The sequence below is a fragment of the Mixophyes fleayi genome, chromosome 12 (assembly GCF_038048845.1).
Source record: "Mixophyes fleayi isolate aMixFle1 chromosome 12, aMixFle1.hap1, whole genome shotgun sequence".
NCBI lineage: Eukaryota > Metazoa > Chordata > Amphibia > Anura > Limnodynastidae > Mixophyes > Mixophyes fleayi.
This window is the reverse complement of record NC_134413.1, coordinates 61,442,064-61,586,242: the sequence shown is the minus strand read 5'-3', so window position 1 is coordinate 61,586,242 and position 144,179 is coordinate 61,442,064. Positions and strand designations below refer to the sequence as shown.

General features: G+C 41.7%; 1 protein-coding gene across 1 annotated transcript; it reads left to right on the top strand.

The window, feature by feature from the left end:
- Positions 1-25,958: 25,958 nt before the first annotated feature.
- On the top strand, positions 25,959-103,783 carry LOC142109168 (dihydroxyacetone phosphate acyltransferase-like). The gene is made up of 16 exons (XM_075193246.1): positions 25,959-26,208; positions 33,385-33,576; positions 37,194-37,370; positions 38,984-39,113; positions 43,031-43,158; positions 51,707-51,782; positions 52,357-52,508; positions 52,590-52,720; positions 64,794-65,017; positions 72,643-72,888; positions 86,165-86,244; positions 88,018-88,158; positions 89,717-89,816; positions 91,506-91,599; positions 99,693-99,754; positions 102,333-103,783. The coding sequence occupies exons 1-16, from the start codon at positions 26,176-26,178 to the stop codon at positions 102,368-102,370; spliced, it is 2,004 nt and encodes a 667-aa protein (XP_075049347.1). The 5' UTR covers positions 25,959-26,175; the 3' UTR covers positions 102,371-103,783.
- Positions 103,784-144,179: the final 40,396 nt, after the last annotated feature.

Genomic DNA, 144,179 nt, shown 5'->3' with positions numbered 1-144,179 from the left:
TTCCCTCTATTCATCTATTCCACCCAGACCACCTCCTTGTTGCTGTTATCTACCGTCCTCCCGATCTTGTCTCCCAATTCCTTGATCATTTTGCCACCTGGCTCCATCATTTTCTCTCCTCTGACCTTCCCTCCCTCATCTTGGGGGACTTTAATATCCCTATAGCAAATTCCTCAGACCCTGATGCCTCCAAACCTCTCTCCCTCTCCTCCTCCCTTGGTCTCTCTCAATGGACCTCCTCTCCCTCCCACTGCAATGGCCACTCCCTAGATCTGGTTTTTTCACACCTCGGTACTGTCTCTGACCTCATTAATTTTTCCTCCACTTCAAGTTCATACTTGTCACTTAGAGTTCGGCCCTATCGCTCTCTAAACAATCCTTCTTTAAAGCTCTCATTTTTTCCCAATCCTCCAACCCCCATCAGCTTTTTGCCACCTTCAACAGTGGCGCACGCAGGGGGGGTTTCTGGTTCTCCAGAAACCCCTCCCCTTCAGGAACCAACGGAACTGTACAGCAGCCGCGGCGCTGTCAAAGAAGCGTCCGCGGCAGTGCTGTGTTGCTGTAGAATTCAGACTCGCTGAAATGGAGCTTCTCACTCACTCCTTGACCCGCTCCAATCCGGTTTTTGCCCCCTCCACTCCACTGAAACTGCCCTCACTAAGGTCACTAATGACCTCCTCCTCGCTAAATCCAAAATACACTACTCCCTTCTTATCCTTCTTGACCTCTCTGCTGCCCATGCACTCCTTTTGCAAACTCTCAATTCTATAGGCCTCTATAACACTGTCCTCTCCTCGTTTTCCTCTTACCTCACCAACCGCTCCTTCTCAGTCTCTACACATGACTCCACATCCCCCTCTCTTCCCTTACCTGTTGGCCTTCCTCAAGGTTCCGTTCTTGGCCCCCTGCTTTTCTCCCTCTACACATCCTCCCTTGGTGTCCTCATCCGTTCCTTTGGCCTCCAGTACCACCTCTATGCTGATGATACCCAAATCTATCTTTCATCCCCTGACCTCTCCGCTTTCCTTCTGTCTCGTGTCTCCTGTTGTCTCTCAGCCATCTCATCTTGGATGTCCCAACGCTTGCTTAAACTCAATATTTCCAAGACTGAACTTATCGTCTTCCCCCCTCCCAGGACTCTCCCCCCTTACTATATTTCTGTTAATAACACTATCCTCATTTCTGCCCCTCAAGTCTGATGCCTTCCTCTCCTTCAAGCTTCACATTATGTTCCTCTCGAAATTCTGCTCTTTCCACCTTCGGAATACTTCCAAAATTCGCCCCTTTCTCACCACGGAAGCTACGAAAACCCTAGTTAACTCGCTTGTAATCTCTCGTCTTGACTACTGTGACCTCCTTCTCTGTGGCCTACCTGATTCTCGCCTTGATCCTCTTAAGTCTATCCTCAATGCTGCTGCCCGCCTCATTTTTCTCTCCCACGGCTCTATCTCTGCTGTCTCCCTCCAACAGTCACTACATTGGCTCCTCATTGCCTACAGAATTAAATTTTAACTTCTCACTCTCACCTTTAAAGCTCTCAATCAATCCTCCCCTACCTACACTCCTAGCCGCCCCCTCCGCTCTGCCTCTGACCACCGCCTCACTGCTTCACTGATCACCTCTTCTCCCTCCCATCTCCAGGAACTTTGCACGGGCTGCTCCCCAGCTGTGGAACGATCTTCCACGTTCCATCAGGTTAGCATCTACTCTCAAAGGCTTCAAGCGTGCCCTTAAGACTCATTTCTTTATTCAAGTCTTTAAGTCCTCCTCCTAACTCTCTCCCCCAGTTAGTACCACTCTATTTGTGTCTTCCCTTTCCTTTAGGATGTCAGCTCTAAGGAGCAGGGCCCTCTTTCTTTGTGTGCTCCTTCTACTATTCCATCACCCTCTGTACCTCTTGGCCTGCTTCCCTAGCCCTATTTTCTTAAGCTTCGGCCTACTTCTCGCTGATTTCTACCATCACTTTCACTTATTGTCCCAGTAATAATTTGATTTGCATTACCATATTACCTGTGTCTGTGTATATATTGTTGTGTCATGTGACATGGCTCACTGTTTTAGGTATGTTATGTACGGTGCTGCGGACCCATTGTGGTGCCTTATAAATTAAAGATAATAATAATAATAAATATAGTAGCGACTCCAAGAAAATAGAACAGATCTTTAGAAAACACTGGAACATATTTCTGGGCGATCAAGATATCATCCATCACATTCTACCACCCAAACCCACCTTCGTGTACAAAAGATCTGACAATCTTAAAACCAGATTAGTAAAAAGCACCATTGCCCTAGACAAAACCAAAGGAGGCACTTGGTTAAATGATACAGCCAAAGGTTACTACTATTGCAACAGATGCACGGTTTGCAAACGTTGCAAAATTAGGGACACCAAACCAGTGACAACATACATGTCTAATACCACTGGAGAAAAATTTCCCATAAAACAAAGGCTAACTTGTGACACATCTGGCATCATATACCTTCTAGAATGCCCCTGCGGGAAACAGTATGTAGGATGCACAATTAGGAAACTATCTGTTAGAATAGCGGAACATCAACGGAATATTAAGAATGAAATCAAAACACATAGCGTCCCAGAACATTTCTCCCTGTGTCACAATCATGACCCTTCCAAGCTGAGCTTTATAGGAATCTATAAGGTCCAAAAACCATTGAGAGGGGGAGACTACATCAGACTGATTTCGCAACAAGAAACCAGATTCATCTACACCTTCAAAACCCTTACTCCACAGGGTCTAAATATTGATTTTGACCTCAATAATTTCCTTTAAGTTTTTCCCCCTCCTCTATCGGAACCACCTCATATTTATATATGCTTGCATGTATTATCACTTTATATTAGAGATGAGCGGGTCCGGAATTGCTAAATCAGAACCCCCCCGAACAGTGCCGATCCGAGCCCGGATCCAAGCACTGTTCGGGGGTTCCCGCCGATCACAGACCTCAGAACGAGGCAAAACCTCATTATCACACCGTCGGATCTCGCGAGATCCGACGGCGTGATGACGAGATTTTATTTATCCCGAGTGTGAATGACAGGGGGGTGAGAACTAGGAGGGAGGAGGGAGGCAGTGACAGTCGAGCAGGTTCATGTGCCTTTTAGCAGTGCCTTATGACTCGTCACCCAGCAGCATATCTGAGGCAGAGGCTACATATAGATAGATATACAAATAGTACTCTTCATTATCACTAGAGAGAGGGTGGTGAGTAGCTTGCGACTTGCAGCACAGACAAAAGCCAGCCCTTGCCCGAAGCTGACAGATCAGTGCACACCGGTACAGAAGCTGCCGCAGTGAAAGTGACAGTCTCCTATGGGCACAGGGGAAAGAAGGAGTCTGCTCTGAACGCCTAAACACTGAAGCAGATGTTTGCAGCGTAACACACCCTGACACCTCTCTGCATTGCCTCCATTGAGATCTGCCCCCTTATCCTTCCTCCGACTACATTACCAATAGAGAGGCAAAAAGCAACGCAACATGGGGAAGAAGATGAAGAAAGGTTGCGAATGCAAATGGATACTGAAGAACAACTGGCTGCTCCTGACCACCGTAGTGGCAGTGGTTTTAGGTCAGTCCTCGTATTATCCAATCTCTGCCTATGTAAAGCATCCATATTATGTGCAGAATTCTACCCTATCTATCTATGTAGCGTTGACACTACCATCCTTAGTGTGCTCATTTCTAACTGCAGAAATCTGGTATTTGTATTCCTGCCTAGTACCATTTCTGCAGCCTAAATTGAGCAGTAAGCAGTACATTATATGTAATTGGGTTGGGGGTGGGGAATTAGGGGGTTATTAATTGCAATAGTTGACTTTTGTTTTAATTGCTGGGTGGATGGTGACAATTTGCTAACAAATATGAGATAAATGAACATCATAAATATCCTATTCTTATACAGTGTCTTAGGAGACTTGCATCTATCCACCTAGTTTATTTGTAAAACGTGTTGAAGGAGCTGTGAAATTTGCGTTACCTAGGAGACTGCAAGCAAGGCACTGATCCTGCCGTATAAGTCCAGTGGTACTGCTGTTTAAGTCCACTGATCCTGCCACGTGTTGGGCCATGTGTTTTTGCCGCTCACTTGTGTCGCTTAGCTTAGTCATCCAGCTACCTCGGTGCAACCTTTTGGCCTAAAAACAATATTGTGAGGTGTTCAGAATAGACTGGAAATGAGTGGAAATGAATGTTATTGAGGTTAATAATAGTGTAGGAGTGAAAAAAAAACCAAAAAAAAATGTTTTTTTAGCACTTTTTATGCTTTTATTTAAAAAAAAATGAGAACCCAAAACCCGAAATCAGAACCAAAACCTTTCGTGGGGTGTTTTGGCAAAACAAATCAGAACCCAAAACCTCAAGCAAATCAGAACCCAAAACCCAAAACACCAAAAGTGGCCGGTGCACACCCCTACTTTATATGTCTGCTTTATTTTGTTTGTACTTGTTGCAAGTTTTTTTCATTAGGTATTTCAGTAATACCATTTTTACACCGATATTTCATACTTAACATTTGTACTATTCATTTTGCACAAAAATGCTTATAGAACTGTATTAAGTTCACATATTGAACAACAAGGAGCCTCTCTTTCATTCTTACTATCAGTCAATCATGAATTCAAAGAGAGACTTAAAGACGTGCCCATGACATGTCACTTTAAAATTTCTACCAATCGGAAACTGCATGTGTAATGAACTACCACTATTTATATTCACATTTGGCTTTATGCATTGCAGTTCTACTTTCTCTGAGGAAGCCCTCCATGGGGCGAATTGCGTAGAAAAATCTGCTTACACTCCCATTACAGATATCAATATCTTTGTCTGCGTATTCATTTTTATTTCTGGCTGTGAAATACCCACTAAGAGGGTCGCGCATGCGCCCCCATCATCTTCACACAAGCCGTTCGCGATACAAAGGAGATAAGATTCAGTGTGTGACACCATTGACAAGCTTCACCCCAGGACCAGAAGATCTGGATATTCCACCAGGGGGAGAGGGGTAAGTGCACTACCCACTCCTCTGACTACTGTCCACGGACTGATATTTATCACCTCTGCCGCACCATCCCCGGTTGTAAGAACACTACCATTTGTGCCGACGTTTTCCTACAAGGTATTTCACTCCAAGGGGTAAATGTATCATAGTCCTGTTTTTGCATCCCGCGCGAGATCGGCGAGATGACAGCTAAAATTTAAAGCGGCACTGCCTTGTAAAGGGAGACTTGCTTTTACAAGGCAGCGCCGCTTTAAATTTTAGCTGTCATCTCGCCGATCTCGTGCGGGATGCAAATACCGGACTATGATACATTTACCCCCAAGTGTTTTTCAACATTCCTTTTGGATTATTTATTTTAGGACTTTTAGTTCAGTCTATTTGCATTCCTTCTGCTATTTCATTTTGCCTGGCGGCTATCACTCATATTAGTTAGCGGCTACAGCTGCAGTAACGGATTTGCCATCCAGTTTATCTTGCTACTATCCGTTCGTTCATTTATGAATCGGAGGATCTTCTACCATTCAGCGACCCAGTTATATTATATACTCCTAGCTATGGACTTTGAGCCGATGGGCTCTTCTGTGATTTGTTTACTGCTGTTTTGTTTTTATATTTTTTGATTGTCAACTCAGAGTGATCACTCATGTGTATTTTGTTTTTACCTATTATTCAATACACTTCTTACACCCACTCCTATGTTAACATTTTTATCCACTCTTTTTCCAGCTCCCCTACCCCCTGCGCCGGGGAATCCTTTATATATTTAGTATACTCTAGGGGTTTGGGACCATTCCCCTTCCACTCTCTCCCCTGGCTGCGTATATATCTTCTCTGGGAAGCGCAGATCTCCCCTTTTTGTCTATAAATGTATCAAGGTCCAATTTTTTTATCAATTTAAAATCTCCGCAAATTGTGTAAAATAACCGGTATTTTCAGTCCCAAAGTCGCTATATGTATTGGTTGTCATCTTTAGTATGATCTCCCAAATTGCTGTTCACCTCTCATGATTTGCCGCAGTTACGCCCATATTTAGCAAACTCAATGGTGTTTTCCACGCTTTCATGGGAAAACCCTTAGACTAAACATAAAGCTTTCCGCACTGTTAATTTCATTTACGACGGCTTGCTTCTATTAGATACAAGCAAAGTAAACGGCGTCGAGCATGTTCCGGCTGGATTTACAAAATGGGAGTCCTCCTGACCCGAAGAAAAAAAGATTGCAAGCAAGTTGGATTTATAAAATGTGTATCCTCCTGACCCAAAGAACAGAAAATATTTTCAAGCATGGACTGTTATCTGTTGTATATCACACATCGCATGAGTTATGCCGCGAGCAAGAGATTTTTCACTGCACATATTTCAACAACTCATAGCACAAAATTGCCAGTGTGAGAGTACAGCTGTTGGTAATCTATGAGAGTGTGATTCTCACACATGCCGGATCACGTATATATTACTTAACTTCTATACATCAGACTGCCGGATTGAAGGAGCGGGGAACACAATCGCAGGCTACCATTTGGGAGTGTGATCTCCAACAAAGATTCTTTATACACTCTCCTATCTACTGCTTTAAGACTGCTTGATTGACGGGTGAAGCATCTGGACAGGTGAGAGCTGCCGGCGGGTCTCTCCTAAGGATCCGGCTTGTGCAGCTGATCATTTCCACGTTACGGCCACCTAACAATTAGTGATGTTGGCGGTTTGCAACATGAGAACTGCTAATGAGTTGTTGCCAGCGTCTTTTTGTCTAATATCACTGAGATCTGTGGCACAGTGCTTCTTTTGACATCCAATTTATGCTCCAATCTCAGCAGTGATATTATCATCTGTGGCTATCCGTATCAGGTTTAAATATATATCTGATCATTTGGTGTGATACCACTTTCACAGCAGTGATATTTATTTATTGAGATGAACTATTGATATACAGAATACTTTCATCACCATCATCATATTCATCATCATCTATTTATATAGCGCCACTAACTCCACTTTGTTGTACAGAGAACTCACTCACATCAGTCCCTGTCGCATTGAAGTTTACAGTCTAAACTCCCTAACATATACACACACAGACAGTGAGAGAGAGAGAGACTAAGGTCAATTTTGATAGTAGCAAGTTAACCTACTAGTATATTTTTGAAGTGTGGGAAGAAACCAGAGTACCCAGAGGAAACCCACGCAAACACGAAGAGAACATACAAACTCCACACAGATAAGGCCATGGTCGGGAATCAAACTCATTACCATAGTGCTGCGTTGCAGAAGTGCTAACCACTAAGCCACCGTGCAGCCCATGACTCAAATATATAGACTCTGAAAATCATGAGTCTATATTTACATTGAAATCTAACTTACAATTTGTTCTTCTGATTTATCTCATTATTTGACTGGGAAGATTCTTATCTATTCATTTGAAGCATTTTTCACCATTAAATGTTTATATATGTATTTTTTTTTTGTCATATATGGATTGTTAGACTATTAAATGTTTTTATATTATCAGAAGACCAATGAAGTTGTTTATTTCAATTTATCGATTTAATTGTTTGCGCCACCCAGATCTTTAGCGGTGTTTGTTTCAAAGTATTTTTATAGACTTTTTGGATCTACAAATTATTTTGGACATCTTCATGGACCTTTATTGGAATTACAAATTATTTTGGAATCTTCATGGACATTTATTGGAATGACAAGTTATTCTGGACATGGGTTTTAGTTCTACAAGTACCAACATGCCCAGACAGTTTAGAGCAGCCGTTATTACATTAATTTGCTGGTATTACCCTACACCCACCACCCAGGAGTGTAGGAAGAGTTCTAGAGCTTTCAGCACAGGGCTGGGTGTTCCTAGAGTGGGGCCAGTACAAGTTTTTCACTTCCTAGGGAATCCAGTTCAGCGCTGAACTGGGTTGGTTTGTCATTATGGCAGGGAGACCCCTGCCACGTGTCCCCCTGCTATAGTACCAAACACCCCGACTGGTTTGCCCAGTGCTGGTTGCATGAAAATCGGGGGGAACCCCACGCAAATTGTTTTTTTATTTTCACGCAACCAGCAGTAGGCTGACAGCACTAGGGATAATAGTGCTTATTGGACCCCACACATTTTTTTTTAACATTTACACATCTATTTTTAAACATTATATAGCCGCCGGGACCTGCGACTGTATTTTAAACACAAAAGGTCCACTCAAACACAGACAGCATCAGCAGTCGTAGTCATGCGGATGATAGCTCCTTAGAAGGTAAATCCACCTATGTTGTACTGGGGGGAAAAAAACACTGACATTACACATTGGCCTGTAAGCAATAACATCTTTAACTGCTTTAGTCCAGATAATGGTTATTCATTTTTTATTTTCCCTTTAATAAGGAACATCACAAGGCACAAGGGATCCCAATGTGGACACAACACAAACAGAGGCACCAGATGTCGAAAGTGAGGAATATTTCACATTAGAAACTTTGTCTATCTTCCCAGAAGTTGAGGAGTGTGTGTGGCCTACACCAACAACCAGTCCCCCAACCTCCACACCCAACCAAGCTCAACCAGCATATGTACCTAATTTAGCTGAATCTGTTCAACAATTTAGTGAAGTACATGTTAATTTAGTGGCATTCCATCAGGACTCCATGAGAGGTATACAGAGCCAGCTAATGAAAGGGATCAAATATTTGATCACTATACAGGACACACAGCACAAGATGTGTACTCCTTGGAAAGGATAGATGCAACCTTAATCCAAATGAACACTGGACTAAACAATCTGACTGGGTCTGTAAGAGAACTTTCAGGCAATTTAGTGGCTGACTGTGGACAATTATTGTCAGAGTTATTGGTGCCCTCATCCTCACTTGGCAGCAGCGTCAGCACTACCCCAAACAAGTCATTGCCTGCTACTCTACTGTGCAGTACTGGGCATATCAGACGTGGAAGACTGCCATCCACAGGCTGGGCAAATGCACCTGAGCCTGCAGCCAAAAACAAAACAAAAAAAAACACTTTAAAGTTGTTTGCTATACATTAAGGCAAAGTGCTTTTTTGTTTCTGTAAATCATACAAGTGTTATTGTGCACATTGTGTTGTAAAAAATAAGTATTTACTTGATGCACACTGGTATTAGCAAAGTTGATTGACCTTAAGATGTTTAGATGAGCAGTCTGGGCAAACTTGTGATATTCTTTTTATCTTACAATTATGCTTAAATAGTTATTTCAAAACACATACACATACCCTTTAAATGAGGTTAGAAGATTTCCTAACATAGTCCTGTGCTTATGATGTCGATTATGTAGTTGATTCTACAACATACATGCCATATTTTAAGATTCTCTCCGGGGGAGAATTCATGTGACATGGGGTAGAAGAAGGGTGTGGCAACATTGTCGCGTCACCATAGCCATTGAATGAGGGGTGGAGCTTAATGATGTTCTTAAGCCCCACCCCCTCCATTCACTGACGTGAATTTCAGCAAATGCGGGAGCCTCCCGGGAATTACGGGAGAGTAGGCAAATATGTTCTACAACAATAGATACAAATAATAAAACAAGTTTACTGGTAATTACTAAACAATTACACTTGCTTAGAAACCATTCTCACCCGAAAAATAAGTCTGGATCATCCTTTCTCTGGCCTTCCTCCCCCCTCTGTATTAGTCATATCAGCTGATGGAATGAGCTCACCTGCTTCGTCACTGTCTGCTGCTGGTGTTAGTGGTATACGTTGATTTATTACCAAATTATACAGCAGACAACAAGATAACACAACATCATCCACATTACCTGCGGCATAGAGAACCACGCCACCTGATGTAAAAAAGGCACCTGAATCTGGTCTTCAAAAGGCCAAAGGCATGTTCTATCACCCCTCTAGTGGCTATGTGCAGCCCATTATATCTCTTTTGGGCAGGATTCTGTTGATTCAACAGAGGTGTCATTAACCAGGATTGACACCCATATATTAAGTCACCTAGCATGAAACATAAATACATTTATTTGATTAAAACACTACATAAAAACATAAAAAATAAAATGAAATACATACCCAGTAGATAGCCCTCCAGCATTTTACCATACTGAAATTTGTGATAGGGCTGACTGGCGCAGGATATAGGCATCATGGCAAGAGCCAGGTTAGCCTGCATCAACATTCATGATTTTCTTGTTTGCACCACAGACCACCTGCACATTCATGGAGTATGAATGGTGTCTTTTGGTTTAGACTTCAGCCCTTTGACAAGGTGGTCTCAGCCCAATGTGTGTGCAATCTATAGCCCCCAAGACATTAGGTAATCCTGAGAGCCTATAGAAAGCTCCCTTCAACTCATGCCATTCAGAATCCTGGTAGGGGAAGCAGATATAGGTAGACGTCTGCTTGTTAAGAGCACCAAATATGACAGATAAGTATCTTGAGAACGTTTTCTGTGTGAGCTTTACAACCTAGGAGCACACTGACTGGAATGAGCCTGTGGCAAAGACATGTAGAGCACACATTAACTTGTACATCCCAGTTAATGCATTGGAGCGAGATGTTAATAGCTCAAATTCATCTTTCACATGCTCATACAGCTGCAGGATGTTTGCTCTGTAGAACCTAAACATTTGAATAACCTCCTACTCTGCCGGGGAGTCCAGACTCAACTGTGTCCTAAAGTCATGTGGCCTGCACAGCCTAAGAGGAGCCTGTCCTCCCTTCTGCTCTGTGCTGCCTCCATAATATGATGTTGCTCCAAAACACCCAACAACAATATTCCTATCAACTCAATTTTCAACCACCCTCAGATTAATGGAAATTTGGGGACCTCTCTATAGTCAACATTAGCATGCATAGACCAATGGTAGTGTGTTGTAGTGCCACAGGTATGTACTTTTAATGGTGTCCCCATCTGGAAATATTAAGTGTTTCCACATCATAAACAACAAATATTGTCCCACAGGAAATGAAGTAGTAAGTCATTAATAAAAAAAATGTTCCAATACATATAAGCATTAAATTTGGCCCACTAATTTATTCATAAAATAATTTGGCCACTGTAAGATAATTAACAATATTTTTTACCCCTCTAAACCAGAAATCATGATTAATCTCATAAATAGAACTTGCATTGTGCTTCCTGTTATGTTAACGTTGGCCAGCAATGGAAAACTGATGTGTTTGGTCATCACGCCTATCCAAAGCAACGTGTTTAATTTAGAGATGAGCGCACTCGGATTTCTGAAATCCGAGCCCACCCGAACGTTGTGGATCCGAGCCGGATCCGAGACAGATCCGGGTATTCCTGTCAATTACAAAACTGAAACCGAGGCTCTGAGTCATAATCCCGCTGTCGGATCTCGCGATACTCGGATCCTATAAATTCCCCGCTAGTCGCCGCCATCTTCACTCGGGCATTGATCAGGGTAGAGGGAGGGTGTGTTAGGTGGTCCTCTGTCCTGCTATATCTCGTGCTGTTCAGTTCAGTGCTGTGCTGTGCTCTGTGTTCTGCTCAGTCCAGTGGTGCTGTGTCCTGTGCTCTGTCTTTCTGAGTTCAGTGGTGCTGCTGGGTCCTGTGCTGTGTCCTGTTCAGTCCAGTGGTGCTGTGTCCTGTGCTCTGTCCTTCTGAGTTCAGTGGTGCTGCTGGGTCCTGTGCTGTGTCCTGTTCAGTCCAGTGGTGCTGTGTCCTGTGCTCTGTCCTTCTGAGTTCAATGGTGCTGCTGGGTCCTGTGCTGTGTCCTGTTCAGTCCAGTGGTGCTGTGTCCTGTGCTCTGTCCTTCTAAGGGCATTGTTATTTCCCCATTATTCCCAAATTATAAAAAAAATTCAAAAATAGTTATAAAAAAAATTGCAAAAAAAGTAATTATAAAAAAAAAAAAAAAATATCCCAAAACAATCCTGCAGTATAAGTCCATTGGTACTGCTATATTACAAAGTTCACTGATTCAGCAGTATAAGTCTAGTGGTACTGCTATATTACATAGTTCACTGATTTTGCAGTATAAGTCCATTGATACTGCTATATTACAAAGTTCACTCATTCTGCAGTAAAAGTCCATTGGTACTGCAATATTACAAAGTTCACTCATTCTGCAGTATAAGTCCAGTGGTACTGCAATATTACAAAGTTCACACATTCTGCAGTATAAGTCCATTGTTGTTACTGCCATATTACAAATTTCACTGATTCTGCAGTATAAGTCCAGTGGTACTGCTGTATAACTCCAGTCCAGTAGTACTCTCCTGTGACGCATATAATTTTTAAAGGCTTTGCCGAGTGTGTGTGGCTTAGGGGTACAATCTCTTGTGCTTCACATAATGCAGAACAAAAATTTGGAGGATAAAGTAGGGAAAGATCAAGACCCACTTCCTCCTAATGCTAAAACTGCTGCCACTAGTCATGACATAGACGATGAAATGCCATCAACGTCGTCTGGTAAGCCCGATGCCCAATCTCCTAGTACAGGGCATGTAAAATCCAAAAAGTCCAAGTTCAGTAAAAGTAGCAAAAAGAGAAACTTAAAATCATCTGAGGAGAAACGTAAAGTTGCCAATATGCCATTTACGACACGGAGTGGCAAGGAACGGCTTAGGCCCTGGCCCGTGTTCATGACTAGTGGTTCAGCTTCACCCAAGGATCTTAGCTCTCCTCCTCCCCCCCCCTACAAAAAATTTAAGAGAGTTATGCTGTCAGCAACAAAACAGCAAACAACTCTGCCTTCTAAAGAGAAATTATCACAAATCCCCAAGGCGAGTCCAAGGGTGTTGGTGGTTGTCAAGCCTGACCTTCCCATCACTGTACGGGAAGAGGTGGCTCGGGAGGAGGCTATTGATGTAGCTGGCGCTGTGGAGGAACTTGATGATGAGGATGCTGATGTGGTTATTGTAAATGAGGCACCAGGGGGGGGAACAGCTGATGTCCATGGGATTAAAAAGCTCATTGTCATGCCTGGTCAGAAGACCAAAAAATGCACCTCTTCGGTCTGGAGTTATTTTTATCCAAATCCGGCCAACCAATGTATGGCCATATGTAGCTTATGTAAAGCTCAAATAAGCAGGGGTAAGGATCTTGCCCACCTAGGGACATCCTCCCTTATACGTCACCTGAATAATCTTCATAGTTCAGTAGTTAGTTCAGGAACTGGGGCTAGGACCATCATCAGTACAGGGACACCTAAATCCCTTGGTCCTGTTGGATACACACCAGCAACACCCTCCTCGTCAACTTCCTCCACAATCTTCATCAGATTCAGTCCTGCAGCCAAAGTCACCAGCCAGACTGAGTCCTCTTCAATACAGGATTCATCCGAGGAATCCTGCAGTGGTACGCCTACTACTGCCACTGCTGCTGTTGGTGCTGTTAGTCGGTCATCTTCCAAGAGGGGAAGTCGTAAGACCGCTACGTCTTTCACAAAACAATTGACCGTCCAACAGTCGTTTGCCATGACCACAAAATACGATAGTAGTCACCCTATTGCAAAGCGTATAACTGCGGCTTTAACTGCTATGTTGGTGTTAGACGTGCGCCCGGTGTCCGCCATCAGTGGAGTGGGATTTAGAGGGTTGATGGAGGTATTGTGTCCCCGGTACCAAATCCCGTCGAGATTCCACTTCACTAGACAGGCGATACCAAATATGTACAGAGAAGTACGAGCAAGTGTCCTCAGTGCTCTTAAAAATGCGGTTGTACCCACTGTCCACTTAAACACGGACATGTGGACAAGTGGTTCAGGGCAAACTAAGGACTATATGACTGTGACAGCTCACTGGGCAGATGCATCGCCTTTCGCAGCAACAGCAGCAGCTGCATCAGTAGCAGCATCTCCACAATGGCTGCTCGTGCAAAGGCAGGCAACATTGTGTATTACAGGCTTTAATAAGAGGCACAACGCTGACAACATATTAGAGAAACTGAGGAAAATTATCTCCCAGTGGCTTACCCCACTTAGACTCTCATGGGGATTTGTGGTGTCAGACAATGCCAGTAACATTGTTCGGGCATTAAATATGGGCAATTTCCAGCACGTCCCATGTTTTGCACACACTGTTAATTTGGTGGTGCAGCATTACCTCAAGAGTGACAGGGGTGTGCAGGAGATGCTTGCAGTGGCGCGCAAAATTGCTGGACACTTTCGGCATTCTGCCAGTGCCTACCGCAGACTGGAGCACCATCAAAAAAGTCTGAAACTGCCCTGCCATCACCTCAAACAAGAGGTTGTGACGCGCTGGAACTCCACCCTCTATATGCTGCAGAGGATGGAGGAACAGCAAAAGGCCATTCAAGCCTACACAGCCACCTACGACATAGGCAAAGGAGTGGGGATGCGCCTGAGTCAAGCGCACTGGAGACTGATTTCTGTGTTGTGCAAGGTTCTGCAGCCATTTGAACTTACCACATGAGAAGTCAGTTCCAACACTGCCAGCTTGAGTCAGGTGATTCCCCTGATCAGGCTTTTGCAGAAGCAGCTGGAGAAAGTGAGGGAGGAGCTGGTACACCATTGCAATTCCACAAAGCATGTAGCTCTTGTGGATGAAGCCCTTCGTACGCTTTGCCAGAATCCTAGGGTGGTCACTCTTTTAAAGTCAGAGGAATACATTCTGGCCACCGTTCTCGATCCTCTGTTTAAAGCGTATGTTGTGTCTCTGTTTCCGGCGGACACAAGTCTACAGCGGTGCAAAGACCTGCTGGTCAGGAGATTGTCCTCTGAAGAGGACCGTGACATGCCAACAGCTCCACCTTCATTTTCTTCCACACCTGTGGCTGCGAGGAAAAAGCTCAGTTTTCATAAAAGACCCGCTGGCGGGGATGCTGAGAACATCTGGTCCGGACTGAAGGACCTGCCAACCATTGCAGACATGTCTACTGTTGCTGCATTGGATGCTGTCACAATAGAAAAAATGGTGGAGAATTATTTTGCTCACACCATCCAAATACACATGTTAGACAGTCCATATTGTTACTGGCAGGAAAAAAAGGCAGTTTGGAAGCCCCTGTACAAACTGGCTCTATTTTACCTGAGTTGTCCCCCCTCCAGTGTGTACTCGGAAAGAGTTTTTAGTGAAGCAGGTAACTTGGTCAGTGAGCGGCGAAGGAGGTTGCTTCCTCAGAACGTTGAAAAAATAATGTTCATAAAAATGAATTATCAATTACTCAATCAAGTACAGCACTGGCCTCCAGATAATACAGAGGGACCTGTGGTTGTGGAGTCCAGCGGGGACGAATTGATAATGTGTGAGGATGAGGAAGTACACACTGAAGGGGGCAAGGAATCTGAGGATGAGGACGACATCTTGCCTCAGTAGAGCCAGTTGAGTTTGTACAGGGAGAGATGAATAGCTTTTTTGGTGTGGGGGCCCAAACAAACCAATTATTTCAGCCACAGTTGTTTGGTAGGCCCTGTCGCTGAAATGATTGGTTTGTTAAAGTGTGCTTGTCCTATTTCAACAACATAAGGGTGGGTGGGAGGGCCCAAGGACAATTCCATCTTGCAACTCATTTTTTGGCATTATGTGACCGTTAAACAGTCGTTTGCCATGAGCACATAGTAAAACAAAATTAAAACCAATTAAACAAATTAAACCAAAAGTTAAATGCCCAGTCATAATAAAAAGAAGAGGTATTGACGTCCTCGAACTACTGTACTGTTTATAACTTAGAAACACTACACTTGAAAGCTTGAGCCTTTAAATGAAAAAGTCACTCTTTATTGCACGAATATTTGCAACAGGGACAGTTTTTTGTTTAACAAAGTCAACAAATAACATTTTGACCCTGTCTGTCTTTCACATACTTGATGGGATCTCAATGATGAATGCTCAGTACCATTGTCGTCTAAAACAAGAGGTATTGACGTGCTCGAACTACAGTAGGGTTTATAACTTAGAAACACTACACTTGAAAGTCAGAGGAGGTATTGTGGCCCCGGTACCAAATTGGGTACCGGGACCACTCCACTATGCAGTCCAGAAAGCTACCTCGATGAAACGTTTTGGACTAAAAACAATATTGTGAGGTGTTCAGAATAGACTGGAAATTAGTGGAAATGATTGTAATTGAATGTTATTGAGGTTAATAATAGCGTAGGAGTGAAAATAAACCAAAAAAACTTGATTTTAACACTTTTTATGCTTTTTTCAAAATAAATCTGAATCCAAAACCTTAAATCCGAACCAAAACCTTTCGTCAGGTGTTTTGTGAAACAAATCCAAACCCAAAACCTCAAGCAAATCCGAACCCAAAACACAAAACACGAGACACCAAAAGTGGCCGGTGCACATCCCTAGTTTAATTAGGCAATTTTCACAACAATATTGGGCGAGTTTTCAAAGTTGCAGCTTCACACATATGATGACTTCTATTGCTAGAGTGGGCAAAACGTCGGGACTGCGATTTGTAGCGATGTTTGGAATGGCGATTTTGAAAAACTCACTTTAAAAAAAAAAACTCACGCAACTTTCTATCAACTCACACTTTCAAACATCGGCGAGTTTAAGGTAGCTCAAAAAAATTGTGGACAATCCCAAATTGCAGTTTGATACATTTACCCCCTAGTCTTAAAATGCCTTGTGCACTGAGTTACGCTGTATTTCTCAAAACAGAAAGTGAAAAAAAATGCAAGATTTTCAATAGGGGTCACCTATTTTGTTTTGCCAGCTACATGCACACATAGGAAGCACTGTGCCCTATCCCACTTTTGTTAATAACTATAATAACCTTTTAACTAAAGCCCCCCAAACACCACAGCCCCATATCACAAAATTAACATGGTGGAATGCGATTTATTAGACTCAACCTTAATATAAGGGCACCACTGTGTGTGTGTGTGTATATATATATATATATATATATATATATATGTACATATATATGTACATATATATTAGCAAGCAGAAAGGACAAGAGGGTGCCTGACAGTTTAATATCTTCTGGAAAGTGTCCCAAAAAGCCCAGGGTTGTTTAATATGCGTACCAGATATAAGAAGTATTGAGACTCATCAATCACATAGTGTTACATACCTTCCATCATCATCATCCTCATCAACATTTATTTATATAGCGCCAGCAAATTCCGTAGCACCTTACAATTGGGAACAAACATTAATAAGACAATACTGGGTAATACATACAGACAGAGAGGTAAGAGAACCCTGCTCGCAAGCTTACAATCATCTCCAACCATATGTGAACATAAAGGCAGAAGGAAAAAAACAAATATTAGTGTAGTATAATTATGACACCAGTGAATGTTCTGTATAAAACACCATGCCCGGGCTACTACAGGAGACCCGGCGAAGTTCCCCCTCTAGTACAAACTCTTTTACTGTTTACCAGCATCCTAGCTGTCGATGAAAGGAGAAAGTATGCACTTCCACGGGTGACGGATCCAGCGATGCCAGACAGGCTTCAGCTGGATCCCATAGAAAATGACTGGTAATGCTGTCCTTAGATGGTGTTACCTTGCTGCGATAAGCAGAGTTTTTTAAAGCTTAATGAATTGCAGAACTTCACAGTAGCCATATTAATCTAAGGGGATTGAGTTAAGAAACATTAAATGGGTTACGGCAGGATAATTCTTTTAAAAAGTTAATAAACCATTCATAAATTGTGTGACAACCATTTTGCTGGCTGATCGCGCTTTAATAAATAGACCCCTGAGTGCTCTTTGATCAATGTCTTAAGGGGTTTATTCACTTAGGTGCGATCAGCCATCACACCACATTGTGTAACATCACACCACATTGTGTAATTTATCAAAGGGACAACGCATGAAAAATCATAGATTTCTCCTGCCTTAACCTACTTTACTCCTTTAACACAGTCTCTAGAAATCTCTTTACAGACTGGAAACCACTCAATTTAACAAGCAAGAAAGGTCAACTTTTCGTTGCTTGTCCTTAAAAACCAATGCCATTTAAGGATGGCTATAGCAATGTAAATGTATATGTAACATTCGTGATGGGCTGCACATGCACAGTTGAATACAGCAGTGAAGTCAGAGAAATACATCTCCCAGCTTGCTTAGGGGTGAGTGCTGGTGCCCAGAGTTGTGCAGAGGTGGTGCAGAGTGGGAAACAGAGAGAGGGATTCTGGGAAGAAGAAGGAGGGTGAAGCTTGAGAATGGAGAGAGGAGTAAGTGACTAAGTTTTTAGCACGTCTGCTTTACAGCTCTGTGGTCATCAGTTCAATTCCCGACCATGCCTTATCTGTGAGGAGTTTGTATGTTCTCCCCATGTTTGCGTGGGTTTCCTCCGGGTGCTCCAGTTTCCTCCCACACTCCAAAAACATACTGGTAGGTTAATTGGCTGCTAACAAGTTCACCCTAGTCTGTGTGTCTGTCTGTCTGTGTCTGTCTGTCTGTCTGTGTCTTTCTGTCTCTTTGTATTAGGGAATTTATACTGTAAGCCCCAATGGGGCAGAGACTGATGTGAGTGAGTTCTCTGTACAGCGCTGCGGAATTAGTGGCACTATATATGATAATAATAATAATAATAATAATAATAATAATAATAATAATAATAATAAAGAAGGATATCAGAGGACGAAGTGAGTGGAAAGAAGAAGAGACCATTTGGTGAGGAGTGGATGTGGCTGCCAGACTCCATACCTGAGAGGAGCCATGCTGACAGTGGAATCTAGAGACCTGTGGGATGAGTTGAAACCAATTACTATATTGCATACTTACATGGATTTGTTATTGTTAGTTAGACAGGGAACTGTTGGGGAGATCTTGTGATTTATTTATAAAAATCATTTTAGCAGGACTATGCTTTAGTATCAAGGGTATAGCGTAGGGAGAGATAGATAGGAACTTTGGGACTGAGACACTAAAAAGAAAGAGTGTATAAAACCACTAAAGCTAAACATTTCCAGTGGAAATTATACCAGTGTCAATGGTGTCACAATTTAACATAGAGATGGTCAATGACCCCCGTGTTTTGGTTTTGGTTTTGCAAAACCGCCATTGCGTGTTTTGGTTTTGGTTTTGTTTTGCCATTTTTGAAAAAAATAACCTAATTTAGTGCTCAACAAGTTTCTTGGATAAATGAGGTAATTCTAAAGCTAATAAATTATCCAAAAAACAGTTTAATCCCTGGTAGGCCGTCCTTAATGCGAACACTTGCCTGCAAATTATACAGACAAACCTCGTTGTCTACCTCTCCATCTTTGATTATTGGCAATGTAGCCATCGTCTTTGGGTGTATATTACACCCTCCACTTGTAGTTGAATAGGAAAAAAAAGCCTGCATAGACTGTGGAATTAGAAAGTAAAAATAAATGAACCATGGTAGTTTGGTGGCTATCTATGCCCCCCTCCGCCCTCCACTTGTAGTTGAATAGAAAAAAAGCAGCCTGCAGAGACTGTGGAATTAGAAAGTAAAAATAAATGGACCACAGTAGTTTGGTGGCTATCTATGCCCCCCCCCCCCGCCCTCCACTTGAAGTTGAATAGATAAAAAACAGCCTGCATAGGCTGTGGAATTAGAATGTAAAAATAAATGGACCACTGTAGTTTGGTATCTGTCTGCATCAGAACCTCTCTCCACTACGAGTAAAATAAAGAACTATTCAGCCGTTATAGAGTCTAGAATATAAATAGAAATTGAGAAAGGCAATTTGGTATCTGTCTGCATCATAATCATCAACATCATCATTAGTGCCCTCGTCGCCTACACAAATCTCCTCCTCATCCTCTTCTAATTCCAAAGCGACATCCTCAATTGGTGTATCACCGGCTACACTCGGGCTGTTCAGGCACACATCAGCAGAACTGCTGAAAGGGCCCTTCTTTACAGATACACTAACAGAATGCTCACAATTAGACATCCCACTGTTGGATGGACTCTCCACAGGGATTGGTGTCATTTCTGATTCAGAGCAAACATTATCCTCTAATGCCTTACTGTTATCTTGCAGCTTGGCTTTGACGCATAACAGTAGTTGTGCACCACTTGTAGGCTCGATAAAATTTTTGGATCTGCCACTAATAGAGAAAGGCGAAGGCCTCATTCTCTCTTTGCCACTGAGTGTGTAGAATGGCATGTTGGCAATTTTTTTTTTATCGACAGTCAACTTTTCCTCAGTTACACTTCGTTTTCGCTTCAACACGGTAACATTTTTTTTTGGTGTGGGTTTTTTTGGCTGATTTCAAAAGACGGTGTAGTTTGACATCGTCTTGCCCAGATGACGTACAGGGAACACTACCATCAGGACTGGTGACAGAACCTGGTTGATCATTCTGCTCATATATGGACTGCATTGAATCCATTCTGAGCCCAAAGCACTTGTAGTGCTACAAATTGTTTTAGATACTGCTGACAAATATGACTTTTGACAGCCAGAAATATTAATGCAAAAGAATGGGGGACACCCCAAAAGCACTTGGGAGTGCTAAAAATGATTTTTAAAATCTGCTGACAGATAATACTTTGGACAGCCAGAAATATTTATGCACAATTATGGGGGACACCCCAAAAGCACTTGGGAGTGCTAAAAATTAGTTGGTAGATACTGCTGACAGATAGTAATTTTGACAGCCAGAAATATTTATGCACAATTATGGGGGACACCCCAAAAGCACTGGGGAGTGCTACAAATTATTTGGTAGATACTGCTGACAGATAGTAATTTTGACAGCCAGAAATATTTAGGCAAAATAATGGGGAACACCCAAAAAGCCATTTGAGTGCCAAATATTGAAAAAAAAAAGTCCTCTATCCTCCTCTCTTCTCTAGCGATTTTTGTTAGCACAATTGGAATCAGAATATTGTATTTTCTGTCCCTGCTCTAATCAGCCTGTGACTACACCCTGCTCTCTCCCTCTGTCAAATGGCGATGGATTGCTGTGGAGGCAGGTATTTATAATCTTCAAGTATTGCGAGAACCGAGCCCCGAGATCCGACGACGTCACAATGACGTTCGGCCTCGATTTGGATTCCGAGCGGGCAGGAGAGTTCTGAGCCTGTTCGGCTCGGTACTGGGATACACAAAGTTCGGGTGGGTTCAGTTCTCAGGGAAACGAGCCCGCCCATCTCTAGTTTAAAGTAAAGGAGACAGTGAGTTGCTGCACCATAGTAAAAAGGAGTGAACAACCCACATTTTTCTGCATTTTTTTCTGCATCCATCTTGGGTTGATCCTATGGGAAAAGAGAAGGAGTGTTGTTCAGAAAGTCTTCAGGAGAGATCTGTTATCCTGTCAGAAGAATATATCAAGAAGTATTAGTATTAGAAATCATGTGTGCTTTGTTTCATTATGTGAATCAGAGGGGCCGTGCTATTTATTTATTAATTCATATTGTATTTGTGCATATCAAATCCAGGAGCAAGTAGTAAGGATCAAAATCTGTGTTGGTCCTTAATACCAAAGACATGAACATTCATGTTTACTCTTCAAATTGTATTGCGGGATTTATGTTATTTTGTTGAAGCAAAGTTGAATGTAATAATACTACATTATCATAGAAAGTTGTTATGTGTATTCTCTCTGCAAACTTAGAGATAAGTGCACCAGAGACACTCTTAAGCTAGGTACACACTACATAAATTTCCACCAACTTTTTATGCTGAGCGATTTTTCATGCGATCGATGGTCCGATCGCTCGGTCCATGAACTGCATACACACTAGCCTTGTTTAGGATGATAAAGAGAAGAGCGGACGTCCCTTTAGCGACTCTTTACAGCCATGTTGTCGTGAGCAATGATTGCAATTTCTTACACACTGAAGCAACATTTGCGGGACATGTAACAAGATACCAAAGACATTAGCATAAAGGGGCAGAGCTTTCGCTATAGTTAACTCCCAAAACAGCATAAAAACAGAAGGCTACACTGTCTCTTCATTCATTCCTATTTGTAAACCTACAATGGCTACAGTAGTACAAGAACAAGCAACTGCACTTTTCCTGCTTGCTGTGGCCAGAAGACTGCAAGTACAGAACCAAAGAGAAAGAAGGAGAAAGAGTAGATCTTGTTGGAGCAAAGATTGGTTCAAGAGGAGAAACACGTTCTCTCATTTGCCCCTGCTACAGGAGATACGGGACAACAACCCAGATGACTTTAAGAATTTTCTTTGTATGAATGATTCCACTTTTCAGGAACTGCTCCAACTAGTAACCCCTCTCATCCAGAGGGAGAACATCCATTTAAGGAGACCCATACCGCCAGACCAAAGACTGGTGGCAACACTAAGATTTTTGGCAACAGGGAGAACACTGGCAGATCTTAAATACAGCACGGCTATTTCACCTCAAGCTCTTGCATGATAATACCTGACACCTGTGATGCTATCATCGAAGTTCTCAGTGAGCAGTATATGAAGGTTGGTGAAAGGCAATAGTATTTATTGTAAAAATAGTGGTTTATTAACATACATATTACCATATATAAAATTGTACAAATACATTTAACTTATAACGTGCAATGCATTAATTATTTGGACCAGAGCAACAGTTTATAATTGTTGGTAGTGCAAAATTTTGCTTGTGTCCATTCCAGATGTGTCATTTACGCGCAATATTACCGTATTAACGGTAATATTTTTCGAGCGCTGGGCTTTGCGGCGATCCCGCCGTCAATTGAATACCCCCCTATAACTTTAATAGTTTATAATGTTTATAAAGGTTAAATGTGAATTGATTGCCAACATAGATGCAAAGGGTAATAACACACTTGCTTTATACACGTGTAATGGTCTGCAGCCAGACAGGTGCAATACACATCGATACAAAACACAAGCCTGTGATGAGCGGATACCGCACCTCATGGGACTGGAACAGACATCAAAAATTTACATACACACACCCCGCAGGTCGAGGAAGTATCGGAGGATTGTCGTGAATCGGTCAGAAGTTTATACACACTACACAACGGAAACGAGATTGGAACGAAATTATTAAACGGTACGACCAACCACATGAGGCGACAATCGTCCATTTGGGCAGACTTTCGACCATCGTGTCACTGACCCGATTTTTGAACGAGCGGTCGTATGTCGGCTGATTGAGCCGATTATTGGACGAAAACCGTGTAGTGTGTACCTAGCATAAGTGAGATATTGACTAGAAGGTGGGAGACATGCAAACTGTTATGTATCTTCCTCTAGAGTAGCCTTTTTCTATAGTGAAGTATATTTATGAATGCAAAACAAAATTAAAACTTTAGTGGCCCACGCCTCTGCAAATAAACATGCCGGTGCAGCTTTCAAAGACCAGTCTGGAGTATTAGCATTCATTAGTGCATTTGAGTTAATAAGTAGGTGGGCAGAGGGTTCACTTTGTCTCCCTTTGGTCTTTCAGATTCACTCAACATTACCCAATGAAGATACTAATGAATCTCAACCAAGATAGAGGCACTGTGTAGAAGAACTTATGATGAAGATTTTAATTTGGTGAACGAAAGTAAACAGACATGTCCCCAACTGTGTGTAAATGTAGTGTGTGTGTTATGGAAATGTAATGTGCGGGTGGGTAGTGGGGTTTATGTCAATATAGTGTGTGTGGGCCGGGGGGCTTATGTCACTGTAATGGGGGTGAGGGCAGGGTACTTATGGCAATGAAATGGGGGTGAGGACAGGGGGGTTATGGCATTGAAATGGGGGTGAGGACAGGCGGCATATGGCAATGAAATGGGGTGAGGGCAGGGGGACTTATGACAATGAAATGGGGATGAGGGCAGGGGGGCTTATAACAAGGAAATGGGGGTGAGCGAATAGGGGCTTATGGCAATGAAAGGGGGTGTGGAAAGGGGGGCTTATGGCAAGGAAATGGGGTGATTACAGGGGGGCTTATGGCAATGAAATAGGTTGATGACAGGGGTGCTTATGGCAATGAAATGGGGGTGAGGACAGGGGGCATATAGCAATGAAATGGGGGTGAGGAAAGGCATCATATGGCAATGAAATGGGGTGAGGGCAAGTAGACTTATGGCAATGAAATGGGGTGAGGGCAGGGGGGCTTATGACAAGAAAATGAAATTGAGGGCAGGGGTGCTTATGACAATGAAATAGGTGAGAGGGCAGGAGGGCATAGGGCAATGAAATGGGGTGAGGGCAGGAGGTCTTAAGGCAATGAAATGTGGGTGTCAGGTAGGTGGTGACTAATGGGTGATGGTGGGGCAATTTAGTTTAATAGTGGGGTCTATTAATGTAATATGAGAGGCAGGACTTTTAATTTAATGCTGGTTTGGGGCTATTAATTGAATGTGGGGCTGAGTTTGGGGAGAAGGGCTATTTATTAAATGTGAATACGAATAATTTAATGGCAGGAATGGTTTTGGGAAATAATTATATTTATTAAACATAAATGTTTTTTTTATTGCTGGGCCTGTTTGGAGATAAGGAAATAGGTTAATTTATTAAATGGAAATGCTATTAACTTAATGTTAGGGTTGGTTGGAGTGAAATATCTCTATTTGTCAAATGTGAATACTATTATTTTAATGGGGCTGGATACAGGCCCAATTATTAAACGTGTGTGCAATTGATTTAATGCCAGTGCTCGTTGGAGTTTTCTTAATTTCATGTACCCATTTTTTTTCCAGATAGGACTCTCAACATTCCAGGATCCAGATAAGCAGCAGCTGAGCTAAAGATACCAGCAGCCACAGGTAAGGAAGTGACAAGAACAGGACACACATACTCTGGTACATACAGTGGGCACACAGACACAGTGGGCCTGAGTCATTAAGGCAAAAAAGGAGCAAATGTTCTCTGGGACAAACCATGTTTCAATGCAAGGGGTGCAAATTAGTTTATTATTTTGCAAATAAGTGAAATACTGGCTGTTTTTTCATCTAACACACATAAATTTAATATGTTTATTATTACACTAAAATTTAATGTTGATCTAGGACATGCCCTCCTCAACTATAAATCTGTCCCCACATTTTAATTAAATTTACCTCCCCTCCAATGCAACATGGTTTTGCCCAGGTGTAAATTATACTCCTTTTTTATGCTTTGCTCTCCTTAGTGACTCAGGCCCAGTGAGCGCACACACATACAGGGACAGACACAGTGGGTAAACACACATACTTGGCCCCGCCTACCATTTATTTGGCCCGCCCACATGTGGCCACTTTCAGACATTTTTCCAGGGCCACTTTAAGTTCCCAATCCGCCCCTGTATACTTTTCAGCACCATAGGAGGAAAACAACTTACCTCTTCCTCATTCATACTGCGTCCTCTCCTCCTTCCTTTGGTCAGTGTTAACCCTTGCACTGTATGGTTCAGTATCTTAAGTAGAGAAATCTTTGCTTAAAATAAAAAGCAAAGGTTGAAGGGGTTAAATATCTTGTGGATTAGATGCTTCCCCTGACCCTCTTCTTTGTGTCATATCTACTTGTTCTCTGAAGTCAATCACTTAGCCATATCTCCCTCTTCCTCTGCCTCCTACAATGATCGATTCCCATCTGATGGTTTACAGACTGCATTGTTCTGCAGGCATGCAAGGAAAATGCATCACATGGACAGGCAGATTATGCTGCCACTGTCCCAGGAAGAGAAGTCTGTTAAAAACTGGAGAAAAATTATTTTTCATCACTGAGCAATAGACACCTTAGGGCCTGATTCATTTAGGAAAGTAAAACAAGGATTAAGTTTTCTCCTGGACATACCATGTAACAAATCAAAGGGTGCAAATTAGTTTATTATTTTGCACATAAGTTAAATACTGGCTGCTTTTTCACGTAGCACACAAATACTTGATAGCTTTATTTTTACACTGAAATTTAAAGTTCATCTAGGACATGCCCTATCCCAACTATAAATCTGTCATCACATTTTAAATTTACATCCCCCTCCAATGTGCAAAGTTACTCTTTTTTATTGCCTTCCTTTCCTTTCCTTAATGAATCAGACCTTAAGTACTTATCTTGTACTTCTGCCATAGTGACATGACAATTATTTCTGCCTTGCAATTAACGCCCCTTCCTCCCAAATTTATTTATCTTATAGCCAGCAAGTAGCTGCCTCATTGGGACTTTGCACGGCTTCCATAGACTCTGACCGGAGTGCTGATTATGATCATTAGACAGTTTTCAGTGTTGTCTTTTGTAGCGATCGTTTACCATTCCTTGTTCTCCTTATAACAACCTTTGGGCGTAAATGCAGCCTTATCCCTGGTGATGACAAGTAGCAACTAGCAATAGAAGTTATCGAATTTGGGACACAAATTATTCACAGAGATGGCGAGACCAATGATCGGGACTTTCTTTTCAGTAAGTTGAGAACTCCATTGAAACTTCTCATTCAATCAGATCACAATGAAACTGCTAGCCCTACACAAAATGTTTTGCACTTACTAAATGTATTTAACCGTAAAGCACATTTCCAGCACTCAGAAAAGTCTTAGTCAAATGTAGTTGGCTTAGGCTGCAATTCACACATAGAGAATGAACATGTAATTTTAGATCAACATTTTCGTACTGCACAACAACAAATCCTGTTGTTTGCATAGCTTGTGAAACAGTAGCTTGTTGTATGTTGACATTGAGATTAGAGGGTGGACTATGAGATGGGTGACAAGAGTGCACATCAAATACAATATCATAATCATGCTCTGTGTAAACTGCTATGAATTTTATTTCAATATAGATCAGTCACAGTTTTTCCCATAACATATAAATGTGTTATTATTCTTATCACCTTTTATTCTGTAATTGGTTTACAGACTTTTTGTTTGTTTTTATCTTACAGCAGCAGGGCTGCTAAGTGACCTGTGAAAAATCTCTTGGCTTTTTACATGTAGATATCTGAAACTTTCTTCTTTACGTCTGCACAACACTATAATACAGCGATCTATGGATTTGTACTCAGTGATCTACTCTAAATGCATAAAATGTTTTACAATTCTCTATAGCATATAATGTAATATTGTTAGGTCAGCTAACCAATGAAATGTAAAAAAAAACTGCCCACAGGAGCAGAGTGTCTAGTGGCCAGTTGTTTGGACTTTAGCAGTCTGTCAGCGATTGACCAAAGAACTGGCCACTATCAACTGTTTGCCCATCTCTGATCGGTGGTAGTCATCATTATGATGAGCAGAAAGCCGACAAGTTACAGCGACAATAAAATGCTGAACGCTACAATAGCAACATGTAGGAAATACAGACTTGCTGAAAAACTGACAGGCCACAGCACTGGTATAAGTGCCGACAGGAGAACATTTCTTGTCCTTACACACCCAATACACTGCACCCTACCCTACAAGATCCATTGTTTGATTCACAAGGGCAGCATTACGGTCCACATCTATCGTAATTGTAGCATAAACAACCACTTAAGTAAAACAAGGCAGTTGAAGGCTCTGCTCTTGGCTAATGATGACTGCTCTGCCCATCGAGAAGTGCATAATACTAGTCTTTGAAGTTTTTCATGTGAGTGCAGGCCCCCTTTGTCTATTATCTTAAACATGCGAGAGCAAATTGTGTAGAGCTTTACAATTTGATAGCTACTTGTCTAAATATTTACTGATGCCTCTGTTCATCTAATGACATATGATCTCTTCTAAACCATGAGTCAAAGCCATTTTTAGGATTACACACTTTATTGTTTGGGACATTGTTTTATTAAGACATCGGCTCTCTCTTTTTTGGAACTGCCTGTTCCTTGGTCTCTATTTTTTTCTGGACTTTCTTTATGTTTAGCCATCATCAATTCCATGTATATTTACATATATTTTTCCCTTGCAGATATTTATTTTGGACTATACCAATGGTAGTATTTACTGTATGAATTTATGTATTATATACATTAGATATCCTTAGGTCTGGACCTGGATATTTTAGCCCCATGTGGGCAGTTTGATTAAATATATTGATTTTAATGTCTTATGCACTGTACTAATTTATCTTTGCGCCTGGGAGTGTATATGTTTTCTGTTGCTATAACAATACATTAAAAATATATTCTTTAAAATTATTGTTTTAAAATATTTCCCGTGGTTTTAACTGATCGATAGATAGGAAGGGGGGAGGAAGCCCTATAGGGCCTGGAACAGCTTTTGTCCCTTTGATTGATAGGCCCCACTGTGACTTCTATGCAACTATATGGATCTAAGGAAAGAGTTAGTAAGAGATTGACACCTGTTAAAATCTGTATATTTAACATTTGTGTTTGGTTTACTTTTTTAATCTGTCTCTGCCGAAATCTTCTCTGGCTCTGCATTGCCATAACTTATGGCTCCAGTCTTCATGACCCCTGGCTCTGCAATATGGTGTCTTCTGGCTCTTGATCCCTGGCTTTGCTATACGGCGATCATTGACTCCTGATTCCTTGCTTTACATTACAGTGACATCTGGCTCCTGACTCCTGGCTCTTTTTCACGGTGAACTCTGGCTCCTCATCCCTGGCTCTGCATTGTAGTGACTTCTGGCCCCTGACGCCTGGCTTTGCTTTACAGTGACCTTTAGCTTCTTATTCCTGCCTCTTCATCTATGCTGGTACTGGTTTCTGACTCTGACTTCTGATTTCAATGATTTTTTGCACGGATTACTCAGCTTGGTTTATGAACACCTCCTCCATCCATGACTAAAGAATGGTGTCACGGGCACTAGGAGTCTTTGCCCAGGATATCACCAGATGATGGACTTACCAGAGTAATATAGTTGGTACTATGGTTCTCTGGTAGCAGGGTGACAACGGAACAGGAGAAACAGCAGATGGTGAGAGAATGCTCGAGGAAAGTCTATGACTAGCAGCAACTGGTAATGAGTAGATGAATGTACACGAGGAACCAGATGGACAAGGAAACGTGAGGAAAGTCAGTGGTCTGCGTATAACAAGTTGTACCACTGCTATAGTGAGGAGGAATGTCCAGGAGAAGAGAGAAGGTAGTGAGAGTCAGCATTCTGCGTATAGCAAGTTGTACAGCTGTCTATAGTGAAGGAATGGATTCCAGGTGCAGGTAGGTAACGGGGAAGTCAGTGGTCTGCGTATAGCAAGTTGTACCACTGCTTATGTGAGAGGATACTTGAAACTGGTGTCACAGGGAACAGGAGTCAGTGGTCTGCGTCAGCAAGTTGTACCACTGCTATATATATGTGAGGAGGGGCACGAGGAGATGAATGTAAAGCAGAGTATACACGGGGCACACAGAACTTGATCCCACGATGATATCCACAATACAACGATACCTGACAAGCACTGCTTGAAGTATACAAAGTCACAATAGCTATCCAGGCAATAGGAAACAAAGTCAATGGTAACAATAGCTTCAGTGGATAGGAGGCTCCGGAGGAGAACACAACTCAGTCCAGATGGATATGCAATACAAAAGCAAAGTCAATGGAAAGTATGCATACCGCGGTTCAGGAGAGCAGGGTGTCAGAGAGACGTGCAGGGATGCCTGAACGGCTGAAGGCCGGCAGGAGGAGAGACCACTGGAGGGTGGAAGCGGTAATCAGGTTGGTGCAGCGCACGGCAGGTAATCCAGAATCAACGAAGCAATACTCAGGAAGCAGTAGTAAGTGGAACTGGAAACATGAAGAACACGGGAGAGTTGAGGCTGTCTGGTATCCAGTAGTAGTGGTGGAGGCAGCGGAGAGAAGGCACGCTGAACATGGGAGAGTAGAGGCGGTCTGGAACCCTGTAGTAGTAACGGAGGCAGCGGAGAGCTGACACGATAAACACAGGAGCGTTGAGACGATCAGGAACTCTGTAGTAGTAACGGAGGCAGCGGAGAGCTGACACGATAAACCCATGAGAGTTGAGACGAACAGGAACTCTGTAGTAGTAACGGAGGCAGCGGATAGGAATCAGCTGAGTGCAGGCACGATGAACACAGGAGAGTTGAAACGAACAGGAGTTTTTCCCATAACATATAAATGTGTTATTATTCTTATCACCTTTTATTCTGTAATTGGTTTACAGACTTTTTGTTTGTTTTTATCTTACAGCAGCAGGGCTGCTAAGTGACCTGTGAAAAATCTCTTGGCTTTTTACATGTAGATATCTGAAACTTTCTTCTTTACGTCTGCAGAACACTATAATACAGCGATCTATGGATTTGTACTCAGTGATCTACTCTAAATGCATAAAATGTTTTACAATTCTCTATAGCATATAATGTAATATTGTTAGGTCAGCTAACCAATGAAATGTAAAAAAAAACTGCCCACAGGAGCAGAGTGTCTAGTGGCCAGTTGTTTGGACTTTAGCAGTCTGTCAGCGATTGACCAAAGAACTGGCCACTATCAACTGTTTGCCCATCTCTGATCGGTGGTAGTCATCATTATGATGAGCAGAAAGCCGACAAGTTACAGCGACAATAAAATGCTGAACGCTACAATAGCAACATGTAGGAAATACAGACTTGCTGAAAAACTGACAGGCCACAGCACTGGTATAAGTGCCGAACGGCTGAAGGCCGGCAGGAGGAGAGACCACTGGAGGGTGGAAGCGGTAATCAGGTTGGTGCAGCGCACGGCAGGTAATCCAGAATCAACGAAGCAATACTCAGGAAGCAGTAGTAAGTGGAACTGGAAACATGAAGAACACGGGAGAGTTGAGGCTGTCTGGTATCCAGTAGTAGTGGTGGAGGCAGCGGAGAGAAGGCACGCTGAACATGGGAGAGTAGAGGCGGTCTGGAACCCTGTAGTAGTAACGGAGGCAGCGGAGAGCTGACACGATAAACACAGGAGCGTTGAGACGATCAGGAACTCTGTAGTAGTAACGGAGGCAGCGGAGAGCTGACACGATAAACCCATGAGAGTTGAGACGAACAGGAACTCTGTAGTAGTAACGGAGGCAGCGGATAGGAATCAGCTGAGTGCAGGCACGATGAACACAGGAGAGTTGAAACGAACAGGAGTTTTTCCCATAACATATAAATGTGTTATTATTCTTATCACCTTTTATTCTGTAATTGGTTTACAGACTTTTTGTTTGTTTTTATCTTACAGCAGCAGGGCTGCTAAGTGACCTGTGAAAAATCTCTTGGCTTTTTACATGTAGATATCTGAAACTTTCTTCTTTACGTCTGCAGAACACTATAATACAGCGATCTATGGATTTGTACTCAGTGATCTACTCTAAATGCATAAAATGTTTTACAATTCTCTATAGCATATAATGTAATATTGTTAGGTCAGCTAACCAATGAAATGTAAAAAAAAACTGCCCACAGGAGCAGAGTGTCTAGTGGCCAGTTGTTTGGACTTTAGCAGTCTGTCAGCGATTGACCAAAGAACTGGCCACTATCAACTGTTTGCCCATCTCTGATCGGTGGTAGTCATCATTATGATGAGCAGAAAGCCGACAAGTTACAGCGACAATAAAATGCTGAACGCTACAATAGCAACATGTAGGAAATACAGACTTGCTGAAAAACTGACAGGCCACAGCACTGGTATAAGTGCCGAACGGCTGAAGGCCGGCAGGAGGAGAGACCACTGGAGGGTGGAAGCGGTAATCAGGTTGGTGCAGCGCACGGCAGGTAATCCAGAATCAACGAAGCAATACTCAGGAAGCAGTAGTAAGTGGAACTGGAAACATGAAGAACACGGGAGAGTTGAGGCTGTCTGGTATCCAGTAGTAGTGGTGGAGGCAGCGGAGAGAAGGCACGCTGAACATGGGAGAGTAGAGGCGGTCTGGAACCCTGTAGTAGTAACGGAGGCAGCGGAGAGCTGACACGATAAACACAGGAGCGTTGAGACGATCAGGAACTCTGTAGTAGTAACGGAGGCAGCGGAGAGCTGACACGATAAACCCATGAGAGTTGAGACGAACAGGAACTCTGTAGTAGTAACGGAGGCAGCGGATAGGAATCAGCGGTAGTAATAGCAGATAGGAATCAGCTGAGTGCAGGCACGATGAACACAGGAGAGTTGAAGTGGTCTGGAAACCACAATAGCAGTAAATAGGAATCAGCAGGAGCTGAATACACGAGGAACACAGGAACACCTTCAGAGGCTCATGGGGAATGAGACTCCAAGATCAGGCAACCAGGTAATGATCACAGGTGGTTTAAATAGGGAGGGTTGCCTGATCATCCAATCAATTAAAAGCAACAGGTACTGAAGGTTTGATAAGGGCTGCACATGCGCAGACCCTCAGGATGGCGGACGGCCACGGTTCCTGAACACACGGGAAATGGCACTCACAGTCCAGTGAGTGACAAATGGTACCAAAACTTCCTCCAAGAGCAACTTTTCCCAACCATCCAAGAACAGTTTGGTGATGAACAATGCCTTTTCCAGCATGATGGACACCTTTCCATAAGGCAAAAGTGATAACTAAGTGGCTTAGGGATCAAAACATCGAAATTTTGGGTCCATGTCCAGGAAACGCCCCAGACCTTAATCCAATTGAGAACTTGTGGTGAATCCTCGAGAGGCCGGTGGACAAACAAAAATCCACAAATTCTGACAAACTCCAAGCATTGATTAGGCAAGAATGGGCAGCCATCAGTCAGTTTGTGGCCAGAAGTTGATTGACAGTATGCCAGGGTGAATTGCAGAGGTTTTCAAAAAGAAGGGTCAACACTGCAAATATTGACTCTTTGCACAGACCTAATGTAATTGTCAATAAAAGCCTTTGACGCTTATAAAATGCTTAGAATTTTTCTTCAGTATACCTTAGCAACATCTGACAAAAAGGTCTAATAACACTGAAGCAGCAAACTTTGTGAAAACCAATATTTCTTTAATTCTCAAAACTTTTGGCCATGACAGTACACACACTCATTCTTCCTGCCAGTATATACCTAACAAATAGTTTTCACTAAAGGTGTCAGTCATTAACTCAGCTCTGATTGATAGATTGAGGTTGTGCCCAACCATTTAGGGACTGTGGATCCTGGCCAGTGGAGTGGATCAACCAATCATTGATTGATTTGAAATTGCTTATTATAAGTGTTGGTGCCATGGGTAAAACTAACCAATTTGAAAGCAAACATGGCAAAGAGATCTCTACAGAAAGGTTTCCAACATGTGGGAGTCCTCTAGGTTTACGAGATGTCTATGTCAATCACCCTATCGTTTCAGCCTCACCTTTTCCCATTAGATAGTTCACTTCTGTAAGCAGGGCCCTCCATCTTCCTCTTCTGTCTGCTTCCACCTCATCTTACTGTACATCATTTTATCTTGCATCCTAAATGCTCTTTACAACAGTTGTTATATACCCTGCCTATTACACCTTATGTATATTATTATGCTTCTTGATTGTCCAGTACTTTGTATGTTGGTTCTGTACTAGACCCACTGTATGGCAATGTAGATTTTTTTTTGAGCTTTATAAATAAATGAGAATAATAGTAATAATAATAATCAGCTTCTGCAACAAAACGTTTTATAATTTGCAGATTATACTGGTTTTACCAAGCTTCACTGTATTTGTTATATTATTGTTTAGGGTTTTAGGAACAAATTAAACATAGTATATCATGCTTCTTACAGCTGAACGAGATAAAAGACAACATAAGAAAGGTGTTTGAAGATGTTTTAGAAGAGCAACGTCAGTCCAGTGATCTGCAATATGCCTTTAAAAGTTTTACACCAGTCATTTATAAGAATATTACTCCATGTAAGCCAAGTGGCATTAAATCCATTGTCATGGATTCTGATAGTCTACAATATGTCATGAAACAGGTGGGTGACTTTAAACTGATTTGCTAAAATCAATAATTCTTATTCAATATATTGAGTATACATTGGTGGACATTGATGGAAACTAACAGGTTACCCAGAATAACCTGACCTACCGCAACCAAGCAATGGTTTATATTTTCATTTTCTAAACTGAACAAAAATTGACAGAATCTATTTGGTTGTTAAGGGCAACACCACATTTTCTGCTCCGTTACCTGAGGAACAGTCTTCATAAATGTCTCCTATTATATTTTATTTGTATATGCAAATAATTAAGGCTGTTTTGCTATGTTGTATTAGTGGATAAAAGTAATTGTCAGAGAATTTTCACAGCCCTTTATCGTCAACGGTGGTAATCGTTAAAACAATTACCACAATTCCAACACCGAGGAGACCTACAAATAAAGACTGAATTTAGAAAAAACTAATTTCAATATAAATAAACTCACCTGAAAACCAACGCTGCAGATCTCCGATGGGACCAACATGCTGAACGCAAATTATTCCTTATGCAGAGCTCTCCGGCACCACACTTTGACGTCATCGCAACTTCTATTAATGTTAATTTAAAGCAGCAATGTCGGGACCCTGCAGGTTAACTGTTTAAAACACTTAACCCGACATGCCACTTTAAATTAACATTAATAGAAGTCGCGATGACTGCAAAGTTTAGTGCCGGATAGCTCTCCATTCGGAATAAAATGCGGTCAGCATGATGGTGCCATCGGAGATGTGCAGTGTCGGTTTTTAGGTAAATCTATTTATATTGAAATTGGTGTTTCCTAAATTCGGTTTTTATCTGTAGGTCTACTCGGTGTCGGAATTTTCAGTATCGGAATACCGTACCCAACCTATCATCAAGTGTATTCATTATACTATAGTATAATATCATTCAATTAAAATTTGTGGCAATGGATGAAAACTAGCACACAGAAAGTACCCATTTTATTAATAGTATTTGAACATGTCAAGCCTAATTTAATAAGGAAAGTAAGGCAAAAAAGGAGCACATTTTCTTCTCGACAAACCATGTTATAATGCAAAGTGTGCAAATTGGTATATTATTTTCACATAAATTAAATATGGGCTGCTTTTTCATGTAGCACACAAATATTTGATAGCTTTATTTATACACTGAAATTGAAAGTTGATCTAGGGCATGTCCTACCCCAACTATATTCTTCGCCCTTCGATGCAACAGGGTTTTGCCAAGGTGCAAAGTTACTCCTTTTTTTCTTTGCTTTACTTTCTTTAATTAATCAGGCCCATCATCTCTACATTGTGTAATTCATTGATCCAGTACTTACTCATTAGTAGAATGCATGTAGAGTAGTCCTTTATAAAAACACTCTCCTTCAGTCAGTTTGCTGTTATGCTGATATTACAATAAAGATGTTGATTGTGCGCAATCTGTGTATCCTAGTGGTCTATGCAATTAGCTGGCTAATCCACATTACCACTTTTCATTTATGTTACAGAAATCTAGTTGAGAAGTTCCAAAATAAAAGTGAGGTGCTTCTAAGGGCAGTGGCAGATGGAAATTTTAGAACATTTTGTGACCAGGAAACTGAATCATTCTAACGCCATGATGTTCTCAGTCAGCATAAAATGAAAAAGAATGGGAAATTCTGTCCCACCAAAGCAATTCCTTTCAGAAAGCATGTCATTCAATGTTTTGACAGCAGACTTGCTTTGGAGTGATGTTGGAAGAGTACTTCTAATTAACTTTCATATCATGTTGATTAAACATACCTCAAAACCATCCCAATGTCAGCGGGACAGTCACTATTTTAAAGCTCTGTCCCACCCGCAGATATGTGCAGCCCACGCGTAGGAATATTAGGGGATATTTTCCATTCACCACAGCTCTGCAGCCTTCTGGGGGGTGACCATGGCCCAATCGAGACATGGCCACCCCCCTGTCCCAATGCTGGATACCTAAATGTTGGGAGTTTAAGAGTTTACAATACTCCACCCCTTGAACTTGCGAAGTTCCGTGTAGATGTTTTTGCTGGAGTACGGACTAAAACACAGATAACGAGTGAATCTACACTCCATCACTCCTACTATCATGGAGACAGTGTTCCTTCCAAATCAACATCAGAGAGAAGGCAATACATGGTCACTACAGTAAGAGACACAAGTGTGTCGGTTTTTATTGAATTATATATTTTTTTCATATTTTTTATTTTTTATCTTGAGCTCATATAATAGACATCTATATAGTTATTTTTTAGATCTATTAAAGAAAAACAGATCATTACCTTATTTTTGGATACTTTGATATTAACTGTTATACTCAATTAATGAGATTAATATATCTATAAGTGTACTTGCCAGACACTATACATTTATATTATCGATTGTCGTTTATATATGTGCTTTTTTAGTTATAATATATTGTTTAATATGATTATAATATTTATATGTACATCTTTGGAGATCATATGAAATAAATTGGTATAATACAGAGTCCGCCATCTATGTAAATTTTATTTTGGTGCATTTATATCGTGGCGCATCCCACTTTCAGATATATATGGATTAAAAGTATATCATTGATTTAGAATGCTGCAGTTTCCTGGTCAGAAAATCTTACATTGCCTAACTATGAATATAAAGTACAATTTTGGACATACCACATAATGCCTTAACTCTTTTTTGCCTCCATTTTTTAGAGTTCGTACATGTTTTATCAAACTTTTGGTAAATAAAGCTGCTGATAAATTTCCTTTAATGTGGAGGCATCCATTTTGTGTACTCAACCACTTTACAGCCTTTTTTCTTGCTTGGAACCAGTGAGAGCATTGAATGGGGCTGTTCCAGATGCCAAGAAATCCCCCTACACTTGAATCACAACAATTCTGTGGTTTAGAAAAAGGCAATGGCTTATAGGAACATTCTCCTCCTTTTTGCATTAATGCTATAATAGTCTGCAATCTAAGACCCATTTTTGTGGGGATCTGGCTGTTTTTGCTTCAACAAAATGGCTGTTATGATTGTTCTTGCTTTTGGCTGTGTTGTATTTGTGACTTTAGAGAAAAGGAAAATGCATAAAGATTAAGTTGCTTGTGATATTCTGCAGTCTCCTCGCTGTTGAGTTTGATGTGAAGCACTAGGTGGAGAACTGTAACACTAATTGCGATTTTTTTATTTATTTAATTGAATGCGAGTGAGAGATTAGTATACATATTGTTGTACTTCTTTAAAATGTAATACATTATATTATTTTTGTAAGATGGTGAAGAATAATTTATTTAAATAAGATTATCACAGCTTAATTTATGTTTCATGTTTTAACTAACATATGTTATTACATTTATAAACATTGCACTTTTCTATTTTTATTATTGATGCAGCAAGTTTTGCTTTTTTAATTTTTGTTTCTGAAACCAAGCATTCAAAACCCCTCCTCTAGAAATCCTGTGTTTGCCCTGGCTGACTAAGCTGCTGTGGCTTGACTTATTGTATATTCATGTTGCACTAGTTCCTAGTGAATTAACAGTGTATATGCTTCTAAGCATTGGTTCAGAGCACAAAATGTCTGCCACTGTCTGTGATAGGTCTACTTTAAATTTCATTAGTATAGTGACTGTTTCAATGCTTTGGGTTTGCAGATTAGTGAAGATTCTGGTGAACCCTTTGAAGCTATTCAGGAACAAGCAGCAGAGATCCTGGATGAAATGGGCCACAATTTAAAACTGGGGGCCATCCGACTGTTTGCCTTCAGTTTGAGTAAGATCGTTCGAAGACTTTACCAGAAATTGTTTGTCAATGTGGAGGGCATACAGTCGGTAAGTGTGGTCACGCAATGTATAGTTTGTATATCTATTGTGGCTTAAGGGTCCATTAAGACTAAAATAGACAATATTTTAAATGAAAGAGGTAATAAGAACATTCACAATAAGTTGTAAAGTCAAAGTTCCAAGAACTTTTTAGAATTAAAGTCATCTAAGAAAAGAGTATGTATTTTCTAGGCATATGAATTTTTTTTTATGTAATGTCACATTACCAACATTTTTGCCAACTTTTCTAAATGTTGAAGGGGGAGTGGTGATGAGATGATGTCATTGTAGCCACGTTCCCTTTCTTAATTCACATTATTGCATAGTGTGTGGGTTTTGGGGATGAGGAGCTTAATGACTCAAATTGCATCATGAACCCCTGCCTCCATTCAGGAACCGGGAGAGTGCCTGACACCCCAAAATTTGTGAGCCTCCTGGACATTCCAGGGAAGGGAAGGGATATCCAAACATCTCAAATTCTTTATATATATATATATATATATATATATATATATATATATATTTATAACAAAATGCATTTTAATTTCAGATTGTCATGCCTAAAAGACATGTTTAGCATGTTTAAGACTTTATTGGAGTTCACAATTGCATTATCAGTAATGGCTCTCACGTCTTGCTATCAAGTGGTGGTTGTAAATAGGGGCAGTTGCGAAGAATCTCCATTGTGTTTATTATGTTTACAATATTAGTCCTGCCATCCAATCCCCTCATTAGAACCTCATTAGAACATTCTAAGCACTATATCTCTGTCTGCCACCAAGGATGAAGTGTCTTCTAAGGAGTTGAACCATCAGTCAATGCAGAATATTTTCAGTAAGTATGCAAATTATTAACCAAAACTCTTAGTTTGCCAGACAAGGACTTTTTCCATAACCTGAAGCACCATGCCTAAATTATGCTAAATAGCACTTAAATATGATCCCACCATTCCACACATTGCCACTGGTATCCTCTTATTTAGTAAATGGTCACTAAAGGAGAAAACACTCAGGGATTGTGTCGCTATATATGGTGTTATTACCGAATGAGCAATTGCTACAGTTTTCTTCATTCCGACTTACTGAAGTTTCTTTGTATTGGTTTCAGAATAAAATATCCCATACATATACCACATAACCTACTCTCCCACAATGTAGGGGAGTCATCACGGATTCCCAGAAGAGCAGGCACTCTCCCAGATCCTGGGTGGAGACGGGGATTAATGATGCATCTTGCATAATGATGCAAATTGTGACAATGGCAGGACTACAATGAGGCGAAGGAGCCAACACTCACCCCTGCCACACTTGCCACCTGACCACCCCTCTGGGAGATCTCAGAATGAAAAAGTTGACAAGTATGACCTATAGCAACATGACAGGAGTAGACAACACACCTGTCATTAGTCAAGTAGCACTTAAACCTACTTGTCCAATCATATCATAGGCTCATAAAACTCATATTATGGCAGTGGTCACAGAGAGTGCAGCCTACAGCTGCAATATGTTGATACAAATGATAATATCATTGGTGGACATCCAGTGGCAGTTCAGATGGTAAAGCTTTTATTATTCACACTCAACACTCAAATTTTAACTAATTTACATTTTGTGTTTCTGTAGTTGGCAAAAGCTATTGAAGAACATCCAGTTGTGCTGATGCCAAGTCATCGAAGCTACATTGACTTTTTATTGGTATCATACATTATGTACACCTATAACATGGCTATTCCAGTCATTGCTGCAGGAGAAGGTAACTATATCCAAATGTGTAGTCAACATCATCTGCTCTTACACTGACATGGCTACCAGTTTGTTCAACAGCTCATCTGCTCTTGTTAATCTGGCTCCTTGCCTGTCACACACAGTGACGCACATTGTGGCGGTACATACGTGATTCCCTGATTGTATAATGACCATAAATAAGAAGTTTGCTTAGGGTAACACTGTTCACAGTGCAGCATATAATTGGTTTTCTGTTAATTTTAGTTCTTTCTGTGATTTCCATCGTCTTCACCAGCCACTTTAATAAAACAAATAATGGACAGATTAGTGTTGAATAGAAAGGCATCCGAATGTGAGGTGCAAAATTACTAAGTTGGGGTGTAGATTTTTTAGGGCAATGGCAACTACAGACCCAACATTACATTAATCAAAATACATCTTTACACCCTGAAATAACCAAATATAAATTAAAATAATAAACAAAAGTTATTATTTAATAATATATGGTGGTAGAGTTATTACCAGGCGCAATGGGTATAGAGTGTTATAAAGTGTTAGAGTAAAGATGATGTGCAGGAAAAACTAAAAGCTAAAGATCAAATATTTATTGAATAAACATTTGTATGTATATATATAAATATATATATATATATATATATATATATATATATATATATATATCTATATCTAATATAAATGCTTAGTGGCGTGTGTTAGTCTGTCTGTGTGTGTGTGTGGAAAAAATAAAACCAAGCTGCAGCGCCACCTGCTGGGCCGGGTTATACACTGACCTACTAAATTCTTAGTGTGTGTGGGAAAAAAAATTCAGAAAGGGCTGAAATTTGATATATTAAGATGTTTTTAATTTGTTAATTTAATTTGTTAATTGTTAAAAGTGTTTATAAAGATTTAAAAAAATATATATATATTTTTTGAAGGAGAAGTGACAGTTGGGAGTGGTTGGTGGTTGCCGGGGGTGACAGTGGGGAGTGGTTGGTGGTTGCTGGGGGTGACAGAGTGAGAGGAGTGTGATACTCAGGACCGCTGAGAGAGATCCCTGTGTCTGGATAGACATCTGGATAGATGTAGCAATGAAAATGAAGGATGAGGTGATGGAGAAGAATGATAAGGTGGTGACATGTGGACAAAACCACGTTAAAAAAGGGCGCTTACGTCGGGAAGTAACGCTCTTCCCCTGAGGAGGCCTGGGCTATGGCCCAAATGCATGACAAGAACCTTTTTAACACCTTAAGTAGCTTGATTTGACTAGAATACACGGGTTAACTTGTATATATATATATACTAGGTGAACATACCCATGTAAAACACAAATGTAAAGGATAATATATTCCAAGTCCAGAAAAAAGTTCATCCACCTTACAGAGTTATCCAGAAATAGATCCTCTACACAAGATATGGGAGGACTGGGTTTAATTCAACACTATAGGTCAAAAAGGCGGCCATATACCAATAGTATCCAATTTAAAGGGGGTATAACAATGGTAATGCACTTCAATATGTTACATGAAAGTCACTCACTGTGTAGTATCCCGATACAGAGAATATAAGAACTGCGTCTGAATGGTCCCTCATGTAGCCAGGGTGAGCTACAACAGATGTCCCGTCCAAAGGCTCCCGATGTCCCTACAGTCACTTTCAAGTACCGACTGACAGTTATGACTGACACGGTGGTGACTGGTGACTGTGTGCTATAAACTGCACATAGGCGTGCCACAAGATAGTAAAGAACATTTGTATGTCAATAAGAGAGAATATAAAAAAAAGCATTGTGTATCTACAGTTCACATTAAAAATATCCTAAATTATGTATATAAAGTAGCATATTTGTGTTCATGATTACAGTATTATGTGTCGTTCATTTATTTGCTAAAATATTTTTTGTAAAATGCGTTGTGATGGGACTTTACTTTGTACATATGCGTGTGCGTATCCTGCACTCTTTTCTGTCTATTAATGTACAGCATGTAACATTTGGAAAGAGCATACTTACACCCAGGCTCTTTCAGAGGTTCATAGAGGCCCGGGAAAATCCAAACTAAGAGGCCCCACCCCCTCTTTCTTAAAAAAGCAACAACATTAAAAAATTATTTTAAATTGATTTTCATGCTTAACTTATTAAAATTTTCAAATAAAATACTGTATACATATACTAATGTACTGGATTATTAGAGATTTCAAATTAGAAGTGCTTCTCTAGCTTGGTTTCTGTAAATGCAGCAATCACTTTGGAAAAATCCAACTTTCATTGTTAATATTGAGCATGGCCAGATCATTCAATCGTTCTTGCCCTGTAGATGAGTGAAGATAGCTGTTTTTAGTTCTTCAGCACACTGAAGCAATAGATGCTGGCCAACTGCATCACAAATACGCAAAGCATTTATGATGTTGGGAAACACCCCTTAAAGTCCTAGCTCTTGGATTTCTGTAAGTAGTTCCTTTGGCTGCTTTCTATAAATTTGCTTCAGAAAAATTAGTCTGTCACTGAAATATTGGGCAATATCTTTCTTGTATTGTCACTGAAAGCTTTCAGCTGCTGAGCACAGGTCTTCATTACTCTTTTTGTTGAATTTCCAAAGAAATGTAAAAAAGTCACAATTTACTTCCAATAAAGTAAATCGACAATGAAGATCAGACAGAATAGAGTCTACGACTATATAGAAAACATTGACCCTATAGTTCTTTTTGGCATCGGATTAAGTGGTAAGTGGTGACTGGTGGAGAATTCCTGCTTTTTGCTACAATTTTGCACTCTTTGACAATCTAATCCCATTTATTCTGCATCTGTTCAATGCCTTTGATAAGACATTTGATGTTGCAACAAAAAATAGGGACAGAGGTGGCGCTATTGATTATTAGGCTCACATATGGATCAGGAGCCTGTACAATGGATGTACAATGCTTTTAACTAAGCCATGGACATTGTACAGCACGCGAGTCCTTTCATCGCCCCTTTAACAGCCGCAATCACACTGTCGTCGTGGAAACTGACGGGATCTTCATGCATGTAAATGGTTGCACTTCAGTTTTTCAAACAGTCGTGAATGTCAGCAGGAATGCCATCAGAGTTTCGGGATTCTCAAGTAGGTGTAAGTACTGTCGTTTTTTACTAAGCCATGATTATGAGTACCACCGCCTTCAGCACCATCTGAGTTATGGCCCTGTTACTTAATCTATGCTATTTACAATTAAAAGCATTCTCTTATTCATGTAAAAATAGTTATATTTTAAGATGTATTAATAAAAAAAACCTGCAGAATCTATACAAGCATGAGCTTGTATAGATGAAATTAACTTACCAATTCTGCAATTCCTCAAGTAAACGTTGAACATCAAACAGTCCAGTCCAGTTCCTATTTGTAAACAAACTATTACCCTGTGAAGTTGCGAGTCACTCACCTCGGCAAATCTCAAGGACAAGTGACCTTCTCATGTGTCTATGTGGATAGATGCATCATGCACAGAGAGCAATAAGTGCATCGGCCGTAGCATGTTGTGCCAATTTAACCAAATAACATGTTAAGGCGCTAGGTTTGAACATTTATTACTTGGAAATTGGCAAATTAGCAAATGGATAAATATAGAAAAAAAAAAAAGTCGGAGCACAAAAAAAAATTTGCAATATTTTGCCAGTTGGAAGCCAGGGAAAATTCCCCCCTCCCCCTAGCGCCTCCACCCCCCTCCTCTGGTAGGGTCTGCTTACACCTAGATTCAAACAGAAATGCATATTGAGATCCACACAGAAATAAATACAAGTGGAATTATGATCAAGCTCCATGCAAGTTGCGTTCAGATATGAATCAGGCCCGTAATATCTATAAAACTCCTTTGTTGTGCAGAATGTAATAAAGTGCTTAAAACAAAACTATTAATTACTAGTGTATTTTGTTTTTTGTTTGTCCGTCATTTCTTTTACTTTTATTGCAGATCTCAGTCATATGAAGCTTATTGGAACTTTTCTCCGCTTATCTGGTGCCTTCTTCATAAGACGCACATTCCATGGGAACAGACTTTATTGGGCAGTGTTTGCTGAGTATGTCAAGACTATGTTACGGGTCAGTACAGAATATTATTTATAAGAGTGAATCATATTTATGTTAGTACATTTAGCATTGATGCGGTATACTCATTGTTACATGCAACTTTGTTGGGCAATAACTTATATGAAATCACAGGTTTTCAAAGGAGTTTAATGTAAAAATACAAAAGCAAGTCTATTTTTTTTTTTTTTTACTTTTATTTTTCAAATCGTATCATAAGCATATTATTAAAAGATAAAAATTACAATCCAGTGACATAGTACAAGATCGGAAACATGACAGGTAAACATATTAGAGTAACAATTTTACATACTGTATATCATGGGTTACAAAATGGACAAGTAGGTGTATAACTGGGATGGAAAGTAGTCAAACTGAAGACGGGTTTTGAATTTTATGTGAAGGGGCTTGGATTGGGGATTGGGAGAGAGGGAAATGGGGAGGGGAGGAATAGTGTCTTGATCAAGCATTACCAGGGATCAGAGAGTGGTGAGTGTGGAACCAAGGTGGCATTTGGGAATAGTATTGTTTAGAAGGGCAGTAATGTACTCCATGGAGGAGATGTACTATATGTAATTGAGAGGTTAAACCCTTGAGGGTGGTTGGCAGGTTGTTTACAAGCTCAAGCAATGAGCAATTTAGAGGTCTGGCATATGTGTGAAAGTAAGCTGTGGGTGTGTTTGCTAAGATCAGGAATTGGTTGGTTGTGTAGGAGTGTTAGGGTATCCCTAGTGACCCGTAGGGACTCGCACTCTAGTGATGAGCGACTTCCAGGGTGAGGTCCCAGAAGTCATGGATTATTGGACAATCCCACCAAATGTGGTGGAAAATACCTTTAACTTCACAAAATCTCCAGCATTGGTCACTCACCAGAGGATACATGAGATGGAGTCTGTCTGGAACCATATACCATCGAGCATAAATCTTAAAACAATTCTATTATGTAAGAGTGTTAATGGACACCTCGGCCGTTCGGGTACGAATGACGGACCATTCCTTTCCGGGATGATCCCGAGGTCACGTTCCCTTGCCTGCTTGTTGGGTGCTGGGGTTTGGTCAGAAGAAGCTATGATGGAACGGTACATGCGTGAGTTATTTCGTCTGCGATCTACTAAGTAAATGCAATGTCGTTCAAACAGGGAAAGACCACAGAGTTTTTTGGACCAAGATTGGGATTGGATGAATCATCAAATTTGAAGCTAATGAAAATGTGTTGAAAGGGGAGGGTGACATTTGACGCGTATATCTTTACAGGACGCAGGGGCTGAGTCCCCCAAAATGTCAACTTTGTGTGATTTCCACTAGCGGGAAACTGTGTCTGAGTGACCTGGGAGGAACAACAGTTGGTTCCATGGTGGTGTCTGAGGGGAAGGGTAAGGCGCTAAGTCGTGGCGGCGGTTAGCCAAATCCCATGAGTATATAGAGGGGCAGGTGTAGATCGAGGAAGGCCTATGGATCTTAGAGATCCATGGCAGATGGTGTAAGGGCATGTCCGAGGTTAGGGCAATTTCTATGTCCACCCATTTCTTGTGTGCCGGGTTGATGTGCCATCAGATGACATAGCTGAGCTAGGTGGCTAAATAGTAGTTATGTATTAGTGGGAGACCGAGATCACCAGATTCCTTGGTCTGAGAGAGTGGAGTTTTACTTAGTCTAAGTTTCCCTTCCCATATGAAGCGATTACATGAGGATTGAAGGGATGCAATTACATAATATGGCATCGGTATTGAGAGTTTTTGAAATAAATATGAGGCATAGCAGTACATTAATTTTTATAGCCTGGATTCTCCCAACCCAGAAGATATACATTGGGTGCCATTTGGAAAGGTCGTGTTTAATGTGGGTAGTAGAGGCAAATAGCAGTAATTCTACTTTTAAACAATGTCACAAGTTATTTAAGAAAGTATAATGTTTAAAAGAAAATAACCTAGCAAAACATCTGCTGAAAAATGTTTTATAATTTCCCTCTATGGTAAGACTAATGTTATATCATACCATATACACAAGTAAGGAAGATATGAAAGATACAATAGTATATTCTATTGGAAAAACACATATAGATAGGTGAGTAACCAACCGCTTAGGTAGATCCTGTCACGGGCCACGGGTATCTGTGGGATTCTAGAGCCTGTTTGATTCAGCGCCACCTACAGGGAGGCACGTAGTCTAACAGGACAGAAGGTTTTCACCAGTGACCCCATCTTTGCGGCTTCTGACCCGCAGGTCGCGGCCCTCCATATAGATACTTAGCAAGGCCCAGTGGTGAGTGCAGAGAGGAAGGTCTGTGGGAGGTGTACACGGAGGTCCGGGTAGCAGCAAGCAGGAGACTGGATCAGGTGGGTACATAATCGGCAGCAGGTAGACAGCAGAGTCCAGGTAGCGACAGCAGGAAACTGGATCAGTGGGTGTGATGTTCTACGACAGCTAAACACCAGGGTCCAGGTAGCTGCAGCAGGAAACTGGATCACAAAGTGTGATGTTCTGTGACAGGTATACACCAGGGTCCTGGTAGCTGCAGCAAGAGACTGGATCAGAAGGTGCAATGAACTGCATCAGGAATACACCAGGGTCCAGGAAGCTACTATGATAGCAGAGCAGGATGTACTGGTAATATGGCTTTATAACTCTGAGAGTCAAAAATGGGAACACAGCTTGCAGAAGAAATATAGATAAGCTGGATCTCAGAAGCTGAAGACGCAGAGATGTCTGGCTTAGTCAGGAGTCAGGAGGCACAAGGTGCAGGATAAACTACGATAAGCATGTCTCAAGTTCTTGCTAGGAGGTACGAGGCTCTGGTGTGATCCATGAGAGACAGAATAGAGGAGGGTCAAACAAGCCAACAGGTCAAAACCAGAAGAGCCACAAAGGTACCAGGTAATGAGCTGGAGAGTAGTCAAGAACGAAGCCAGAACCTGGGTCAGGAGATAAGCAGCGAAGCTGTGGTCAATACCAGGAAATCAGACACAGGATACTCAAAAGAGTCTGCAATAGCAGGTAAGACAACAATGAACTGCTGCAGATTACTGGGAGAGGCAGACTTATAAAGGCAGCAAACAGGTGTGGGTGCTGATTGGGGAATGAGGTAACTGCTGCTAGTGAGGTGCTGTGTGTAATTGTGAGACAGCAGCACCTCTGGTGGTAGAGTGATACTGCAGGCAAGACACACACAAAAGTTCAAGCATAGTTCTTAACAGACAGGAGCTGCAGGAGGCAAGCAGTATCTCAATGGATGATGCTGCTCTGCAGCTGGAGGCAGATCATGGCAGATCCCTTATTCCCAATCTCTGTATGATGCAGCTTCACTAATGACGGTCATACAATCCTCACAAGCGATGTATGGAGTCCTGATGGAGTCAGCTGCAGTCCTGTATATCCACATAGCAGAATCCGCTAGGAGCTAGTAACTCCAACACCAGAATCCTACCTCAGCTCTCAACAGAGCAACCTCAGCTCTCTCTTGTTCTATCTTTTAAATTAATCCAATTTCCCATGATTTAGGACTCCCATTTTGTGGGAGCCAGTAAACTGTCAATCCAAGAACTGGGCACTAGTCACCAAAGGGCTGTTTTATCCTCTATATTGCATGTTCTCTCCTCTAACCATTGCTGTATAGACACATGGGCACCTGCTAATATACCTTGCAGGTCAATAGGCAGTTCATCACTTTCATGATGGGGTTCTACTTCCTCAATTTACATCTACTCCCAGATTTAACCTCTTGCATGCTTTATTTGCATGTTTTAACAAAATGGAAGCTGCATTTTGAGAGAGAAAGGAGGAATCCTGGGGAGATACACTGCCATATTTGGACTTCCTGTTTAGGCAGGGCTGGCACCACCATCAGGCAGATTTCTAAACCTGCCTAAGGCGCTGGGCTCTGGGAAGGCGGCACTGTGTCCGAGGAAGCACATTATTAATGTCTCAGAATGAGACATTATTATTTAATGTAATGTGGGCGGTACAATCTGTACTGACGCAACACCCATTTGCTACTTTCCCACCCCCCAGCAATATATAAATGCAGTGGTGTTACAGTGCAGTGCCACATTTTCTTATCTATCCAGCGTCTGACTCCCGGCAGTGTCGTGACATCAAGAAAACTGGGGTGAGAGGGGGCTGGTGTAAACTGTAATTTTGGTTGCAATCTATGTGGAGGGAGTGGGTGGATGGGTAAGGCAACACTTCATCATCATCATCATCAACATTTATTTATATAACACCATCAACTTCCGTTGCACTTTACTATTATGCTGTATTGTAAATAAAGTCATATTGTTCAATATCCAAAGATGTGAAAATGTATATGCAATACAATGCATCTAACCAGCATAGGATAAAACACCCACCATCTCTTGCATACATAACATGATGTAAGGCAGGATGAAAGACGCAGAGCCTTATCTGCATCTGGTATTAATATTACATAGAGCATGGGGATATTATTGTAAGTGGAATTAAGATAACATACTAATTGATTACTAGCTTCTGCAGAGAATATCAATACATATCAAACTAAATGTAAAGATTAATAAGACCATCTTACTATGTGGAGCAATTGTCCAGAGGACTTGTCACTTTTAGTTTTAATTTGTCTATCCCTAAAAGATTTCTTTGGAAACTTGTAGAACAATAATGTTCCTTTCCAATGTGGGATGAAACTAAATGTTTTTTGATGGGATGTTCCCTCAAGCAAATTTTAAGAGAGCAAGTGGTACAGCCAACATAAAAAGACTTTATTCACATTCAAAAAGAAATATAACATTGCACCTATGGCAAGTTATGAAATGTTCAATTGTAAATGTCTTTCCTTTATCTGTAAACTATGTTTATTTACCAACATCTTTCTTACAAGTCCAACAGGTGACACAGGTTCCACATCTGTGGAAACCCTTAGTCAAAATTCTACCTGTTCGATCTAAATCTGATAAAACACTTTTACCCAAATTATTCTTAAGAATTTGTGGTTTCATATAGATAAATTTGGGTATCTCTGGATTGGACTCCGATAAGACAGGATAATTGCATAATATAGTGATTGTTTTTTAAAAATAACTCTATACCTTTATAGCGGGAATTGAATTTAGTAAAGCACCTATTCAATTCCACTGTTTCTCATTGTATTGTTCTTATTAATTTTTTGTCTTTGGGGTTTAGAAGAATTGGTCTGTGATCAGTACTTGTTTCCAAGCTGTTCTCAACAAATTCTCTGAATAACTTTTATGTAAAAAATGGGTTCTCATCTCATCTAATTGTGTCTTCTCACTGTCCACTTAAGTTGTCCAAAAGGAATAGTGGAAAGAAATTTTGAGTGATGCCCAGTTTGCTTCAATCATTCAAGTCCAATATAAAGTCTGTTGTCTTGTTGTTCCTGTATGTTTTTGTACATAAAATGTCACATAGACACATATATTAAGATCTAGGAAGTTGATAGTATTATCGCTTATTTTAAATGAAAGCTTTATATTCACCAAATTATCATTTAAATGTGTACAAAATTCATTAAGACTTTGTCTACTGCCACTCTACAGAAAAAGCACACTGCCTGTATAGCAATGCCAGGACACTAGGCTTACCCCAAATGGATGGCCTTGCCATACACGTTTATTCTGCCACCATGCCATAATAGCTGGCAAAGCTTGGGGCAAACCAAGTGTCCATTGCAGTCCCAATCTGTTGTAGGTAATCAAATTAAAAATAATAGTTCTTAAGAATGTTAGGAACCACTCCAGCCAGTACAGCAAAACCCGGAGTCTGCTCGGAAGTCTGGTGTTCACTGGAGCCCCTAGTGTTGGGGACAGACTTGGCTGCAGACAAACAGAGGGTCGTGAGATGTGTACTGGCCAAGGAGAACCCAGGTAGAGAATGCTATGGCAGACAGCAGACAACGTATCCAAGGAACGAACCAAGGTCAGGGGTCACAGGCACAGGTTCTGAGTCCAGAGACAGGCATAAGATCGGGGTCACAAGCAGAGGTTCAAAATCCAGTTTCAAGCAATAGGTCGGGGTCAGAAGCAGAGGTTCAAGGTCCAGAAACAGGCAAAGGTCATACACAGTAGTTCAATCCAAAAGGCTTACACCAAATAGCACAGGAGCAGGTTAGCAGACAGGGAACTGGAAGCTATAACCGGCAGTGAAGCTCTGACCTCACTGCCTTAAATAGTACTAAGAGCCAATCAGGACAGAGGAGAACAGGGCTGACAATCAGCCTCAGGAGGCTGATAATTAATCACTAGCTAGAACTGGCATAGGTAATAACATAACCAGGAAGCATGTATAAAAATATAAATGAACCAGTTTAAATAATATGAGAGCTCCCCCTGGAGTTGGAGGATGTCACTACACCCTCCTGCATCTATGCAACAAGGATAATCCCAAAGAATAAAACCAGAGCATAGAAATAGAGCACGCGCCCGGCTGCTAGATCACGCCAGGATGTGGCGTACCGCCACGGCTCGTGACAAAGAATAGCTTATATGCATTCCAGAAAAAACAGTCACAGAAAATCCTCTACATTTTCTCATTGCAAAAAATGTCCAACAGCGTCAATGCCATCATGATAAATGATAGCCGTATAAAATGTAATTTCTTAAAAATAGCCTTAGTGTCTCTTTTGTAGGATTTTGTCTTGACCACGATAGGTTGTAAATGATGGTCAATGTATCTGGACAAATTCACTGTAAGAGAAATTTTGCCCACCAAAATGGGTCTGCCCGATGGATTAAAAACATCTTTATGCATCATGCGCAATATGTTAATGGTGAGTGTAACTGGATTAGTAGCAATAATATATTATTTTTCTTCATCACTAATGATGCCTTTATTATTTATCTATAAAATCAGTTATTTACTTATTTATAATACCTATTGAATCTCCTTTTATTTTCACATAGAACAGCCATCAGTTATTTGCTTATAAATCTCTGCTTCATAATTAGTCCTAGTCATGGCAACCACACTTCCACCCTTGTCAGTGGGCTTAATTACTATGGATTTATTAGGCTGAAATTCTTTTAATGCTAGTTTTTCATGTTTAGTCATATTGTGTTTATTATTGGATCTGACTGGAAAGGCCTCTATGTTATCCAAGACCATACTTTAAAAAGTATTGATGAAACAACTTTTAAAGTACAGTGGATAGAAAGTATTCACCTCCTTACATAGATCTTTTTCCTCTCTTCTTCACCCAGTAAAACCTTTATTCCTCCTCTCACCACTGTAACTGAAACACTTACTTGTCAGTTCTAGCTGCCGAGGACTCTGGGATATGTAGTCCCAGCTGGACCTGGCTTCTATATTTATTTTTCTCTCCTCTTGGTGTCAGATGTTACACCTCTTTTTGTAATATGTGAGGAAAATCGATCTTTTCAGGAGAAATCATTTGAGAAGGAAAGAATGTATCAAGCTGAGAGTTTTCCGGCAGGTTTGAAAAACCAATCAGATTTTAGCAATCATTTATTTAGTACATTCTACAAAACAGCTATAATCTGATTGGTTGCTATATGCAACATTTCCACTTTTCAAACCCGCTGGAAAACTCTCAGCTTGATACATTAACCCCTTGGTCTATACTGGATGGAATATGAGCGCAGAATGAATATTTAGCACAGGACAAAACTGATTAATTAAATATATTGACCTTATTGACAGGGCAAAATAGATTACTTCAAGCAAACACTTTTTAATTTCTTTTTCACTATAATTTTAAAATATTTTGCCACTAGTGATCAAATATATGTATGAGAAAGTGTTTTAAAACAAGACTTAATAAAGTGTAATGATTTTAGCTTAATATAAAATTATTAAATCAGAGTGACTCTTACTATAACATTCTGGTGCTTTATTTAAATAATTTTAGATCAAGTTGGCGACAGATCACTGCATGAGGGCCCAAAAACTGAAACACTGTAAATGTTCTATGAGATATCTGTTGGGAGTAGGATAATGAACATAATCTGACAGGGTGTACCATGATTATCTGAACACATTATTTACACTCCATAGGATATTGTTGCTTATAGAACCCCTTTTGTATATCATAAATTTTAAAAAAAATCTATAAAATGAGCATTAGATTCCTAGGATACAAGATTTGTCTTCGAGAAACACACAATATCAAAACCTATTTAGAAATTATATATGGTGAGTCAGTGGAGGAGCTACCATTGGTGCGGCAGGTGCAGTGCACCTGGGCCAATGGAGATAATAGGGCCTCATGCATGGCAAATGCACAGGGTCGGGGGCCCTGGTTTCCTCTTTCCCTCCTCCCTGCAACGGGGGCTACAGCTCGTTAGTTCCAACACTGTGGAGATTCTCATATTGATAGGTGTCTTACGGTGACCATTACAACCAGCGCAACCCCTCATTTCATAGCGGACAACCATATCCTGTCACAATAGTTAAAATGTGTTTGCAGTAATATGTTTCCTCTATATTATATTTTATATTAACCCTATATATTTACAGGACACACCTATATTGTTATAAAAATGAAGACGGTAAAAGTAACAGTGCTGTAGAGTATTAGTACTAGCATTGTGTTATAACTGGAGGCTTTCCTTTACAGAATGGATATGCACCGCTGGAGTTTTTTATTGAAGGTCAAAGAAGCCGGACAGGCAAAGCAATATGCCCTAGGTTTGGTAAGTATAGCTTGACTCATATCTTATGTTAACTGGAAGTTATTCATCCGTCAAAGACTAGTCTGTAGGTTCACTAACATCAATGTGAATGTAGATAAGTACCTAGTAAACAGTGAACAGTATCATAGTTTTGGAGACTTTTAGAGGGAAAATCAATTCCCCCTGATTGGAGCATTCGGAAAAGGCACTCAGGGTCGATGTATCATCAAAGGTTTTTCCTCAAACACCATAGACATGCTCAGGAAAATCCCACTGTGTTACATTCAAGCCCATAGTGAACGTGTGCTTATTTCACTTTTTCAAATGGGTAAAATTAAAGGTTTTTAAAAAACTTGGGGAATAATGTAGGCAGCTGTGCCTGGATAATTTGAAATGTGAGCGTTACACCTTATGTAAGTTTGGGGTGCTATTGCTCTACTATCTTTTTTCAGTTAAATCAAATATAAAAAACAAATATTCTTAAATTACAGGACATGTTTAGGAAGCTTGCAGCAGAATTGTAGAAGTGATGTGATTCATATTATGTTTACTGTGCTAACCTACATATTTGTATTGCATTGTCTTTGCTTGTTAGGTCTTTTGAATGTTGCTATGGAGCCATTCTTCAAAGGGGAAGTATTTGATACTTACCTTATTCCTATCAGTATCAGCTATGATAAATTATTGGAGGAAAGCTTCTATGTACAAGAGCTTCTTGGATCACCCAAAGCCAAAGAGACCACATCAGTAAGATGCATTTAAGGACTCCAAAAGCCTTTTCACAGCAAAATTGCAACACTTATTTCTATCTCACCCTCTTTCTTGCAGGGCTTGATAAGAGCCAGGAAACTACTCAGTGAGGATTTTGGAAATATCCACATATTTTTTGGAAAGCCAATATCACTGCGGTCACTGGCATCTGGAAGAATAAATCGTTCTCAATATAACCTAATTCCCAGGTATTATGTTATATGCAATTTAGAATCAGTACAGATACATATGATTCAGATTTTTCCTTGCATTAAAACAGCTAATAGGTGTTATGGACTTTTGACACACATCAATAGCATATGCAGTAGCAGCAGCTAATCCCAACATACTAAATAGGAGAATTGTAATAAATGTGATGTCAATGCTGAAAACAAATATGAAGGGAAGAAAGATACATTGTATATTATTTTATGTAATTGCTGAAAAGGTTTTACATAGTAACATAGTAACATAGTAACATAGTTGATGAGGTTGAAAAAAGACACCAGTCCATCAAGTTCAACCTATTTTGGATGTCCTGCGATCCTGCACTTATATTTGAAAATTAATCCAGAGTAGGCAACCGCCCATCTGTTTCAATTTTGAAAATCCCCCCAGACTCAATATTGCAATCCAATTTTTACCCTATATCCACTACTATCCTTTATTTTAAATTAACGGTCGTATCCCTGGATACACCTTTCCGCTAAAAATTTGTCTAACCCTTTCTTAAACATATCTATTGAATCTGCCATCACAACCTTCCCTGGCAATGAATTCCATATCTTGACTGCCCTTACTGTAAAGAACCCCTTCCTTTGCTGGTTGTGAAATTTCCTCTCCTCTAACCTTAGGGGATGACCACGTGTCCTGTGTATGGTCCTTGGGGTAAAAAGTTCCCATGAAAGCTCTCCGTATTGACCCCTAATGTATTTGTACATAGTAATCATATCTCCCCTTAGACGCCTCTTTTCTAAAGTAAACATACCTAAACTGGCTAACCTTTCCTCATAACTTAATGACTCCATACCCTTTATCAATTTTGTCGCCCTTCTCTGAACCCTTTCTAGTTCCAAATTATCTTTTTTATAGAGTGGTGCCCAGAACTGTACTGCATATTCAAGATGAGGTCTTACCAATGATTTATACAGTGGCAAAATTACACTGTCTTCCCTTGTATCTATGCCCCTTTTTATGCATGCCAATACTTTGTTTGCCCTTGCAGCTGCTGCTTGACATTGAGCACTATTGCTAAGTCTACTGTCTACGAGCACTCCCAAATCCTTTTCCATTATAGATTCTCCCAAATTAATTCCATTTAATTTATAGATTGCGTTCTTGTTTTTGATCCCTGAATGCATAACCTTACATTTATCTGTGTTAAACCTCATATTCCATTTAGCCGCCCAATCCTCCAGTTTATTCAAGTCCCGCTGTAGAGAAGCTACATCTTGCTCTGATTTTATTACCTTACATAGTTTAGTGTCATCTGCAAAAATAGAAACTTTACTCTCTAAACCATCACCAAGGTCATTAATAAATATATTAAAAGGAGTGGTCCCAGCACGGAACCTTGAGGAACTCCACTTAAGACCTTTGACCAATTAGAAAATGTTCCATTTATCACAACTCTCTGTTCCCTATTCTCTAATCAGTTTTCGATCCAAGTACAAATTTTGATTTCTAGACCCAGTTCCCTTATTTTGTAAACCAACCTCTTGTGTGACACTGTATCAAAGGCCTTTGCAAAATCTAAGTAGACCACATCTACTGTCCTGCCCTGGTCTAAGTTCCCACTAACTTCCTCGTAGAAACTAATTAGATTAGTTTGACATGACCTATCCCTCACAAATCCATGTTGATTCCCACTAATAATTTTATTGCGTACCAAGTAATCCTGAATACTGTCCCTTAAAATACCTTCCAGTAGTTTCCCCACTATTGATGTCAGGCTTACAGGTCTATAATTCTCTGGTTGTGATCTCGTCCCCTTTTTAAACAACGGCACCACATCTGCTATTCGCCAATCCCTTGGTACGGAGCCTGATGAGATTGAATCTCTGAAAATTAAGAATAGCGGTCTAGCTATTTCCGAGTTTAATTCCATAAGGACCCTTGGGTGTATGCCATCTGGACCTGGAGCTTTATTTATCTTAATATTCTTCAGTCGCCTTTGGACTTCTTTCTCTGACAACCAAGTATTAATTAATGGCATGGTTTCATTTCCATTTTTATGTATTACTCCTGCCATTTGTTCCTCTCTGGTAAATACTGAAGAAAAGAACGTGTTTAATATCTCTGCTTTTTCCTTAGTATCATTTATCAATTCACCCATCTAACTTCTTAGGGGTCCTATATTATCTTTTTTAATCCTTTTGCCATTTATATACTTAAAAAACTTTTTGGGGTTTGTCTTACTTTCTTTTGCAACGTGCCTTTCATTTTCTAATTTAGCCAATCTAATTTCCTTTTTGCATGTTTTATTACATTCCTTGTACCTATGGAAGGACTCCTCTGACCCTTCAGACTTAAACAATTTAAATGCACGCTTCTTTCTTTGCATTTCTTCCCTTACCTTTTTATTTAGCCACATTGGTTTAGACTTAATTCTTTTACATTTATTTCCCATAGGAATGAACTTATACGTGTATGTTTCTAACAACATTTTAAAGACAGCCCACATTTCTTCCGTATTTTTACCTTCAAAGGCTTTGTCCCAGTCTATGCTCTTTATAGACTCCTTTAGTATATTAAAATTTGCCTTTTTAAAGTTTAAAGTCCTAGTTGATCCCTTATACTGTTGTTTCTGGAAACTAATTTCAAATGAGACCATATTATGATCACTGTTTCCCAAGTGCTCCTTTACTTGAATATTTGATATTACGTCTACATTGTTTGTTATTACTAGGTCCAGTATAGTCCGATTCCTAGTTGGTTCCTCAACTAATTGGGACATGTAATGGTCTTTTAGTGTGCTCAGAAACCTATTTCCCCTAGCTGTACCGCAGGTCTCAGTACTCCAATCAATGTCCGGATAATTAAAATCCCCCATAATTAAAATTTGACCTAGTTGTGTAGCCTTTTTAATTTGCTGTAGAAGTTGGGCTTCCTCAATCGTACTAATATCTGGCGGTTTATAGCATATCCCTATCAGAAACTTCTCTGAACTTTTTCCTCCGCTGGATATTTCCACCCACAATGCCTCTATATTATCACCAATATTCTCGTATATAACTTCCTGAATACTTGGTTTTAATTCTGGCTTAATATAAAGACATACACCTCCTCCCCTTTTATTTACCCTATCCCTCCTGAAGAGAGAATAGCCTTCCAAGTTGACTGCCCAGTCATGTGTATCATCCCACCAGGTCTCAGTAATACCTATAATATCATACTGCTCATTCATTGCTACTAGTTCTAACTCCCCCATTTTACCTGTCAGGCTTCTTGCATTTGCAAGCATACACTTAAGTCTATTGCCTCCCTAAGGTATTTCTTTTTGCTTTAAAAAGAGCCGCTTCTTATCGGCTATGCTTCCCTTTCCCCCCTCTCCACCCCCTTTACTCTTGTTAAATTCCTCCTTACTACTCTCAATGTCTATCCCATAAATACTTGCTTGCCCCTCCCCCCCGGAGCCTAGTTTAAAATCTCCTTGGTAGGTGGTCTTTGGAAATATGGTGGTGAGAAACTGTAAAGCAGGTTTACAACATCTACACTCATTGGCCACCTTAATAGGTGCATCTGTCTGTTAATGCAAATATCTAATCAGAAAGTCACGTAGCAGCTACTCAATGCATAACATCATGCAGATGTCATCAAGAGGTTCAGTTGTTGATCTGACCAAACACCAGAATCAGGAAGAAATGTGATCTAAGTTACTTTGAGGGTGTAATGATTATCGGTGCCAGATGGGGTGGTGCTGGTCTCCTTTGATTTTCACATACAACCCCAAAAACATACTGATAGGTTAATTGACTGCTATCAAATTGATCCTAGCCTGTGTGTGTGTTAAGGAATTTAGACTGTAAGCTCCAATGGGGCAGGGACTGATGTGAGTGAGTTCTGCGTACAGTGCTGCGGAATTATTGGCACTATATAAATAGATGATGATGATGATACAACAGTCTCTAGAATTTAAAGAGCATGGTGCACAAAACAAAAAATATCCAGTGAGCTACAGTTCTGTGGGTGAAAATATCTTCTCAATGAGAGAAGTCAGGCCAGAATGGTCATAAAGGTTCAAACTGACATGAAGGCAACAGTAACTCAAATAACCATGCGTCACAACAACAATGCACCTCTGAACACACAGCAAATTGAATCTTGAAGCAAATGGGCTAAGAACAGAATACTTAGGTTACAGTGGACACAGGCTCACCAAAACTGGACTGTTGAAGATTGGAAAAATGTTGCTTTGGCTGATGAATCTCAATTTCTCCTGCAACATGCAGATGGTAGGGTCAGAATTTGGCATAAACATGAGTCTATGGATTCATTCTGTCTTGTATCAACGGTGCAGGCTGTTGGTGGTGGTATAATGATGTGGCAAATGTCTTGCCATACATTAGGCATCTTAATACCAATTAAGTATTGTTTAATTACAACAGAATATATGAGTATTGTTGCTGATCAGGTGACCATGTGTATCTACCCATCTTCTAATGGTTACTTCAGCATAAAGTGTCACAAAGTTCACATCATCTGAAGCTGGTTCTATTATTATGACAATGAGTTCAGTGTACTATAATGGTCTACACAGTCACCAGATCTCAATCCAACAGAGTACTTTTGGGATGTGGAATGGGAGATTGGCAGCATGAATGTGCAACTGACAAATCTGCAGCATCTGTATGATGCTATCATGTCAACATGGACCAATATCTCCAAGGATTGTTTCCAACACCTTGTTGAATCTATGCCTCAAAGAATTCACAATGTTCTGTTGCAAAGGGGGTCTTAGTATTAGAAAGGTTTGCCTAAAACAGTGGCCTCTGTGTGTTAGTGCTCCATCCAACCACACTTCACTTAGGGCTAGAGGAAACATTATCTTCTACTCCTCAAAGACTAGGAGAGTGGTTGTGAGTATACCAAGTAATTGTTAGCACTTTTGCCTTGCAGCTGTCTGGTCACCCTAGAGACAGTAGTATGTGTTAGCCTGGAAGACCAGGTACCCATCATCATCATCATCAACAACATTTATTTATAAAGCGCTAGTAAAATCTGTAGCGCTTTACAATTAGCAACAAACATTAATAAAACAATACTGGGTAATACAGACAGAGAGGTAAGAGGGCCCTGCTCACAAGCTTACAATCTATGGGACAATAGAAGTTTGATACCCAAGGGCACGTGCTACAAGATAATATACATTGGTCCAGCTAGACTGCAAAAGTAAAAAGTATTAAGTCACGCAGCAATGTTGGTCAGAGGGTTGTTGTCTTGTGTTAGTTGTGTAGAGGGTGGTAATTATGGTAACCTAGGGAGATTAGGATGGTGGTTGAGGAATATGATAAACTTGCCTGAAGAGGTGGGTTTTCAGAGAACTCTTCAAGGTTTGAAGAGTAGAGGAAAGTTTTATTGTACAAGGGAGGGAATTCCACAAAGTGGGTGCAGCCCGAAAAAAATCCTGTAATCAGGAATGAGAGGATGTGATGAGAGTGAAAGAGAGACGCAGATCTTGTGCAGAACTGAGGTGTCTAGTTGGGAGATATTTTGAGACAAGTGAGGAGATGTATGTCGGTGCAATTTTGTTGATGGCCTTGTAAGTTAGTAGAAGAATTGTATATTGTGTTTGTTGAAAAACAGGCAACCAATGTAGAAACTAACAAAGAGGCTCAGCAGAGGAAGAATGGCTTGCATGGAAAAAAAATCTAGCCACAGCGTGTAAAATAGATTGTAGGGGTTTGAGTCTGATTTTGGGAAAACCAATATGGAGGGAATTGCAATAGTGGATACGAGAGATGCTGAGTGCATGAATTAAGGATTTTGCAATGTGTTGTGTGAGATATGTCCATATTCTGGAAATGTTTTTTAGATGTATGTGACATGATATAGATATAGAGTCGCTGTGGGGAACAAAGGATAGTTGTAAGTCAAAGATTACACCTAGACAGTGAGCTTGCAGGGTGGGATTTATGGTGATGTTATCAACAGAAATAGAAATGTCAGATGGGAAGCTTCTGTTTTTGGGTGGGAATATTATTAATTCTGTTTTTTAAAAGATTGAGTTTGAGTTGGCGAGAGGACATCTAAGATGAAATGGTAGAGAGACAGTCAGTAACGTGAGACAACACAGATGGTGAAAGATCAGGAGAAATTAGATTGATTTGTGTATTATCCACATTGAGATGATACTGAAATCCAAAGGTGCTTATTAGTTTTCCAACAGAAGTGGTGTAGATAGAGAATAGCAGAGGACCTAGTACTGAGCCTTGTGGTACATCAACTGATAAAGGAAGCGGAGCAGAGATGAATCCAGAGAAATTATCTTTGAAAGAGCGATTAGAGAGGTAAGATGAAAATAGTGACCCTTAGCTGGCACTAATAAGATTAAGATGAGTATTTCACATCGGTAGTCAAGACCAAGGGATTGTAGCGTTTGTATGAGGAGAGAGTGGTCAACAGTGTCAAATGGAGCAGAGAGATCCAGGAGAATTAGAAGAGAGTAATGGCTTTTAGTTTTGGCTGTGATCAAATCATTGAGAACCTTGGTAATCACAGTCTCTGGAGTGTTGAGAGTGAAAGCCTGACTGAAATAAATCCAGTAGGTTGTTTGCTGTAAGAAAGTGTATGAGGCAAGTGTAGGCAATTCTCTCGAGAAACTTGGAGGGGCATGGGAGCTGAGAGATGGGGCGATAATTTCAAATAGAGTTAGGGTCAGAATTTAGGTTTTTCAGAATATTAGTAATCACTGCGTGCTTGAATAGTAATTGAAAGATACCAGTAGAGAGAGAGAGAAATTTCAGATTTTAGTTAGAGGTGGAATTAGCACAGGAGACAGGGACCTACCAACTTGTGAGGGTATGGGATCAAAAGGACAGGAGGTAGAGCAGGAAGATAAGAAAGAGTAGAGACTTCGGGGTAAATGTATCATACCCCGTTTTTTTCATCTCGCGGGAGATCGACGTCTTTGCAGCTAAAAATTAAAGGGGCGATGGCTTGTAAAGGCAAACTTTACCCCTTCATCTTCGTTTGTGGGATGAAATGAAGAGAGGGTGTCAAAGGGTGCTACAAAGGAATTAAGCTGATTGCTTTTCGGGGGAGATGATACCATTTCAAGTGTGATCTTATCAATTTTGCCCTTGATATAGAAAGCAAGATCCTGGGCACTGATGGTAGTCTGAGGGTTTGGGGTGGGAGGGTTTAGAAGATATTTAAATGTGGTAAAAATGCATTTGTGGTTAGAAATCTAAACATAGATGAGAGATTGGAAGTATATTTGTTTTGCAGTGTCCAGAGCATTTCGATAAGAGTGGTAGATAGCAGTATATGTTATGAAATCATTATCGGTACAAGATTTATGCCAGTGACGTTCTGCTTTACGAAAATGTTTTAGCAGATTTCATTTTACTGTGCCATGGTTGCCAACAAAGTTTAAAGCGGAATTTGAATAGTCGCTGGAGCCACTTGATCAAGGGCAGTTGCTAGGGTTTGGTGAAAATGAGGAATTGCGCTCAGGGGAGTTAATATTCCTGCGGGTATGAGGAGGCTTGGAAGAGATTGACAGCAGGGATGGTAATGAACTGGGGATGAGCAAGTAGCTAATAAGTTGATGATCCGAGAGGGGGAAGGGAGTGTTAAGGAAATCAGAAACTGAGCATAGTCTAGCAAAAACATGATCAAGACAGTGGCCATCCTGATAAGTAGCGGATTCAATCCACTGGAAGTGGTCAAGTGAGGAGGTTAGAAAGAGTAGTTTGGAAGCAGCATTGTTACGTGGAGTAGCAAAAAGGATATTAAAATCACCCATGATGATGGTGGGGATGTCAGAATATAAGAAGTGAGGGAGCCATGCAGAGAAGTGTTCAAAAAATCGTTGGTATGGACCAGGGGTGTGATAGATGACAGCAACACACATAGAGAATGGGTTAAAAATCCTAACAGTATGTACTTCGAAAGATGTGAACGTGAGTGATGGGGCATTTGGTAGAACTGTGAATGTGCACTGTGTGGACAGAAGTAGTCCAAACCCACCTCCCTGTCTGCCGCCAGGTCTGGAAGTGTGGGTCAAATGGAGACCACCATGTGAAAGGGCTCCAGGTGAGGCAGTCTCTGATTGCGTTAGCCATGTTTCTGTTATTGCCAGAAGGTTTAAGTTGTTTGAGAGGAAGAGGTCGTGTATGGAGGTAAGTTTTTTACAAATAGCGTGTGCATTCTAAAGAGCACATTTAAAGGACTTTGGAGAGAAGGGAGACAGGTGATGCATTTTAGGATTGCTAGATTTTAGTAGTGTTTAGATATATGTATGTGGGAGAAATGAGGGTCACCTGGATTAGGTGATATGTCACTAGCTAATAGAGGCAGGGAGGAAGAAAGATAGGAAAGATGACTGTAAGATTTGTGTCCTTTTATTTTCTGGTGACAGGGTGAGGCTGTTAAAATTATTTAATTTAGGAAATTAGAAATAGGAAAAGAGTTCATGCGATTTCACTAGAGGTGAGTGAAGTAATGAAGGGGCAATATGAACAGAGGTGTGTGTTGCAGTATGGGTGAAGGATAAAATAGTCCTAAAGATAATGCCATGAAAGGAGAGTAAGAAAAATAATTTGGCAAACATTGGGATTTATGAGTAAAATAGCAAAAATTGACGGAATAAAAATAATTTCCTTAATTGCAATGTCCTGTGCAATCAGAGAAGTAGTGTAGAGTGAGGCTGCAGTAGATGTAGCTTATTCCTGGATGTTTGGCTAGTATGGAGTAATGATGTGGAGAGCCAAGTGAGGGAGTGGGTGGAAGTGTTGATTGGAGAGTAATAAGGCACAGGTGATGTAGTAGTTGAATTCTTGCAGAGTCATGAGATAGGAAAGTGTTGCAAACTCAGTTTCATTTCTTCATACTTGTGATGGCAGACAACGTCTTGAGTAGAATTGAAAGGTACCCTTTGGAGGTTTGCAATCACTGAGGCAAAATAATTGGGTAAAAGCACAAACAGACTTTTTGTGATTTTAACACTCTACAGAACAAACGCCTACTACTGCCTACCTAAAAGAGCTATAGACAGCAATCCTTAGTAGCTCTGTCCCGGCTGCTGAATCATGATTTTCCTCTCCTCTACCAGTAAGGTAGGGACCAAGTCTAATGTCTTCCCATTTTGGGGAGGCTCACAAAGTCCATAGACCCTCCCATAGTCAGCAGTGCTGTCTGATCCACCTATCCACAACCAGCCTAATAGTAACCATAACCCCTAGGCCAAACTGTCCAGGCTTAATACCCCTTGGTTTGGAGAATTCCCCTCTTTTAACCCTCACCCAGTTCCCATAATGTCTTCAGCAGGGCTGTCCTCTCTCCTTCACATTATTTTTACCTGTTTATGAGGGGACTGTTACCAAGCTTGCCACAATTCCTCTGGTGATAGCAGGTATCCTGTGGTAAGCGGCTCCAGGCTGTCTAGCTGTACATAATTGAGCAATGAGTACCCACTTTATAACGCATAATCACATTAATCTCCTGGGCATCATGCAGACAATTTAACACTAAGTAGTCCGTATTTGTGACTTGCAGACTGACACTTTCAGCACAACAAGGCCTTGAGGTGCCTATGGTCAGCTGGCAGCTCTGGTGACCAAAAGTGACATTGGGTCCTATAGTGGGCCTGATAAAACCTCTAGCTGTGTCTAGGGAACCTACCTGGTGACATGTAAGTACAGTATAACAGTAAACCTAGAAACAGAAATGACAATAGGTAAATCTACATTCCCCATTGCAAAAAGTGAGAGAGGTGACAATAAGTGAGCTTAGCATTTATTGTCATTATACTATTGAATTTATCTTTCCAAGTGCATGCTCAGGCGCAAACTCACACACACCAACAGTGCCACCCCATACAAACACTAGTGTTAATTTAGTCAGCAAACCTACCAGTATGTTCACTACCGATGTGAAATACTCATCTTAATCTTATTAGTGCCAGCTAAGGGTCACTATTTTCGTGATCACATCAATCCACCTTCCATAGTCAAGACGCCCTTTCATGCTTGGGCAGCACGGTGGCTAAGTGGTTAGCACTTCTGCCTCACAGCGCTGGGGTCATGAGTTCAATTCCCAACCATGGCCTTATTTGTGTGGAGTTTGTATGTTCTCCCCGTGTTTGCGTGGGTTTCCTCCAGGTGCTCCGGTTTCCTCCCACACTCCAAAAACATACTAGTAGGTTAATTGGCTGCTATCAAAATTGACTCTAGTCTCTCTGTCTGTCTGTGTGTGTATATTAGGGAATTTACACTGTAAGCTCCAATGGGGCAGGGACTGATGTGAATAAGTTTTCTGTACAGCGCTGCGGGATCAGTGGCGCTATATAAATAAATGGCGGTGATGATGCTTGCACTTACAAGCTATCTAATGCTTTCATTCAACTAAGTGATGATATAACGGAAAAAAAACACCATGATTTCAGCTGTCCACAACCAACTGTGCTTACACTTACTAAATTACCATGCTTTAGGTCAGGGGTGTCCAACCTTTTAGCTTCCCTGGGCCACATTGGAAGACGATGAGTTGGTTTGGGCTGCACATAAGATACACTAACAATAACGATAGCTGAGCATCCAAAAAACCATAGAAAACATAGTTAACATATATATATATATATGAGAAAAAAAGTGATATATATATATATATATATATATATATATATATATATAATCACTTTTTTTTTCAAATCCCCCTATACTTACCTTTCAATTGCCCTGTTCAAAAAATCCTTTCTAGTTATTATACTATAATCACTTTTTGTATTGTTTCAATGCAATATCAATAAAGTGCATTTAAGCCAGGCATTGTATATCAGGGTGCCCTTACCAGGCCTGCGGTACCTGACATATACATCACTGTGACCCCAAATTGTGACCTGTTTTGCTAATTACACCACTATGTTAGTTAAGGGATAACAACTTATATTGGGCCAAAGAGAATAATATATAATGCCCCATTAGTATTACAAGTAGAAGTATGTAGCAGGGAGATAAGGTCCATGATGCTCCAGGACCAGGTGACTTTTATTCACTAGTCAGCGTCCCTTGAAATAATAAAAAAAATCCCCCTTAACTTACCTTTTAATCGGCTTTTTCTCCGATCCTCTTCTCTTCTTTTCTCCAATTCTGTGCTGCTGATTGTTCTTCTCGCGCGGGTGACTCCTCTGTGCTGCGCTCCGCAATGGATGTTGGGTGTGATGACATCACGCCCGACATTCACTGCGAGCGCTGCACGGAGGAGGAGACAAGGGAGGGAGCCGGAGTACCAGATAACGTGACCGCGTGACCGCAAGGTAAGTATTTTCTTTTCTTTTTTTTGCAGGATTTTTTTTTTCCATTAACAGCGCTGCCCCCTTGCCACAACCAAAACTCCTTCTGGGCCACATTTACAGGCATGCTGGACAACCCTGCTTTAGGTCCTTATATAATATGCTTCAACAATGTCTTGTTACTGGCTTAGCTCCTCCAACACATATAGAAAGGAGAAAAACAACCCAACGTAAAGCATTACGCTTTTGTTTTTAAAGTTTTATTTTATAAAAATTACATAAAAAAGATTTATCAATATCAAATAAAAACAATGTGTTTCCTCACAGAATGTGAAAATCATCCCTACCAGATATTTTGAATGGGTCAGTAAACATAAAACGATCAGAGTCCTTAATTGTCCAGGTCCCAGGTTATCTTGGACTGCTGAAGATATAATCCTCTTACATTTATCTGGATGGTTGTTTATTGCTCCTCTAGGTCAATGTGTTTCAACAGTGTTTCATATATAGGGGCATATTCAATTAGATGCAATGTTCCTCCGAACATGCACATTTGCAGGTACTACTACATCGTGGATTTCTCCTCGCACCTCTATGTTAGGGGGGGACGAAGTCTGCAAAATCACATCACAATGGAGTGCCTTTGCGCTAATTTAATATGCCCCACATTGTGGGATTGTATTGTTGGACGTTCACACCTTTGAAATGACCACATTTGCAGCAAAACTTGATGTGTGTGAATTTTGCCAGAACTTTGCTCATCTCTAGATGTGGTGTACACATATCTGTTATTCTAAAATTATTGTCAACGTTTCTGTCGCTTTTAGACATCTTCCTCACAGATCTTCTGAGGATATGCAACAGTTTACCTCTGATATGGCATATAAAGTAGAGCTTCACCAAATAGCCAACACGGTGCTCAGCCCTGGAGTCTTGATAGCCACCATTTTGCTACAAAACTTACCAGCATTGAACTACAACGCGTTAGTTGAGAAGACACTATGGCTCAAGGATTTAACAGAGGCCTTTGGAGGATGTGTAGACTGGCCTGGTATGTAAGTGTAATCTTTACAAATAACTAGTGCATTTGTAATGTTTTAGTAGGCACACTGCAAATCCAATATCCTCATACATTTAAAAACACATAGATTAAAAACACATTTTGTTATGATATGTATTTATTGATATAAAATAAGTAAATATAAATGTTACAGAACAAAGCCCTAAATGAGAATGTCTTCTGAAATTATAAGAATAGACCAGGCCTTGCCAACCTGTGGCTCTCCAGGTGTTGTAAAGCTATAAGCCCCAGCATGCTTTGCCAGCTCATAGCCAGCCGATAGTTAGCAGGTACGCTGGGACTTGTAGTTTCACAACAACTGCAACACCAGAAAGTGTAGCTTGTCCCCGGTTGATGAGACTGGGACACATCTCTAGATACACCTCTCAGGAGGACATATCTTTTGTGAGGCCTGGTGTAAAGACATGTGATCATGACACAAACAACTCTATCTAGACTGGCTGTTGCATATTGACCCCTCCAGCTGGTAGTACTTCATACGTTAATCATTTGCACAAGATTTAAAGATTCCCATTTGATCTACAAAGCGGTTAACCACACGTGGGAGTCTTTGTTTAATTAGATTTTATATGTAAGATGCAATTTTGTGCACTAACATTGTTAAGACACTATAACAGTATAGGACGGGGGGGTGCAATTTTTTTTTTTAATGGACCACAATAAAACTAAAGTTGCTTAAACATGTTAAACAAGTAGAATTTTCTGCAGAAAAAAATGGATCCTCTTTACAGTTATGTCATACCTCAGTTATGCCATAGCTCTCAATACATAGAAACTTTGTTAAAAGTTCCCCGTGTAGTAGTAGGACTTCAGAAAAGGAATGGCCATCCTATATAGTGGGTGTGGTCATGTCACAATGGGAGGCGATCCATGACCCTTCCCTACAACATAGTTGAGCTCCATCACCTACAAACCTCCTAACAATTTTAGGGCACTGTCCCACTGTTCCACCCACTGACATGTTTTGGGTTGGAACATTGGAAAGAATCTCCCGTGCACAGCTGCTCTGCATGGCAGAGCAGTGGTAAACGTGTGCAGCGCTCCTGCTACTGGTTCATGCTGCAGTGTTTGGAGGGGAAGGGAAGTTTCTGACGGATGGCCTAGTGCTTTACATTGCAAGGTAGCCCTGTGAGAGCAAGGCCACATCACGTTTGGGTGTGGTCACCTCCCAGTCTAAGTCCCGTCAACAGGGCCAATGCTGGGTGTTGAAATGCTGGGAGTTATGTCCCTCTGTAGTAACACATTCCCTTGCTCACATCTTTAGTGGCACATTTCTCTCCCCCCTCCATGTAACACATTCCCCCATCATTTATAGTAACACATCCTATCCCTTGCCTCTGTAGCAGCACATTTACCCTCTGTCCCTTTATCTACACATTCTCCTCTCTCCCCTCTGTATAAACACATTCTCCCCTCTCCCCCAGTATGAGCACATTCTCCCCTCTACCTCTGTATCAGCACATTCTCCCCTCTCCCCTCTGCATCAGCACATTCTCCACTTTACCTCTGTATCAGCACATTCTCCCCTCTCCCCCTGTATGAGCACATTCTCCCCTTTACCTTTGTATCAGCACATTCTCCCCTCTACCCATAGTTGCCTACTCTCCCAGAATGTCCAGGAGATTCCCGCATTTTTTGGAGTTCTCCCGGACTCCTGAGAAAGCAGGCAAAAATCCCGGAACCAGCATCTCCCCGTTGTTCTAGATGGTGGGGGCAGGGCTAACCGCGTCATCGCGCCCCCGCCCCCTGCTACGATTGGCCAGAATTTCCTAAGATTGACAGGGGCGGAGCCTAACGGTGCATCACACGTGGCCTCGCCCCCTCGACGGACCCCCTCCCGAACAGCTGGTCTCAAAAGTAGGTAACTATGCCTCTTCCTCTGTATCAGCACATTCTCCACTTTCTCCCTGTATGAGCACATTCTCCCCTCTACCTCTGTATCAGCACATTCACCCATCTCCCCCCTATATCTGCATATTTGTGCCCCTCCCCCTGTATCAACACATTCTCCCCTGCCCCCCTGTATCAGCACATTCTCCCCTCTCCCTGATTTATCAGCAAATTCACCCATCTCCACCCGTATCTGCACATTTGCGCCTCTCCCCTCTGTATAAGCACATTCTCCCCTCTCCCCCAATATGAGCACAATATCTCCTCTACATCTATATCAGCACATTCTCCCCTCTCCAGCTGTATGAGCACATTCTCCACTCTGCCCTCTGTATCAGCACATTCACCCATCTCCCCACTATATCTGCATATTTGTGCCCCTCCCCCTGTATCAACACATTCTCCCCTGCCCCCCCTGTATCAGCACATTCTCCCCTCTCCCTGATGTATCAGCAAATTCACCGATCTCCACCCTGTATCTGCACATTTGCGCCTCTCCCCTCTGTATAAACACATTCTCCCCTCTCCCCCAATATGAGCACAATATCTCCTCTACATCTATATCAGCACATTCTCCCCTCTCCCCCTGTATGAGCACATTCTCCCCTTTACCTCTGTATCAGCACATTCTCCACTCTGCCCTCTGTATCAGCACATTCACCTATCTCCCCACTATATCTGCATATTTGTGCCCCTCCCCCTGTATCAACACATTCTCCCCTGCCCCCCCTGTATCAGCACATTCTCCCCTCTTCCTGATGTATCAGCAAATTCACCCATCTCCACCCTGTATCTGCACATTTGTGCCTCTCCCCTCTGTATAAGCACATTCTCCCCTCTCCCCCAATATGAGCACAATATCCCCTCTTCATCTATATCAGCACATTCTCCCCTCTCCTCCTGTATGAGCACATTCTCCCCTTTACCTCTGTATCAGCACATTCTCCACTCTCCCCTCTGTATCAGCACATTCACCCATCTCCCCACTATATCTGCATATTTGTGCCCCTCCCCCTGTATCAACACATTCTCCCCTCCCCCCCCTGTATCAGCACATTCTCCCCTCTCCCTGAAGTATCAGCACATTCTCCCCTCTCCCTGATGTATCAGCAAATACATCCATCTCCATCCTGTATCTGCACATTTGCGCCTCTCCCCCTGTATCAGAACATTCTCCCCTCTTCCCCCTGTATCAGCATATTTTCCCCTCTTCCTGATGTATCAGCACATTCTCCCCTCAGCTTTTTTATTAGCACATTCATCATCATTATCATCATCATTTATTTATATAGTGCCTCTAATTCCGCAGCGCTGTACAGAGAACTCATTCACATCAGTCCCTGCCCCATTGGAGCTTACAGTCCTAATTCCCTAATATAGACACACACTCACAGAGAGGGAGACAGACAGACAGACAGAGAGAGACAGACCAGGGTCAATTTTGATAGCAACCAATGAACCTATCAGTATGTTTATGGAGTGTGGGAGGAAACCGGAGCACCCGGAGGAAACCCACGCAAACACAGGGAGGACATACAAACTCCACACAGATAAGGCCATGGTCGGGAATCGAACTCATGACCCCAGTGCTGTGAGGCAGAAGTGCTAACCTCTAGGCCATTGTGCTGCCCACCTGTATCCATGTAAAACCTCTCTGGAACCATGTGTTGTGATGTGAATACACTTACTTTGGGTATCCTGTTGTTGCTTGGTACTCCACTTGCTGTTGCCTTTCTATACTGCTCCAGTTATTGTGTGGGTATAGCATTCATCGCCTGGGGGTTCGCTGAATATTAAGGGATTTAATCACAGTTGCAGTGATGTGGCCACTAGTGGTGGTGCAGTATAAGTGGACAACAATATTGGGTGCCAGGCTATCTCAGTTCAAAACAAAATCAAACTTTATTACACTCCTCTTCTTCCAGCACTATAATCATAATGGCTACAGACAAATTTTCTCAAAGAACTTTGACTCCTCCAGCACACACATAGCAGCAAAATAATTCTGATAGTTCAAATACCCAGCGGAATTCATTCTTTTCCTCTGGCACATCCACCTGCACTGGCTCCTGGGGAAGAAACCAAATATGAGGATCCACTTGCACCAGGTGATGATATGTCTGAGGCCACGACAAGGGGCAGAGACATTCACTCTACCCTGCCTGCTGACACCTCGGTTTACTCAGGGCCTAAAAAACCCGGCACTGCGAATACTAGGGACCAGGAACAATCCCGCCCAAGTACTCTACTTACCAGTAGGTGAGGGCCCGCTCAGAAGAAGGGAAACCTAGTAACCATACTCACTGAGCAACCCCCACTTCTAACTCCTGTTCCCTCGCATTCCTCCATCACCTGCAACAACAATACACAGCCTCCCACCTAAACTAACTGAGAGGCTATAGTGTACCACCCACAAGATGCTACTAGCTAAACAGACGCCCTGATCCTACAACAACTAATGACCAGTCAGCGCAACTCTGCTAGAAGCTGTATGTGGTGTACTACCTAAGCCCCCGCCCTCTTCCTGTGAAGCACCAGCCGGTACTTACCATCTACTCCGAGATATAGGCTAAACCCAATTTCCAGGACTTACCAAGGAGACTGTCTCCTCACTAGGGGGCACTTACACATTAGCAAGGAGCAGTTGCAGATGCTGGACCAGGGCCCACTGGAGCAGCACGCCACCTGGCAAAACACCTCCGCCTGGAACCATCAGTGGCCACTGCCGGAACGCAGACCTGAGACTCCCAACCATGTAGTAACACTGCCTGCACTGGAACCGCCAGGCGGACATGCCGAAACTCAGAGTCAGGCACCCCAGTGGAACCGAAAGAAGGACCCCGGAAATCAAAAGGGCCGTGATGCACTGCCAATTGGGTACTCTATCACTGGTTCGGTAACTCTGCTTGACCCAGGGAACTATGGGTAAGGAAAACTAACGTGTATCCTACACCTAACTTCCCGATAAAGGCTCTTACGCCCACTCTACCTATAAGAGACTTGTGCCCTGTCTCTGTCTATAGGTCCTTATTCCCTAATTCTACTGCTGGGGCCTGGTGTCCCCCTTACCCCCCTGTATCTAACAACACCAGGGACTTGTGCCCCCTTACTGTGCCAATAGGCCTAGTGCCCAAATTGCCCACGGGCCTTGTGCCTGAACTAGCAGCAGGAAATATGCTCACCTGCTCCGCTCAGGATTCTCAGCTTGCCCCGACATCTTCATCTCTGGGTCTTCCAGACCCTCCATCCGGTGGCGACTCTTCCCCTCTTCGGAGTTCTGCTCCCCGCTGTCTTCCCGGCGGGAGCGCTCCTAACCCCTACAAATTCTCCCCGCCGTTGATCTGTTCTTCTTCTTGATCTCGGCGTCTTCTGTCTTCCGTGCCGCCTTCTCTGTCGTCATCGTGTGGCAGCCCTGACCAGGGCTCCCTGCCACTTCCGCTGGCGTCTTTTGCTTTTCCTCCGCTAGATGTCCCACGACGTCCTCTCTTGTCTGCTCCGCCGGCGCATTAATTTTAAAATGGCAGTGCCTGGCGGCTTGAATTGCCACCAGCACACTGACGACACTCAGGGCCGCTGGCGCTGCTTGGCTCGCCGCAGTGCTAACCGCCCATTGGCCAGCAGGGGAAGGTGAGCCCTGATTGGCTCACTTGCCCTCTGCTATCGGGACCTACGAAAGAAGATGGAGACTTACCAGCGCTGGAATGCAGGAATTGTGAGTTATCTTCTTTCTTCTTGGGTTCCAACTTTACCCTCTTGACGGGCACCTCAGCTACTGGGCACACCTTCACACTGCTCCCCCTCCTTTTCAATCACACTGTGCCATGCTGCTCTCCCCCACTTTCAATCACACTGTGCCTTTCTCCCCCCCCATTTTCAATCACACTGTGCCTTTCTCTCCCCCCCATTTTTCAATCACACTGTGCCTCCCCTACTTCCTTTTTCAATCAGATAAGGTGTATGGCCAGCCGGAGAGTTAATGAAAAACACAGGTCTGTTGTTTGCAAGAACTCTGATTTACTAGAACAAACACATATCACGATCACGCAAGCCTATAATATATGGCATTATGCCAACAACTAGAAAGTACATATCTGAAAGCTAAGCAGTCTAGAGAAAAAACATTAGATGTGAGTATAATTATATTTCAATGTATGTCTAGAAATTTCACAAATAAGCAGGTGCCTTATCTATACACATCATACAACCTTGGATTCAGTAAGTAACAGTATACTGTCCAGCCGCACGTGGAAACCATAATACCAGACCAGGACAGCGCTGGGGAATATCTCCGGATATAGGTCAGTGGCTGTTTAGCTTTCACCGACTTCACACTATGTGTATGAACTCATTATCTATGACCACACTTAGTGTTTTACTTATCTGCACCGGCATTGCACACTTTCCAGGATTATTAACCCCTGGTGTCTAGTTTTCTCTTCAGCAAGGATTGTTGGACTTATTAGCCCCCTGCATTGGACTAATTTGGATTCTCTGCTGCCACACTTCTGGTGCATGCAGTTATTGAGCCATTACTGTTCTGGATATTTGTATGCCAGTGGTACAGCATCGTTCTATACCACTACATAAGTCTATTGAAGTACTGTGTTGTTGACTCCATTGTGATTGTTTTTATGTGTGCCCGCACACCATTACTCGTTATTAACATTATTGTGTATAATAAATCAGGCTTCAGCCAAACGTGATCCATCTTATATATATATATATATTTTCACAATACAGTAGTGCCTGGGAATCTCTCTTCTACAATCTGTATTTTTGGGGATTAGGACTAGTCCCATTCTCATCCCATCGGCTGCTTACACATAGGTATAGAAGCACGGACCCCATCTTTGTCTATTTCCGCAGTATACAGTTTTAAGCTACACCAGCTAAGTATGTTTTTTTTTTTATAAACAGAAACGGCCTAGTTTCATCTGACATTCCTTTGAACAAAGACAATCTAACCGTTAATTTTTTCAGTCACTGATCCTTGTATTATAACAGTAAATCAGATCTTTTTCTCTCAGTCTTCGGGTTATGTCTGTCTGGTAAGGTGCTGCTTGTCTTATCTAGATGTATTCTGCCCTCCTCATGAATCTGCTGCTGTTTTTTATTTTGTATGTTTGTCTTCTGCATCTCTGCTATCACAGTGTTCTATGTGGAAACAGGACTCTATCATGCGGTGCCTCATTCATCAGTCAGACGTATTGCCATGGCCACCAAATGATAGCACTGTAGTAGACTCCAGTGCAAGAATAGAAATAACACACAAACACAAATGGAAATAAGTAACTCATTATGTAAATCTATTGTTATCTATATGTTGTAATTCTGATTTTGTAAGTATTCTCTTCTACCAAATTGTTTTGTTAATTATTACATATGTTATCTTTTTAGCAAACTGTAAAAACTCAATAAAAGCTTTAAAAACACACACACAAATACAAATGCAAATATTACACAGTACAAAAAAATCCACTGATCTTTGAACTGTTTGATCTTGGCTGGCTTCATAAATGTCACTCCCAGGGTCATTGTTTATCTTGGTTCAGTTACTAACTAGTTTTAGAACTTATGTTTTATTGGAAAGAATACATACATGTAACTGAGTTTAATAATCTATTGTCCCATGGCTGATCAATGCTTGTTTTCTATTATATTGTACGAAGTATGCATGTGTTTCTTGACTGTTCCTATTTCTCCAGATAACATCACTGACCATGAAGTCATTCAGTCCAACTTAAACCTTCATTCAAACATTATGTGCCTTGTGGATGATCAGGTTGTTTTGCTTGAGCACAGTGTAACAGAAGTATTGACAGAAGAGCTGGTGGTCAAACAAGCTGTCACTTTTCTGACTGGCGCCTCCTACAGGAACCAACTGATTAATTTCTTTGTACGGCCTGCCCTATTGTTGTTGGCTTGTAAATGGGCACAGAATTTCGGGAAAGGTATGAACTAATTTTCAACAAACACATGGTAACAGGCTGTGTGATTTTTACATGATTTTAGTAAGGTGTTTCTTTTCTATGCTGGGACATGAATATCAGGGCCCTCTTTCCTTGTGTGCTCCTTCCACAGTTCCTTCACCCTCTGTACTTCTTGGCCTGCTTCCCTAGCCCTGTTTTCTTAAGCGTTGGCCTTCTTCTCGCTGATTTCTACCATCCCCTTCACTATCTGTCCAAGAGTTTATCTGATTTGCTTTACCCTGTCACCTGTGTTTGTATATATTTTGTATAATTTTGTGTCTTGGTTCTGTTTTCTGTATATATAATGTACGGTGCTGCGGACCCTTTGTGACGACTTATAAGTCTAAGATAATAATAATATCAAATGTCCCTCAACATGATACATTTACTAGAGATGAGCGGTTCGGATTATGTGAAATCCAATAAAATCCAACATTGAGTATCCAAGTGAAACTAAATCATGATTCTTTTTGCAAAACTCTTGCTAGTTCTGGATTGCCATCTTTTGTATATATAGTCCGCTCTCATTCTCTCAAATGTCATTTTAGAGAGACAGTGCATAGGAGGGGGGGGGGGGGGGGGGGTAGCTGTGTTGCTCTGCTGATAAAATAGTGTTCAGAGTGAACAAGAGGAAAGCAATAGAATCCTATCATTATTGTAAAGCAGTTCTGTAGAGAATAGTCAACTACAATAGTATGCTGATCAATTGCTTTTAGTTTCAATCTTAATACACTTTAAACAGACTAGTGGCTACTTCTTATTGTTAATGCATTGCATTGCATATATCTAATAGTAATAAACAGAATATACAGACTGAGATAGATCGGTATAATTCTAAACTAACTAGTATATTCTTTGAGAAAAACAAAGCTTTTGCTGTCAGACTGTTAGCAACAGAATCCAAAAAACAAACAGATTTCTTTCTTTTAAAAGTGAAATTTTTTCTATTTAAAGTAATCTGTGTGGGGTAGTGATAAGCAGTGCTTTTTTTGTCATAGAACTCACAGAACTGAGTTCTGGCACCTTTTTTCAACGGATTTTCCAAGTTTTAAAAGTAACTTTTGAATATTTGATGTTTGGTCCACATGGACTTGAATCATCCTGTCGAGCGTAGCAGGTCAGCGGCAAAATCATGAAAATGGTGCATGCGGGCTGATTGTGTGTCGAGTCTGATGCATGCGTACTTCGTCCGCGCTGGTTGTGATGGCACTGCTCGGCTTGTGGCGCTGCTCAGCTTGTGATTGGTCGTGTGGTCGCACGGTGAGAGCTTTCTGCGGGCGGTCACCGTTATGTTTCGTTACACAAGTAACGTGTGTGGGTGTGTGTACAGTGATTGACTATGTGATGTGAGTTCCAGCACCTTTTTTCTTACAAAAAAAGCACTGGTGATAAGTGAAATAATTTTGAAAAAATGAGTGTTTGCGTGTGAGATTGAGCAGCAGTTGCACACCCCAAAAAAAGCTATATATTCTAATCTTTTCTATTTTCAAGATGTCTATATTTTGGAAGGGTCAGTCAGTGAAATCTATATTTAAAGAAGGCTGTTAGTCAGGGTCAGCATGCAGCTAGAGCCCCCAAAAAAGGCTATATATTCCAATCTTTTCTATTTTTCAATACTTTTATATTTTGGAAGGGTCATTCAGTGAAATCTATATTTAGAGAAAGCTGTCATATTCAGCATGCAGCTAGCCCCCCCCCCCAAAAAAAGGCTATATATTCTAATCTTTTTTATTTTTCAATACTTTTGAAATGTTCATTCAGTGAAATCTATACTGGACAAAGCCTGTTTGTGTGTGAGGGTCACCAGCAAATACACACACCATAAAAGTAAACAGAGTGTTCTTGTCTTTGACTCAGTGCAGCACAACCCCCAATAAAATATAAAAATTGTTTGTTAGAAGTATATTGTGGATCAGTGTCCTAAGAATTTTAAGATAAAATTCCTTACTTTCCCTATCTAATTGGGCGTTCCCCTGGTGTGGTGGAAGGCATCTACAAGTAGATCCAATCTATTCAAGTAACATTACTCCTCTTGACAACCATGGATCATTGTACAGATCAGGAGCAGCCCAGTACCAGCAGTACAACCAACGTTACACTCTACTAGTAAATAAGGTAATGTGGGGAAAAAGTTGACGAAAGCATCCTCAAAATCCAAACACTATTTGTCAAATTTAGTCTCAAAGAAACCGTCAGCTCTTGTTGTAGAGAGGGGGACTAAGGAAATTTGCTGATGATTTGCTGTGATTTGTTAAAAAAAAGAAAAATAGCTAACATTCCATGCACCATTCCATACACCACTCTCAGTGGCAAAACAAGGCTGAAACTATGTCCACTTTTTGGTAACAGGGGCCCTGCTACTCCTGGTGCTGGTATACATACTAGAATGGCCATTCCAAAACAAAGTGCAAACCGCGGTCCTGCATCTTCCTCAACTTCACATGCACCACCTTGTCACTCAGAGTGTAGGTCTGTTACTGACACCTCCAAAATAGACAAATCAGTGCCTGAGGATAACACGGAGGTTGAAGAACAGCTTGGGCAATCACAGAGTCCTCAGGAGAGTCTAAAGAGGGTATACATAAGTGCTACATGTGAGTCTGAGGTTTCAGATTAAGACACTGTAATAATAGAGTCAACACCTTCATCCTCCTCCTCCTCCTCATTATTAGTATATACTAGTCCAGCATCCAAATATCCAATTCCGAATAGCTACCCTAATGCAATCCATGATTCACATCCTTGCACACTACAGCTGCTGCTGCTGCTGAAGGGGAGAAATCTATACAGAATGGGAGCAAGAAAAGTGTTAGGAACTCCCAAGTCAGCACAGTGAAACTTGGGAACTACTCTGAAGGCCAGGTGTTTGCTGGAGCCCCTAGTGGTGGGGACAGACTGGGCTGCGGACCGACCGAGGGTCGAGTAACGTATACTGACTTAAGGAGTTCCCAGAAGTGGAGTGATTGGTGGACAGTAGTATAAAAAGGACTCCTAGGTCAAAAGGTCACAGGCACAGATGCAATATCCAAGGGCAAGCGAAGGGTCAAACTCACAGGCAGAGAAGCAAAATCCGAATTCCAGGCAAAGGGTCAAGGTCAGAAGAGAAGGGTCACAGGTCCAATAACAAGCAGGGGTCAAAACACGGGTAGTCAAATCCAAGGTAGCAGGAACCAAAAATGGATAGCACAAGCAGGCAGCAGGACTGGGGACAGAACGCTATAACCGGCAGTGAGGCTGCAGACCTCACTGCCTTAAATACCAGTAACAGCCAATAAGAGCTTAGCTCTGATATCACATGAGCAGGTTCTGATAGCCACAACTAATTAGCCCACAGGCTTGTGAGTGCTCCTGCGCATGCGCCCGGCTGTCCCCAGCTGCCGGGACGCAGCGCTACTACTGCTGGCGTCCGACCGTTGCCTTGGGTGGTTTCCGGAAGTGACGTCCCGGTCGCCATAGCGACGGCCTGGACGCCTGCAAGAGAAAGGTAAGAGTTGCGGCGGTGCCCGCGGCCGCCGCGACTGCTGACAGTACCCCACCCTTGAGGAGGGGTCAAGCAACCCCGACATCCAGGTTTCGTGGGAAACTTATTAAAAAACTCTTTAATGAGCCTTTCAGCATGGAGACGCCTCTGTGGTATCCAACATCTCTCTTCTGGGCCGTAACCCTTCCAGTGGACTAGGAATTGAACTTGGCCTTGAACCAACCTAGAGTCGAGGATCCTTTCGACGATGTATTCCTGGTCTCCGTTCACAATCAAAGGCCGGGGCCTGTTAGAGGAAGGCTGACTGAATTTGCTGGGAGCCGCAGCTTTCTTTAGAAGAGAACAATGGAATGTTGAAGGTATTTTTAAGGAAGGTGGTAGTCTCAGCCTGAACGCCACTGGATTTATCTTTTTCTCGATTGAAAATGGTCCAATGTATCGGGGCCCCAGCTTCCAGCAAGGTTGCCATAACCTGATGTTGCGTGTGGACAACCAAACCCGATCCCCCACTTTCAATGAACATGGCGCACGATGGCGGTCCGCGAAAACCTTGGATTTTTGGGAGGCTAGATCTAATGCAGAGTGCACCTTTTTCCAGACACCCCTCATCCTGGCAGTAAAAGCAGGTGTTCCGGAATACCCACAGAAAACAGCAGTAGAGAACGAGTTGGATTTCGGATGGAACCCGAAATTGCAGAAGAACGGGGATGTGTGTATAGTGGAATGGCAAGAATTATTATACGCAAATTCCACCCAGGGTAAGAGAGAGGACCAGTTATCATGGAATTTAGACACATACATGCGTAAGAACTGTTCCAAGGCCTGACTGGTTCTTTCTGTCTGACCAATCGACTGAGGGTGATATGCCGAGGACAGACTGACAGTGATCCCAACGGATTTACAAAAAGATCTCCAAAAGTGTGCAATAAACTGGGATCCTCGGTCTGATACAATGTCTTCTGGGAGCCCATGGAGACGAAAGATATGTGTGAGAAACAAGGTGGCCAAGGTTCTGGCATCCGGTAATTTGGGTAAGGAAATAAAATGTGCCATCTTGCTGAATCGGTCCACCACTACCCAAATGGTGTTATGACCTGTAGATACTGGCAGGTCAACAATAAAATCCATCGAAAGATGAGTCCAAGGCCTGGTTGGAGCAAGTAAGGGTAACAGTAGACCAGAAGGACGATTTCTAGCAGATTTATTTCTGGCACATTTAGGACAGGCACGGACATAAGTCTCTACGTCATCTGATAAGGTAGGCCACCAAAGCCAGCGAGAAAGAATTTCGATAGTCCTACGAATTCCTAGATGACCAGCAGAGCGGTTATTGTGACCTTCTATGAGAACCGATTTCCTAAGGTGCACCGGAACAAATAATTTGTTGATAGGTGTCTGCACCGGAGCGATTTTCTGAAAATGACGGATAGTGGCTCCTAAATCCTGGGTGAGTCCGAGATGAATCGTGGTTGAAGGAACAATAGGCAATGGGTCAGGTGACTGAGGATGATGGGCCACAAAACTTTGGGACAACGAATCGGCTTTAGAATTTTTGGAACCTGGACGAAATGTGATGATGAACCTAAATCTGGTGAAGAATAGGGCCCAGCGAGCCTGCCTGGGATTCAGAGTTTTTGCGGTCTGAATATATTGGAGGTTTTTATGGTCTGTGAAGATGGTAATGGTATGTGCAGCTCCCTCCAACCAATGTCGCCATTCCTCCAATGCCAACTTAATGGCCAATAATTCACGGTTTCCAACGTCATAATTACATTCCGCAGGCAAAAACTTTCTCGAGAAAAATGCACAAGGATGCAACTTTTTACTCCGTGGGTCTTTCTGAGAAAGAATGGCACCAGCACCGACATCCGAAGCGTCCACCTCCACAATAAACGTAAGTCCTGGATCAGGGTGTCTAAGGACTGGAGAGGAAATTAAGGAAGCTTTGAGAGCTGAGAAACTTGCCAGTGCTTCTGCGGACCACTCCGCTGGGTTAGCTCCTTTTCGAGTGAGGGCAGTGATAGGAGCCACTAACGAGGAGAATGAGCCAATAAACCTTCGGTAAAAATTGGCGAAGCCAAGGAATCTTTGGATCGCCTTCAAGTTAGTAGGTAGGACCCAATCTTGAATTGCCTGCACCTTGGCGGGATCCATAGCGAATCCTGATGAGGAGATGATATAACCCAGGAATGCCACTGTGGACACCTCAAATTCACATTTCTCCCATTTTGCGTACAGATGATGCTCTCGTAATCTCAATAAAACCTGGCGGACGTGTTGACGATGCTGAGATAAAGATTCGGAATAGATTAAGATGTCACCCAAATAAACAACAACTGTTTTTCCCAAGAACTCACGTAATACATCGTTAATCAGGTCCTGAAAGACTGCTGGAGCATTGCACAAACCGAATGGCATTACGAGAAATTTGTAATGTCCCGAGTGGGTATTAAAGGCAGTCTTCCACTCATCCCCTTTCTTGATTCGGATAAGATTATAGGCCCCTCGGAGGTCAATCTTAGAGAATACAGTAGCTGTTTTTAATTGATCGAACAGAACAGAGATCAAGGGTAACGGATACATGTTCTTAATCGTGATGCTATTTAGTCCACGGAAATCGATGCAAGGCCTCAGGCTGCCATCTTTTTTAGAAACGAAAAAACAACCTGCGCCTACCGGAGACTTAAAAGGGAGGATGAACCCTTTCACCAGGTTTTCTTTTACGTATAATTCCATGGCCTGTGCTTCAGGAAGGGATAGAGAATATAAACGCCCTTTGGGCAACTTAGAACCGGGTACCAATTCAATTGCGCAATCGTATTCCCAGTGTGGTGGAAGTGAATCAGCTTTCTTCTTGCAAAAGACATCACTGAAGTCCTGGTAGGGTACCAGCAGCAATTCTGGACTAGGCTGTATAATTCTAAGAGGCAAGGTCAAGCAGGACGTAGAGCACCCGGGACTCCAACGGACAATCTCCCCTGTTTTCCAATCAATAAGGGGGTTATGACTGCGAAGCCAGGGATACCCCAATATCAAAGGAGCAGAGGGACAAGAGATAAGATAGAAGGAGAGCTCCTCCGTATGGAGGACTCCTACAGACAACCGAACCATTGGAGTCCTGGCGAGAATCCTTCCCCCAGGCAAGGGGTTACCATCCAAACCACATGTGGTGATGCTTGATCCTAACCTGATATGTGGAATATCAAGTGTCTGAGCCAAATGTATATCCAGAAAATTACCAGCCGCACCACTGTCAAGAAAAGCTTTCAGGTCCATGGATCTCTCACGGAAAGTTAGACGTCCAGGGACTAATAAAGAATTGTCTGAAGAGGTAATCTGAAGACCCAAGCGCACCTCTTCACCTGCACTTAGGCTTTGGAGTTTCCCGGCTTGCTGGGACATGAACGGACTAAGTGGCCTGGTTGACCACAATACATACACAAACCTAATGAGTGTCTTCTGGAACGTTCCTCCGGAGGCAAGCGATAAGCGCCCAATTGCATAGGTTCAGAGGAATCGGGCAAAGTGTTATCAGAGCTTGTGAAAACGTCCATCGGAGCAGCGGAGTCCCGTTCAGCCTTTCTCTCTCTGATCCGACGATTAATTTTTATGACAAGTTGCATCAGGTTCTCCAGCGTGTTGGACATCGGATACTGAACTAAGGAATCCTTAATCTGCTCAGTAAGTCCTAAGCGAAATTGGCTTCGCAATGATGGGTCGTTCCAGGCGCTATCAGTGGACCATCGCCGAAATTCCGAACAATACTCTTCCGCTGAGCGACGTCCTTGCCTTAGCGTACGGAGATGAGCCTCAGCTGAGGCTACCCTGTCCGGGTCATCGTACAATAACCCCAGAGCTTGAAAGAAGGCATCCACAGACTGTAAGGCAGGACTTGTGGAAGGCAAGGAGAAGGCCCAAGACTGCGGGTCGCCCTGGAGTAATGAGATGATGATCCCTACCCTCTGCTGTTCGGAACCAGAGGAACGTGGTTTCAGACGGAAGTACAATTTGCAGCTCTCTTTGAAATTACGGAAGGCTGGCCTGCTTCCAGAGAATCGGTCAGGCAAATTCATTTTAGGCTCTGGTGTGTCACCAGCGGGAACTTGCTGGAGCTGCCGGTCTCTGGAAACCCCTTCTTGGACTGCCAGACGCTGGGATAAAGTCTGCATCACTTTGTTAAACCGCCTGTATCTGGTTGTCCAGAATCTGGGCTGGGGACAGATTCGATTCTTCTCCGTCCATGGCCGTATGATACCAATCTTCCTGTGCCGGTTATAATGTTAGGAACTCCCAAGTCAGCACAGTGAAACTCGGGAACTACTCTGAAGGCCAGGTGTTCGCTGGATCCCCTAGTGGTGGGGACAGACTGGGCTGCGGGCCAACCGAGGGTCGAGTAACGTATACTGACTTAAGGAGAGTGAACTCCCATCACTCCCAGAAGTCGAGTGATTGGTGGACAGTAGTATAAGAAGAATCCTAGGTCAAAAGGTCACAGACACAGATGCAATATCCAAGGGCAAGCGAAGGGTCAAACTTACAGGCAGAGAAGCAAAATCCGAATTCCAAGCAAAAGGTCAAGGTCAGAAGAGAAGGGTCACAGGTCCAATAACAAGCAGGGGTCAAAACACGGGAAGTCAAATCCAAGGTAGCTGGAACCAAAAATGGATAGCACAAACAGGCAGCAGGACTGAGGACAGAACGCTATAAACGGCAGTGAGGCTGCAGACCTCACTGCCTTAAATACCAGTAACAGCCAATCAGAGCTTAGCTCTGATATCAAATGAGCAGGTTCTGATAGCCACAACTAATTAGCCCACAGGCTTGTGAGTGCTCCTGCGCATGCGCCCGGCTGTCCCCAGCTGCCGGGACGCAGCGCTACTACTGCTGGCGTCCGACTGTTGCCTTGGGTGGTTTCCGGAAGTTACGTCCCGGTCGCCATAGCGACGGCCGGGACGCCTGCAAGAGAAAGGTAAGAGTTGCGGCGGTGCCCGTGGCCACCGCGACTGCTGACAAAAAGTAAGTATTTTACACAATTGTCTGTGAAGCAATAATTTGCAAGAGGAAACAACAATGGCAGTCAGCATCCTGTTGCCCAGCAGATCACTAAAGTCATAACAGCTATGTTAGCATTGGATGTGCTCCAAATTTCTGCCATCAATGCAACAGGTTTTAGATGATTAGTTGATTTCATGTGTCCACGCTATTAAACTCCATCTCAATTCCATTTCTCCAGAACATCAATTCCACAGCTGTACTGTGAGGTTAAGCAAAAAGTCGTTCAGTCCCTAGAAAATGCCATTGTACTGACAGTCCACTTAACTATGGATATGTGGACAATCAGTCCTGATCAAAACAAAGACTATATCACTGTGACCTCCCACTGGGCAAATGCATCACCATCAGCAGCAGCAGAAGCGCCAGTAGCTTCACCATCATCCTCCTCAGCCTTTCTGCAGAGTAGTCCTAGCACTCACTGCCAGGTCATTCAAAGGCAAGCTAATCTGGGTATTGCTGGTTTGCAAAGAAACATACTGGTGTCAATCTTTTGGAAAAACTCAGGAATGTGATAGCAAAATGGCTCATCCCGCTAAGACTCTCCTCAGGATTCCTCGTTGCAGGTAACCGCACCAACATTGTGTGTGCATTAGGACTTGGTGAATTTTAACGCATACCATGCTTTGCACATACAATAAACTGGTGCTCGTGGGCCGTAAAATTTGTGGCCATTTTGAACATTCCGCAACAGCATGTAGAACATTGCAGCGGCTGGAAAAAAAATGCCATCTGCCATGCCATCAACTAAAGAAAGAGATAGTAACAAGGTTGAATTCCACAATCTATATGCTTCAGTGTCTAGGAACAGAACTAAGCCATCAAGACCTACACAGCAAACCATGTTATAGGAGAGGGGGGACATGTTATCTTGCGCCAGCATGTTAAAGAATACTTACTGTTTTATGCAAGTTACTGAAACCCTTTGAAATTGTAAGAAATTAAGTTAGCACAGACACTGCCAGGCTGAGTCAAGTCATACTCCGAGTCCTAATCAAACTACTGGAAAAGCAGCTGAAGAAGCTAAAGGAGGAGATGAAAGTTAGTGATTCAGCAAAGTATATTGGTCTTATGGATCAAGTTATTTATTTACTTCGCCAGAACTCAAGGGTTTGCATTAACTTGAAATTGGATTACTACATTTTGGCAACCATGCTTGATTCTAAGTATAAGTCATATGCTATGTCTTTTTTTTTAGAATGACCCAAATCTTCACAGATGTAAACAGATCCTTGTGAGCAATCTGTTTGCTCAAGTCGCACGAGAAACATTCCCTGCTTCAGTTTCTCCAAATGCTACTGCCAGAAAAAAAGTTTCCTTTTCCGATATTCACACTTATTATTAGTCAACAACACAGCAGCACACCAATGTGAAAGTTTATGACATCTGGTCTGCTTAAAAGAATTGCCCAAATGTACTACTGACACCTCTATCATGTCTCAATCGGAACACCTTGTCTTAGTACAATTGTGGAGGATTACTTTAATGATAATGTAGAACTTAGCATCTCAGACACTCCCTTTGAATTTTGCGAGGGAAAAAAGGAAATTTGGAGTGCCTTGTACAAACCTGCTATGGTGTACTTAAGCTGTGCACCCTCCAGTGTGTACTCGGAAAGACTGTTTAGCACAGCTGGGAATGTTGTTAACAGGGCCAGATTAAGGGAATGGAGGCCCCTGGGCTAAGGGGGCCTCCATTCCCCCGTGAGGGCCCCCCCCTCCTCCCCGGCACTTACCTCCTTCTCCGGCGCGCTGTACTCTCTTTACTGAGGAGATCTCGTGAGAGTGAGACTCACGAGATCTCCTCAGTAAGGAGACTACAGCGCGCCGGAAAAGGAGGACTGCAGTGAAAGTGCTCAGCACCCCCCCTCGACCGATCAATACTGCTGCTGAGCACTTTCAAGGGACCCCTGGATGCCATAGGCCCCTGGGCTGTAGCCCAGTTAGCCCTATGGTTAATCCGGCCTTGGTTGTGAGTGATCGTCAGACGAGACTACTTCCCAAAAATGTAGGAAGACTGGAGTTCATCAAAATGAACTAAAAATTGTTTGAAAAATATGTTTGAAGAAAAATGTTTTATTTTGCGGGGGCTGAAACAAATCAAGCACTTCAGCCACAAAAGTGGCAGTCCCTGTCGCTGAAGTGCTTGGTTTGTTAAACTATGTCCATGTCCTTTTTAACATATGAGTGGATGGATGGATCCACGGACAATTCCATGTTGCACTATTTTACATTTTGGCCTTGGCCTATCAGCTTGTGTAACAGTAGACAATTCAGGTGTCAACAGTATTCACATTGGTGGATAATTCACATGGTGGACAGTATTATTAGGTAGACTATTCAAATGTTGACAGTATTATTATAGTGAAAGGGCTAGGGATATGGTTAATGACAGGTCTAGGGATACTAATAGGGATAGGGATAGGGATAGGACAGGTCTAGGGATAGGGACAAGGTGAGGGACAGGGATAGAGAAAGGGACTGGGATAGAGACAAGGTTAGGGACAGATCTAGGGAAAGGGTTAAAATTGGGGATAATACTCTCTACATTTGAATTGTCAGCTTAATAAATACTATCTAACTTTCAATTGTCCTAACAATATTGTCCATGTCATTATATTGTCGACTTTATAACCCTGTCTATTCTACTGCCTACCAATCATATTATGTCAATCCTGTAGCTGTCAAACACATATGTGTATCACATCGGAGTTGGTGGACCCAACTACAATACCATCTTGCACCATTTAACATTGTGCTCTTATTGTCTCATCATCGGTAAAATAATGTCTACTGATGCAGACGCTGTCCGTCTAATGAGCTTTGATAATGACACTGATGTCCCCTCTCCAATATATTTGCTGCAGTGGTGACCCTCTCTAATGTATTGTTGCTGACCCTCTCCAATGTATTTGCTGCTGACCCTCTCCAATGTGTCATGCTGCCTAACAAGTATCTATTTGGTGTATCTTCTATATTCCAAGAAAATGTAATTAATATAGACATCTTCCATGAGGGTGATGATTGGTTACCATTGAGGAAGATGACCACTGTTATCCAAATGCCCAAGATTAATTTGTTAACATCCCTATCTAATATACAGTTGAACTGACAACAACAAAAATGGTTGCTTTTGTGGGTACCCAAACAAATTAAGCACTTAAGCCACAAATGGGACAGTGACTGTAGCTAGAGTGCTTGGTTTGTTAACCTTTATGCATGTAGTTTTCAACATATCGCTGTATGGGTGGTCCCGAGGACAATGCCATCTTGCACGATTTTGGCTATTCCGCTTTTCCCCAAGAATCTCCCGAAGCCTTTGTTACATTATTACAGCAAATTTCCCTGTTTTGTAAATTAATTGCAATTCCTATTTTCAGCATGCTACTAGTGCTGCCAGCTGACTGGTGGTTGGGTGACCAATATGCCAAATCTTTTCATTTCTCAGGATTTTCAAATTCAGTGCTTTTATCTTGTCAAGACAGATGTTTGGCAATTAAATCTGCATCAATGTGAGCTATACATACTTGTGTGAGAAGGCCAACTATTGCCCAATCTGAACTGTCTGGTTTACATATTACGTAGCCTAGCGGTTTTGTCCTTTTAAAGCTATTCAATTATCTAAACATATTTTTATATACATTCCATATTGTTATACATGACATATATTAAAAATGATATATCTATATACTTGCAAATATATGTGAGTGACAAGTCCCGTTTTTTACTTCATAAGGGCACCATTGCTCAAACCATAAAAAGCGCTTATAGTAAATCAAGGTGTTTGAAAGCTCTACTCTTGGCACCCGGTGAAGACTCTATCCAACAATAAGTGCATAGTGCATAAATAGATGAAGGTGCAGGTCATCTTTATATATTTAGCTTTATCAAGGTCTAATGTTTTATTTGTAACACTGTCCATTCAATGAAAGCTGCTATTTCTGGAGCATAAGTGTCCATTAGGGATGCTCTGTTATGTCCTTTCTTGATTTTGAAGTAGATCAGAGAGAAGAAAGGTCTTTTAAATATACTTATTCCATTATATACCACTCTCTTTATAGAGCTACTTTTGCTAAAATCATGACATCTGGTCTGGCTAAACAGGCAGTATAGTAAGGGCAAATGATATAAAATATGTGCAGTGCGTAATGTTTAATATACCTATACAGTTTAAAGTGCATTGATTTTCTCTTTCTTTTGAGGAAGCCTCAAACAGTACATTGGTTTTTTTTTTTAATACAAATGTTTTCACTGATCTTGGTTTTTATCTAATATTTTAAAGTCATTGTGCTTATTTCATTTCTGTGGCTAAGTGTATCAAGCTGAGAGTTTTCCAGCGAGTTTGAAAAGCGAATCAGATTCTAGCTATCATTTATTTAGTACATTCTACAAAATGAAAGCTAGAATCTGATTGGTTGCTATAGGCAACATCTCCACTTTTCAAACCCGCCGGAAAACTCTCAGCTTGATACATTTACCCCCTGGAGTACTGGAGTACATGTTTCAACAGCAATGTATTAATAAATACATAATGTAGAGGCTCTGGCTTTGGGCGTTGTCCACACTGTTTTGTTGTATAATGTATTTCAAATGACTGATGTGATTAATCCTTTAGGAGCTACAAATGTGTGATGATCTAAAGGTATTTTGTGTAACAACGACAGATTAATTTATCTCACAAAACTCGAAATCTCCAGAATTTATGTTTGTTTCATTTTCATTTTAGAGGATGTATACACATCATTTATCTTTATGAGAAATGTTTTTTCCAAAGAATTTATATTCTTCCCTGGGTATGAAGAGCAGGTAAGAATGTCTTGGATAGGTTAAATCAAAATAATTAAATAAAGAGTCAAGCAGATTTATGCACATATATCAGCATGGATTATATATGGAATGCTTAGTGAACCTTTCAGTAATATTATTTGATGTGTTATAATGTCTCTTCTTTTTTTGTACAAACTCTTTTTTTATTTTAAAGGCTTTAGAAACATCTGCAATAATAGTAAATTATAATATAAACAACACATTTAAGGAAAATATATAGTCCACAATACAAGGTGTTAACATACAGTACATGGGGGGTTTAGTGATTGATGAATTTAAGGAGCATTTAACCCAACGATATATAAGGCTGTATATTACTAAGCTGTTACTGTTCATGTTTAACAAAATATACAGTATCTATCCTGATCTCTCACTCTGTAGTAGGTTAGAAGGGTGGTGCTTAACTAACCGAGCAGACACAAAGCAACTGACAACAGTCTTCCATTGCAGAAATTCACTGTGTGGATTGGTTGGTTCATACATGGGCAAGACCGATGATGTCACTCACAGTAGCTTAAATGACTGCAATTTCACCTTCTTTAACTTTGCCAGATCCCATTAGCACACTGACCTACAGGTGCGGGGTCGGGGGGGGGGCTTAAACTGTCTGTAATAGAGTGAAGAATTTTTACTTTTTAACACAGATGCAATGAATGTTAGGGTAACACTGGACAATGTATTTATTTTTGGGTTCAAATCTGAAAACTTAAATTTGGGGAGTAGCAGTGCTTTCATTTGTGTTTAAGTAGCCTTGAGCCTGATTTAGCATTTTATGCAGTTTGTATCCAGCAATCATTAAAATTCTGTCACAAAAATAACTGTCTTACATGTGTATTTTTAGTCGCACGTCCAATTCAAAACACAGCAGTATTTCTATGTCAGGGATACATCAGATGTACAAATGTTCCTTATGCCTAACTATAGCTTAGAGATGAGTCTTGAAAGAGTTAGTTGTAAATGTGAAAGTCACATTACACTATTTGTACACAATACAATGTAATGAAGTGTCATATGCACTATAAAGAATAGTGTCTTGACAGTGTTATTAATAATTTAGTAACTTTTTCCATATCAAATGTAACTAAATACAGAACATACCAATATGCATCGTTATATATCAAATATGAATCTTCTTTCCTGTAGTAGTACATAGGGAAATAATGGATAAAAAAAACGAACAGATGTCTGCAATTTGACATAATATAGTCGTGATGCTGATGGATGAACTACCATGAATAATGGATAAATAATATTGCCCCCTTAATATAATGAACAATACAAATTGCCTCCATAAGTTAATTATACTCTAATCCTTTTAATCTTAAATTAATCTTAAACATTAAATACTGATTGCCACAATAATTCATAAATCAGTGGTGCCTCCACTTATGTTACGAACGTCAAGATAACTCTAACAGTTTGTATTTAAATAAGTTGTCTTTTCTGGTGGTTTTGTGGTGGTGTTGACTAAACCGCCTGCAGTTTAGGCGTTTTAAAACCGCCAGACATTAGAGGCGGTTTTACATTAATTTATCAAACTGCCCTATAGTAAGTACAGTGGTTTGGAGCACTAAACTGCCAGGAATTGATGGCAATGTGTGGCGGATTGCAACCACCGCAGAAAGCGTTGTTTGATACATTAACCCTTATGTGTAAAAACTGTTCTGATGATATACAATAAAAACAGCATATGTTATAACCACTTGTTAATGGGTGGCTATTCACATAGTAAATACAACATTTTCTTGCCAGGATTTTGAAGAGGCCTGTCTTCTGTTGACCAAATACAACATTATCTCTGTAACACCCAGTGAAATTGTTACAACTGCGAACGACTCTAGTTTGTATCAGTTCTTATATAAAATGTTGTATTCTTTTCTCGAAGGATACCAGGTATGTCAATGATATCTATAAAATACACTAGTGATATTAATATGTTTAAACTCATGTCAAGATAACTGTATGAATACTATGTTGCAATATCATCCCTTATAATCTATATATACTGTATATATCTATATAGTTTGGATTGTCATCATTTCAGCGTTCATCAGGAGAACTTGTGTACTACAAGGGATAATGCACTCCCTATTGTAAATGATTATGTATGTTAAAAGATGCCAAAGTGTTCTGTGACCTTTATAAAAGCACTTGGCTTTCAGTCATTTACACGAGAGAGTGCTTTACTGCATATATTGTATATATAGCAACCAATCAGATTCTAGTTATTATTTATTTAGTACATTCTACAAAATGACAGCTAGAATCTGATTGGTTGCTAAAGACAAGCTCCACCTTTTCAATCCCGCATTTTATTAAATATACCCCCTGGTAACGGGAAAAAAAAGTGTATGAAAATAAAGTTTTACACTGTTGCTGATAATTTCTTCTTCCACATAATCTTAAGTACCCACTCTTTCTCCTATAGCATAGAATTGTCTCCCATCCTAACACAGGTACAGAAGTCAAAAACTGATTGGATAATACCCCTAATTGAATATCCCTATTGTTTTAATTATTTTGTTTATTATGGTATTTTACATGAAAGAAATACATTGAGTATGTCATGAGCACATTATACAACTGACTAATTACAGACAAAAGGCATTAATCATTGCAATTACAAAACATGTTTATAGAGCTGAATAGCAGATGTTTTGTAGAATCTCAGTCAGGTTGCAGATTTAATTGACTCAGGTAGAGTTCTTCTAAAAGGGGAACTCGTTAGGAGAAGGCAGAATGTCCAGATTCCTTAGTGAGTTTAGCAATCAACAGGCTTCTGGAGGTAGATCTTAGATGGTAAGTACTGTTAACAGCAGGGGATATAAATCTGTTCAAAAAATTGGGTAACTTGTCTATAAAGTATTATAAGGACAAACTGGCGAAGTGAATTCTATGTCTATACTCCAGGGACAGCCAATTCGATCTGATAGCATATCACAGCTATTATTGTTTATATAGCACCACAATATTATAAAGTCCTTTATAGAGAATATTGAATCATTTACATTAGTCTCTGCCCCATTCGAACACACACACTAGGGTCTATTTTGTCAGAAGCCAAAGAGCCTACCAATATGTTTTTGGACTGTGGGTGGAAGCCAGAGCACCTGGAGGAAACACACAAAAACACGGTGAGAATGGCACTGCCACCATGCCATCCATAGGCATCAGTCCTACTGAAAAACACATACACTTGTGCTCTAAGTTGGTGCCACAGTAGAATCTGTGATGGCAGAATATATGTATTGATATTGATATATGTAGTGATTCGATTATGTGTGGAGAAAGTTTGGGTGGGTTTTAAAGAAAATATTATCTTACTGTATTCGAATATAATATAAGGTGTAGACTCTTTGGTGACAACTATCACTAGCTACAATTAACTAAAAGCCTGAAAGTTATTAGCATAAAATATGAATTGGACTTCTTGCCAATTGTTATTTTTCAGCTATCCTGCACTTATCTAGCACAAAAAGTGACTGACAGTTTCACAGAAAAGCAGTACATATCGGGTGCAAGGACTTATGTCTCTAAACACATTATGGCAGGTGAGTCATGTTTGTAAATATGCGTGTGCATATGTGTATATATATATATATATATATATATATATAGACACACACACACACACACACACACACACACACACACACACACACAGACATCCGGCATTGAGGAGATGTGAGCAGTATGTTGGAGAGTTTTAGAGTATGTGTGAGAATTGAGGGCTTGTGGGGTAATTTGTGGCAAATGGGAGGTCTGAGTGGCATTTGATGGAATTTTGGAGCATGTTTATGGTGAGTGATGTGGGTGTGCCGAGGTTGTTGTGAGGCTGTTTTTTCATTTTCAAAATTAAGTATAATGTGTTGCCCTTTTAAATGTTGGAGGGCTGCACATGTGGCCCTTGAAGTATATCAGGTTGCCCATCACTCCTGTACATATGACTAATACATACACAATCTGTTCAGAGACTGCAGCAATATTTTGTTGGTTGTCACCTCTAGAGTCTATCAATGAGGTCTCTCTCTTAAATGTGCAAACCATACTGAGCATTCCCCATAATACACACAACTGTTCCTGCATTAGCTCACAGAAACAGCCAGAGATGCCATATACATACACATGAATGTTTCTTATAGCCAGACCACAGGTATCAGAATCATCTATACGTTGTTATATATAAGGTAGGGACTGGAGTAGTAGTCGCACACTTTCACATATGCCTAAATTAGACCTTTAACAAGTTTTGCAAATATTCATAGGCCATAATCTAGCAAATGAAATACAAGTTTTGCAATCTTTTTTGTAGACTTACAAGAATACATTTATATACATTTTAATTTTATAAATTCTATTGATCCATCTGCAGTTGTGTCATATTCCCTATTGACGCTATATCATAACTGCAGATGTGCGCAAAGGGTGAAAGTAAGTTGGCAGAAGTCCCTGAGTCGGCAAGCATACATTTGATGTCACATATTTTGTAGACTTGTGACCACATGCATTGTGTGACAGTCATACAAAATGTGTCAATATTAGAGAGAAGGGGTCAATTATGGGGCACTGGAAAGGAACAATTTAAAGTGTAATATTTATTTCTAATATTTATTTATTTTGCCTTTTTTTGGTTGGAGCATGTTGGAAAAGGACAAGCCTCACCCATGCCCTTCTGCATCACTGCAGCAGTAAATGACTTGTAATAATTATTTGATGCTGGGTAACATGTCAGTAACCTATTAATGCAGGAATACAGGGGAGTAGGGTTAGCTTTCCTCTGACCTGTTATGGTAGCACCCAAGCTGAAGGATGTCCATTTTTGCATTGAGATCCATAGTCCTCATATTGAAAACTATGGGACTTATGCAGTGTGGGACATTCGCCAGTTTCTGTAGAGTATCTTGTGTTAAATAGCTGTGCGCATGCCCAGATAGTGAGTGAATGAATATACTCCTATGCACGCTTGCGTGATTCTGCCTCTTATGTCCGCCTGTGCATATAGAAGATGGGTGAGGGAGGAAATGAGCGTGCAAATACAAGGTGAATATATACTAAAGCTGTCTTCAAGCATACTGCGATTGAAGACATGCAGAAGCAATCATGTATGTCTGTTAAGAGACAAGTAGCTAAAAAGGAAATCTTGTTATATACTAATCACGTCATCTATATCTATAGATATTGTTTTCAAGTATTTTAGCATCTTAAAAAGCATGTTGTTAACTTATTTTGTACTTTCACAGGAAGCAGCAGTTGTTTTGATGCATTGTCTTCTGATATGCTAAAGAACACACTGGCAACCTTTGTGCAGCTTGGTATAGTGAAAGCAATTAAATCGTAAGTACATTACTTATTTTGTGTCACCCAGCTTGTTTCTCGCGCAGTACAAACAATTATTATTTTGAACTACTCCATCCAGTGTTGAAATGTGGCATTAAGGACACACCGTGGGATGGAAGCCGGCCACTAGAGAGAAGAGGCCGGCCACTAGAGTGGGTATAGTCAGCCCACAAAATAAAGTGTATTTTCTTTCCTTTGGTATTTATTATGCTATAGCTCCTGTAGTACTGTCCTACTTCTTCCTTGTGAACTTTTTTTAAAATTCCCAACTGCCGGTCTCAAGTTAGTGAGTCATCACGCTAGCCAAGCAGGCAGTGGCTCAAGTGAATGATCCAACATAGCGCTGGCGAGCTACAGTTGTGTCTATATAATTAAGTACCAATAGAAAAAATTAACTTTATCCAATAAAATACATTTAAGTTAAAAAACAAAAAATAAATGTTATGTAATATAAGTTACAGTCATGGCCAAAATTTTTAAGAATGGCACAAGTATTGGTTTTCACAAAGTTTGCTGCTTCAGTGTTTTTAGACCTTTTTGTCAGATGTTGCTATGATGCACTGAAGTAAAATTACAAGCATTGCATAAGTGTCAAAGGCTTTTGTTCACAATTACATCAAGTTTAGCAAAAGAGTCAATATTTGTGCAAATTGACCCTTCTTTTTGAAGACCTCTGCAATTCGCCCTGGCATGCTGTCAATCAACTTCTGAGCCATATACTGACTGATGGCCGCCCATTCTTGCCTAATCAATGCTTAAAATTTGTCATACTTTGTGGGTTTTTGTGTGTCCACCCGCCTCTTGAGGATTCACCACAAGTTCTCAATTTGTTTAAGGTCTGGGGAATTTCCTGGCCATGGACCCAAAATTTTAATGTTTTAATCCCTAAACCACTTAGTTATCACTTTTGCCTTATGGCAAGGTGCTCCATCATGCTTGGAAAAGGCAATTTTTGTCACCAAACTGTTCTTGGATGGTTGGGTGAAGTTGCTCTTGAAGGATGTTTTCTTTATTCATGGCTGTGTTGGGCAAAATTGTGGGTGAGCCCACTTCCTTGGCTGAGAAGCAACCCAGCACATGAATGGTCTCATAATGCTTTACTGTTGGCATGACACAGGACTGATGGTAGCGCTCACCTTTCTTTTTCCAGGCAAGCATTTTTCCAGATGCCACAAACATTCTGAAAGGGGATTCATCAGAGAAAATGACTTTACCCCAGTCCTCAGCAGTCCAATCCCTTTACCGTTGGCAGAATATCAGTCTGTCCCTGATGTTATTCCTGGAAAGAAGTGACTTCTTTGCTGGCCTTCTTGACACCAGGGGGTAAATGTATTAAGCTCCGGGTTCTTCAACACCCGCAAATTCGGCGTCTTTGGCGTTTAAATTTAAAGCGGCACTGCCTTGTAAAGGGAAACTTCCCTTTACAAGGCAGCACCGCTTTAAATTTAGATGCCGAACTCGCGGGTGTTGAAGAACTCGGAGCTTAATACATTTAACCCCAGGCCTCTTCTAGAAGTCTTCGCCTCACTGTGTTTGTAGATGCACTCACACCTGCCTGTTGCCATTCCTGAGTAAGTTATGCACTGGTGGTGCCCCGATCCTGCAGCTGAATCAACATTAGGGGACGGTCCTGGCGCTTACTGGAGCCATGAAGCCTTCTTTACAACTATTGAACTCTCTCCTTGAAGTTCTTGATGATCCGATAAATGGTTGATTTAGGTGCAATCTTACTAGCAGCAATGTCCTTGCCTGTGAAGCCCTTTTTGTGCAAAGCAATGATGACTGCACGTGTTTCCTTGCAGATAACCATGGTTAACAGAGGAACAACAATAATTTCAAGCACCACCCTCCTTTTAAAGCTTCCAGTCTGTTATTCTAGCTGAATCAGCATGACAGAGTGATCTACAGCTTGTCCTTGTCAACACTCTCACCTGTGTTAACGAGAGAATCACTGACCTGATGTCAGCTGGTCCTTTGTGGCAGGGCTGAAATGCAGTGAAAATGTTGTTTTTGGGATAGAGTTCATGTCATGGCAAAGAGGGACTTTAAAATTAATTGCAATTCATCTGATCACTCTTCATGACATTCTGAATTATTTGCAAATTGACATCATAAAAACTGTGGCAGAAGACTTTGTGAAAAATAATATTTGTGTCATTCTCAATACTTTTGGCCATGAATGTATATAATGTAGGGACTGGAGTAGCAGTCGCACACTTTCACATATGCTTAAATTAGACCTTTAACAAGTTTTGCAAATATTCATAGGCCATAATCTAGCAAATAAAATACAAGTTTTGCAACCTTTTTTGCAGACTTACAAGGATGCATTTATAAACATTTTAATTTTATTAGGGGTGTATGGAAACAGGGTTGGTGTGTGACAGTTGGGGTGTCTAGCAGCAGTGTGGGAGAGTGCTACAGATGGAGTGGCACCTCCACTCTCTCCACATTGGTCGCACTGCACCAATGATAGTTTGTGGGAGCCCCTTGTTTTGTGGGGGGCATGTGAGAATCACATATCAGCTCTAGTGCAAGGGTATTTTATCACCATCTAGGGAAAGAATGGGGAGCCTCAGGCAGTGTCCCTGAATCTGGGTCTTTGAACTACTTGCAACATAAGTTCGAATGTGTTCTATTCACTGTTTAATGCAAAGTCATGCTCAAGTTCTTCCCACCTCTGTCCTTCATTAAATCAACATATTCTCAGTAATTATAATTTACAGCTCATTTGAGTACCACATGCACCAACTCATTAAAGACAGACCAGAAAGGGTCATTTTTCAATAATCTGTTTACTTTTCTCAGTCACTCAAGCAGAAAGTGTATTGTGTTAGCAGCTTCTCATTGAAATGACTGATTTACAGCATTACCAGTACACACATACAAATGTTGCCTGTTTGTGGTTGTGAAAAGCTATTTGGCCCTTTTATGCACACACAACCACTATCCTATCTGAGACAGTTTGCTAAAATATATTCTCCAATTTTCTGTATATAGCACTTTCGCCTCCTGCATTTCTGGCCATAGTCTGTCCTCTGTCCGCCAATGCCACCCTATGTTGCTGTCATCAGCGACTTTAAACAGACTAGTGTGTAAAGGAATTTGCACTACTCAATTCAAATGATGGGTTTGCAATGCAGTGATAGGGGCCAGCTCAGGGCCTGATCAACCAATAGGCTGATCAGGCTGCAGCCTGGAGCGCTGGAGTCTGGGGGGCGCAGCGTCCCCGAGGTTAATTTTTTTCCCTTTCATTTTTTTTTTTTTTTACTTAGGCAGCGTTGGTCCTGAATCATCGGGACCGACCCTTGTCTAAAGGGGGCGGCCCGACTACTAGATGACAGGCAGTCTGGGAGCTTCTTACTGTGGTCACATGAGATCAGGACTTCCACATCTCACGTGACCACAGTAAGAAGCGCCCGCGGCCGCGCTGACAGGCAGCTAGCAGCGATCGCTGCCAGACTGCCTGTCATGTATAGCGCTGGAGAGAAGACTGCTGCCCAGGAACAACAGGTAAGTCCTAATGTCTGGGGGCGGAGGGGCTGGTAACAAAGCTAAAGGGGCAAATAAAGAGGCTAATGGTGGCAGGTGACATTGCTAATGGGGGCAGATAATGCTAAAGGGGCAGGTGAAGAGGCTAATTGGGGCAGGTAACAATGCTAACGGGGCAGATAACAATGCTAATGGGGGCAGGAAAAGAGGCTAATGGGGGCAGCTAACAATGCTAATGGGGGCAGATAATTCTAAAGGGGCAGGTGAAGAAGCTAATGGGGAGCAGGTAACAATACTAATGGGGGCAGATAACAATGCTAATGGGGGCAGATAACAATGCTAATGGGGGCAGATAACAATGCTAATGGGGGCAGGAGAAGAGGCTAATGGGGCAGGTAACAATGCTAATGGGGCAGATAATTCTAAAGGGGCAGGTGAAGAAGCTAATGGGGCAAGTAACAATGATAATAGGGGCAGATAGCAATGCTAATGGCTAAAGAGGCTAATGGGGGCAGGTAACAATGCTAATGGGGGCAGATAATTCTAAAGGGGCAGGTGAAGAGGCTAAAGGGGGCAGTTGACAATGCTAATGGGGTCAGTTGAAGAGGCTAAACCGGGCTGATGAAATGGTTGAGGGGACTATTTAAAAAAATAGAGCAGCTTTGGGGGGGGCATAATCTTTGTATTGTTCTAGGGTCATTAGAATGCAAAATTTTAGTCAGATGGGGCTGATAGAGGTTTATATTTGATTATAGCTCTTTGACAACAATTTTTATATATTTTATTGCCTACATATGCCTGTGCTATGGGGTAGTTTTATATATCCATAATGGACTGTTGTGTTTTGGAGCCTAATCATTCAGGCTTTGTTAACATTAAGCATTATAATACAATTGCTGCATATTTTCAAAACAGGACCCCGACTTTCCAGAAGCCAGCTAGAAGACAACAAAGCTGCAAGAACAGGGAAGAGAGAAGAGCAAGAACAGGTAAGAGAGAATGCACATTCTGTCTAATTTTGAATGCTGGCGAATTCTCCTGAATATACATATTCAGGAGTATTCCTATACACTTATATTGGGGGGGGGGCTGCGGCGGTAATAGCCTAGGGTGGCTGGAACCCTTAATCGGGCCCTGGGCCAGCTATAGATGACTTCATATGACCAAAGCACCAAAGATAGCTGGAGCTACTCTATACGTCTAGAGAATGTCCTTAGCAAATTGGTAAAGATAGGATAGTGTCTATATTTGCAAAATGCACCCTTTAGGTCTATTTTGCACATTTAACTCTTACTTTAAAGTCCCTAAAAGTGAATTTAACCTTAAAACATAAGGCATTGTTTAACATTATCATTCCTTTGATATCAGGTTATCACTGTCCAGGATACTTTCACACTGTTTCACACTCTGACTAGTTAGAATGCAAAAATAACTGTGGTCCTTTCTTAGCATATATAGGCCATATTTCCCAATTATTTTTGGTCTTGTTGATTTAATTGTTCAATTAGCCAAACAGACAAGAGTGAATGGACAGATATATACCAAATATATATATATATATATTTGCACTATGCACATTTCCATGAACCAAGGTTCAATTAAAAGTGTCATAAAAAAAGTAATGGCAAAATAAAAAACAATCCAACATACATGTTATAAATATTAAAGTTCATATTATCACTTCTGCCAGAGCCCAGTCTTCCACTGGAAGCAGTATATAATTATTACTCTTTTTTTAATAATTTTTTCTTCCCATCACTGTCCCCCACCTCTGCTCCCTGCTCACGCAGTGAGCAGGGAGCGGATGTGGAGGGGAAATTAGGGGGAGGGAGTTGATAGCTGCTCCAAGTCCCCAGACAGGACACAGAATGAAGATTTGGTAATCTCGTGAGACTAAGAGCTTGGCTGCTCACTCTACAGGTACTTCCCATCCTGATAGATGTAAGCAGCACCAGCACAGCATAGGTAAGTACAGTGGGCTGCGGGTGTTATAAAAATATGTCTCGGGGGGATGTCGTTATATTCCTGGGAAGGGTGTGTCATAATATGTCTGGGTAATGGGTGCATAATGTGTCTGGGGAGGGAGTGCCATAATGTTTCTGGAGTGTGTCATAATGTTTCTGGGGGGGTGTCATAATGTTTCTGTGGGGGTCATAATGTGTCTGGGGAGGGGGTGCCATGATGTGTCTGAGGAATGTCATAATGTGTCTGGGGAGGGGGTGACATAATGTGTCTTGGGAGCTTGGGAGGGGGTGCCATGATGTGTCTGGGGTGTGCCATAATATGTCTGGGGAGGGGGTGTTATAATGTGTCTAAGGAGGGGGTGTCATAATGTTTCTGGGGAGGGTGTGCCATGATGTGTTTGGTGGGAATGCCATAATATGTCTGTGGAGGGGATGTTATAATGTGTCTAGGAAGGAGGTGTCGTAATGTGTCTGAGGGTGGTGTCATGATATATCTGGGTGGGTGCATGATATGGCTGGGGGGTGGCATGGTGGTGCTGGGGCATGGAGTTGATGTAGCTGGGGGTAGCGTGAAGTGGATGTGGAGGGTGTAATGTGGCTAGGAAGGGTTTGATGTGGCTAGGGAGGGTGTGATAAATGTAATGTTTTATTACAATGTATGTTTTATACACTGCATGATCTGTGTTATGCACTGTGTTCACTTATTGCTCAACTTTCCATATTTCATGTACCTATACATTTTCCAAACAGGACCCATAATTCCAGGATCCAGACAAGAGTCCAGTACCAGGTTGTGAAAACTGCAATAAAAGGAAGGTGAGTGCTGCACAGTTTTAATACATAAACTGTCATGCCCAAAGAGGCGGAGCCACACCCCATGTTCACCGCACCCCAAACACTATGTAGCTTTGCCCTCTTGGCGGTGGAACACAACCCTTTTCCTGCTCATCTACGGAGGGTGGCCCCAAAAACTTGCTGTACCAAGGTCCCGAATTCCTCTTGGTGGCCTTGGTCATGGGTCAGCAGCAGAGTTCCATTTCACCCCATCTACATAAGCTAGGAGGGTCCTGGAGTGTAACACAGTGCAAGACCTCCATGTTACAGGCTCTCAGACATTGACTATTACTAAGGTGTTGTTGCACTATTCAGAATAAGGTTCACACCTAAGCAGGTGTACTAGAAAACAACCACTGCTTTTTTTCATAGGTTATACAATGGATCTACTCATGTAACATTTATTATATCACATAAAAAGGCAACATCTCAGAGTCTTATCACACTGATCTATAAAATCCATACTGCACCACAGTTTGCTTGAGCTACCCCAGCATTATTATGGGAGTCTTATCATAGCTAGAAGTCTTGTGCAAGTTTCTGTTGCAGGTCTGGTTGCAATTTTCGCCAACACTATATTCTGGATGCCTGACCACAGCAAGGTGGTGACTATATCCGTGTCTCTACTATTTTGGTGGGTCCATGTAGTATCATAGGCACTGGTCCAGTAAAGTTTGGTCCTCTGCAGCTGCATGAGAGTAAACTCCCTAGTCCAAGAGTGGGCACTCAGTTCACATACTGCTTCTGCAAGCCATTGTCAGTATGGGCTGCTGACAAGTATCTTATAACCCCCTTCTTTTAATTCCTGTAGAGATTAGACCTTATGGCAAGTGGCTGGGAGTGCTCATTTCATCACATTACCTTTAAAGCAGTTGTCTATTTATGGACACACCTCCCACTTTACTAAGTAGAACGTCCTGGAGGAAGATCCTGATTATCAACACACAGCTCATAGTTTCCTTCTGACATATGTGAGATGACATTGTTCTCATAGGTGGCAGACTGAACCTGCTCTAGCTATTTTAGCATTTGAGACTTTGGTTATGGCACCATGATTCCTGTCCAGTCAGGTGTCATATACAGTACAGACCTATTGTAAAATGTACCCCTGTTTAATGTCTGAAACATTCACAATTATTTGTTTGCAAGGTGCCACAGGTTTCATATCGCAGGCATATATAATATAAGAATGCATATATAATATAAGAATAAATATATAGTATAAGAATACATATAGGGCCTGATTCATTAAGGAAAGTAAAGGAAAAAAATGAGTAATGTTGCACCTTGGCAAAACCATGTTGCATTGGAGGGGAGGTAAACTTAAAATGTGGGGACAAATTAATAGTTGGGGTAGGACATGTCCTAGATCAACTTTAAATTTCAGTGTAAAAATAAATCTATCAAGTATTTGGGTGCTGAAAAAACAGCCAGTATTTAACTTCTGTGCAAAAGGTGTAGCTGGGTCTGTTATTGGCAATATCATTGGTGGCCCAGTTATCTTAGATGAAGAAATGAAAATGAGAGAGTAATGAAAACGAGTCAGTAGGCATCATTGAGTTGTATGCACTGTATTAAATATGGTGAATGATATTATTTTAGTAAATATCTAATGAAATATGTTCTAAAAAAAGACACCATAGTGAAATACTTTTTTATCTTTTTAACTTTTTGACATCAAAAGTCACCTAACATAAGGAAATTTCACATTAGTTTATAAAAGTATTTACATTAATCATGTACTATATTTATAAAACACATTTGATTCACAGGCACACATACATGTTATTGTATCCCCAGGTCCAGTGGAACAAACTTTCTTCCAGATACAAATACTGCCAAGGAAATGGCACTAAAACTTGGTAAGATGTTGGAGCTCTAGATCATGTCTATCAGTGTATAATAATAGATATATTGAGGATACCAGGGTGTTAGAGCCAGAGCTCACTGGAAATCCTGGGTATTTTTGATCTCACAAGAATGAAGAGATGGATGATACAACTTATTAGAGAATGTAAATTACAACTGAAAACATTAGCTATCACTATGATTAACACTTTAAACAATCACCAGCACCTTCACTAAACTCAAAAGAACTCCCACAGATTCCCATGGCCAATAATATATTAACTGCTAAATAATTCAACGGTAATTATTGAGTGGGACCAAGTTGTAAAGTTCCCAGGCCAAGTTGTAGCTTTTAAAGTGGTTCTGAATGGACCATTAATATTCACTACTGTTAAGGCTCTACAGTAGTCTATGGGGAACTTCCTCCGGCCAAGTTGTGGTTTTAGACTACTGGCCATGTTGTGTTTTAGAAAAGTGGTGGTGAAGCAGTTTCTATAGCAACCGCAATGGTTGTACACCAGCCCGTTGAGGATACTTTAAGTCTAGCCAAACAATTGTTATTGTATGTGATATTAGGATACAAATCTCTGGCCAAGCTGTACTCTTCCCCAGGCAAAGTTGTAAGTTGCTATTTAGTAACAATTGAAGCACTGTCCGGCCAGCTGTAAAAAATATCTGGCTAAGTTGTATAAATTCCTTGGCCAAACTGTAGCCAAATTTAGTGGTCCTGAGGCAGTTAACTAAGTATCAAGGCCCTTCTGTCCTTCGGATATTTCCGATGTCTGACTCCTTTGCAGCTGTACCTGCAAAATCTTCCAGCAGAGTGCTGTAGACTCCTATTATAAGCTCCCAGTCAACTTATGTCCCATAGACTTGAAAGTCAACTTCTGGTCAAGCTGTAGTTTCTGTCCTTGCATCTTGTTACTCCTGGACGCTCCGCCACAAGCTCTCTACCTGACGTGGTAGACGCAATATTACTAACTGGACTTATGTGGGAGCTGGTAAAAGACACACCCAACACCAAGCTTAGAGTATCCAAGAGCACCCAGAATTTCCCTTGCAGGTGTCTTTTTACCAGTCCAGAATTCCCACAAGGAAAATTCTGTCCTGCAAGGGTATCCTAAGGTCAGCTGCATTTGGATTGGCTGGGAGATGTCTAGGGTTTGAGGATCAGTGGAGAGGATGATCAACCCCATGGTGGGTACTCCCCTGCTGGGATGGTACCCAGGAATCGAGCAGAGTCCTGGGAGAACAATGGTTGCTCAAATCAGTTGATGAAGAACGTAATCCCAGTTTATTGAGAGCAACTCCCTGTTTAACCCCTTCCATGTTTTGTTACGTGCAAGGGGTTCAAGATAATTTCCTATTGGTATAGTGGGAGTGAATAGCTGACTAGGAAGTATGGATGTCAGATATTTGTATTTCAAAAAAAGGCACATGCAGCCTACCTGGCCACATTTAAGATAAGATAATTCAATTGCCTAATTACCTGAACCACACAGATACCTCCTAGCCCATCTAGTATATTCTGTACCCATAGTTACAGTTGGTAATAGTTGAATGCATGAAAATAAAACAATGTGCATCCAAACAGTGTAAATGTAGTCTTAAGTTTTAAAGTGACAGATGGAGAATATGGTGCCTGTCAGACACGTCCTGTCACATATAATCAATGTATTTATACATATATATATTTGAACACATCTTTACATACCTTTCGACACAAAAGAGAGATTGTGAATATATAATTAGTGAAAGTGAAAAGCTCTTCGATTTATATGTAATACTTACGTAATCATTTTCACTATTGGATATATTATTCTAATCTACCTTTGTATGCATTCTTTATTAGCTAGAGCTGAACTGTCCAATTAGAGGATATCTGTCATGTGCAGCCACCATTCTCCCAGAGAAGCTCCTAAAACTGTATTTTATGACATGTTTGTAAAGGATTTAATAATTTCAGAGTTTTAGGTTGAGTACACACTACAGATATTATATTTCTCCCTATTCGACAACTTTAATGATTTTACCAACGGTTGAAAAATAAAAGTCCTGATCAACATGCCGATTCATGTATACACACTATACACGTTTTACAAGATTTACCTTCAGATCTGTGCTCTTCATCTGTCATATAACCGTCAGCTAAAAAGATTCTGACTCTGCACACTCCATTGAGATCTATGGACACTGCTGTCGTGAGTGCTTACATATTGCAGAATTGGAACAACATCATTCCAACATGGAACGACAGTTTGAAAATCAAATGAAACATTCCAATGTGCTTTGGAACGATAATTGTTCATCATTGGAGGGCACACACTAATGCCATATTGGTCCGAACAGTCGTTTAAACGGCTGAATACCCTGTAGTGTGTACCCAGCCTTAGTTGTCACTTCTACTTCTGCAAAACTTTAGTGCAAATCAAATATATGTTGTCAACAGTGCCAGAGTTAAATTGTGCTATTCCTTGTCATTACCTTACTGTGTGACAAATATTTTTTGTAGACATCCATCAAAATATTATATCCAATGTCTTGCATTGAATAAAGCTGTAAGATAAGATGTATATTGATTTATTTTTACAGGAGTGCCATCAGAAATGTTTTCAACAGCAAGACTTTAAGGTTCAAAATCTTGAATCCTACATCTGTGACATATTCTACAGTCCATGTGACAAACACATATCATTTTCTGCAGGGCAGCCTGGAGTCACTATGAAATCATTAGCTCAATTACTTCAATTATGCTTCTGTTCTGCTGAACGTTGAAATACGCAACCTCAAAGTCTAAATATGGTTATTTTACTATGATAATGATAATAACACAAAACCCACAGTATAATATATATATTTTTTAATATAGCTAATTGCACAACAAACTAGGAGCTTTGGGGTTGCTCTAACTAAGTGAAAATAAAATTGTATCTCTGTCACTGTCAAAACATCATTTAAATTCAGTTTGGTGCATAATATTGTTGAAAAGGTATTCTCAGTTTAACTGAAATGTTGTAAAATTGTGGAATTTTGTCATTGACAAGTAGATATTTGAACATTTCAGAAAATCTGGGGGTATATTTACTAAACTACAGATTTGAAAAAGTGGAGATGTTGCCTATAGCAACCAATCAGATTCTATCTTTAATTTATTTAGTGCATTCTACAAAATGACAGCTAGAATCTGATTGGTTGCTATAGGCAACTTCTACACTTTTTCAAACCCGCAATTTAGTAAATATAACCCCTGGAGGTAAATGTATTAAGCTCCGGGTTCTTCAATACCCGCGAGTTCGGCGTCTTCGGTGTTTAAATTTAAAGCGGCGCTACCTTGTAAAGGGAAGTTTCCCTTTTCAAGGCAGCGCCGCTTTAAATTTAAACGCCGAAGACACCGAACTCGCGGGTGTTGAAGAAACCGGAGCTTAATACATTTACCCCCTGGTGTTAAAGGAACTCAGATTAAAAGAGAAGCTGATATAGTGTGTAACGATCAATATATTTGTAAAATAATAATAGCGCATTAGCATAGCACTCACCTATTATAGATATTTTTGGTAGCACATACCAGTGAATTACTTGTTCTCGTTCAATGTAGTTTCTCGGAAGTGTGATATAGAGAATAAAAGATAAGAAAATACTGGACTCCTTGTGATGATTTGATGTAATCTGAGTGTTGAAAGTCACTCACCTTTACCAGGTTAGAGGTAAACCTTAAGAAGTATTATAATGAAGACTTCACTGAATAGGTCAATTCGTCTGTGAAAAGTGCGCAAAACAAAGCAAAAGAAACTCATAATGGGCCTTATTCATCTTCGAACTTGAACGCAAGTTACGTTTTGAAAATGAGCACAGAACTTGAGCATACAAGCGTCTGTATTCAAATCCAAGTGGATCTGAAGAAACGTTTCCATTTGAATCTGGGTAGAAGTAGGCTCTGTCTAAACGGTACTTGGTGTTTGTTTACAGACAGAACAGACTGTAGGATACGCACCAGCGCATGTGTAAGATGGATGCAGGATGCATGCAAAAAAAGTGTAAAAGAAATTGCCAACTCAAAATACTATAATCATTAATAAAAATATGTATTTTTAAAAATATATTTTTTACATTAAATACATAAATCAGAATGATCTTCTAGTGATTTTATGAGTTGCAGGATAGCACCAATATCGTGAATGCTCTGGGAGATTGGGTTAGTATTCTCCCTGTCAGCTGATGAGGATATGTCAGATGCTGGAGACTGTGGAGAAAAGGCTGCAGTCAGATCGTCAGGACCAGGTTGAAGGGATGTGGGATTTTTCAGGAATTGTCTGATATCGATATGGAGTATTGGAAGGTTTCCCAGAGTCTCTTTTTGAGGGGCCTCTCATGTCTTTGCTCATGAATAGCACGTATAGTACCGTAGTCAATTTGAAAGAGTGAGCCTTGAGTCACATAAATGATGAATAACAATGTATGTTGCCTTTAGTCACATCCCACTCTATGGATGCCTTGACATCCATGAAGGCCAAAGAGCAGGAAGTATATGCAATTACATGTAACCCCCTGTCACTGTGTGTAGTGTGGGGTGCAAAGGGTACACAGTGCACCTCCTTCTCAAGCCCTGGCTAGCTGATGGGCATGGGTGTAAATGATCAGGGGGTCCCTGCACATGCAGGTGTTTCTTTGTAGTTAGTGGGACACAGGTAATGTCACTTTGGTGCAGTGTAATAGAAGTCACAATAATTTGGGCGCCAGACCATCTCTATAACAAACTCAACTCTTTATTTACACTCTTCCTCCAGCACGATAATCATAATGGTTGCAGAATATATACATCTCCTTACTCTCTCCAGCACAGTTCTTAATGAGAAATACGAATATGGTTGCAAATATCTTATCACTCCTCCTGCACAGTTCTTAATGTTATCCAGATGTTAAATAACATAATTTACATGTCTCTTGCACTCCATACTCACTGCAGATCACCCTTTCTGCAGGGGCACATGCATGGATGCTAATAGGCAGGCAGCCTCTCCTCCATGCAGCTCTGACACACTCTGTGTACCTCTCAACTGCAGCTCACCCCTCCTCTGCGGGGATGATGTCTCCTGTGCTCTGACACGTCACTCTGTGTACTCTCAGCCTCAGGATCTGACACTACAGCTACCAGGCCTCTTGTAGCAGCCCTCACTCCAGGGCCTCTTCCATGCGAAGTGTCCCCCTCTCTCTTGGGTTCTCTATAGTGGCATGGAGTTCTCCCCCTCATCCAGGGCACACATTCCTTGCCCTGGCTCAGTCACCATGCTCAGACTTCCAGACAATGCTGGGGGAGCCTGGGAGCTTCCACCCCAGGTCCCCAGCTACAACTCTCCTCTTCTGTCTCCCTTCTCAGTTCCTATCCCCCCTTGCTGACAGCCCCTCCTTCCTCTCCCTCAGTCTCCAGGCTGGGCTGGGTTATCCCCATGGTAACCTGTTTATGTAACTTTTCATAAACTATTAGCTTACCCTCTAGGTGACCCCTCCTGAATTCACTGAGGTAAAGGTTTAACTAAAACACCACTAGGGGGGGTGTTACATACATAACAATCGTCAGGCATAAATTCAACCTCGTGCTAGGTATGGGGAGATTGTAGCTGTACATATTAGGAAAAAAGGCTGGTGATATAATCTGTTGCCACTAGGTGGTGTAGCTGGTTAAGAAAGTCACTCTCCTGTGTTAGTAAACAGTTTGCAAGTGAGGGAAGTAATATGTAACCAGTCATAGCAGGGGAGAATCCATGCTGCAATAAAAGACTTGAGTATAGGTGATGACAGAAAAGTCTGCTTTGCTAAAGCCTGGCGCTTCAGGTATGTGAGCAGTGGAGATTAAGAATTCATGCAGTCCAAGTCTATGGGTAGTCTTCCTCAGTAAAATGGCAGATAGCAGGTACAGGTGAGCTACTCTGTGGGATACTGCTAGTTTGTAATGACTAAGAGTATTGTAGTCGGCAGAAGAAGTCTTGCGTAAGTTTAAAAGAGGGTTTTTCAGTGACCGCAGTGACTGTGGGTCCATGGCATTGTTGGGTACTTCCACTTGATGTTATTGTGGTCGCGGTTCTTGTGGGTGTGATGATCTATACTGCAATTGGGGCAGGAAGATAATGAATTTCACTTTCTATAATAGTACAGCAATTGTATGATTTTTCAGGTGACCACATCTCCATATGTAATATATGATTGTGGAAGAAAGCAAATCTTTATTTTCATGTATAGTTCTGATTTTTGTAAGGAAGTTCTTGTTGGTAAATGTGAAAAAGACCTATGTAAGACAGATCTTTCTCAGCTGATGATCATTCCAATCAGACTCGGCAAGCCCCAAACTATTCCTAGTATGAAGCAATATTCCCAGTACTGACGTCAGTGTTAAATTTTAGGGGTTTAGCCAAATGGAGACAAGCAGGAAGGAATAGTCCTGTTAACTGTTAGCAGCAGTCTTCTTTACTCTGTGTACTGAGCAATGTTCCCAGCACTGTTTCTTTTTTTCAGCTGATATCAGGGAGATGACAGGATTATGGGCACTCCACATACATTGCGCCGCGTCTTCCGGGCTGCTTGATACTCAGACTAAATTAGGTGAGAACTGTGATTCTTCCGCCACACATCAGTGACAAAGCCCATGGGTACAGCCGATTTAGGGACAAGTATGGTCAGCCCCATTAATCACCAGCAGTCATCAGAATCAGAGTCAAGCAGGAACAGCCCCACTAATCATCAGCAGCCCCCCCCCCCCCGAACTGGAGCATCAACTTGGTCATGTCTGGGGGATCCAACAACCGCTAAGTAGTTGTGACAGGATGGGCCTCCTATGCCACTCTGTGCTGCTGGGGACCGGCTGGGTTTGCCTTGTCACCACCCCCTTTCTTTATCACAAATATGCCTTTCCTGTTGCAGTAGGAAGAGTCTGCTGCCACCAATAGGTTCCTACACTGGCATCTATAACCGCCTTCTTTTTGGTCATTTTCGCTGCTAGTTTACCCCCTTGCTGGAACACCTGGGCTGCTGCCCTTGACCTCTTGCCTTCAGGTCAGGATTGCTGTGGATGGTTCCCCCTGGCCTATCACACTGGCCAGAGCTGTAGGGTAGCAGACAGAGCTTTGGTAATGGATGCAGGGTCCCAACGTCAGAACAGTCGGATAACAGATTACATTGGTCTAAACTGTGGTCACAGGAATTACAGCAGGTAGTAGTCATCAAAGCAGGTTTCTAAAGCAGTTGATGTTTGTTAGCTCAGGAAGTCCTGAGAGGACAGTTACATTCACTAGTAAAAGGTACTAGTAGTCGCAAGAAGAAATGTGAGAACGCACAAGAAGTTGGACTATCCTCATTCCTAAATGTTGTAATAAAGAACAAATCTAATTATAGACTATACTGATAAGGGGGTGTTCTTCCAACAAATAAGTAACTTTTGTGTCTTAAAGACCAGAGTTGGAAAAAACTAAAACAAGGCACTCCAGTCTACTAATACATGATAATATATGTTCACATTTAATCAATTAAAATAAATGTATATTTATTCAATAATTGTCTGGAGCCTTTATTTGGAGAACAGTGTTGGGGAAATATTTAAAAGGTAGAAAGAAATATGTGACCAGAATGGTATAGAAAAATGTAAAATAAAAGCAACAGAACCCTTCAGTAAATGCCACACTCATGTGAATTCAAAGTATTGAGTTGTATCATCCTATTTAATAGATAGAAAGAGCAAAATGTGGCATCCAGAAAGGTACAGATGGAATAATACATTACATGGTCAAACAGTCCACTTTTTATACAGATTTACACAGATACCCTGGCAGGAGGTGACCCATCCTCTTGCCAAATCCAGATGCTTCTTGCAGTGTGCACATTAACACCTTTTTACATTGTTACTAGTGCTGCCATTACATCTGAGGAATTCTATTGAATGTTACTATCAGGATGTAACATTTCTATAATATTTGCTTTTAACACAATTTAACTTGCAAAATTCACATTTATCTGTGATCGCTTGATCCTAACTCTACCAGCTAGTCAAATATTCCCTCCTGTTCTTTCAGGCTAGACAGATGTGTTGGCCACTTTACATGAAAAGACTTAATTAACGTGAGATTACCTGTCTCCAGACAGTTGCTGGACCAAAGCATGAGATCTTCCTTTGAAGTCAGTATATTTCTATGCCAAACAAATGCTAATATAAAAAGATATGTACATTTGCAATGATATACATTGGCACACCACACTAATAATTTAAATATATCTATACAATAAGTTAGTTATAAGTCATCCAGCCACAGTAATATTCAATTTTCAGTACTAGTCTGTAATAATAATCAGAATATCTACCGGATCGGGTAGATTAGACTGCCAGAGGAAATTTATTTTATTTATATTGGAGGAGGATATTAAAGGAGAAGACAATTATAACGTCAGCTAAACATTTGGATATAAACTGTCAATATGGAGCATGCAATAAAAATATGCCCCAGTGAGGAACAATGATATAAACCAATCACAGTTTATGGAGACACAAAATATACACGTCTCAAATTGTAACCCATTTGAGGGTGGGTACTTCACAAACACTGAAAATAACATTGTTTAAAATTGTATTGCTTCATCTATTGAGAAAACAAAAGGTAACCACTTACAGATGACTGGAGCAGTTGAAGCATTACACACCACGGTGAGGGAGATCAATACAAACATGCTAAAGATCAGTGCACAAATTCCTCAGGACATAATTTCCAGGTTACCTGCTCCATGTTCCTCTGGAGAAACAAGTATGGCAGCTACGCCTGCTTGATCCACCCAAAGTACTCTGCCAAAGCAAGGTCCTCGCAGGGGTGGCATAGGAAGAGCAGAGTGTGCCTCAAGCAGCCAGCATTTACCTGTCAAAAGACACAATTAAAAACATATATGTCAAAAAACATTAATAGAATGTTACGTATTTGCCAAACAGCATGGTTTTATTGTTTTTGTGCCAGTAATATGATGTAGTCTTTTTTGTGGCCTTTTAATTATGTTTGTGCCGACAGCAATATAGTGTGCAGATTGTTGTGCTCATGATTTTGGTAATCTGTTATACTTACATAAAAAAATTGCAAACAATTATTTTCTGGTACATAAACATCACTTATAAACTATAAAATATCATTGACTGTATTTTGCACACAAAACAATCGCACTTGTATGTCACATACCAAACAATATTCAAGGGTGCACATGAAGAGGACACACTACCCTCTGCTCCTACAATCCCTACTCTAAAAAAAACCCCAATACAAATAATATTGTATCACACATAACTCAAATGAGCAATTATTTGGGGTATTTTTATCAATTTAAATGTAAAGAAGTTGCCAATCAGATGGTCTCTAATCTGCCTCCCCCCTCTGCAATCTGCACATCAGCAGATGTGTAGTTAGAGTGAACTTCCTTGTTCACTCTCTGCTGTGGGCTAAGTAGTTGTAAAGCCAGATTATGCAGTAGACAGTAAATCAGCACAATATGTGACACCTTTGAAAAGGCATAGAGAAGTACTCCACCAGATTTATCAAGGCACCTGAATCTGGTTTTCAATAGTCCAAAGATATGTTCTATAACACTTCAAGTGTGCATCGGTATACTTCATACTTGCCAACTCTCCCGGAATGTCCGGGAGACTCCCGCATTTTGTGAGAGTCTCCCGGACTCCCGGGAGAGTGTGGCAATCTCACGAATTCTGCCCACTTCACTAGGAAGTCCCCACTTCTGAGGGAAGTGGGCAGAATAAAGTCCCAAACGCCGCGATTTCCGGAGAATCGCAGCGTTTGGCCCGCATTGTCAAATGATGCGTCATTACGTCACAGGGGGCGGGTCCAAAAATGACGCGATTTTTGGTGCCCCGCCCCCTCACGCCCACCTCCAACGGCAGGCTCCCGGAAGAGAGCTGAAGAAAGTTGGTAAGTATGGTATACTTGTGCTGGGCAGGAGTCTTTGAATGCAGCAGACGAGTCATCAGCCAGGAGTGACCCTCATATCTTGAATCACCTGAAATTAGATACATATGTTAGCCAACATTGAATGCACAATGCTCTACAGCAGGTAGCACATGTTAGACAAATAAAACAAACATAAGGTTGCACAAAATTATACATTTTACATACCCAAAAGCCATCCCTTTGGCATTTTTAAACTCACAAACTTGGCATAAAGGGCTGACAGCCTCAGTATATAGGTGTCATGACATGAACCAGGATAACCAGTCAAAATACACATTGCACGCATGTTAGCATCACAGACAACCTGCACGTTCAGGGAGTGGTATTAGTGGTGATTATTGAAATCCTCTGCCCTGTGTTGAGGTAGTCTCAGCCCAATATGAGTGCAATCTATAACTTCCAAACATTAGGTAGTTCTGAGAGCCTATAGAAGCTACCTTTAGCTCATGTCAATGTGATTCCTGGCTGAGGTAGGAGATAGATGTAGGTGACACTCTTTTTAGGGCACTTAAGACCTGTGAAAATTGTCTGTAAAATTTGGGCTATGTTATCCCAACCACTCTTGAGGTCACAGGCTGAAAGGAGCCTGATTTGTGCAGGCCAGATGGGAGCAGGATGTTTCTGCCTCCAAATCCTTATCTGTCGGGTTACTGGAGCTATCTGTTGATATTGGCACAATCCTATCTGGAGGCACGGATTCTAATGTGCCTCTGGTCTTCAACAGGGCCCCCGCAAGGGTTACAGGGGTCCCTGGTTGCGGTTCTCCAGGAGGACAATCAGTGAGATAGATGAAGGTAAATGGATAGTCAGGGAAGCCAAAGTCAAACCGTGCACATATACAGTACACAAGTAGGATCAAAACGGTAGTCAAACAGGCCGGAGTCAAATAGCAGAGAGGTCTTGCAGAGCCAAAAGGAAAATTCAGAAGCAGATTCAAAGCAAGTCGATTCAGGAACCATGCTATCAGACAGGCGCGAGCTGGGAAAGTTCAGCCCCAGGGGGCGCAGAGGTGACCGCATCACATGACACGCGATGCGGCCGCTGTCAGACTGAGCGGCCCGATGGCCCGATGCCCCCCTGCCCCCCAGCCCAGCACGCCCCTGGTATCAGACCAAAAGGGGCGCAAGAACATAACTGCCTGGAGACAGGTTATACCCTAATGGTGCCAGAGTCCTTCTTAAATAGTGTAGGGAAGTGGTGATATCAGCAGCAGTCGCCGGGACTCAAGATAGCGTCCCGTTGCCTAGCAACAGGATGCACATGCGCAGAGTGACCTGTCGACAGGCTGAACTTTGTGCGCCTGGCAACCAGACACGTTTTTTTGGAGCAGAGAAGGAATCTGTCGCTGAGCACTGGGATGGCGTCTGACAATATCAACTTGGTCATAAAACCTCAGAAGGTTAGTTCGGTTGAGGAAGAACATTCGGACTACCTCCTGATCAGTGAGAGAGTACAGGTTCAAACAAAATGCAAAAACACAAGCTGCATGTGTTGGCGTGGGCTCCATGGAACCCGGGGCTGCTGTTCAGCATCATCATCCTCCTCCCTCCTTTCTGCCTCCATCAAATGAAAAGCAGCATACATGCACTAGCAAGAAGAACAACATTACCATAAAATGCCATTCTCCAACAAACCCACACCTGCAAACATTTGTTGGCCACTTTATATAGGCATCCTGATTAACTGCAGGCCAATTGAATGTGATTTCTCCAATCTCGACACTCACAACCACCTTTTTTGTTCTGGCCGTTTGGATGGTGGTTTTGCAATCCCCGGCTTAGTAAATCCAGCTGTTAGTATATTCATCAGTGTACGAATAGGAAATGGCGATCTGTAAAGTAGTAGTTTTTTAAAATGTTCATTCTGGCCGTTTGAATGGCGGTTTGGTCTTTAGTAAATCCGACGGCTTTAAACTGCTGGAAAAATAGCCGAAACAGGCAGATTCATTCAATCGCACGTTAGTAAATCTAACCCTAAGGGCTAGATTTACTAAACTGCGGATTTGAAAAAGTGGAGATGTTGCCTATAGCAACAAATCAGATTACAGCTATCATTTATTTAGTGCATTCTACAAAATGATAGCTAGAATTTGATTGGTTGCTATAGGTAACATCTCCACTTTTTCAAAAACGCAGTTTAGTAAATATACCCCTAAATGTTTAAGTTTTCCAGGTGAGCAGACAAAGACCCCTCGAAACAGAGCTATGTGTGGTTGTGTTGGTCATTGGAAATCAATGCATAAATACATGAGTAGAATAATAAATCGTATCACAGTCCAGTGTCTAGATTCATCTTCTGACAGACAGCTCTGTGCAGCCAATTACACAGTAGAATAACACTCTGAATTTCTGCTTGATACACAAAACAACAAGTTAACACAATTATAAATAAATACTTCTACCCTTTACCAACCCTACCTGCACACCCTTATTAACTAAAATAGGGTAGCATGGTGGCTTAGTAGTTAGCACTTCTGCCTCACAGCACTGAGGTCATGAATTCAATTCCCGACCATGGCCTTATTTGTGTGGAGTTTGCATGTTTCCCCATGTTTGCGTGGGGTGCTCCGGTTTCCTCCCACAATCCAAAAACATACTAGTAGGTTAATTGGCTGCTATCAAAATTGACCCTACTCTGTCTGTGTGTATGTTAGGGAATTTAGATTGTAAGCTCTATTGGGGGCAGGGACTGATGTGACTGAGTTCTCTGTATAGAGCTGCGGAATTAGTGGTACTATTTAAATAAAGGATTCCCAAAACAACAAAACTACCATCTCTTTATCCCACGCTATACTTATACCTGTTAACCTTACCAACCCTCCCTGAATACCCTTTCTAACCAAGTTACACTTAATTAACAAAACCAATTAAAAAAACTTCCCTCAACCTATCCTTTTAAGTCTTATCTTTACCGACTAGCTAGCAAGCTAACCTGAAAAAAATGTGTTGATAAACAAAATAGGGGGAAAAAAGGGTAGAGGACAGAAAAATCCTTACTTCTCTAGCAGTGTCTCTCAAGTATCAATCATATCGCTGCTACTGGTGTGAAATTAAACATATTATGCCCTATATCAGTGGTCAAGGTGGAAACTTAGAAGTGGTAGTTTTATAACTAAGGCAGTGGGAGAAAAAACAGTATTGCATTATCACCATATACATCCGGTCCTTGAAATGTAAGAGCTTGGTGTTAACAGCCGTGGCGGCCGCGGGCACCGCCGCAACTCTCTGCCTCTCCCCAGTGTCCCGGTCATCTCCATGGCAACTGGGGCGTCACTTGCGGGTTCTCGGCCCCGACCATTGCCAGGCCAACGGCCGGACGCCGAGGGTTCTGTTAAGAATGCCCCTGCAATATAGGGTAGCCGGGCGCGTGCGCTGAAGACTGTTCAGCCTGTGGGCTGATTAATGAATACACCATTAATTAAACAGCACTTGTGGATTGTTTCAGGGCACAGTCCTGATAGGCTAGGTTCAGTATTTAAGGCAGGGAGGGCTTAATCTCTCTGCTAGTTATAGCGTGGAGTTACTCTGTTGCTGATCTGCTTGACCAGTTCCTATTGTCACTGTGGACACTCTGCCTGTTTATTATCTGCCGTTGTGACCCTTTGCCTGAACCTTGAACCTTGCCTGCTTGCCTGTGACCAGGACCCATGGCGTGCTATCTGACCATTCTACCTTTCTTGTGACCCCTGACCTCTTAACGTCTTACCATCTACTCAGCCTCCTCTGACCTGCCGCTGCGGTGTTGTATAACAAACTTGCACTACGCTAAGAGTTAAGTCCTGGGACATCTGAGTACCTGCGAGCACATAAAGATCTATGGGAAAGGCGGCTACTAAAGGTGAAGACCGTTCTGCAAGTTAGTTATCAAACTTGCAGCCTAACATTATAACCGGCCTTGAAAATTATGGGAGGAATTCCTCAAGACGGATGAAAGAGGAACCAACCCGTCCCCAGCCCAAGTCCTGGCTAGTCAAATTCAGACGCTGTAGCAGATGGTTCAGGGATTATCACATCGTCTATCTGCTCAAGAGGAAGCCTCTAGGACTTCACAAATCACCTTGGCTTCTGCGGTAGAACCAAAGTTGAATTTGACGGACCGGTTCTCTGGGAACAGAGCTATGTACTGGAATTTCAAGGAGAGATGTAAGCTTTATTTCCGTCTGAGACCTCGGTCTTCCAGCTTGGAACAACAGAGGGTTGGGATCATCATCTCCCTCCTCCAGGGCGACCCCCAGTCATGAGCCTTTAGTTTGGCTCCAACAAGTCCTATCATGCAGTCTGTGGATATTTTCTGAAATGCCTTGGGTCTGCTCTACAATGACCTGGATCGAGTGGCCTCTGCTGAGGCACATTTGAGGGCCTTGAAACAAGACCAGCATTCTGCTAAGTAATACTGTGCTGAATTCAGGCTATGGTCAACTGACAGCAAATGGAATGATCCAGTGTTACGTAGTCAGTTTTGCCTAGGGCTATCAGAACAGATCAAGGATGCTCTGGTACAGTATCCTTCTCCAACATCCCTGGAGTCATCAAGCAGCTCGCCATCAAGATCAATAGAAGGATCAAGGAGAGGAAGGCGGAAAAAGAGGCACCTTCTTTCGCTTCTTCTTTTGTTCCCACACCTACAGACATGGAAGAGCCCATGCAGTTAGAGGCATATCGTCTTTCTTCTGAGGAAAAGAACAGAAGACGGTCTCAAGGCCTCTGTCTCTACTGTGGCATCAAGGGCCACTTCTCCCGCTCTTGTCCCAATTTGGGAAAAGAGCATGTCTAGGGGACGAGTGGGAAGTTCGCCTAGGTCTGCAAATCGTATCCCCAAAAATACTGTCTTGGTTCCTGCACACGTCTCTCACAATGCCTGTTCTGTGGCCATCTCTGCTTTTATTGACAGTGGTGCTGCCGACAACTTCCTTGACATCGTGTTCACTCACTCTGCTGGAATTCCTTCTATAAAGCTTAATTCCACTATTACTGCGTGTTGCCTGAATGGTAGTCCATTGCCTGGTGGCAAAATCCTTTGTGAGACTCCTCTACTGCAGCTAACCATGGGTGCTCTCCACTCGGAAGCCCTGTCATTTTTCCTAATTGATTGCCCGTCTGTCCCTTTAATTTTGGGCCATCCCTGGCTCTTTCTCCACAACCCTGTAGTGGATTGAGTTAAAAGGAAAATTACTCAATGGAGCCCTTACTTTTCGCGGTCCGGCTTGACCTTGCCCCTCCGGATCCTGCAAAAGGTACCTGAGCAGCTCCCTCCACAATGTGTTCTCTAAAAAAGCAGTTGACTATCTACCTTCACATTGTGACTTCGACTGTGCCATAGATCTGATTCCTGGTTCTAGACTACCCAAAGTGAGGTTGTAGTCATGCAGTACATAGAAGAGAATCTGGAAAAGGGATTTATCAGGCCGTCTAAATCTCCAATAGGAGCTGGATGTTTCTTAGTATCAATGAAAGATGGTGGATTGCGGCCCTGTATCGATTACCGGGGTCTTAATCAATCACAATTAAGAATACCTATCCTCTTCCCCTTATCTCTGTGCTTTTTAACCAACTAAAGACGGCCACCGTCTTTACCAAAATCGATGTCTGCGGGGCATACAATCTCATCCGCATCAGAGAGGGGGACGAATGGAAAACAGCATTCAACACACATTCTGGTCACTACGAGAACCTGGTCATGTTGTTTGGTCTTAGCAACGCACCAGCTGTGTTTCAAGACCTTATTAATGAAGTGCTCCGTGAATTCCGCTATCAATTTGTTGTCCTGTACCTGGATGACTTCCTGATATATTACCAGTCATTGTCTATGCATCGTTGTCATGTTAGGCAGGTTCTCCAAAAAATCCGGGAGCATCATCTCTTTGCCAAGTTGGAGAAAGGTGAATTTGAGGTACAGGAGGTGTCATTTCTGGGATACATTATCTCCTCTGCTGGTTCTCCATGGACCCAACTAAGGTCCAAGCTATTCTTGATTGGGTGCAACCCAATAACCTCAAAGCTGATCAAAGGTTCTTGGGTTTCGCAAATTATTATAGAAGGGTTATCCGCGGTTGCTCAGATATTGTGGTTCCTATTGTCGCCCTTACCCATTAGGAATGGATCCAACAAATTGGCCCCTTCAGGCAGTAACCATAATTGAAACCCTCAAAAAAGCATTTGACTCTGACACCCTAATCCAGCCTCTGAACCACTGCCTATCATTCCATTGTCCATCATCCATACCGGACTGACTCATGACTTGGAAATGACTCTCCGTAGATTTCAAATAATAGCTCCTGCAGACACTCCGGTGAATCGACTGTTTGCCCCGGTCCACTTAGGAAAAGTGGTTCTGTCACGGTCTGGAGACTGGATTGGAGCCCAGTGGCAGGGAGGAAGGCTGGCTAACAGGAGATAAGATGGAAGAAAGGTCAAATGAGCCAGGTTCGGTACACAGAGAGGCATAGCTGTCCAAAGGTTGAGGCAGAAGCGTAGTGGAGGGCAAGCCGAGGTCGGTACATGTGTAGTAAATGCAGAAAGACAGGAACAGCAACAGGAGCAGGAGCTAGATCACAGGCACAGAGCACAATAATCAGGCACTGGAGACAGGAACTGGCCAGGCTTTTATGTAAAGTCAAGGGGTGGAGCTAAGGCATGCTGGAAGATCAGGAGATCACTGGAAGTGATCTAGAACACTGACTAAAGACAAGGAACTGTCCAGCAGCCAGAATAGCTCAGTAGGTAGAGCAGCAGTCCACAGAGGCATAAGCCCTGGTGTCACTCACCGGACCGTGAGTGCCTCTGCGCTGGTGCGTGGTTCTCTAGCCTTCCTGCTGGCGCCTGTCCTGAACAGCGGCCGTCCGCCATCTTGATGGACTGCGCATGCGCAGCATCCAAAAACTTATGACCTTTGCTTTTAACCTAATTGGTGGATCAGGCACCTCTCCCTATTTAAGGCACCTGTGCTCATTACATCGTTGCCTGATCTTGAGTCTCATTCCCTAAGAGTCTCTGAAGGTGTCTCCTGTGTTCTGCTAGTGTCTTCAGTTTCCTGCTGATTACCTGCTCTACTCATCGGTGGTTTCCATACCCGCTATAGCTTCTGTGTTCTGCTCGTGTCTTCAGCTTCCTGCTGATTACCTGCTCTACTAATCAGTGGATCCATACCCGCTACCGACTCCTGTATCCTGCTCGTGTCCTCAGCTGTCTGCTGGATCACCTGCTTCGCTCATCAGCGGTTCTCATACCCGCTACTGACTCCTGCATCCTGCTCGTGTCCTCAGCTGCCTGTTGGATTACCTACTCAGCTCACCTGCAGCTCCCATACCCGCTACAGCCGTTCAGCGCTCCTGCTGTATCTTCATATTCTCGTGGACAAGCTTCTCTACCCATCAGCGGTATGCTCACTCGTTATTGATTATCCACTGTTACCTTGCATATCCGCTTAGGACAAGTTCCCCTTCTCAACAGCCGTATCCATACCCGCTATAGACTTTTGGCTGATACTCTGCTTATCCACTTGATACAAGCCTCTCTACTGAGCAGTGGTATACATATCACCATAGACTATTAGCGATAACCCTGCCTACCCGTTTGGAGAAGTTCCTCTGTGCTCTCATTGTCCTCTTTCAGTTATTGACTCTTTCCCTGTATTTACTTATCAGCACCAGTACAAGTCCTTACTTACTAGCAGTGGTAAAACTTGCAGTACGCAGACCACTGACTACCCGCTACCTAACTGCACCTGGACAAGTCTTCTCATCACAGCAGTGGCACAACTTGCTATACGCAGACCACTGACTTCCCCGCTACCTACCTGCACCTGGACAAGTCTTCTCATCACAGCAGTGGTACAACTTGCTATACGCAGACCACTGATTTCCCGCTACCTACCTGCACCTGGACAAGTCTTCCCATCACAGCAGTGGTACAACTTGCTATCCGCAGACCACTGACTCTCCCGTTACCTTCCTTCACCTGTGCACGTCCACTCTGGTCTCCGTGGTTAAACCTGCCTTTCCACTATAGCTGCAAGTCGCTGACTCATCTACCTATATAGCTGCAAGTCGCTGACTCATCTACCTATATCGCTGCAAGTCACTGACTATTCATCTGCTTCATTGGCATCCTCACTCCATCTGCTGTTATATACGTTCCACTATTCACCCTACTGCCAGAGGACCGCTGTGATAACTCCGCCCCTCTGGTAAGCAAAGTCATCTGGTGAAATCCTGGGCAGAACTCCTAGTGTCCTTGACACCTGGGTTCGAATCCTGACAGGTTCTTTCTGAGGCTCATGATAGCAAGACCGCCGGGCATCCTGGTTTCTTTAAGACGGTAGAAATTCTTTCTCGTTCCGGTGGCTCTTATTATCTGCAGATGTCAGTAACTTTGTTCTGTCCTGTGAAAGTTGTGTAAGGAGTAAGGTTCCTAGAAACTGTCCTTCAGGCCAGCTTGTTCCGTTGCCCATTTCTTCGAAGCGTTGGACACACTTATCTATGGACTTTATCGTTGATCTCCTATCTTCTGCAGGGCATAACGCCATATGGTTGGTTGTAGACCGGTTCAGCAAGATATCTCATTTCATACCATTAACCATACTTCACAGTGCACGAGATCTAGCCATTTTATTTGTTCAGCATGTATTCCGGCTCCATGGGTTCCCTACTGATATTGTCTCTGATCGTGGCTCCCAGTTTGTTGCGCAATTTTGGAAATTTTTTGTACTCTCCTTGGGATTAATATCAGCCTTTAATCCGCCTACCACCCTCAATCTAACAGACAAATAGAGAGGGTTAACCAATCCCTGGAGCAGTCCTTATGGTTATACCCCTCAGAATTCCACAACAATTGGTCAACTCTGTTACCTTGGGCTGAATTTGCATTTAATAGCTCATGTCATTCTTCTACTCATACTTCTCCATTTTATTGTAATCCTGGATTCCAACACAGGTCCAATACTCTATATTCCCTCAGTCCTTCTGGCCTCCCGGAAATACGTTCTACAGCTGCGGACCTCAAGAGCATTTGGAAGAAAGTTCTGTCTTCATTGAAGCGAGACTCATTCCACTTTAAATAAAAATTCTGACCGCCATGGTACGGCTTGCTCTTTCAAAGTAGGACAGAAGGTCTGGCTCTCTACCCGCAACATCAAACTCAGACAGCCCTGCAAAAAACTTGGGCCTAAATATATTGGACCATTCATCATTATCAGACAAATCAACCCTGTTGAATTCAGGTTAAAGATTCTCTGTGCCTTGAGGATCTCAAAACACCTTCCACTGCTCTCTTCTCAAACCAGTGTTATACCCATGCCAGCCTCGACATTCTCAGCTCTCAAGTTCTCGGTCACCGGATCTGGATGGACTTCAGTAATTTGTTGTTCAAAAATTCCTTGACTCTAAAAAAGAACAGGTTTACTTTCTGGTTCAGTGGAAAAATCGTGGTGTGAAAGAACGGTCCTGGGTTCCATGAAGGTGCCTCCATACAACAAAGCTTATCAAGAAGTTTTTCAAGCACTTCCCTAAGAAACCAGGGTGTCGGGGTTCCTTAACCCCTCCTCAAGGGGGGGTACTGTTAGGAGCCGCGGCAGCTGCGGGCACCGCCGTGACTCTCTGCTCCCCTCTGTGTCCCGGTCGTCTCCATGATGACCGGGGCGTCACTTCCGGGTTCTCGGCCCCGACCATTGCCAGGGCAACTGTTAGACACCGAGGGTTCTGTTAAGCACGCCCCAGCAACACAAGGCAGCCGGGCGCTTGCGCTGAAGACTGTTCAGCCTGTGGACTGATTAATGAACCCACATTGATTAAACAGCTCCTGTGGATTGTTTCAGAGCAAAGCCCTAATAGGTTAGGTCCAATATATAAGGTAGGGAGGGCTAAGCCTTCCTGCCGGTTATAGCGTGGAGTTACTCTGTTGCTGACCTGCTTGTCCAGTTCTGTGGATGCCCATTTATTATCTGCCATTGTGACCCTTTGCCTGAACCTTGGGCCTTGCCTGCTTGCCTGTGACCCGGACCCTTTGGACTGTATCTTGGACTTCACTGTTTTGCCTGTGACCCTGACCCTTGGCATGCTATCTGACCATTCTACCATGCTTGTGACCCCTGACCTCTGCTAACGTCTGACCTTCCACTACCATCTACTCTGCCTCCTCTGGTCTACCGCCCAGATATGCCATTTTGACTCTACATTAGTTGATTTGTGCTGCCAGGTTGGAAATGTCTCCTTTCATGGGAACAGTGATATCCTCAAGAGTGAATATCCAATGCTCAGTTTCCCCAACCCTCTCTCGCAGTTCTGTAAACACCTTCTCTGAAATCAGAGCTCTGCTAAGAACAGGAAGCTAACTAGTCACCTGGCCTACTGCACAGCTTTCTTTACTCACAATCAGCCCTTCAGTGAAAAGGTCAAGTCAATTAGAACAATTTATATCACCTGTGTACAGCAAAAGTCACTTTCTTTGTGCTAGTTTTTCAGCATACCAATGTTGAACCGGATACATTTTTAATGTACACACAAGCATATACACACACTAGGGTCCATTTTAGACAATGGCCAATTAATCTTTTTGTATGTTTTTTAATTGTCTGAGGAAAATGGAGCACCTACCTACCTGTCTACTCCACATATTGCCTCACCCCTTCCCCTTCTCTGTTTTCTCAGTGTGGGCTGGAGCACTGCCCCCAGTGCTCCAGCCCATACACCACTCCCAAGCATTGGTGGGCAGGCATCACTCCACGCCGCCGGGCCCTCCCTCTTGATTTTCCCCAAGGATATCGCTTCAGCATGACACAGCCATGCCTTATTGGGTCTTTCCCACGCAGACTTACAGGGATCCGGATGCCTGAAATGCCCCCCAGGTCCCTTGATACCGAGGCTCATATGCCAAGCCTCTCCCTCCCATCCACTCAGCCACTGTGGTCAGCTCCATACCTCTCAGACTGTAAATTTACACAATTCATCCCATGTATTCCCCACCCCCTCCCTGTTCCATTTCCCCCCTGTGCCCCATGTGGCAACCATCGACCCTGGGTGCCCAATCCTCTTGACTCTATCCTTGGCTCTTGGTCCCCTGCCCCTTCACAGGTTGGGACATAATGTGGATCCTCAGGTCCCCCTTGGTTACCCTACAGATATCCTGGATTAAAGCTACCTTTTTATTGAACACCACAGGTGGCCCATCATCTGCAGGTCACCCAGTCAACTGACCTTTGTGACCTCCAGTCGATCGGGAGTAGATGGCCGCCATCCCTGGAGTTTGGAAGTGTTGAAGGGGAATTGTTGTCTCAAGGAGCCCTACATACACAAAGAGTGACAACACTCCCTGCCAGTGAGTATAGGCAATACAGCATGCCTACTACACATACACATAGCCTACCGCTGTCAAGCACAAGCAAAGATTCCCCTGATCGAGATAGTTGCCCATGCAAACTTTTGAAGCTTGTGCATGTGCGTTTTGAGGGTACTGGGACTTCGGTGGTGGCTACTCTGGCGGCCACACAAAATACAGAACCTTGTGGCGATGTAGTTCGTTGTTTCAATACGGCACTGATGAGCGGCATTAGGGCCAGTGCTAGAGACAGGATTTACAAAGTTTATACGTAGACATGTTCAAAATTACGGACATGGCCAAGAGTAATCTATTACCTTATTGGAGAAGATGAGAAATGAGGGAAGATGCATACCAGTCATTCCTTAACTGATTGCAAAGTTTCTGCATTTTCGCAGCTACAAACCTTGAGACTAGGCCAGCTGTTCTCATCAATATCTGGTGCTACCTCCTGTCAAAAGGTAGAGGGTGACCATAGGATCCCCTGGATCTGCCTGATTTGGCACGACTCTACCCAAGGGTGCGGAGTCTAATGGGATATGTAGTCTTCACCAGGAACCCCCACCAGGAGGTATGGTCTTAGCAGCCCCTGTCCTACAGGTCACGGCCCCTTGAGGGAGTACTGGGCAGATAGGTACGGGAGAGCAGAAAGCACCGAGAACAGCCAGAGGCAGTAAACATGGAGGTAAGTCAGAAGAGGTAGCGAATGGAGTCACTGGAACAGCGGGAGTTCCATGCAGTCTGCGGACTGGAGAGACAGGATAGTAGCTGAACTCTATGGTGGTAACACAGGTTTGTTAGCGGATGGAGTCACTAGAACAGTGGGAGTTCAATGCAATCTGCGACGGTCTCCAGGAACAGGAAGAGAAAGAGCCAGATCCGTACCACTAGCAGGAAGAGAGCATGAGAACTGACACCTGACAGGTAACTCAGGTGCTTTAAATACCCCTCCAACAGGTTGTGACAAATGAGGGGATAATGGGAGGTCTTAAAATGGAGAGCAAGCCTGTGCATGCGCAGTCCCCACAGCAAGATGGCGCCCGCATTGGACGGATGCGGCCGAGACCGCTGGGAACTCTGCCTGTGGGAGAAGGGTAAAACTGCTGGTACCCGCTCACGGGGCCTGCGCGTGACAGTACGCCTTCAAAAGTGCCCACTGGACACTTAGAGGTGGTCTTGCATGGAAACTTGGCATGGAATTTCCATAGGAGAGCAAGAGCATGGATATCAGAGGCATTCCTCAGGACCGAAACCCCTCCAATCAACCAAACTGGGAGTTTTTGAATCCAAAATTTGTACTAGGGAGGAAGATGCTGGGGAGGAGAATCTATTGATGCTCAGGGGCTTGAGGAGCGTGATATGGAAGCAATTAGAAATATGAAGAGAGGTAGGAAGTTGTAATTTGTAGGAGACTGGATTGATGACCCGTAGAATCTTTTAAGGTCCGATGAACCGGGGAGCAATCTTCATAGAAGGAACTTTGAGACGGATATTCCGGGTAGATAGCAACACCTTGAATCCAACCTTGAATGCAGGAACTGCCCTTCACCTTTTATTGGCAGAAGCTGTGTAGCGGTTAGAGGATTTCTTGAGGGAGAAAACAACCCGGACCAAACAGCAGAGAAATCTGGTAGGAATTCCTCAACAGCTGGAACATTGGTGGGTGATAGGGCAGAGAATTTGGGAAGCACAAGATGTAGCCCATTAACAATGAAGAATGATGTGGACGAGGTGGACTCATAAAAAAAGTTGTTAGGAGCAAATTCAGCCAAAGGTAAAAGATCAACCCAGTTATCTTGGTTGGATGAAGAAAATATACTGAAAAAAGTTTCTATATCTTGATTTACTCTCTCTGTTTGGCCGTTAGTCTGTGGATGGTAAGCAGAGGAAAAATTGAGTTAAATGCCGAAACTTTTGCACAAAGTACTAGAGATGAGCGCACTCGGATTTTGTGAATCCGAGCCCACCCGAACCTTTCTGATCCGAGTCGGATCCGAGACAGATCCGGGTATTGGCGCCAAATGAAAACTTGAAACCGAGGCTGTGAGTCATAATCCCGCTGTCGGATCTCGCGATACTCGGATCCTATAAATTCCCCGCTAGTCGCCGCCATCTTCACTCGGGCATTGATCAGGGTAGAGGGAGGGTGTGTTAGGTGGTCCTCTGTCCTGGTAGATCTCATGCTGTGCTGTTTAGTTCTGTGCTGTGCTGTTTAGTTCTGTGCTGTGCTGTGCTGTGTTCTGCAGTATCAGTCCAGTGGTGCTGTGTGCTGTGCTCTGTCAATTTTGAGTTCAGTGGTGCTGCTGGGTCCTGTGCTGTGTCCTGTTCAGTCCAGTGGTGCTGTGTCCTGTGATCTGTGCTTCTAAGGGCATAGTTATTTCCCATTATTCCCAAGTGTTTTAAAAAATAAAAAAAAGTTATAAAAAAAAATTAATTACAACAAAATTTGCAAAACCAATCCAGCAGTATAAGCCCATTGGTACTGCAATATTACCAAGTTCACACATTCAACAGTAAAAGTTCAGTGGTGCTGTGTGCTGTGCTCTGTCAATTTTGAGTTCAGTGGTGCTGCTGGGTCCTGTGCTGTGTCCTGTTCAGTCCAGTGGTCCAGTGGTCCTGTGTCCTGTGCTTCTAAGGGCATAGTTATTTCCCCATTATTCCCAAGTGTTTAAAAAATTAAAAAAAAGTTATAAAAAAAATACAAAAAAAAATTAAAAAAAAAAATTAATTACAACAAAATTTGCAAAACCAATCCTACAGTATAAGTCCATTGGTACTGTCTGCCATATTACCAGGTTCACACATTCTAACAAGGATTTAGAGAAAGAAGGTATTTGGAAGCACTCCTATCCACATGGAAAGGAAATTCAATAATCACCACTAAATAGTTCAGGGCAAGAAGCCTTTATTAATATATGAAAAACATATCCATCTAGATGATGGTATACAACCTCATTGGTAAAAAAGTGAAATATTAAAAACAGATAGAATATGGTGAAAAAAAGATAGAGCAATGTGTGTTAAAATATATATGGACACCTAAAGACATATAATTTCATATTACCTGGCTCCACTATTCCTAATTTTAACACACATTGCTCTATCTTTTTTCTATCTTTTTTTCACCATATTCTATCTGTTTTTAATATTTCACTTTTTTACCAATGAGGTTGTATACCATCATCTAGATGGATATGTTTTTCATATATTAATAAAGGCTTCTTGCCCTGAACTATTTAGTGGTGATTATTGAATTTCCTTTCCATGTGGATAGGAGTGCTTCCAAATACCTTCTTTCTCTAAATCCTTGTTATATTCTATTATGGTAGGGAGCACCCCCTCGTATATGTAGACCGTGATTTCTGTATATTCTGAGGGATATCCCAGCTCTGTGCAGGACATTATATAATTCTTTCAGGTTCACACATTCTGCAGTATCTTGTGCTACATATAATGGAGACCAAAAATTTGGAGGATAAAGTAGGGAAAGATCCAGACCCACTTCCTCCTAATGCTGAAGCTGCTGCCACTAGTCATGACATAGACGATGAAATGCCATCAACGTCGTCTTCCAAGCCCGATGCCCAATCTCCTAGTACAGGGCATGTAAAATCCAAAAAGCCCAATTTCTCAAAAAAAAGCAAAAAGAGAAACTTAAAATCATCTGAGGAGAAACGTAAAGTTGGCAATATGCCATTTACGACACGTAGTGGCAAGGAACGGCTTAGGCCCTGGCCCGTGTTCATGACTAGTGGTCCATCTTCACCCAAGGATCTTATCCCTCCTCCTCCTCCCCCCCCTACAAAAAATTGAAGAGAGTTATGCTGTCAGCAACAAAACAGCAAACAACTCTGCCTTCTATAGAGAAATTATCACAAATCCCCAAGGCGAGTCCAAGGGTGTTGGTGGTTGTCAAGCCTGACCTTCCCATCACTGTACGGGAAGAGGTGGCTCGGGAGGAGGCTATTGATGATGTAGCTGGCGCTGTGGAGGAACTTGATGATGAGGATGGTGATGTGGTTATTGTAAATGAGGCACCAGGGGGGGAAACAGCTGATGTCCATGGGATGAAAAAGCCCATCGTCATGCCTGGTCAGAAGACCAAAAAATGCACCTCTTCGGTCTGGAGTTATTTTTATCCAAATCCGAACAACCAATGTATGGCCATATGTAGCTTATGTAAAGCTCAAATAAGCAGGGGTAAGGATCTTGCCCACCTAGGGACATCCTCCCTTATACGTTACCTGAATAACCTTCATAGTTCAGTGGTTAGTTCAGGAACTGGGGCTAGGACCGTCATCGGTACAGGGACACCTAAATCCCGTGGTCCAGTTGGATACACACCAGCAACACCCTCCTCGTCAACTTCCTCCACGATCTCCATCAGATTGAGTCCTGCAGCCCAAGTCAGCAGCCAGACTGAGTCCTCTCCAATACGGGATTTATCCGAGGAATCCTGCAGCGGTACGCCTACTACTGCCACTGCTGCTGTTGCTGCTGTTAGTCGGTCATCTTCCCAGAGGGGAAGTCGTAAGACCGCTAAGACTTTCACAAAACAATTGACCGTCCAACAGTCGTTTGCCATGACCACAAAATACGATAGTAGTCACCCTATTGCAAAGCGTATAACTGCGGCTGTAACTGCAATGTTGGTGTTAGACGTGCACCCGGTGTCCGCCATCAGTGGAGTGGGATTTAGAGGGTTGATGGAGGTATTGTGTCCCTGGTACCAAATCCCGTCGAGATTCCACTTCACTAGGCAGGCAATACCAAAAATGTACAGAGAAGTACGATCAAGTGTCCCCAGTGCTCTGAAAAATGCGGTTGTAGCCACTGTCCACTTAACCACAGACATGTGGACAAGTGGTTCTGGGCAAACGAAGGACTATATGACTGTGACAGCCCACTGGGTAGATGCATCGCCTTCCGCAGCAACAGCTGCATCAGTAGCAGCATCTACAAAATGGCTGCTCGTGCAAAGGCAGGCAACATTGTGTATTACAGGCTTTAATAAGAGGCACAACGCTGACAACATATTAGAGAAACTGAGGGAAATTATCTCCCAGTGGCTTACCCCACTTAGACTCTCATGGGGATTTGTGGTGTCAGACAATGCCAGTAACATTGTGCGGGCATTAAATATGGGCAATTTCCAGCACGTCCCATGTTTTGCCCACACCATTAATTTGGTGGTGCAGCATTACCTCAAGAGTGACAGGGGTGTGCAGGAGATGCTTGCGGTGGCGCGCAAAATTGCTGGACACTTTCGGCATTCAGCCAGTGCCTACCACAGACTAGAGGCACATCAAAAAAGCATGAACCTGCCCTGCCATCACCTCAAACAACAGGTTGTGACGCGCTGGAACTCCACCCTCTATATGCTGCAGAGGATGGAGGAGCAGCAAAAGGCCATTCAGGCCTACACAGCCAACTACGACATAGGCAAAGGAGTGGGGATGCGCCTCAGTCAAGCACAGTGGAGACTGATTTCCGTGTTGTGCAAGGTTCTGCAGCCATTTGAACTTGCCACACGAGAAGTCAGTTCCGACACTGCCAGCTTGAGTCAGGTCATTCCCCTGATCAGGCTGTTGCAGAAGCAGCTGGAGAAAGTGAGGGAGGAGCTGGTAAGCCATTGCGATTACACCAAGCATGTAGCTCTTGTGTATGTAGCCCTTCGTACGCTTTGCCAGGATCCGAGGGTGGTCACTCTTTTAAAGTCAGAGGAATACATTCTGGCCACTGTGCTCGATCCTCGGTTTAAAGCGTATGTTGTGTCTCTGTTTCCGGTGGACACAAGTCTACAGCGGTGCAAAGACCTGCTGGTCAGGAGATTGTCCTCTGAAGAGGACCGTGACATGCCAACAGCTCCACCCTCATTTTCTTCCACATCTATGGCTGCGAGGAAAAAGCTCAGTTTTCCTAAAAGAGGCGCTGGCGAGGATGCTGATAACATCTGGTCCGGACTGAAGGACCTGCCAACCATTGCAGACATGTCTACTCTCGCTGCATTGGATGCTGTCACCATTGAAAAAATGGTGGATGATTACTTTGCTGACACCATCCAAGTATACATTTCAGACAGTCCATATTGTTACTGGCAGGAAAAAAAGGCAGTTTGGAAGCCCCTGTACAAACTGGCTCTATTTTACCTGAGTTGTCCCCCCTCCGGTGTGTACTCGGAAAGAGTTTTTAGTGCAGCGGGGAACCTGGTCAGTGAGCGGCGAAGGAGGTTGCTTCCTCATAACGTTGAAAAAATGATGTTTATAAAAATGAATAATCAATTCCTCAATGAAGTACAGCACTGCCCTCCAGATACTACAGAGGGACCCGTGGTTGTGGAGTCCAGCGGGGACGAATTGATAATGTGTGATGAGGAGGAAGTACACACTGTAGGGGGAGAGGAATCAGAGGTTGAGGATGAGGACGACATCTTGCCTCAGTAGAGTCTGTTTAGTCTGTACAGGGAGAGATGAATAGCTTTTTTGGTGTAGGGGCCCAAAGAAACCAATCATTTCAGCCAAAGTTGTTTGGTAGGCCCTGTCGCTGAAATGATTGGTTTGTTAAAGTGTGCATGTCCTATTTCAACAACATAAGGGTGGGTGTGAGGGCCCAAGGACAATTCCATCTTGGAACTTTTTTTTTTGCATTATATGACCAATAAACAGTCGTCCGGATACTATTTTTGGGTGTAATTCAGACCTGTTGAAGGTTTTCTATATATTATATTGTGGTGGCCAGTGGCCAGTCCTCTACGCAGTCCAGATACTATTTTTGGGTGTAATTCAGACCTGTTGAAGGTTTTCTATATATTTTTTATTGTGTTGCTTAATGCCCACAACTCTATGCAGTCCAGATACTATTTTTGGGTGTAATGCAGACCTGTTGAAGGTTTTCTATATATTTTATTGTGGTGCCCAGTGCCCACTACTCTACGTAGTCCAGATACTACTTTTGGGTGTAATTCAGACCTGTTGAAGGTTTTCTATATATTTTATTGTGGTGCCCAGTGCCCACTACTCTTTGCAGTCCAGATACTATTTTTGGGTGTAATTCAGACCTGTTGAAGGTTTTCTATATATTATATTGTGGTGGCCAGTGGCCAGTCCTCTACGCAGTCAAGATACTATTTTTGGGTGTAATTCAGACCAGTTGATGGGTTTTTAATTATATTGTGGGGAACACTCCTCTACGCAGTCCAGAAAGATACCTCGTTGCAACGTTTTGTACTAAAAAAAAAAAAATATTGTGAGGTGTTAGGTGTTCAGAATAGCCTTTAAATTAGTGGAAATTATTGTTATTGAATGTTATTGAGGTTAATAATAGCGTAGGAGTGAAAATAAGCCCAAAAACTTGATTTTTACACTTTTTAGTTTTTTTTAAACAAAAATCCGAATTCTAAACCTTAAATCCGAACCAAAACCTTTCGGCAGGTGTTTTGTGAAACAAATTTGAACCCAAAACATCGAGAAAATCCGGATCCAAAACACAAAACACGAGACCTCAAAAGTCGCCGGTGCACATCCCTAGCATTATAATGCTTGTAATTCTCGACCTACTAATAGTGGTAGGTCCAATCATTGTAATATGTCATTCCTGTTACCTACCCACCTGCCTAAGAGAATTCACATCACATCAGTGATAAATAAGAGTGATATATTTATTCCTTATACATGTTTAGCACCCAGGTCCTGATTATCCAGTAGGCTCAGGCTGCAGCCTAGGGTGTCAGATTTGAGATTTGGTTCAGAATATTTTTTTTCCTGTTTTCCTCCTCTAAAAACTAGGTGCGTCTTATGATCAGGTGCTTCTTATGGAGCGAAAAATACGGTACATACCAAAAAAACGTAAACAAAATAAAACCAATAGTGAAGCTATGATTATGTGCAGGGGTTAACCGGCAAACTTTAGCCCGGGGGCAAGACTCGGCTCAGCAGCCTATTTTAAAGGGAAAAAATGCAGGTGGCCCAGTGACCAGCTTAAGGTAGGCAACATTGTGGGGGGTGGGTGGGAGGGCGAGGCAGATGCCCCCCCAGCTAAGCCTACCCCTGACTATGTGACAGCAATGTTCCTCTCCTCCATTCATGAGGTAACAGGAGGCAGGTAGCCCAAAGTAGTGATAAGCAAGCTGAACCTATGGTATGTAAACTGGAAGATTACACAATGAATTGTGGGACAGAACTCATAGGAACTCCAGAAGACTATAGATGCTGCTTTAAAATAACATCAACGACTTGGGTACTTGCCCTTAACTGAATTAATTGTGTAGCAGAAATTCTGCACTTTGCAGATGATCTACTATAATACATTATAGGGGCTGAATTTAAAAGATTGTGTTCACTTATTACCACATTCTCCATCACTGTCTGCCTAGATCACATATTCTCTGTATGGGCTCCGCATACTACCTGGTGTCACGAGCCGCGGTGGTACGCCACATCCTGGCGTGATCTAGCAGCCGGGCGCGTGCTCTATTTCTATGCTCTGATTTTATTCTTTGGGATTATCCTTGTTGCATAGATGCAGGAGGGTGTAGTGACATCCTCCAACACCAGGGGGAGCTCCTATATGATTTAAACTGGTTCACTTTTATTTTTATACATGCTTCCTGGTTATCTTATCACCTATGCTAGTTCCCAGCAAGTAATTAATTAGCAGCCTCCTAAGGCTCATTGTCAGCCCTGTCCTCCTCATTTCTGATTTGTCCATCATAGTATTTAAGGCAGTGAGGACTGGGACTCACTGCTGGTTATAGTTCCTGCTCTGTGTATACTTACCTGCTCCCTGCTCAGTTCCCCTTCAAGTGATGTAAAAACACAACTTCATTAGATCCTTTCCTTTTGAATCCCTTCCATGAAGTTCGCCCCCCGATTCCATATTTTTTTAGCTTGTCGCTATCAGACTCATCACTATTTTTTGTCGTTGAAAAGTTTGTCGGCATAGTCAGTGGCCATAATATGACCACCACCGAGATAAACATAGCAGAAATCTGTAGGTACAGTAAGTGATTATGAAACACAAAAGTCACAATACACAAGTCGGACACAGTGTAAATGTAATGAATTGTCTGAGTAATGAGTGTTAAATATATATGGTAAAGTCACAGTACACAAGTCAAACACATGGTTAACACATGGATAAAGTAGTATTACATTATTCATACATACATAATGGGAGGTTGTGTATTTACTGTGAATGGTAGTTGTTGAGAAATGTGGAATACACTCTATTATTATTATCTACTACTATTTGGTTGTAGATACACGTGATATTCTATTGTTTTAGAGCAGGACACATCTTGAGATGCGTCCAGCTGAACATATGAATATAACATTATTTTTTTTTTAAATTGCATCTATTCCTATGTACATTTGAAGCCCAAACATCCGTCTGGTATAAGTGTCTCTAACCTAAATCAATGAATCAAGAAAAAGTGACAGAAGAACTACAAATAGTAGTTTGAAATAAAGTTCATTTAAATGTAAAACCACCGCATGAAGCATAAGATGCAGCTGTTGTCCCAAGCTAAAAGCTCATCAAAGTATCCTCCTAAAACACCATAGATGTTATCCCTTGATTATCTATCTGTCATAGATAGGATTAAGGATTTGGTATTAGAGAGCCAGGAATAGTGTTTTAAAATATCAGAGCACCTAAAGTGACATTTGAACGCCCTCAATCCGCAGTCCAAGGACAACTGCTCTTTCCCCTCCTGTAGACACCAAACTGATCAATTATTGATTGCAGGAATGAAGCCAGTACAAAACAAATTACTTATGTCTCCTTTTGCAGTCATTAGTTTAAGCACTGCAATCTCTGACGTCGTCTTGTCAAAGGTGAGGTGGGTCATAGCGCATCAATATTGTTATTAAATGTATAAAACATTTTATTGGAATCCCCATGAAATCATAGTTCCTTGCAATCTTACACTGTTAATGTTGTTTCATCAATGGATTCAACCATGTATTTTGCAGATTAGTTATGGAACTTCGGATCCAACCTTGAGTGACAGAAAAAAATTCCCCACATTCTATAGAACCACCATTAACGAAAAAGCACGACATGCCGCCATCATTCATCTGCTCAAAAGTTTGGTTGGTCTTGGGTAGGGATTTTGGCTTCTCTAGATGAAAGCAACAGGAGGGCCAGTGATGAACTTAGCAGCAAAATAACTGAAAGTGGAGGTTGTGTGGAATTCTCTGCTATGTTCACCGATTCAATCCCATACAGTTTTTACCCTGCCATGGAGAAAATAATGCATTCATCTGCCAAAGCAATTATTGTTTACAGCAATCCAAGTTCTTTACTTCACATTTTTGTAAGTCTTTCCTCCATTTTGGAAAATAAATAAATATGTCCACTCATAATGATCTCGGTCTAATAGACCACGTTTTTAATGGCTCCCTGTATTTTGTAGACTATGAAGGAAATATCCCTGGATTAAAGCAATTTCTACAGAGTGCAAACCCTCTGAAATTGCCAGATGATGAAATAACATCAGTTTTATTTCGTAGAATGTTTGGTTGTATTCAATCCAGTGATTTGACAGGTGACAGCTCACACCGTCTTTGCACTGATAATGACAGCCTGAATACTTTTGACATTTCTGATTATAATGTGAATAGCTTCCGTCAAACCTACAATATATATGTAGCAGTGTATGCTCTGGCGCACGCTTTGCATAATATGCTTTATGAAATATATCATGGAAAGATTCCTAAGGAACAAATATCTCCTCTTGAATTTATACCCTGGAAGGTAGGTAAATGATAAAATTAACATGTGCAAATCTATAATATAAATGTCTAGTGGCGTGTGTTAGTCTGTTTGTGTGTGTGTGGAAAAAATAAAACCAAGCTGCAGCGCCACCTGCTGGGCGGAGTTATACACTGATCTACTAAATTCTTAGTGTGTGTGGAAAAAAAAATTCAGAAAGGGCTGAAATTTGGTATACTAAGATGTTTTTAATTTGTTAATTTAATTTGTTAATTGTTAAAAGTGTTTATAAAGATTTAAAAAATATATATATATATTTCTTGAAGGAGAAGTGACAGTTGGGAGTGGTTGGTGGTTGCCGGGGGTGACAGTGGGGAGTGGTTGGTGGTTGAGGCCTGGGCTATGGCCCAAATGCATGACAAGAACCTTTTTAACACCTTAAGTAGCTTGATTTGACTAAAATGCATGAGTATCATGCATGGGTTAACTTGTAGTATTATATGAAAAGACATCAAATCAGCGCTAATATCCAACTCTGTTTCTCCACTAACAAATGTCCTGGTGTTAATGATGTGGGTGTGGGTATCAGATAACACACAAATCAAAAATATGGACTAGTTCTATCAAACATAGACTAATTACAATATAAATTGCTGACATACAAATGTAAATCCAACAGATATTCTGATGGTACATAATCATGTAATGCAATTCAGAGTCAAAAACAGTCACAAGTCCTAACTTGCTTCACAAGATCCGGGTGTATGGTGTCTATGGGCATACAGGCTAGTCTATTTTATCTGTAGTTTGTTGTTTAGTGAATTTTGGGGTCCCCAGAGCATTGCACATTTAATCATCATCAGCTATTAATATAGCACCACTAATTCTGCAGCGCTGTATAGAGAACTCAGTTACATCAGTCCCTGCCCCATTGGAGCTTACAGTCTAAATTTCCTAACATACACAGAAAGAGAGAGATTACCAGCCAATTAACCTACTGGTATGTTTTGGAGTGTGGGAGGAAACAGGAGCACCTGGAGGAAACCCACACTGCTTTTATAAGTTGGATAATGACTTATGAGACAGTTAAAATCCTTCTAATTTGGAAATCTGCTTAGTTGTTTTAGGCATCAACATACACTGGTTATATATATGCTATCTTTATGGCTATGTAAATTAGTAAGCTTCTTATTCCTTATTATAAAGTCAAGTACAGACTATGCAGCCCATAACAGGTATAAAAATGACCAGTTTTCAGTATAGGAGTGGGTCAGATATATCTGGCTTGGTAGGATTAAATTACAGAAGCATCCGGACCTGATGCTGGGCTGGACACATGTTGGGCATAATTTACGCTCAAAAAAGCCACCAAATAGAATTAGCATATTTAAGCCCATATGCTGAGTTGAAATCATGTCAAGATGTGTCCAGCTCTGCAAATGTAAACTAAGTGTCATATTTACATCAGACATACATCTCCATGCTCCTAATGGCCTACAATTGATCGCCCTTTCCTTCTCCAGTTCTGCATCTACAGTCATAAGTATGTGCAAGTGTCAGTTGCATGCATCTTTGTATGTGCACATACCCGTGTGCTCCTTTTGTGGGCATTCACAATGCAAATTTTCATAATTTGCTCTACATTTCAGGGCATACAGCTAACTCAGCATGTTGGGTTCACACACTATATATATATATATATATATATATATATATATATATATATATATATTTATATATATATATATATATATATATATATATATATATGCATATACATCAATTACGGATTATGCTGTACAATAAAACCAAGCCTACAGTTTTTGCTTCATTCTAAATATGTTTTGTTAAAGAATAATGCCATTAAAAAACGAAAATGCAGTTAAACATTAACTACCTGGGGGTAAAGTTTCCCTTTACAAGGCAGCGCCGCTTTAAATTTAAGCTGTCAACTCGCCGAACTCCCGCGAGTTGACAAAACCGAACGATAATACATTTACCCCATGGGGTCTAGTGTTCCGGTGGTACGGTGGTACTCAATTTCCTGGTTGAAATAATTCAGACACTGACTGCTAAGGCAAAAAAAATCCGAACACAATGAGGACGACATGGGAAAAAATAGAATTTATAGGAGACAGGTCAGAAATATTTTAAGTCTATTTTCTAGTAAGTCTATTTTTTTCATGTCGCCCTCCTTGTCTTCAGAATTTTTTTGCCACAGTAGTCAGTGTCGGAAATAATTCCAACACTGACAACTGTGGCAAAAAAAATATACTCCATCCTAGTGTTCAAATAATCAGTGGGTAGCAACCTTAAGATCGGTTTATCCATGCTGACAACACTCTGATTGGTCGGAGCAAGGAAGGTCCAGAGATATCTGCTGCGTTCTCTATGCTCCTGCCATCCCAACCTTTTTTTTTAGGCAAGAGGTATGTTGTCCATTAAAATATGCCATCAGTGGGATTGTGAAGGTAAAAAAGGTTTCAGAGGACCCTCTGAATTGCCTTAATGCTGGACCCCCGGGGAAGTAGTCTTTTAAAACCTGGTTTTACATTACTGATTTTTAATTTTTGCATAGACCTATCCTCAAGTAAATGCACTTCAGTTATATCGGGTACTGTGTTTTATTTAATGTAAATATATTAATGTCCAATGGTAAAAAAAAAAGTATTCCTATTGCTATACAATTTATTATATCTTATTATATTATTATAGTGATTTTTTTGGTCAAATGGGCTTAAACATACTCTAATTTAATGTAACATATGTTCTTCTCATTTCATAGTTGAACCATTATTTAAAGAAAGTTCATTTTCAGACTACCTCCAAAGATGAGATTTTATTTAATGAACATGGAGAAAATCAGGGACGTGTTGACATTCTTAATTGGAACGTGTTTCCCAATGGAACAAGTGACGTGAGAAAAGTTGGGACATTCTATTCAGCAAATCCTGATAGCCAACAGATAATTATCAACAGACAGATTGTGTGGGGAACTGAGTCCGGTGAGGTATGTTAATATAATGAACAAGAACCTACATGTCTCTATACAGTTCTTATAATATAAATAAATATGGACCTTTCTTATTATTATTCATATTTTCTTAATATTGCATTAATTTTAGTGGTATTAATAAGAGTAATTATTTCTACTTATTTCAGTATATTCTTGCATTATTTAGCACTGTGTTAAATAATTTGTGTTAGCTGCATGTTTATTAAATCTGTGTTATTGTGTATAATATATTGATGATATAATTTTTTAATGCACTTTGTAGTTATATAATATATACCTTTCTTCAATATTGTTATGCATCTGTTATGGGCCATTTCAGAAAGGATTTGAAACCACTAAAGCCACCTTATTAGGTCTTTGACTATAGCAGTCCCTTCTCCAAGGAACATAATATAATGCCAAATGCCAAGTGACAGTGAGTCCCTCCTGGTATCCCTGGCTGGTGGGTACCAGGGATTTAGTAAACCATATTATGATGTCTCCATATTAATAATAATGAAACAAACCACAGTGGTCCCATTTGTCAATCTGCAATCTTGCCCCCATTATTGAACTAAGAAATCATAATGCCAACTGATTATGAAATAAATACCTATTCAATTCCCTTTTGTAAACTAAATAAATGATGTCCCAGCTTCTTAAATGAATAAATAATTGGCGGTCCCATTTCTGAAATATAAATCTATAATATAAATGCTTAGTGGCGTGTGTTAGTCTGTCTGTGTGTGTGTGGAAAAAATAAAACCAAGCTGCAGCGCCACCTGCTGGGCGGAGTTATACACTGACCTACTAAATTCTTAGTGTGTGTGGAAAAAAAAATTCAGAAAGGGCTGAAATTTGGTATACTAAGATGTTTTTAATTTGTTAATTTAATTTGTTAATTGTTAAAAGTGTTTATAAAGATTTAAAATATATATATATATATTTCTTGAAGGAGAAGTGACAGTTGGGAGTGGTTGGTGGTTGCCGGGGGTGACAGTGGGGAGTGGTTGGTGGTTGCTGGGTGTGACAGAGTGAGAGGAGTGTGATACTCAGGACCGCTGGAGAGATGATCCCTGTGTCTGGATAGACATCTGGATAGATGTGGCGATGAAAATGAAAAATGAGGTGATGGAGAAGAATGAGGAGGTGGTGACATGTGGACAAAACCACGTTAAAAAAGGGCGCTTACGTCGGGAAGTAACGCTCTTCCCCTGAGGAGGCCTGGGCTATGGCCCAAATGCATGACAATAACCTTTTTAACACCTTAGGTAGCTTGATTTGACTAGAATGCATGAATATCATGCACGGGTTAACTTGTATATATATATATATATATATATATATATATATCTATAATATAAATGTCTAGTGGTGTGTGTTAGTCTGTCTGTGTGTGTGTGTGTGGAAAAAAATAAAACCAAGCTGCAGCGCCACCTGCTGGGCGGAGTTATACACTGACCTACTAAATTCTTAGTGTGTGTGGGAAAAAAAAATCAGAAAGGGCTGAAATTTAGTATACTAAGATGTTTTTCATTTGTTAATTTAATTTGTTAATTGTTAAAAGTGTTTATAAAGATTTAAAAAAAATATATATATATTTCTTGAAGGAGAAGTGACAGTTGGGAGTGGTTGGTGGTTGCCGGGGGTGACAGTGGGGAGTGGTTGGTGGTTGAGACCTGGGCTATGGCCCAAATGCATGACAAGAACCTTTTTAACACCTTAAGTAGCTTGATTTGACTAGAATGCATGAGTATCATGCACGGGTTAACTTGTATATATATATATATATATATATATTTTAATAAATGGTGTGCATGTACAATGAATCAATACATACATGATATGGCTTCCATGCATAAATTAACTTATTTGGGTACAAATTATTTGTAGTGATTAATAAATTCTTAGCTGGAACCTTCTTCTGTTCTTGAACCAATGAAATCTGTATGTTTAGAAAAAAAATCAGTCACAGACCACTCCCAGGAACACCTGATGCAAATTAAATAAAAGAAAATCCACTAAGTTTGCATACTTATAAAAAGGGGAAGCCAATCAGAAAGGTTCTCTCATCTTTCATAGAGGAACAAGGACACTGCTGATTAGCACAGGCTGTTACAGAAGGGTTGATTTTTTGAAATTTGTTTTATTACTTATTTTTTTAAAGCAATGAAAGAAAAGATATCTCAAAGAGCATGAGGTTTGAGCTATCCCACCTTGCCAAGATTCAAAACTGCTGAGGCAGATATCGAAAATAGCAATATTTAGGTTTATTTAACTCAAAAGTGTCACCAAACAGCAAAAGAGTGTCGAAATTATAAACCACAACCGATTATACTACAGTGAACATAGAGAATATAATGAAAATACCTCAAGAGTATCTTAGCCACTCTCAGGAGGTACTGTCCATCCAAGATTCTCCAGGGCTGTAGACACTCTCTACATTGTGCAAACTGTACAATTTAACAGAAATTTTGGGATGAGCATCAATAGTTCCTTGCTAGTTGTTAGTATCTCTGTAATGTTCAATGTACAAGGAGACTACAAAATCTACAAGGATTAGCTAATTTAATTTGGGTTTCTCCAACCATATTTCTCAGAAATAGTCAATCATGGACATGGTGGAGGCCCGGTACAAGAAGGACGACAGGAGTAATCTGGTCCACACTCAGTAACTGGTACACAGTCACTGGTCCAGGGAGTGTGTCTTCAGGCAATATATCAGCCTCTTTGCAATGTCTGATGTGGAGGTGGTCTGTCGATATTGGCTTTCACCTCATGTCATCATGGACACCCTGTGCATTGTGCAGCGTGACCTAGAGCCTTTGTGCAACATCCCGACAGCAATACCGTCACTGACCAAACTCTTGGATGTATGGGACTTCTGTGCATCTGGATTTTTCCAGACCACAGTGGGTGTTGCAGCAGGAATGTCCTAAGCAACCTTCAGTCGTGTGCTGAAGGTTGGGTTAAGGGCTTTTCTGGGGTGCATCCAGCAGTTTATCTATCTGCCACCCGAAGAGGAGTCTATTGTGCCCTTAAAGCGGGAGTTTTCCACCATCGCCGTTTTTTCGCATGTTACAGGGGCAGTAGAAGGTACACATGTAGCCCTGGTCCCATCGGCTGGAAAAGCTTATATTTATTCGAACAGAAAGCATTTCCACTCAATCAGTATCCAGGCTATATGTGATGCACCTCTCCAGATTTGATGACTGGTTACTAGATGCCGGGGAGCACCTTTCCCTTCAGGCATTCAGGCATGTGGCACAGATTGCAACAGTGGTAAGGAGGTGCATGACCACATGGTGACACGTGGCTTCTAGGTACTATTTTTTATTACCTAATTATTTAAAATAGCCCTTTGTTGTCCTAAATACATTGTAATCATAAATGGTAAGTCTACCACCTTTGCAAATTATTAACAGTCTTTGCATTATGGTGTACTTGTAGAATCAATTGTCAAATATTGTACCATTACAATAGTGCCATATCATGTTAAAAGATCTCCCTAATTGTTTGTATGTTTAGTTATTGATTGCTAAAAATTCATTTTTATTCTATCTTGTTACTAGGAGATAACGTGTACCCTTTCCGCCCTTGGCTCCTCATTACTATTTTAAATCCACACACAGAGCAGTAGTTGCATACAATTCGGTGCATACTTCCACCAGTTCAGTTATAGAACAGACGTTTGGCCTTTTGCAGGGCAGATTCCACTGCCTTAACTGATCTGGTGGAGCTGTTATGTATGCGCCCAATATTGTATGCAAAATAATAGCTCTGTGTGTGATATTCCATAACATTGGGGTCAGGAGTGACATTCAATGGGTGCAAGAGGCTGAAGTTGCTGACCAATTGGTGGATGATGTCGTCCATAGTCCTCCACACTATTCTGGGTATAAAGTATAAGTGATGTCATCATACTTTACATGTAAGTACTTTTTGGGCTTTGTTTCATTGTAATGCTTCAAGTAAATGGACAAAAAAAAGGAAAAACATTTTTTTAACAAAAAATAGTATTATGAGAGAAAAGTGAAAAACAAATCAACACGTGCAAACGTAAATAACAAAGAAGACTGGATTTTTTTTACATCCACGCTTGCCCCCTGGGCCAACATTTGAAGCAGTGGTTCTCTTGCCTTGTCTTCTGGTTACCCATGATGTAAATTGCACTAGTGGTGGAGAAGCAGTGGGCAGTAGGGCAACAGAGGGCAGTAGGGCTGGAGATGGCAGTGTGGCTACGGGGTAAGCTTGGGGAGGATAATGAGGGCAAAGTTGGGAAGGATATGTCATATTTTTTAAAAGTTGTTCAAAATTATTGTATTATATGAATTTTAAATCCAGCATATCTGTGATTTGGATTTAGTAGTTTTATTTGAAATCAAATTGACAAGTGCCAGTTGTAATTGCATCACAAATCAAACAAATATTTTCTATAAATGTAGCAGTTATAAACTCTGCTGAGCTAGAAAATCACAAAATGGATGGGCTGAATGATTGCCCCTCCAGCTGTTCTTTAGGGCAGTGTTTCCCAAACCCCGTCCTAAAGTACCCCTAAAAGTCAGTGTCGGACTGGGGCATGAGGGGCCCACAGGGGGACTGCAACGGTAGGGGCCCACCAAAGGGGGTGTGGTCAATCACCATAGAGACGAGATCAGACACTAGAGGTGTAGTGGTCAGCCCATGACAGACACAGCGAACATAATGTAGTATATCAAGAAATGTAGTGTATGTAAAGAGTGCATAGAATAGGCCCGCTCCTTAGATCAGGACTTGCTCCACTAGAATCAGAACAGTTGGCAGACTGTCCTGCTCTCTCCTACCTGTTCTTGCAGCGTTCACTACGTTTAGCGGTTGGCTAAAATCTAGTCAAGCCCAGGTGTTCTAGTTGTGCATTTAGATAGACGAGAGATTTTATATATATATATATATATATATATATATATATATATATATATATATATATATATATATATATAGTAATAATGGAACAAATAAATGTTCATATTATGCCACACAGTAGTGCCCCAGTTCAATTCATACCACATTGTTCAATTTATGACACAATTCAAATTATTTCACAGGGTACTGCCCCCAATCCATATTATGCCAAGAACATGCTACCCACCCCCAGGTAAATAGGGAACATTGTCAAGTAAAAAAAAAAAAAAAAAGAGAAGCAAATAAAAAAATTACAATAAAATAAATGTGACTTACCTCTGCTTCATCTCCACTCTGTGGTCGGTTGGGCACGGTCCAACGTCATGACGTGTGCGACTCTTAAAGGTGCAGGTGACTTGCGCTTTGCAAATTTTTGATTCAGGGGAGCCCCACCGACATAGAAAAGGGCAGGGGCAGATTATGAACTTAAAAGGCCCTCGAAAAAAAATATGCAGATTTATGTCATTTAGAGTACCATTGTTAGCAAACTTTACAAGCTGTATTACACGTGTAACATAAACTGCGGAATTCAGTGATAGAGATAATGTGAAAAGTATTTTTGCATGCTGTCAACAGTGAGAGGAGAGGAATGGGTCAGGCCAATCCATGTCTGCATGCAGTAAGGTGGCTGGTCCCAGGAGAATTGGAAATGCCAGTGCTCACCTGATATTTTTATATGTCTTATATTTATTTCCACATACATTTAATACTCCCTATACATGATTTTTTTTATACATACCAGTGGATATATTACTATGTAAATTAAATATCTTTTACCAAAGAAAAAAATGAGAGCAAAGTGATGCCATATATAATATTTAGTTATTACATATAATACAGCCCTGCTCAAAAATGGAAAAAATTTGATTATATGTCATTCCATATGGCACTATGAAAAGATGTATCAATAAATAAAGCTCAAAATCTATGCTAATGAACAAATCACTACTATGTGACAGGTGATTAGAATAAAAATTAAATGACAGAAGCTTTTGTTGTTGCTGACAACCAAGTAAACACTGCAGCAGAATATAGGTTTCCTCTTACTAAGTTATGATGACTGTATCACACATTAAACAAACACACAAACACTTACCTTGTCGCGCTTCCTGCAGTGCACACATGGGACGGCACCTGTCACATGGTGCGCGTAACATGTGACTCCTGAATGAAATAAGTTGCGCACGGGGGGGAGAGAAGGGAAGGAAGTCGCCTGCTGCTGGCCCCTCCCTCTTCAAAAGGGGGCGTGGCCTTAAAGCATCGGGGCCTAACGGTGATTCTTCCGGTATCCCGGTGGGCCAGTCCGACACTGCTAACAGTGCTTGTTTTCCATATCTCCTTGCTGGAGCACAGGTGTAGTCAATATTGACTGACACATTTTGAAAGGTCCACAGGTGGTATAATAATTTCACTTGTGACCTGGAAAATATGCACTGTTAGGGGTACCTGAGAACTGGGTTTGGGAAATGCTGATATAGGATATGCAGGTGAGTTCTCCTACATTTGCCTGTGTGCGAACAGCTAGTCGTTGTCACCACCATAATTGCCTGGATACGGATGATTATTGAGTTTGATTGACAGAACTAAATATGCAGAAAGTCAGCCATTGTAGACATGGTATAGAAGGGATTCACAACTGACCTGTCTATACACACACATACTCTGAGAATCAATCAGTGATGAGAATGTTGAAAAGTCTCATTCACTTGCAAACATGAGAGCAGCAACGTTCTCTCGTGTCGAGCTGTGGGTACCTACTGGTACATTGGACCATTGTTTTGGTCCTACAGCTGGGTACATCTCTAATGAGGAGAATATCGCTGCGCACTAAGAGGTAAAGCTGTGTCTGGGATGCCGGTAAGGCCGCAGAGGCACCATAGTGCAGCTCCATCGGTGGTGCAGCGATCTGAGGAGGAGGTAACAAGAGCTTGTCTCCAATCTGAGGGATGAAATTTCTAGGTGTAGGTTCACAATTAAGATAAATAAAAAAAAAATTCAAGCTAGGATTACTGTTATATCTGGCCCATTACAAAGCAATATGGCTTTTAATAACCTTCACTGGACCAAGTACAAAGCCTGCTAAGTAATTCTGATGTTTTTGAATCAGTATGTGATTAATATAAACCTCCCAGGTCAAGTCCAAAATAAGGTGGGCAGAGGAGTGTTTATTTGGCCAACGATGGTCCATGTGTGGTATTGGATAGTTCACATTGCAACCCAACATTTTCTGGATGCCTCTATGAATGTGTAAGACTTAGATAACCTTTATAAATAAACTAAAGAGTCATATTTCTTCCAACAGAACGCCTCTGCCGCAGATGATTAAGAATTCTCAGCCGCCATCAGCAGCAAGAGGCCCATGAGGATGCCCACGATGAAGCTCATGATGAGGACCTTGATGGGGGCCATGATGAGGCTGATTATGAGGATCAGGAAGAGGCCCCCTAAGAGGAGAGCCAGGAGGACAACCAGGAGAAGACATTCCTTTCACAAACCCCCATCCAATCCCTTTCCCCAATCCACCACCAATACCTTTTCCCATCCCAGGGTGCAGAATCAGTGGCATTGTCATTGGAGGGGTAAGTGGACGTTCCCCTTAATGTACTTGTGTCTTTGCTTCGGCCTAGGCAAAGTCTGCTTTTCTACAGGTTTCAGACTTCATATGTCTAATAAGTGTTTGTCCTTAGAACAGCATCCCTACCACATCTGCATGCGCCTTCAAAATCCAGTCTTCTGACTAGTACTGTTTTCAGAATAAGATGAACCTTGCATAGAATTTCTCTTAATGTAGCACCTCTAAACTCTGCTGAGCTAGAAAAATGTGGGAACAAGATATGTTTACTAGTATTATTATGTTATGATTCAAAAAATGATTTTCTTTTTTTGTGCAGGTTAAAATATTAAATATTAAAATATATTAAAGAATTGAAAAAGTTAATACTGTTTTTTTTACTAAAGTGCATTTTATTTTTGTTATACTTAATAAAGAATATTTGTTAAAAAAAAAACATAGTGTATGAATACACAGCCATACATGGATTTAGAGCCATCATCCCTTCTAGGAGGTGAGAGGACTGCCGCTATAAGCTGCAATTGATAAGGCGGATCAACAGGCTTAAAAGGTGGCAGGGAAAAAAAAGGAAAATAGATTTTCTGCAGATTTGTCACCTGCTAGTGGGGGTTTGATCTTGTCCGCTGGACTGCAATGTGGTGAAGAGCTGAGAAGGATATTTAATGCGGGCTGATAATCTAAAATTGTTTTTAAATTTGTGGGAATGTTTGCTGGACGGCAGACACAAGCAGAGCTGCAACAAGGGCGGTGTGGCCGGTGCGACCGCCCAGGGTGCAAAGCCAAGGGGGCGCCACGGCTGCTCACAATTTGTACCTCGAAATTAAATATGTCCTGCTAGCACGATCGCCCCCCTCTCCCCAGTATCTCTATACAATTGCCCGCATGCTGCTTGTTCCTGTATAGAGGCAGCATGCGACCACTCTCATTATACACAGGGGCGTGGCTTCTTCATGTGCACACTGCACAGGCTCGCCCCCTGACCTCTCTGCTCCTCGTCACATGATGCACGGCTCCTGCTGCCTGCACTGCACAGATTCCCCTGACTTTCTGCTGTCGACAGACTTCCAGCCCTCCCCCTTACTCCCCACCGTGTTTCTGTCTACTTGTCTCTATCTCTCACCCTATCTTCTCCCCTCTTGTGTTTTCCTCTATGTCTGCTATTTTGTATGTGTGGCTCTGCTACCCCCCTTTCTGTGTCTGTCTCCTTCTTATTCCCACTTTGGGACTGTGTCTGTTTATCTCTGTGTCTGTCGGTCTCTATATTACCTCCACTTTGTGTCTGTCTGTAATTCTGTGCAACTCTGTCTCCCCCTGTGTTTCTTTGCCCACCCTTTGTTTTATCTATCCCCCCCACCTTCTATTTGCCCCCAACAACCAGGGCCAATTAGAGGGGGGGTGCGGAGACATTTTACTCGGGCCCGGGCTTGCCAGGGGACCTGGGCAGGGCCTTTGCTTCTAATTTTTTTATTTTTTTTATTTTTTTTTATCTTGCTTTTTTTTTCTATTTAATATTTTTTTCCGCAGGAGGGGGGGGGGGAGCGGTCGGTCGTTGGTGGGGGGAGCTGGAACCAAAAAAAAAGAGAAATTATACTCACGTGATCGCGGCTCTGCGTCCCTCCTCTCTTCTCTGCTCCATTCACACTGACTGTCGGGCGTGACATCATGAGGTCATGAAGCATGATGAAAGAAGAGAATACAGAAGAGAAGAGAAGAAAAGAAAAGAAAGAAGCTGACAAAAGGTAAGGAAAGAAATGAAGAGGCAAGGGGGGACAGTACTATAAAGAAGAGGGAGTAAAAAAACGGGGGAGAGAAGGTGAGATTAAAAAAAAGGGGAGAGAAGCACAGATTAAAAAAAAAAGGGGAGAGAAACTGAGATTAAAAAAAAAGGGGGAGAGAAACTGATATTTAAAAAAAAATGGGAGAGAAGCT

What these genes read in the sequence shown, in the direction of transcription:
- LOC142109168 (XM_075193246.1), top strand. Translation starts at nt 26,176, where the DNA reads ATGGCGAGACCAATGATCGGGACTTTCTTTTCA. An exon ending in AGTCATTGCTGCAGGAGAAG is followed by an intron (nt 39,114 to 43,030) that starts GTAACTATATCC and finishes CTTTTATTGCAG; the next exon opens with ATCTCAGTCATATGAAGCTT. An exon ending in CTTTTCTCGAAGGATACCAG is followed by an intron (nt 88,159 to 89,716) that starts GTATGTCAATGA and finishes GTTATTTTTCAG; the next exon opens with CTATCCTGCACTTATCTAGC.